Here is a 144,179-nt window from a genome sequence, read left to right on the forward strand (position 1 = left end):
ATGCTGGTGATAAAACGTTAAATCTGAGTAGACATATATTTCTCTCGGCTGTTTAGTTTTCTTTATATTGCGGCGCTGTGCTGCAGAACTGGGGATTCCGTCATTCTCCAGTATTCCCCTGCGGTCAGGACAATTAATGCTTAATGGACTGATCCAGTTATATAAAAGACCAAACTCGCACCTTATTGGGGATGTATTGGCTATTATAGGCAAGCGGACTCAGATAATGAACGTAACGCGCAAAGTTTAATGCTGAGCGATTCCCAGTGAAATTCTGGCATAAAGTTGGCTTGACACTGGATATCAATATTCACATTAGGGACCGTCTCTAAAGTTACATATGAGATTATGTTTCTAACTTCAATAGCATTTGAAGAGAATGACTTGCAGTCATACAGTCAGTATTCATGCTGGTGCCAGGCATGATGCACACCTTTTAGATTTTTTTATTTATTTAATAAAATTAACTGGCGAAATCATGTGTAAATATTGCAATTTTTTCAGTAGGCCTACCGCATGATCTCATATTTATTTAATATCAACTATCTAAAAAGTGTGCATCATGGCTGACACCTACATGAACAATTTACAGTTTTATGACTCTCTGGTTTTATGACTCTTAATTTATGTTAAGTCATTATCTTCAAATGCTATTGAAGTTGAAAACGTAATCGGTTACTAACGTAACCTCGGTTCTCTCTAGAAGAGGGAACGAGTATTGCGTAAGTTAGCTTACGCTACGGGAAAGCGTAATTCGGGAAAACGGCATTGCCTAGCTTGGCGCGCCTCATGCGTCACAGCCCGCGAAAGAGGGGGTGTGGCTTAGCGTATACAAGCAAGGCTCAGAGGCTGCTTCACTGGTTTCTGTCGTTGAAGCGAATGAGCTCGTGGCGCGAGCACGGCGGGTTACGCAATACTCGTTCCCTCTTCTAGAGAGAACCGAGGTTACGTTAGTAACCGATTACGTTCTCTTACGAGAGGTTCTCTCGTATTGCGTAAGTTAGCTTACGCTACGGGAACTCCCTTGTCAACGCCGTGCACGCCCAGCATCCACTAAATGAGTCCCAGGGGAAGTCCGGGGAACACGATGCGTGGGAACCGGGCGGCCAATAGAATGGCTAGCGCAGTACATAAGCACACACTAGGGCGCTCAGAGCGGCACGGCCGGTCTGAGCTGATAAACCCTTGTATAATCCAGCTCAACCAGGAGAGCTAAATCAACCGCAGTAGCCCGCACACAGACAGTGGGCCGGCCTACGTGTGACTTAGACTGATAAAACTTTCGCCTGCAAGGCAGGAACTTCCAGGTTGTAAAACCTAACAAATGTCGAGGGGGAGGCCCAGCCCGCCGCCGTACAAATGTCATGAATGGAAATTCCGCTGGACCAAGCCCACGAAGAGGCCATGCCTCTGGTGGAGTGAGCCCTGATGCCCAGAGGGCACTGCAGGTTTTTAGACGCATAAGTAGCTGCGATAGCGTCCACTATCCATCTGGACAGGCTGTGTTTCGAGGCGGCGAGACCTTGGTGCGCCCACCAAACGAAACGAAAAGCTGCTCCGAGCGCCTGATAGCGGCGGAGCGTGACGTAATTTCTCAGCGCTCTGACCGGGCAGAGGAGATTACCATCGACCTCGCTGCCGGAAGGCGGCAGGGCTGAGAGAGAAATGACCTGTGCTCTGAAGGGAGTGCCCAATATTTTGGGGACGTAACCATGCCTCGGTTTAAGAATGACTTTCGAGCCATTAGGTCCGAACTCGAGGCACACGGCGTTAACGGATAACGCGTGAAGGTCTCCCACACGTTTGACTGAAGACAGAGCTATCAGAAAAACGGTTTTGAGCGTGAGGTATTTCATATCCACAGTTTCTATGGGTTCAAAGGGATGCGCTTTCAGGGCCTCTAGGACCAGCGAAAGATCCCACATAGGAACCGAGGGGGGTCGCGGGGGGTTCATTCTCCTGGCTCCCCTAAGGAAGCGGGTGACGAACTCGTTCCTTCCTAATGCGCGGCCCAGCGCCGAACCGGCAAAAGCTGAGATGGCCGCAACATAGACTTTGAGCGTGGAAGGGGACCTGCCCGTGTCCAGCAGCTCTTGAAGGAAAACCAATACCTGCGATACCCCACATGCTTGTGGATCCAGCCCCTTGGCAGTGCACCACTTTTAAACACAGACCATTTAGACGTGTAGAGCCGCCTCGTAGAGGGGGCTCTAGACTGGGTGATCGTGTTCACAACCCCTTCTGGCAGGTCAACGGGTATCCGTTGAGTCTCCATGCATGCAGAGACCAGCGCTCTGCATGGGGATGCCAGATCGAGCCGTGGGCTTGAGAGAGAAGGTCTCTTCTCGCCGGAATCGGCCAGGGGACTGTGTCTTCCAGCTGTATTAGCTCCGGGAACCAAGTCTGGTTCTCCCAGTACGGGGCTATGAGGAGCACCGTGTGGTGCGCTTCCCTGGTTCTCCTGATGACTTGTGGCAACAGAGAGACCGGCGGGAAGGCATATAGTGGGCCGCTATAGTGGGCCTTCTTTACCGTTCTTGTAAAGAACTTTGGGCAGTGAGCGTTGTCTTTTGACGCAAAGAGGTCGACTTTCGCTTTGCCGAAACGGCGCCACAGTGACTGGACTGTTTGGGAATGCAAGGACCACTCCCCAGGGGGAACATTGTCCCTCGACAGTCTGTCGGGACCCTCGTTCAGGTGCCCAGGCACATGCGCGGCTCTCAGCGAGCGCAGTGAGTGCTGAGCCCACACGAGGAGGCGTTCCGCCAGGGTGCAGAGCATTTTGGATCTGACGCCGCCCTGGCGGTTCACGTAGGCCACTACTGATGTATTGTCCGTGCTGACTAGAACATGGTGACCTTGGAGGACTGGGAGGAAGTGCCTGAGCGCTTTCTCGACCGCGAGCATCTCTAGACAGTTTATGTGAAGGAGATTCTCCTGGTCTGACCAGCGGCCATATACCGGTCTGCCTTCGAAGAGCGCTCCCCAACCTTGGTTGGAAGCGTCTGTCGAGACAACCTTCCGGTGCGAGATCGCTCCCATCGTCACTCCCGTGCGATACCATTCGGCTGCCAGCCAGGGCTGTAGGGCTGAAATGCAGCCTTGATTCACCCTGACTCGCGAGTCGCCGGCCGCCCAGGCTCGGTGAGGCACGCGCGCTTTCAGCCAGCGTTGAAGCGGGCGCATGCGCAGTAAGCCCAGCTGAAGCACTGCTGCAGCTGAGGCCATATGCCCCAGGATTCGCTGGAATGTCCTCAGCGGAGCCTGGCTGCCCACCTGGAAGGATGCGGCGAGATGATGGATGCGGCGCGCGCGCTGCTCCGATAATCTGGCCGTCATAGCCATCGAGTCCAGTTCTATCCCAAGAAGGAGATTGACTGGCGGGGCGATAATGAGCTCTTGGTCCAGTTAACCGAGAGACCCAGGTTTTCCAAGTGGCTGAGAAGCACTGTTCTGTGAGACACAAGCTCTGTCTCTGACTGCGCCAGAATAAGCCAGTCGTCCAGATAGTTCAGTATACGCATTCCCCGTCTTCTGAGGGGAGCGAGAGCCGTGTCCATGCACTTCGTAAATGTACGGGGTGCCAAAGACAGGCCGAACGGCAGGACTGTGTATTGATATACCCGACCGTCGAAGGCGAATCTCAAGAATGGCCTGTGACGGGGTGTTATCTGGATCTGAAAGTACGCGTGCTTCAGATCGAGAGAGATAAACCAGTCTCCTGGGCGAATTTGCGCGAGGATTTGTCTGGTTGTGATCATTTCGAACGGCCGTCTCATGAGGCTTTGTTCAAATGTCTCAGATCTAAAATAGGTCTTAGCCGTGTTCTATAGTGTTCAGCACCCATTCTGACATGCCCTGGATAGCTTCCCATGCTTCCGCACGCATAGCTAGGGGTCGAATGGTCTCTGGGTTCAGATCGCCGCACTGCGCGAGATGGGGAACCTGTATCAGAGAACATGGGGGCACGAGGGTGTGGGCACATTTTCTACACTTATGACACCTTCGGCGTGAGCCGGACAACCCGAATTTATACTCTTTATGAGATTTATCTGGGCCGCCTTAAAAACGGCGTTTGTGTGCAGGCGAGCGAGTTGTGTTACTGGCTCGTTGGCTGCGATGTAAGCTGCTGCAGTAGCCTCTTGTAAGGGGACTGACAGAGCTGGGTGCTTTGATGGCTCATAAATACTCAAGCACCATCCTTGTGAGCGGGAGGGTGCGAGATGCGGGTTCGCTTTCTGTATGTAAGAAAGCTGGCCGCGAGCTCGGAGAAGCAATACAGATTTGTTTTTTTGTTTTTTTCTGCCGCCAGGGCCGGATTCGAACTCAGGTCTCTGGCGCGAAAGCCTAATGTTCTGCCACTGAGCCACAGGGGCACACATACGATTTCAGTTAGCGCGAGCATATGACAGAGCGTCGCTCGTGACGTACGCTCTGATATCCCTTGAGAACGGCGCAGTTGCGCGGCTCGAACAAAGGGAGAGAGAGCGGGAAGATGTCATCATGTGCTGTGACATCGTTTGTTTGCAGGCGTGCGTGTATTAAAAACAGGCTCGTTTACTGCAATATTGATATTTCTAGTCGCCTGAGCTTAGGAGGGGACTGAGAAATGTGTAAGAAATGGAGGTGAGTGACGCGCGCGACCGAGACGCGGGGTAGCTTTCTTATAACGTAAAGGAAGCTAGCCCGTGACCGTCCACTTCTAACATCCCTTGTGAGCGGCGCCGTTTGTGCGGCTTGACAGAGGGGGGCAATTTTCTTGTCCCTAATAGTCAACATAATGCAGGGGAAACTGTAAAATGATCTGCAGCAGTGCTAAACTTGCATCATAATTACAACACTCGAACTAAATGTGTGTGTGAATTAAACTCACTGAGACTGTCGACAGTTTCTTTTCCATGCATCATTTTATTATATCCATGTATGTGGTTACAGTCAAATCATATAAAACAGTGAAATCGCCCTCGAACTCCTGTCTTGCCTGCACTCGAGACGGTGACGTGAGCTGAGCTCCTCTGAAAGTCTTCTTTCCTATTGGTTGTCGCTCGCGAAAATCGCTTCTCATTTGCATAAAGTTGAAATTTCTGGACTTTTGTCGCGCGTCTCGTGTCGCTTGACACGCCCACATTCTGTCGCCAACGGTCACTGTCGCTCGTGTCGCCGGAAGTCGCCAGCGCTCCATTGAAATGAATGGGATCATGTCGCTTTGTCGCTGCGTGTCGCTGGCAGTGTGAACGGGCGTTGAGGCGTTATGGTGCGTGTCCACTACAGCGGCAAAAGTCCGCTCAGTGCCGCTGGCAACGCTGTAACGTCTCCGCTTTGGGGTGTGTCTGTTGCGAGTTTGTGTAATTTTTTTCAACACACGGACAGTATCATCAGCGATGCACGCGATTACATTTAGAAATAGACAAGCTTTGTTTGCAAATGTACCAAGCAATGATCCTTTCAATTTTATAAACCCAGCCAATATAATCACAATGAACACATCCAAAATAAAATCTTTAACATGTATATAACAACTGCAAAGCGTCTAATTTGTAAACAAAATGATTTACGCACTAAATCCAGCATAAACTCACTGAGACTGTCGACAGTTTCTTTTCCATGCATCATTTTATTATATCCATGTTTGTGGTTAGTTACAGTAAATCATATAAAACAGTGAAATCGCCCTCGAACTCTTCTGTCTTGCCTGCACTGCACTCGAGACGGTGACAGGAGCTGAGCTCCACTGAAAGGCTTCTTTCCTATTGGTTGTAAATAAATCGCTTCTCATTTGCATAAAGTTGAAATTTAGTTGCTGTGTGTGGTTGTTAAATAAAGTGTCTTGTGTTTATGTGCTCAGTGATATGTTAATAACAATATTAAAATTGAAAACAATATTAAAAAACTCACTGTTGTAGGTCTCGAAATAAATTAAATATGCATTCTGTGATGTAGATTACCTAGATATTACACTTTTTTTTAAATGAGACTCTATAAATCGAGGGGATGGGGGGCCTACAAAACCTCTCAGCCCCGGGGCCTAACATTAGGTTAAGGCGGCTCTGGACATCGGCATCTCCTCGGAGAGTTCGCAGCCGCCCGAAGTAAGGGCGAGGGCTGCGTGGTCGAGGCCCAGGCAGAGAGCGCAGATCACATGGCGGTCGCTGTCGCTGAGCGGGGCTCTGCACGAGCCACAGGGGGAGCGAGGCATTTGCAACAACGCCTCGCGCTCTTTTAGATGCAGTGTGTCGCGGGGCGAACACACAAACACACACAACACAGAGCAAAGAAGGATAAAATCCGCCGGATAGCGGAGCAGGCAGGGAAGGCTGAAGGCGGCGAAGACGGCCGGCTTCCTCAGGCTGATTTCCTCTGCGTGCTGGTCGCTTGTTTCAACGGCGGCGGCTTCCTCAGAGTCCAGCGATGCGGAGAGCGTCGCTGAAGAGACAGAAATCAGTGAAGCAGCCTCTGAGCCTCGCTTGTATACGCTAAGCCACACCCCCTCTTTCGCGTGCTGTGACGCATGAGGCGCGCCAAGCGCGCTCATTGGACGTGACGTCACGTCTAAGGCTCAGCGATAGGCTGCTGCAGTTGCTGCAGGGCAGCCAATGGGCACGCTAGTAAGCCTGCCCTAGGTCTGTGTGCTGCTGCACTGCGTTGACAAAATTATAAAAATTAAGGATAATTTTTTGGCTTCAGATCTCGAGAAAAGATGACTTTCCCGTAGCGTAAGCTAACTTACGCAATACGAGAGAACCTCTTGTAAGAGAACGTGTGTACCAAAGTCGTATGTAACTTTAGAGACGGTTTCATTTTCAACTTTAGAGACGAAAACATTTTCGCACTAAATGTGCGAATATCGAATATTCAGTGTCAAGCCAACTATGCCAGTATTTCACTGGGAATCGCTTAGTGTGAAACTTTGCGCATTACATTCATATTCTGAGTCTGCTTGCCTGTTCCTATATCTAGAATTGCCTACATCCCCAATAAGGTGGGAGTTTGGACTTTTATATCACTGTATTAAGCGTTTTTGGTAACACTTTATAATGACTTAACAGATAATAAGTTAGAATTTAGGCCTTGTTAACTTAACAGTTAGAAATCTCATGAAAATTTAGGATGATCCATTTTCTGTGACCTTCATTATATGTTACTGTACACAATTATGCAAAGTGAAAGATGTAAAACAGTAATATGTATGAGCCTTGAGAATTTGACCTTGAAGTTCATAAGACATATCAATCATTAAGAAATTCTACACTGATTCAACATAAATTCACATTTACACATTGTGTTTTTCTCTCTCTTACTGTATTTGGCTGAATATTTTGGAAGTTTTAAACAATTTTCCCATTTAATTCAGTTTACAGTATAGTACATGTATAGTATTTTTCTTGACATTTGATGATGTTTTTTCACATACAAATTTACTTTTTCTTTTTAAATGGCAAACCGCAAATGAGGCTTCATTTTCCTAAACCAATATTGTAAACACAAAACCAAAACTTTCAGGATTTGTTTAAAATTGCATTATTATTTTACCTTCATACTTTCTGCAGTGTGTCGCGGGGCGAACACACAAACACACACAACACAGAGCAAAGAAGGATATAATCCGCCGGATAGCGGAGCAGGCAGGGAAGGCTGAAGGTGGCGAAGACGGCACCTATTGTAATGTACATAGGTACATTACAACCTATTGTACCTATTGTACCTATTGTAATGTACATAGGTACATTACAAGAGTATTATGTCACAACATTCAAAATACTTAGACATTCTATAAAACTGATTTATTGCAGTAAAAGGTAAGGATCTATTGGTTTTAATCTCAAAGTGTGTAATGATTCAGTGCTTCTGTGTGCGTTTGATAACAACGTGACTTACAAATGAGGAGAACAATAGAAGCAATCAAACTAACAATAGGGCAACAATATGTAAGTGCTGTGACTGACAAGTAGCAAGTTTTTTTTTATTAAATAAAGAAAATAGATTGAATAGTACATGTTAGTATTAATGAGTCAAGTTTTGACGAAAACACTTTCGTTTCTTGCGAATGACTAAAGACTGCTCGGGTTGAGTTAGACAGGTCATTCCACCAGCATGGAACAGTCAAGGTAAAGTTCCATAAAGGTGATTTTGTGCTTCTTTGGGATGGCACCACAAGGTGCATTGCTGAACGCAAGCTTCTGGAGGGAACAGAAATATCACAAAAAATGTTTGTGTGAAAGAGGCAACATGATTAATGGAAATAGTGTTTGCTTCTAGCCTGGCAAGCCAGACGTACATCAAGATGTTTAGTCTGGCAACTCACCATAGACACGGTCAATCTGATGGGTGGGATAAACGGCTGTCTTTCAAATTCCCTCTGCACACAATAGGACAGCGCTTCAACCAACCAGAGCGTTTTCCCAACAGCGGAGCTAACGTTAGTTGATAGATTCAACTTTTAAATCTGGCCGACAAAACTACGAACACATCTTCCTTTTTTTAAGAATCTTCCGTTCTTTGTTCTTTTCTCAAAGAAAAACTTAACTCCAAGTCCTCCAGAGTTGCAGCCATTCTTTGTTTTCAAGTGGCAGGAACCGTCGCAACTCTGTCGTCATATGTTAAGCCCGCCCCCGCCTACTCTATACACGACGTGATTGGCCTGACCCAATTTAGGTTTTTTCAGCAAAAAGGTCTATTGAGAGTTGCTAGACCCACCCTGGCTGCAAAATAATTTTGCTGCCGCTAGGGTGCGTCTAGATTTCTAGGCTAGTTTGCTTCTCCATAACCATGTGCTTTTATGTCATGTTGTTGGCATTTGTGTGAACACTGATCATCTTTGACTTTTACTCTTTTTATGCACATATTCTCTCTGAGGGGTGTGTGTGTGTGTGTGTGTGGCTGGCAGCCCATATTCAATCTCTGATCAGCTCAGTGAGAGAGTGATTTGAAATGCTATTGACTGAGTGCAGTGTTCCTGCAGCTGGCTCATGAGGGATGCCACAGTCATCAGAGAGATGGGCCTTTCAATATCATCTGAAGGACAGAAAACTGCTGTCTGTCTCTCTATCTCACACATGCACACGCTCACACACACACACACACACACACACACACACACACACACACACACACACACACACCAAAGCTGGCTGCTGACAAGCCAAAAAAGAAAATTTAGATGACAGGAAATCAATGAAAGCCGAAGATTTGTGAATATACCAAATGGAAACACTAAAATGATTCATTCATGGCAGTGTTCCAGGGTTGGCTCAGTCATATAGTCCAGGTGATATGTGGACTAAAATTATGTTCACTTTTTCATAAAAGCATGAAGTTTGGTACACATGTACAGTTTGCGGCCCTGAACATTTTCAGAAATGGAGCCATTGCAAAAACTCCTTGTGGTAGAGATAAAATGTTCCATGTTATCATGTTTGGTTCAGGAGATATAATATAAAATACATAATTCAGTTGTGGCGGAAAGCAAAATGGCCGCAATGGCCGTTGGCGGCCATTTTGCTTTCCGCCACAACTGAATTATGTATTTTATATTATATCTCCTGAACCCAGGCCCGGACTGGCCATCGGGAGCACCGGGAGAATTCCCGGTGGCCTGCCGACTAATTTGGCCTGCTGCCAGCCAGGCAGTTGGTTTTTTTAAAATCTATTATTATATATTTTTTATATATACTACTACCTTTACCAGTGTCCAGTGATCATTTTCGAATTCGTCATTCAATAAAATTAGTATTATAAAATAAAATCATGAATCTGTTAGTCTTGACTGGCAATGCTACGATTCCACTTTAAGCATCAGCCAAACGGTTAAACAGAAAATGCGAGCATCACCCGATGATGGAGAGAAAACAGCCAGGTGGAGCAGAGAGGGAAAGGACAACGAAAAAGAAAGCACTCAGAGAACAAGCAGCAAAATGTTGCAAAATGAATGACCTGTTGCTTCAAGTGCAGGTCAGTTTCACCTGTAAATACTGTACTTTTTTCTTCGTTAACTTAGTATTGAAATGCTAGCAAATGTTAGCGGTAGCGCCCCTATTAGTCACTCAAAATACTGTATGCTCAAGGAGATTAATATTATTTAGTGTAAAGTTACATTAGTAATTTAGCAGACACATATTAACATTTATGTGGTACTGGGAGCAGGGAGACAGGAGTGACAGTGCAGACATCAACAAAAAATAATGCAATAACATTTTATTAGACAATTTAGAAAATTATGTCTGGCCATTTGTGAGGTTTAAAACTTTTTTCCGTTTTTTTTTTTTTTTTTTCATTGTTTTAATCAAATGAAGGTGGAGACAGTCAACCTAGCACTATAGCTGTGGTGCAATGATCACACATTCAGCCAGGGAGTGAGATGATTATTAGAGTGAGAGCAAAATAAGATTCTTTTTTTTTTTTACATATTGTATGAAATAGTGTTGCTAAATGTTGGATATTTAAGTAATTTTAAGATGAAAACAACATTTTGTCATAAATATAATACTTAGATTTTTTACTAACATAAATGTAGATTCTGGGCAAACAAATTACAATAAGGTGGTTGTTTTACTGTGGAGGACAGTTCTGTTTGTAACATGAGGCCAGAACAAGTGACAGGTGAAGAAGAGACAGGTACAGGTAAGAAAAATACGCACACTTTATACATGCATACACACACACACACACACATATATATATAACACTCCACTTTAATTAGTGTATGAGGCTGATGATACTGGTGGAAGTGAGAGACATAGAGATATTAGGGTAAATGAAGAGAAGGAAAAGGGAAGTGAGGATACTGTTCAAGAGAAAGCCTTTAATTATTTTACATGGCCCCAGCCTAAGGATTTAGACCAATTAATGTAATTTAGGAAAAAATAGGGTTGTCCGTGTTTCTACATTTTATTTGGGTCCATGGGATGGCCTGGATGGGTGTGGGATTTCCCGGCCTGAAATTGTGTCCCAGTCCGGCCCTGCCTGAACCAAACATGATAACATGGAACTTTTTATGTCTACCACTATGTTTTGATGGTAAGGATTACAATGATACCATATACATATACAAGTAGTTAATGGTGAATTCGGTGACGTTGTGAGAAGGATTACAATGAAATTGCAGTATCTGAGAATGTCATTGAAGCTGGGGCCACACTAAAATATTTTTTAAATCTTATAATATTTTCAAAATGTGAGAGACCACAAACATGACGATAAAAAAAATCATAAGACAGAGTCCCGTCTGTGAACACAGTAAATCTCGCAAATTCTCTTCCATCAAACGTTACTTTAAAATAAACAAACATGGCGGTTAACCGGCAAGAACAAATGGTGCTTATAGTGTATGGATTGCTTTTTAAGCCATGCAGGGACACACCAAGCCGGCGGTCAGCTGGTGGGCAACGGCGGGCAGTTTTTGAGCATCAACCGACTTAGTTTTCCCGGTGTGTTCCGCACCGTTGGATCTAGTCAATACAGTCGGCTTTCATCAGCGCTCATTCTTTGGCGTCGGTTGGGTGTTTCCCTACAGAAATTTTGTGCAGAAAAGTGTTCAGATGAAATCGTAGAGAGGGTGTGAACATGAACATGTTACAGCATGAGCTGGAGATTAATCTTCCATCAGCTCGCTTTCTGATTGGGTATTGTTTCGTTTCACGTGATAATCTCCAGAGCGTGCACATGTTTGTCCTCTGGGTTCCCCCCACACAACAGGATTTCTGATTCGATTCGAGATCGGGGCGGTTCCAACCATAGATATCATATAATAAAGGCTAGATGTCTCGTCCGTGCTGCTGGCCAATGGAGGTCGACGTCCGCACACGGCGGCCATCTTGCCACAGGGAGCTCGCTCACTCGTAACATTGTGTTTTAATGGTGTATGTACTTTTAAATAACCATAACTTGCAAAATTTTCTAACGATTTTCAAACGGTTTGGTTTGTTATAAACGTCAGAGATGTAGTTATGAAACTCCATACATATGAATAATTAAGAAAATCTGCAATTTCAACATGTTCCAGCGTTCAGAATTATAGCCACGTTAATAACGTTTGTAAGAAACCAAACCGTTTGTAAATCCGTCAAGATTTCAGCGAGATAAGAGGATTTGTGTTCGTGCTGATCACTCACCTTACTTCAGATACCACAGAGCTCGCCAGAAAGCTTCCCTGTGACAAGATGGCCGCCGGTGATGCCGTTCGAGACTCCGCCTTAAGACATCTAGCCTTATATGGATATCTATGGTTCCAACGTTCTTCCGAGCAGATTCAATCACTCTTAACACACTTCACACCACAGGAAAATCTGATAAGATAATCTGTAGAACCATCAAGATAACAGGGACTTTATCTGGCATTGTTGGAAGGGGAGAAATTGGTCCAAAATCACCCCGAATATCTTGTAGTGTATACCCAGCATAAGTGATGAGTTTGAGAATGCCATGGAGTTCAGCAATAAGGGTGTCTCTGAAAACAGACATCATGAACAGGCCAAAAGTGTCCAGCTGAAATTCAAAAGACATGTGAGTTGGTTGAAATTGGAAACCCCTTCACAGAGGACAGCAACAACCTTCTGAAGCTGAACTCAAGAGAATTAGCAGACAAAGCTGTTGTGGATGCTGTTCGGGTTGCTGAGAGGAAAGACCAAGAGCAGTACAAACTCTTGGTTGCAGAGAGGATGCAGGGCACAAAACGCATCACTGCCCCTTTAAAGAGGAAGTTCTTCGAGAGTGGATAAAAACACTTTTACTTTCTGACCAGGAACCTTGTGAAAATGTTGACTACCAAACAAGTTGTTTACACATGCGGACCCAATCATCTCACCCACAAGAATCAGATCAGATTGCCCCTTGCACACATGAAGAGGCAGATACAAGGATGCTTCTCCATGCAGTGGATGCTGCAAGAAAAGGATTTAAAAAGATCCCTGCGCACTGTGGACACAGATGTTGTGGCTCTAGCCATTGCACATGTGTCAGAGCTGGACATTGAGGAGTTGTGGGTGGCATTTGGGACTGGCAAGAACATACCTGAACAATATTTGGCAGAGATACAACTATTTGAAAATCTGGAATCTGAGGGTGCAGAAAAATCTAAACATTGAGAAAATCGCCAAGTTGTCCATTTATATTCGTGATTGTGCTGCATTCACTCACAAAAAAATAAATGTTTTGGTAGGAAATGTACAAAATATCTTAATGGAACATGATCTTTACTTAATATCCTAATGATTTTTGGCATAAAAGAAAAATTTATAATTTTGACCCATACAAGCTATTGCCACAAATTTACCCGTGCTACTTGAGACTGGTTTTGTAATCCAGAGTCACATTTGTAAGTGTGCAGTATGGAAGCATGTTAATGTACAGTGACTTTTCCCTTTTTTTTAATTTATAAGGAGGTTCAGGTTGAATGTAGTGTTCATCATTTTAATTTAGAGTTCAGTAGGTTAGAAACTGTTCCTGAGTCATGCTGGTGCGACAGCGAAAGCTCCTATAACGTCTCCCAGATGGAAGAAGGGTAAACAAACAGCCAATGGCTTGAATGAGAGGTGTCTTTAATAATGCTTCTCACCCTTCATAGGCATTATTTGTGGTATATCTTTGATCAAGGGTATAGTTGAGCACCAATTATGTTTTGGGCATTTTTCACCACCCGTTGGAGGGCATTCTGGTCTGAGACAGTGCAGTTGCCATACCACATTGTGATGCAGTTTGTTAGGATGCTTTCAATCATGCATCTGTAGAAGTTCAGCAGGATATGGGGGGACAGGTGAGCTTTCTTTAGCTTCCTAAGGAAGTAAAGGCGCTGTTGCGCCTTTTTGATCAGAGTAGCAGTGTTGGTGGTCAAGGAAAAATCCTCAGAGATATAGACACCCAGGAATTTGAAGCTAGTCACATGTTTCACTTCAGTCCCATCAATGTAAATGGGAGTGTGTGCGTAGCCTTTCTTAGTCCGCCGGTAATCTACAATCAGCTCCTTCCTCCTTGGTCTTCTGGGTATCAAGTGTAAGATTGTTGTTTGCACACCACACTGTCAGACCACCGTGATGTCGTCTGCAAACTTGATTATGGAGCCAAGCAGTTGTGGGTGAAACTTAAAAAATGCATTTTTAAAATAATAAATATAGATGCAAATATATATGGAGTTTTTTTTATTTGATTTATTTCTATGCAGATGAGAAACAAAATCTAACATTATTTAAAAAATTACTCAGTTAAAATTTAAATGCGCTGCGTAATATTTACATATTCTTTAGAGCCACCTTTTACAGCAATGTCAGCTTTAAGTTTTTAGGAAATACATGTATGTAAGTTTTGCTTACAGTTGGTTGATATCAGTCCATTCCTTCAGGCTGGTTTGCACAGTTGTTAAATAGATTTTAATTTTGACTGACATCTGACCTGTCTTATGCTATTAATCCACCCAGTGTTAAATGACAAACAAATAAACAATCCTAAACATTGATGTCTTACCATAGTTAAAAATGGAATTCTTCTGTACATTTGATCTTTGTTGTTGAACATATAGCACCCTCTGGTGTCCAAAGATAATACCAAGAAACACACATTGTAAAATTTGCTTCAGAGGTCATTCAGCTCAGCATGACATAGTAGATTTATATTTTAACATTACACTCTTACAAAGAAATAAAGTTCAGTGGGCTAGGGTTCTTGACTCAATTTTAAAGAACCCTTTTTGCCAATAGGAGAAATGTCTTATATGACTGAATAAAAATGTCAGGTTTAACAAGGCTTTCTTTTTTTTCTAGTGAAAAAAAAAAAGTTTGAGCTTTTTAAGTCATACAATTTGAATAAAATACTCATTATCAGTTCTGAAAATGCTAAAAGGACAGACTTGGCAAAACACATAGGCCTATAAAATTATGCAAAATATTATAAGAGTGAATTGAAAAAGACCATGAGCCTGTTGACCATGAAAAGATCAATTCATTCATTGTAACGTGCATACTGCGTACTGTTGAAATTTGCCATGTTGCGCCGCACCGCAGAACAATTCTCCCAATTTCCAAATACTATCGATATATTCACAAAAAACCTGCCTGCTCCTTCTTAGTGTACCCAAACACACAAATGAACTAGAGGAAATTACTAGCAGTATTTGCACCATTTTCAACAGCAGCTACGCTAATTATTTTCTATTTGTTTCTGTTTTATCTTGAGATGCCCATCCTGAGGTAACTAGAGAGTATGTCAGCTCCAATTTGGATCCAGCCTATTATGAAGACTTCAGATGCCCAACACCTATGAAGAGACGGCGCCAAGTCCTGCAATGACTTCAGATGACAAACTCTGAATCTATACGCACCAATGCTATATTTTAATGTCATAATCATTTGTTAACAAACAAGTATTTATTAATTCAATGAGCTCATTGTTTCTGCATTAAATTACATTGTTTAATTTTTTATTTTTTTTGCTAACTGTGATTTTTGTATATGTACATTTCTGAAATACATAACTCAGACAGTTACCTCTGATGCACCTTCTGTAAAGCTGCTTTGAAATGATGTGAATTGTAAAAAAGCGCTATACAAATAAATGTGAATTGAAATGAGTACTAATTCAGTATTACAATATGTTCTCAATTTCTGAGAATTTTATTTTCAAAAGAGAACAGAGCATATTTTTAAAAGGTTTTAAAAAAATAAATAGCTTTAACTGAAAAGTACTTCATGTGCAAAATCTTGGCGCAGAATGTATCAGTCAATGAGATCCAGTCAGTTTCCACACAAAAGATCTGCATATGTAGTGAGTAACTGTGAAAAGACAGATGACTGCGTATTAAGTCCATTCTCAGAGCAAAGAATCAGGTGAGGATAGCTATCCAAGGATAGCTTGGAATCAGGTGGAGTCGTCGTGTCGAAGTCTCAGCTCTGGGCCAGCTCTAGTTTGTTTTCTGACGTTTTTGGTGCTTCAATTACTTCTTCACACATGAACTGCTCCTACAAAAAAAAAAAAAAGAAGCTTTTATATGAAATGTTATTCAAAATCACATTAAAATCACACTAAATTCAAAAATGTTATGGGATATTGCAGTATTTATTATAAATTATTTATTCGTGCATACATCATTATTGTTATATTAATCTTAATCTTTAATCAAAATAACTTTTTTTTTACTGGCATGAGGGCGGGAAACCTGTCACTCTCACACGAGATCACAGCAACAGCAAACCACAATCACCCAATTAATTCCCAATGGACAAAATCAAGTCCCGCTCTATACTTTTTCTTGTTTGAAAAGCATTACTAAGATATACGTCACAATAGGGGAGAAAAGACGAAGACTGCATCTGAAAACTTAGGCAGCTGACTTGTTTCCTCACAGCCTTATCAAGCAATGACTTAGTACGTCAAAAATGTACATTTACACACAAACTGACTAGAAACAGCAAATTCTGAACGCCATCTTTATTTTTTAGCTCAACTGTCACAGAATGGAAATCACAGGATTTAGTGCAGCAGATTAGTAAAAAAATCGTTCACTTTGGTATAGAAGCATGAAATTTGGCACAGATACTCTCTAAGGGCCACTATTTTGGAAAAAGGCGTTGGCCACTCAAAAATTAAATATGGCGGCCATTTTTCAAAATGGCCGCCATTGCTATTCAATGCTTATTATATCAATTATTCAAACAGTGATCCAAGCATACAATTTTATACAAATATACTCTCTAAAGGACATGTTAATAGAAAAAGATGCTTGTCCCTCAAAAAATCCAAGATGGCCGCCATTTTTAAAGATGGCCACTGTTCCTGTCGAATGGCAGGCAAAAACATTGTTTTTTTTTTTACTGGTCAATTTTGAGATTTTTGGATATTTGTCTACAATAACATGTCTTCTTTCAGACTGTGGTGAAAAAAAGTCAGAAATACACATTTAGGTCTTTATTTTACTACACTTTGTCTGTTTGCGTCTGTAGATTTCGCGTAAATTCAACAAAAGTTGTCGTTGTAAATCCTCCCGCCGATCCGCGATCTCTGTCTGCTCTCTGTCATCACAGGCACCGCTGGAAAGCTCTCTCTTCACTGTACAATGCTGTCGGATCCAAATATGGTCATTTCCTTTTTATCAGCAACCAATCGTGAAAGTAAAAGGGCTGAATGCGCAATCTCATTGGCTGATGATAAATCTTTAAAGCCCGTTTTCTCAAAATGACCTTTCTCTCATACTCCAAGTCTGAAATCTCCACTTCAGTAGCATCTATATACACCAATCTTTTCAGTCTTGTACCTAGTTATATTATGAAGACATTTACAGAGGGATCTGTAAATATATTATTCCTAGCCTGATTTATATAACATTTTATTCCAAAAAACATGGCGAAAATCATTTCTTTAAGGCTATTGACAGCATATTATGATTTACAGGATAACAAAAGTAGATATCCATAAATGCCTCTGTATTTTTTCCCCATCTAATATGTGAACACAATGAAAAAATAATTTTTAATCTGGCTTTATCCAATACTCAGATTTAGTTTTTTTAAATATATACAAATTAACGCATATTTAATTAGATATTGCCTAATTTGCATATTTAAACATTAAATTACAGAAAACTTTTAATACATTTTTTTCTCATCTTAATGTAGGTAATCAACTGGGAAAGTTTCATGGTGATATCTGCTAGTTATAATTTTTACCCTATTCACCCGTAGTGTCTCGCCTTAATTATTTAAATTGTTAAAATGGTGATGCAAGCATACAATTAGGCAGAAATACTCTTCAAGGAACACTCTCTTGGAAAAAGGTATGTGCCACTCAAAAATTCAGGATGGCCACCATTTTCAAGATGGCCACCATTTCTGTCAAATAGTTATAATGTCTGCTTTGTCTGCCTCCTCTTCTTTGACCTGTCCAGCTTAGTTAAACTTGCCAGGGATATAAAATCCCCGCCGGCATAGCTCTCAGGTTCAATGGAGTTCATACACAAGCCTCTCCACCACGGCAAGGTGTAGTCCACAGAGAGGAAGGGCCACTGTTAGAAAAAAGGATATGCTGCTGGTACAGTTTGCACATACAGTGGGGAGAACAAGTATTGGATACACTGCTGATTTTGAAGGTTTTCCTACTTACAAAGTATGTAGAGGTCTGTCATTTTTATCATAGGTACACTTCAACTGTGAGAGACGCAAATCCAGAAAATCACACTGTATGATTTTTAAATAATTAATTTGCATTTTATTGCATGACATAAGTATTTGATCACCTACCAACCAGTAAGAATTCCGATTCTTCACAGACCTGTTAGTTTTTCTTTAAGAAGCCCTCCGGTTCTCCACTCATTACCTGTATTAACGGCACCTGTTTGAACTCGTTACCTGTATACCTGTACACTCACTCAATCAAACAGACTCTAACCTCTCCACAATGGCCAAGACCAGAGAGCTTTGTAAGTACATCAGGGATAAAATTATAGACCTGCTTAAGGCTGGGATGGGCTACAGGACAATAGGCAAGCAGCTTGGTGAGAAGGCAACAACTGTTGGCGCAATTATTAGAAAATGGAAGAAGTTCAAGATGACGGTCAATCTCCCTCCATCTGGGGCACAATGCAAAATCTCACCTCGTGGGGCATCAATGATCATGAGGAAGGTGAGGGATCAGCCCAAAACTACACGGCAGAACCTGGTCAATGACCTGAAGAGAGCAGGGACGACAGTCTCAAAGAAAACCATTAGTAACTAGTGATCGACCGATATATCGGTTGGGCGATAAATCGGGCCGATATTTGCGGGTTTGATGTGTATCGGCATCGGCCGATACGCGGCTGCTGTGTTCGCCGATAGTTTTTTTTCCCGGCATTAATTACAGACAGGCGTCCACAGGCAGCTCTGTGTTGCTGGAGAGCTGCAGTTCACGTGCAGCCCATGCACTGCCCCTCCCACACTAGCAGAGTGCTGGAAGCCTAAGTCAAATAGTCAAATACTTGTTCTCCCCACTGTATCTGCGAGAGGGAAGGCGGAAGGACTATCAGAATTAACACTGGTTTCAACAATATAGGTGACCAGTTCAGAAAGAGCCATAAGATAGATGGCTGGTTGAATTGTTTCACTCTGTGACTCTTTCTCAAGCCTTCTGAGGTGGAGTTTCTCTCTGTTGTAAAGATGAATGAGACACAAATGATGGTATTTCAGCTCCTGTGCAATGGCATCAGCACTACTTAGTTGAGACAATAATTTAGCATCATTCAGTGTTTGTGCACATTCATGTAGTCTGTCATTCAGTTGCAGTGTCATTACCTGATGTAGGTCAGATTCAGGAGATATGTTATCACAAAAAAAGAAAACCTGATCATCTAGACTTTTCTGCATCATGGTTTTGCGATGCTTTGTTTGGCCTTCATCTGTCTCACTACATTGAGCATCGGATTGTAACTTTGTAACTTTGCACAAAGTAACTTTGTGTTGTTGAACCGAAGTCGACAATTGTAGTGATACTTCGCTTGGTTCCTTCTCAAAGTAGCTTCTATACCACCACCTTCATCCAATCGTTCCAGGTCCAGGGTCATTGGCATTTTGTTCATCTTGTGAAAGAGTGGAATGTTGGTGGCAATCATTTTATAGCCATCATGTTGAGAAACATGATGGGTAGGTGGTGATTGGAGGGGTTCCTTTGTGTCTGTCTGACAAAGAGAACATTTCATCCAATCAGTTGGCCTCTTGGCTGACATGGGATTTTCATTTGCCATTTTGGAGGTTTGTTGTCTGATTAAGGCCGAGGGGTTATCCTTTTACCACCTCAATCATAGACATAGTACACATTCAGGTATGGGATACAACTAGGTACGGGTCACCTACACCTAGCCCGATCATTCATCCAGTGCCATTTAAGTCCCGTGTGATCTGTACACCTTCCAGGTAAGCATACATGAACAAGTCATGTATTGCCCCGCTTACCCTTGGCTCGGCTCTCCCACGCTGGCACAACCTGTCAATTCAGGTGCTGCTATCTAAAAACATCTATTACTAGCTAATTGATGAGGGGCTGTTAGAAAGCATTTGGGACACTAAACTTAGCTATACTATTACTACTAGTCAAGAACTACAGTGAAAGTAAAACTAGATCAGCTGACACTGAATCCCATGCTGAGTTCCACAGCAGTGAAGTCACCAGTGTGCCCTGGTTGTGTAATGACGTTCACTCTATTAACCAAAACCTTCCTTAACACATTAAATTGAGCTCTGACAGAAATGGTGGCCATCTTGAAAATGGTCGCCATCTTGAATTTTTGAGTGGCACACATCTTTTTCCATGATAATGTTCCTTTAAGAATATTTGTACCAAATTTCATGATAGCATCACCATTTGAAAAAAAAAAAATTAAGGATTCAAGAAAAATGGCGGCCATCTTGAAAAATGGCGGCCATCTTGAAAAATGGTTGCCATCTTGAATTTTTGAGGGACAAGCACCGTTTTCCAAAAAAAACATTCTGAAGAGAGTATTTTCACAAAATGTTATGCCTACATCACTGTTTGAACGATTGACATAATGAGCATTTGACTGAAATAGCGGCCATCTTGAAAAAATGGCCGCCATGTTGAATTTTTGAGTGGCACACATCTTTTTCCATGATAATGTTCCTTTAAGAATATTTGTACCAAATTTCATGATAGCATCACCATTTGAAAAAAAAAAAATTAGGGATTCAAGAAAAATGGCGGCCATCTTGAAAAATGGTTGCCATCTTGAATTTTTGAGGGACAATCACCGTTTTCCAAAAAAAACATTCTGAAGAGAGTATTTTCACAAAATGTTATGCCTACATCACTGTTTGAACGATTGACATAATGAGCATTTGACTGAAATAGCGGCCATCTTGAAAAAATGGCCGCCATGTTGAATTTTTGGATGGCCAACGCCTTTTTCCCAAAGAGTGACCCTTAGAGAGTATCTGTGCCAAATTTCATGCTTCTATACCAATTTGAACGATTCTCTCGAAATATGCCATTAATCTGCTGCACTAATTGTGGGATATCAAAGGCAGCGAAGGATACATCTATTGGCCAATTCACACTGCACAAACAAGCGCCAAACAAACTAGCTTGGATTTCGAATTTTATGAAGAATAACTGTCATGTTCACACTGCCCCAACAGACACCGACAAACGCTAATTAAACATATGCGGTCGGGGGTGAACACAAACCCCGACAGGGTAACACACTGATCCGACAAAACCCAACAACGTTTGACGACGTTTGTCTGTGCTATGTGAACTGGCCTTATGTGAACTTCAAAAATCTATGGTATCTCAGGAGACAGGTAGTGAAGCTAACATTGGATTTGGAGTCGGACGTGTCTTAATGCCGTTGTTGGAAAGTTTTTTCTTTCTTCAAAGCAGACCAGGAGACGTTGGGATCACGTTCAAACGGAAGAGTTTCTTTATTTGAGCGCGGCTGCGGTTCGTCCAACAAAATCTGACTAAGGGAACTTTACATGGTATCTTATAGGCAATTCAGTGGGCTGTCCTTAAAGGTGCTGAACTTACACACAGCCTTTAGGGATGACTACTGAATCTAATCATCTAAAGACAATAGAGGCAATTACCCCCAACTGAGATAATGGTACCCCCCAAATGGTATAAACAACAAATGGTCATGAGAACTAAGACTATGAAACATTCACACATAGTTCATCTCTTAGTAGGAAGATTAAAGACTAACAAAACCCCTTCAAAGGAAACTGTTAAATATAATCAGTAAATGTATGCCCTCATGTTCACCTTGAATGCCCAATACAGTATAGGCCTAGTTCATCTTAGTTTTTTTTATGTGATGTTATGTAAGGAAGTAGGATCAGCAGATCTTAAACATATTCTTAAATTTGTAATCCCACACCGTCCTACCTTGGAATACATCCTTTGAAGGCAGCATTTTTATGCTTTCGTACGCAGCCTAAGAAAAGACTAAATTGCAACTTTCCCTTCATGATGACTTTAAAACAGTTGAGGTCAAATGTTATCAGATGGCATTAAGTGGTCGCTTAATGGAGTTTGAAACTCAAAATAGTTGTTGAACAGATACTATATGAAGGCCTTTTTTTAAAGTCCGCATGAAATGGAAGTTGTGAAAAAAAATGTAGAACAGGACTTGATTTTTTACATTTGGAATTGATTGATCGTTGGATCGTGCCCTTGTCCCATTAAAGGGATAGTTCACCCAAATAGTTCACCCTCATGTTGTTCCAAAACCGTAAGACTTTCGTTCATTTTCGGAACACAAATGAAGATCTTTTTAATGAAATCTGAGACCTTTCTGTCCCTCCATTGACAGCTCCTCAACTACCACTTTGACACTTCAAAAAGTTCATAAAGAGATCACAAAACTAATCCATATGAATTGAGCGGTTTATTCCAAATTTTCTGAAGAGACACGATCGCTTTATATGATGAACATATTGAATTTAGGCTTTTATTCACATATAAAACATTCATCAACTCACACATCAGTTATGATAAACAGAAGCTCAAGCATGTACGCTTGCCATGCGAGAATTAATGAGGTTCATTCTCATGTGTTACGCAGCACGTTTGAGCTTCTGCAAGAACCAATGAGGTTTGTTCACATGTCAAGCAAGTTCGGTTGAGCTTCTTTTCATGTTCGCTGATTAATCTTTAAACGTGAATAAAAGCCGAAATTCATTCTGTTCATCATATAAAGTGATGGAGACTTTTCAGAAAATGTTGGACTAAACCAATCAACTCATGTGGATTAGTTTTATGTTCTCTTTATGAACTTTTTGAAGCGTCAAAGTGGTAGTTGCATAGCTGTCTAGGGAGGGAAATAAAGCTCTCAGATTTAATCTGAAAGATCTTCAATTGTGTTCCGAAGATTAACCAAAATCTTTCGGGTTTGAAACGACATGAGGATGAGTATGAATTTCATTTTGGGTGAACTATCCTTTTAAAAACGTCACCAAACTATCTATTTATTATTTATAGTGCAGAACAACAAATCAATGACCAAGCCAAGTTGGCTATACACAAATATCAGAACATACTAAACATCTTACCTTATCATAGATTACTTTTACTATTAGTGAGCAGCTCGGACAGGTGGCCACTTCTTCACCATTCTCAAGATCCTCCTGAAAAACAGAAGTTTCATCTTAACAAAACAGTATGTATTTTTCAGTTCTCCTATATATATTTGCCACTAGTTAAACTCTCACACTCTTGAGTTTTGGTTAATCGTTAATGGTCTTTTGGTTAATGTCTAGTAACTTAGTGCTTCCAAGTTTAATCCATGAGCCAATACTTTATCCGCTAACATAACAGGAAGGAACAACGATTACAGATTCAAATACAATTCTTCATATAAATAATACAGAAATGGACACACATATATTAGTGTGAAAAAATATTAATCTGGAAATGATTAGTCAAGTAATGACTGTAGATTCTGCTAGAACAACTTGCCTTCGTTATCGCAAATCTGTCACCACATGGACAAGGAAAATAATATGTTTCTGTTTCTTCATCATACTCAAAATCTTCTATCTCAACCTCGTCGTGAAACACCGTCATTTTAAATAAATTACTGGTTAAATTCAGTCGCCAGTCGCCGGTGCTGATTCAACATGCAGCCGCTGTGACATAAGTGGCGCACAAATGTGACGTGGCCAGCAGCGAATTACAATAAAAAGCTGTTCACAATTTAGCCACCAGGAGGAGACACATTTCTATCCAACCGATGCTGCAGCTGCACAAGTCTGAGTACAGTAAATAGTTTTCTGTAAACATTACAGCTGACCACGACAGGGGTTTTCAGTATGCAGTAGGATATTTACCCTGCAATCGATGTTATCCAGTCATGTGTGCATGCAGACCTACCTAACTTTCCCAGCGCAAATTTGCTTCCATTTGTGTAGGTGTAGGCCTATGTAGAGTAGACTATACTGCGCAATATGCAATAATACTTGCACATTCAATCTGCATTTGAAGAGTTACAAATGAACTAGTAATATCAGACCCAATATGATATGTTCAGACACAGTCATTATGTTATTCATTCTCTATTGTTTCAGAATTACAGTAATGTATAAAGCTCCAAGCACCCTCCTTCCCCGGGGTTCCTGTTTTAAAACTCTGCATGTAGATTTATATTTGAATATCAATCTGCATTTGAAGTGTTACAAATGAATGAACTTGAAGTAATATCAGACACAGTCTTTTAACACCTATTTGTGTATTATTAACATTATTTATTATCTTAAAATGTAATCATTATAGGCCTACTGCATTGCACATAGCCTATCAGTAAGAGGTAGGCTACTGAAGCTAGTATTTATCTGAATATATCCTTTCACACTTGAATCACATGTACACAACACATGACTCATGGACCTAGACAGCATGTTTGGCATCAAACACTTACATACTTGGCAACAGGTTTTCACTTCTCCCATGTTTAAAAAAAATAAAACAAAAATCATCCCAAATTCTGAAGAATTTAGTATTGAATTTGATTTTGATTTTGATTTCAAGTTGAGTGAGAGCCATGACACGAGTTAAGCCTCAGAGACAAGCATTCATTCTTGCAATGCAAATGGGATTAATTGGTCAAATAGATTTGGGCTATTTGAGGAGAGAAGAGAGGAGGACAAGATTTTCCCAAGAACTAGGGTTTCATGAGGCCACAGGCAAAAATTACAGTGCCATGAAAAGTACTTGATATTAAATCTCGAATGCATGTTATTCGCTATGATAATGCAAAAGGCAATATTGCATTAAGGGAGCCTTAATAATGACACAATGCAGCATTTTTTGTTTTATTTTCTTCTTTCAAGTGAAAAATCTGCAAATCATTAACAGTGGCTCACATCACCCCTGTGAACAAGTAAATGTCCCCTTAAACCAGTTGGACAGCAGCTATTACAGCAACTAAACACTACCTGTCATTTAAAATGTGCTTTGCTGTCTCTGAAGTAATTTTTGTCCATTATTCTTTGCAGAACTACCTAATAGATTGTGAAGATTTTGAACTGCTCTTTCAGAATCTTGGTTCCTGTCTCCAGGCCTATAAAGGCCACTCCAAAAAAATATTTTTTGTTACTTTTAAGCCATTCATCTGTGGAATTGCTTCTGTGTTTTGGATCACTGTTCTGCTGCATCACCCAAATACAGCTCCTGTACTGATAAAAGGACATTCTCTTTAAAATGTGTCTGGTATATTATCAGAATTCATGCTTCCATTATTAATAACAAGTCGTCATGTTCCTAAAGTAAAGCAAACATCCCCCAAATCACTGTGCTTCATTGTACACTGTAAGACTTTTGTTGTAAATACATATTTTATGATTTTATTCTCTTATAATGTTGATTGTCTATTGCTTGTTTATTTTGCTTTTATTTCTATCTTGTTCCCTATGTATTCATGGTTCTTTTATTCATTTTACGGCACTTTGGTCAACATCGGTTGTGTTTAAATGTGCTCTACAAACATTAATTGGTTGATTGATTTACTTTTTATTCACAGCATTATAATTTGTTCCAGTTTACTTCATTTTACTATATAACTTATACAGAACACTGGATAATCTATTCTGAGGCAACAAGAAGAGACACAGATCCTCGAAAGACTGCAAGTGCTTAATAAGTCACAGAGCTTGCATGTGTGCACAGAACACAAACACAGAGGAGTGTTGTTTAAGGTGGAAAGAGTGAGAAGACCCTCTTATGGCGTAATTGTATAATGGGTGTCAGCAGGGATTTGTTTGGGAATTAAGACATGAGTGAACTTCAGAAACTAGATGTATTTAAATGCTTTAACTACAAAAGCAATCCTTGAGTAACTTGAATGGATATATTTTTCAATTAGAAACACAAGATGTCTTTGTACATCAACTTAGCAAAAGATCTAGCAAGTCATGGGCAGAGATGAGAAAGTAGAGGATCATTTGGGGTCACTTAAATTGGAATTCTGAATTAGTTTGAGCAAAATTGGTTAATGCTTCGGCTAATACCCTTAACACAACAACAAATTAGTTTCAGTTAAAATAAAAGTTTTCCGGTATTGACCTTTCAGTCAACAAGCCTTCTTAAATTTTTAAAAAGTGTATTTTTTTTCTTCCACGTGGCTCATGTTATTTTGACCTTTTTATCTTAAAGAAGTCACCTAAACTAAGTTCCCAGTCATGTGCCCTTGTTAATAATTAAGCCACAGTCTTAAGTTAGCACAGTTGTTTCCAAGTAATCCATGATGTCAGTATGGAAGCCCATCACCAAATAATTCAATAATGTAATTTTATTAGTAAGTTAACATCTTTGTGGTAAACATCCATATGGTATTTTTAATGAAGGGACAGAACGTGTGCTTCCTAATTACATCATGGGTAAGAAGATCTCAGGTCAGTGAATATCAAGCACATGCAACTTAGATGGAAATTCGGATTTATTCACAAATGTCTTCTTATGAGAGAGTTTTGAAACATTGCCAAGGACCCAAAAACATCATGATCCTTGTGAGGGACCCCCTTCCTAAAATATAGCTAGATATGTTCATAAAGACCCGTTTATATATGAGAGAAAAACAGCACTGTTCTAAAATTAAATAATTGGCTTTTGTATTGTCATTATACTTAAGCCAAAAGCAAATTAATAACATTATATTTTATATCTCATTATGTTATTCATTCTCAGTCTTATTAAATATTTTTCAGAATTACAGTAATGTATAAAGCTCCAAGCACCCTCCTTCCCCGGGGTTCCTGTTTTAAAACTATTCATGTAGATTTATACTCTATGACAATGAAATTGCATAAAATAAGTAACATTCATTAAAGTCACTGAGTTAGAGATTATGTTGAAATATCAGCTACCACACTTAGTATGTTTACAGTGAATGTAGAGTAGCCTATACTGCGCAATAATACTTGCACATTCAATCTGCATTTGTTTTACAAATGAACTTAGTAATATCAGACACAGTCTGATATGTTCAAACACAGTCATTATGTTATTCATTCTCAATCTTATTAAATGTGTTTCAGAATCACTATTACTATTTCTATATCAGAATTATTATTAACATTATTTAATATCTTAAAATGTAATCATTATAGGCCTACTAATTATAGGCCATTATAGGCCTACTAATGACTATAGGCCTACTGCATTGCACATAGCGAGGTATGCTACTAAAACTAGTATTTATCTGAATACACTGTAAAAAAAATATTATATATATATATATATATATATATATATATATATATATATATATATATATATATATATATATATACACACTCACCTAAAGGATTATTAGGAACACCATACTAATACTGTGTTTGACCCCCTTTCGCCTTCAGAACTGCCTTAATTCTACGTGGCATTGATTCAACAAGGTGCTGAAAGCATTCTTTAGAAATGTTGGCCCATATTGATAGGATAGCATCTTGCAGTTGATGGAGATTTGTGGGATGCACATCCAGGGCACGAAGCTCCCGTTCCACCACATCCCAAAGATGCTCTATTGGGTTGAGATCTGGTGACTGTGGGGGCCATTTTAGTACAGTGAACTCAATGTCATGTTCAAGAAACCAATTTGAAATGATTCAAGCTTTGTGACATGGTGCATTATCCTGCTGGAAGTAGCCATCAGAGGATGGGTACATGGTGGTCATAAAGGGATGGACATGGTCAGAAACAATGCTCAGGTAGGCCGTGGCATTTAAACGATGCCCAATAGGCACTAAGGGGCCTAAAGTGTGCCAAGAAAACATCCCCCACACCATTACACCACCACCACCAGCCTGCATAGTGGTAACAAGGCATGATGGATCCATGTTCTCATTCTGTTTACGACAAATTCTGACTCTACCATCTGAATGTCTCAACAGAAATCGAGACTCATCAGACCAGGCAACATTTTTCCAGTCTTCAACTGTCCAATTTTGGTGTGCTCGTGCAAATTGTAGCCTATTTTTCCTATTTGTAGTGGAGATGAGTGGTACCCGGTGGGGTCTTCTGCTGTTGTAGCCCATCCGCCTCAAGGTTGTGCGTGTTGTGGCTTCACAAATGCTTTGCTGCATACCTCGGTTGTAACGAGTGGTTATTTCAGTCAAAGTTCTCTTCTATCAGCTTGAATCAGTCGGCCCATTCTCCTCTGACCTCTAGCATCTACAAGGCATTTTCGCCCACAGGACTGCCGCATACTGGATGTTTTTCCCTTTTCACACCATTCTTTGTAAACCCTAGAAATGGTTGTGCGTGAAAATCCCAGTAACTGAGCAGATTGTGAAATACTCAGACCGGCCCGTCTGGCACCAACAACCATGCCACGCTCAAAATTGCTTAAATCACCTTTCTTTCCCATTCTGACATTCAGTTTGGAGTTCAGGAGATTGTCTTGACCAGGACCTAATGCATTGAAGCAAATGCCATGTGATTGGTTGATTAGATAATTGCATTAATGAGAAATTGAACAGGTGTTCCTAATAATCCTTTAGGTCAGTGTATATATATATATATATATATATATATTCATTATTTGTTATCACAACTTTTTATCTTTTGTCAAATCAATTTAGATAATTAATGTGGTACAGATTACATAATATTTTGAGTTTCTATTGATTAAACCAATCTCCTTCATTGCATTAACTACATTTTTTTTTTATTATTATCAATCAACTCAACATTTTAAGGCAACCAGGTAACTTACTTTTTTAAGTTAAACCAACAATATTTTTTTCACACTTGAATCACATGTACCCAACACAAGACTCAAGGACCTAGACAGCATTTTTGGCATCAATAACTTAAATACTTGGCGACCCTGGACCACAAAACCAGTCTTATGGGTCCGTTTTTTAAAATTGAGATGTATACATCTGCAATATATGCATACATCTGCATCTGAAAGCTGAATAAATAAGATTTCAATTGATGTATGTTTTGTTAGGATAGGACAATATTTGGCAGAGATACAACTATTTGAAAATCTGGAATCTTGAGGGTGCAAAAAAAAAAAAAAAATAAACATTGAGAAAATCGCCTTTAAAGTTGTCCATTTATGTTTGCGATTGTGTTGCATTCACTCACAAAAATTAATTTTATATATTTGCGGTAGGAAATTTACAAAATATCTTCATGGAACATAATCTTTACTTAATATCCTAATGATTTTTGGCATAAAGGAAAAATCAATCATTTTGACCCATACAATGTATTGTTGGCTATTGCCACAAATATAACCGTGCGACTTGTGACTGGTTTTGTGATCCAGGGTCACATTGTGGGGATTGAAAACTAGGCTTGCATGGAAAAACACAGAGTTCGGTTGACCTTTTTAATTAGTTTTTAATGAGTAACCAGTGGTTCTCGGGGTGATATTAGTTTAGTTTGTTACAAAAATCCTATATCTTATCAAAATCACTATTATGAAGTTACATGGTAAATCATCTGCCGATACCTTTGCTATTTTTAAGTTATTGCAAATAACAGCACAGAGCATGGACAAATATGCATAAGCCTAAATGTGTTTCTTTCAAAGTCTCATGACACTATAAAGTTTCAGGGGAAAAAAAGGAATGTCATGAGCAACTAAACCTTTCCTAACTTAATTTGCATTGACTCCAGACAGTGTTTAGGGTTTTCAGGACCCAGAGGTCAATGGGAGAAACTACGACTCTAATGATATGCTGTATACGTCAAATCAATCAAGGTCTCCTGACAGGGAGTTGTAAGTAAGCTGTGGAATTTTGTACAGTCACTGAGAGATTTATATATTGTTGCTCGACACCACATGGGGGTCCATTTAATGTGTTAGAGACCTCTTGAATGTGCTGCTTCATGAGCCGCAACATTATGTTCCAAAATAAAAGATAATACAGTTGCCAAAGATGCAAACCCAAGATGCTCCAACAACAGATGGTTCAGAACACATATTGCATGATGGTTTCATGAATTTAAAACATTAGTTATCATAAATTAATTCATTAAATGAGAATTTTCACAAAAATTGGCAGCACAATCGGATAAAACGATTTTCATGCATGTATAAATCATTTAAATTGAACTGGACAAAGTTTGCACTGTTGGTAAGTGGTTGCACAATGGTGGTTGGACATTGAGTTGATTGCTTTCAGGTGGTTTTAGATGTGTGTGTTTTTTTTTTTACATTTTATGTTCCATAGTAACCTTTAAAAGCCTTAAAAATAAACTTCCTGTCAGATGCATGTGACATTCATAGATAGAAATATAGGCTATAGCTACATGCAGGTCAAAAAAAGGACAAAATAGTTAGTGTGATCGCACTTTATGTCCTTTTTACAGTGTACTTAAAAAAATGAATAGGTTTAATGTTAGGGATTGGTATAGTGTTAGTAATTTACTGCTTTTACTATAGTAAATACATGTAACATGTAAAAAGACCTTGATTTTAAGGTTTCCTTGTTACAGTCTAATTGTACATTTAAGTAGCCTATATTTAATTATTAATGATAATATTAATTAACAACATGTCTTAATATAGGGTTAGGAGTAGGGTTAGCTGCATGAAATGATGCATCATTTAGGCTACTGTTATTGCTACTGTAGTCTAAGTATGCAACATAATGTAACAAGGACACTATGTTACATCGTTTTGTAACCAGACGCGATGGGATAAGATTACAGCGACAAATAATTTGTCTGTCCTCACCAGACGAGAGGCGACTATTGGACACGATAAAAAAAAAATCACAGCCAATCAGAAGAGCGCGTAGGCGCCGGCGGCCTCTCTTGGCACGCTCCCGGGCGGCGCAACGAAATGGATAAGTAGCCTACATAATCAAATTCATGAATATTACACCATTTTAACATGATTAAAACTATATACTTAGTTACTGAAACAATCGTTGTCATAGAATAAACTCTGTTAGCAATGAGTTGACAGTTTGAACGTTCTTGTTAACTTTTATTACTTTTGAACTAAGTTAGATCTGAGGTTAATTGTTGCTTTCAGTAGGCTATGGCTATAAAAGACACACAAACTGATATTCAAACTCACACAGACACTTTTAACATTAAATAACGTACACAAACAGTACCCGAGATTATACTTCTGTTGTTGTTTCAGCCTCGATGTCGCAGAGAAACCGTTTCTAAAATAGAATCATCTCGTGTTAGGACACGGTGTTCCCTAAAGTACCCGATGTGGGCTGCAAAAATGTTTGTTCTACTATACCATAAAAGATTAATATTCTTGGAAGAGCTCATCTTGTTTTGGGAACCAGGATTAAACAATGGGCAGGCACACACAGAGTTACATTGTATAGAGATGTGTTTTGGACTAAATAACACTGCACTATAAAAGTACATCACATCCTGACATTAATACATCTTTTCTAGCTATGTACACTGTTGTTGGACTGGTCAGATCTGGCAGAGCTGGGTGATTTACAGCCAGTGTGATAGCCCAGGAGGATCACTGCTGACCTTACAGAGATTGAGCTGTACCTCTTGTACTGTAATCTAGACCATTGCTGGATTTATCCAAGGCCTTATCACTGGGCAGAGAGGCTAAGGTGTGTGGCACTGCCAGCCCCGTGTACGTCTGCTAATCAGCCTGGCCTGTGCACTTTTGGTGGCATCCGTTCTGTCTTCACATTCTCGTGTTGTATTGATGGCATGAACTATCAACACCATGGAGCTCAATAAGTTGTGTTTCCCTCTGGCCCGCAGTGGGAACAATCAGCTATAAATGCTCGAATGGTTAGTGTATCACTGAAACTAATATCTCTCTGATTGCTTTATGACATTAAGGCTATATTTGACCAGCGCATCGTAAAGGCTTGTATTAACATTGTCTTGAGTCCAAGTTTAAATTGGATTGTAAAATGCATCAATACATGGCAATGTACTTTGGATGACTTTAATTTTCTTCTGAAAAACCACTTCTGTATATGGATTGTTTTGGAAAGGTATTTGCACTTCTCTTCAAACTAACTGTCAGCTGCTTGTTCTGTCAGTGGTGCTTTTTATTAGATAGAGATGCATCATTTAGATTGTGTAAAAATCATTAATCGTGTCAGAAAGTATACATGAAGGAAATGTGCCGCATAAATAAATCATTATCATTAGCAATATAGAATGGTAATGGCTTTTATAGCCTAATTATATCCCCTAGAAATAATAGTCACAGCCAGGGATAAATAACACCTCCATTTGCAATCTGATCGTGGGAATTCAAGTGTTAATTGATGACTGGCAAAGATTTTGGCTCTAGCCATAAGTAAATCGTAGGACCCATGGGAGTGACAGATGAGAGAGGGCAAAGTTTGGAGCAAACAGGTGTTGGGTCTCACCATCTCACTGTGAACCATCAGCCACAGTGACGAAAGCTTCCCAGAGTTCCCTTCTATTCCTCCACTCTGTCACTAAGCAACTTTACAGTATCACACACAGGCCTTTGCTCATACTGTGGCCAGAGCGATGGAGACAAGCCAGGGTGGGGCAAGGAAATCCTATTAAGGACATGACTGAAAGCCAAAACCTACAAAAGGTAGGCTACTTATTTATTTGCAAGTATTCAGGTAAAACTCAAATATAGCATTCTGCGTAGTATTCTATATAAAAAAAATATTATTGTAGCTCAAACAGTTATGTAAAAGAAGAGACACAAGGTCATGGATTTGATTCCCTGGGAATGCATGAACTGAATGCCATATAAATTGTTTTGGATGAAAACATCTACCAAATTGATAGATTTAAAACAAGTGACCTTTGTGGGTTGGATGGATTAATCTAGAGAAGCATGGGTAAAACTTTTTCTCAAGTGGTTCTCACACTTTTAAGACTACCTAATCATCACCTTACAACAGCTTGCATGTGATGTAAAATTGCAATTTGAAATGATTCATAAAAATATAAAATTCTACCAAATTGGTTCAATATTAGGTGACAAAAACATTCAGAACATATATATTTTCTGTATGTTCACGTTGACCTTTGCAGTGTAAACACCAGTAATGCTGGTCATCATCAGCATATGTTGTGTTTTGGATGGGAAGCTAGTGTGTGCATGGGAACCAGCAATACTTTCTTTATCATCCAGTATGGTATTTTGGGTGGAGCAGTTTGACAAAGGAAGTCTTGTTGGTTAAGAAGCTTGTTGGTTGAAATACCAATGGAAAATCGTTGTAGTCTAAGATGGTCTTTTCAGCTTGAAAAGTCCACTTTTGTAATATATGTTATGTAATATATATCACTCTTAAAGGGATAGTTCACCCAAAAATGTAAATTCTGAAGATATTTTTTATGAAATCTGAGAGTACTCTTCACTGACAGCTACGCAACTACCATTTTCACGCTTCAAAAAGTTCATAAAGAGATCGTAAAACTAATCCATATTAATTGAGCAGTTTAGTCAACATTTTCTGAAGAGATTCGATCATTTTATATGGTGAATGGATTTAATTAGGCTTATATTTACGTTTAAACATTGATCAGCGAACATAAACAGAAGCTCAACTGAATGTTTATATGTGAATAAAACCCCAAATTCAATCTGTTCATTATATAAAGCGATCGGGTTTCTTCAGAAAATTTTAAATAAACCGTTGTGGTAGTTGCTTAGCTGTCAACGGAGGGACAGAAAGGTCTCAGATTTCATCAGAAAGATATTCATTTATGTTCTGAAGATGAACGAAAGTCTAAACGTGTTTGGAACGATACGAGGGGGAGTAATTAATTCATTTTTGGGTGAACTGTCCCTTTAAGGTTATGCATTAGACTCTAATTATTAGACTCTAATTATTAGATGCAGTTAATATAATAGAAAATATATGCATGGCATTCACTATGCATATATTTATGAATCTAAACATTCTTTTACTCACAATGCCTATATGGATTCAGTGGAAATATACGTTTACGGAATTGTTAGAGCATGTATGGTCAAGTACGGGGTGCATGCAGTAGATTTTGTGGCTTAGTGGTGTCTATGTATTTATAGTTCCTGATAAAGTGTCCAACCCATTTCAGTCCCCCCATTGCCCTTCCACAGGGGGAGTAATCCAATAAAGAGGAGCACAGGAGTCGCTCCTCCATCTCTCTTTCAAGAACCAAAGACGCACAGGCACAGCACATCACGGCACAGGACAGGCAAGTTGAGCATCAAGAAAAATCTTCTCTTCTCTTCTCTTCTCTTCTCTTCTCTTCTCTTCTCTTCTCTTCTCTTCTCTTCTCTTCTCTTCTCTCTTCTCTTCTCTTCTCTTCTCTTCTCTTCTCTTCTCTTCTCTTCTCTTCTCTTCTCTTCTCTTCTCTTCTCTTCTCTTCTCTTCTCTTCTCTTCTCTTCCCTTCTCTTCTTATTTTATATGTTTTTACAATTAATTACACCCGCTTTATCCTATTGCTTTTTTATTTGCATCTAATAAACTTCTACTTTTTAATCTTCACTGAAACTTCAGATTTTTTTCAGAAAACATCTGATCTTATCATTATCAATCTATATACTGTATTTAATGTAAATTCTTCCAATGCATAAATATGTTTCACATTCTCCCTTTTCTTTCTATTGTCTGTCCTGTAGTTTCAATGCTTCTGAGCCAAATACTTTTCACTGAACCATATTTTAAAAGCTCAAGGTGGTTTATTTATTAAATTAAAACACAGTAGAGATGGAATGTGTGCTTCAGACTTAGGATTTACAGTGGAAAGTAGGCTGCATTGTAAAACTGACATGATTACTGAAATGTAACAGCATTTGTGGACATGCCAAAATGAGCCAGTCTGTATTTTCTAATGGATGTGGTTTTTAATAAATCTTCTAGGTTTGAGATTTATACCTGAAATAGTGCTATAGTACTGGTATTAAATGTTTTGCCCTCTTTTTTTTTTGGTTCCTTGTTGGTATGGGGATAAATAGCCTAAATGTGTCAGGCATCTCCACAGCCACCTGTCAGTCCTTCATAGTTATGGCTGAAAGGTTCCACAAACCGAGGCCCTCTTGTCTTTAATTAGCTGCACGTTTCACTGCATCACTCATGGTTTAATCGTAAATGAGTGGGTTGGTTTGGGGCTTCATTGAGGTAATTCACATGACTCATTAAGGTAATTCACATGACTCAAAAAGATTCCCCAGCTAAGCTCTTGCGTCAGTCTTATTTAATCCATGGGTACTGTATGTGCATGTCGATGTCTGTTTGAGACTGAGGCGACTGAGGAAGATATGCCTCTTTACTGATAGTAAGGGACACACTGGGGACAGCTGGAACCACAGAGACTTCTCTTGATCTGGTGCCCAGTGTTGGTGCCAGCCTGCCAGGCTGAGGACAGATCAAAGAATCCATTCACAAACAACAGTGTGATCTGACAAGTGTTCACAGTGCAGATTTAGCTGACTCCACTGCCTCTCTGTGGGAGACGCACAGAACATAAAGGAGTCTATGAAGTTATAATGAAGGTCACAACAAACACACAATGAGATCATGACCTCACTCTCATGTGGCATAGTGGCTATAGCTTAGGTTTAGTCAACAGAAGGCAGATACACTTTATTTTGATGGTCCCCTTTATACATTCTGTTGATATAAGCAATGTTGCACCTACATGTCAACTAACTCTCATTATAGTAGTATTAGTAGGCTGTTAGGGATAAGGTTAGGATTAGTAGAATAAGTTGACATTTACTTGCAAAGTTACTTATAGTCAGTAGAATGCCTGTTGGGGGACCATCAAGTAAGTAAAGTGTTAGCAGATATTGAAGGGATAGTTGTCCCAAAAATGAACATTTTGTCATCATTTATTCAACCTCAAGTTTTCAAGAGTTTCTTTGAACACAAAAGAAGATATTTTGAAGACTGTCGGTAAGCAGACATTTGATGGTAGCTATTGACTTCCATAGTATTTTTCTTCCTTCTTGGCTACCATCAACAGCTGTTCAGCTGTAGTTGAACTCGTAGTGAACTTGGTACACTTTACCAAGTCTACTGAAGTGACACAGCTAGACAAGCTTTACAGAGACTTTTGTTGTGTTAGAATGAGACTCTCTGAGAAAATAAGCCACAGGATTGGTGTGGAGCTCAGAGCGGGTAAGCTTTGAGTGCACAAATGCTAGTCTGGACAGTTCTGAGGGATAACGCAGGAATATTAGCAGGGCTTTTCTGAGGAAGACACAACAGCTGGGACTAATACAATGGCATGCATTCCACTCTTGCTTTAGAAAGTTTGCGTCATATAGTTAGCCTTTATCAAGAAGAGGTTAAGCACTGGTATTATAGGCCTACTAGTTAAGTTTCATGCCTAACATGATTCCAAACTATTATCTGAACGGCATTCTCAATGTCCCCCTCAACCTTTCTGCACCATTTAAAACACTTTTATTATTTAGGAACTGTTTAAACCCAAGATGGCGGAGCGCTATGACTGCCACTACTGCAAGGAGTCTCTGTTTGGGAAGAAGTATGTTCTGCGTGATGAAAATCCATACTGTGTGAAGTGCTATGAGAGCCTGTACTCCAACACCTGTGAGGAGTGCAAGAAACCCATTGGCTGCAACAGCAGAGTATGTTAATCTTCACAATTTCTACCTTACTAAATGTTTTTACTAAAAGACACAATCCAAAACAGCTGGAGCTGCCCTGGTACACTTTAGCATACTTTAATTATGACGGAAATAACATGATTTAAAATAATATTTAAGTGTTAAGTGAATGTAATGTTTGCAGACACCTAATTAAAACTGAATGAAAATGTATTAGCTATAGTTTAAATTTATATTAAAGGCAATTGGCTGACTTTAGAGCGTTTTTTTACCTATACCTAAGTAGGACTTAAGTACATCTTTATATGTAATTTCATAATAACTGATATTGTCTAAAGTGTACAATCAAAACTGACAAGCATTTAGTAAACTAAAATATACTTTAATGTAGTTTCTGTTAAAACTTGTATGTCATGTATTTAAATATATTTGTAATTATTGTAAAGGTGAAGAATAGTACTAATATTATACTATACTTAATAATAATATAGTACATTTAAAATATATTATCTTAAAATGTAATTTCAAGTAACACACTACAGTTAAAAATATATCAAGTACTTTAAATGTGCTTTAGTGTTAGTTAATGATTTAAACTGTACTTTAAAGGAAACAAAACTTTAACTTTACATTATTACAAAGTGCACCTTTTAAAAGTATACTTACTTAAGTGTGTTAAGAAACAGTCATAAAAGAACACTTAAATGGCTTTTATTTCATTAATATTTTATTATCTGCAAGTACAGTTTAAAAAAAAAAAAAAGTGCAATCAAGTGCACTCTTCAAGAGTGCTCCAATTTAAATAGCAGGAATTATCCAGAAATATGCAATTTTCTTAATTCCATTAGAATGACAGTTCTAGCAGACTGTGCACCATATCAGAGCTCAGTATGTTCTGCAGAACGAGATTTGAGCATTTTTATTTAGTAACACTGTACACAATGATTTGGAGCTCTGTGTGACCCTCTGAAAGCTGAGAGATCACCAGGATAGCAGTGGGGAATAGTATGAATGCCAGCTCATGCACACTGGACTGATCCCAGCAGGACATCAGTGCTGGGGAGTGAGTCCAAAACCAAACAAAGAGACCAGATGAGCTTTTGTGGAATTACCAGTACTCATTTACCTTGGAGACAGAAACACAGAGCATCACTTTTACCCTTGAACTCTGTGAACATATTGAAAGGACAGTTCACCCAAAAATTATAATTCTTTCATTTACTCACCGTTATGATTTTCCAAACCCATAAGATTTCAGATCATCTTCGGAACACAAATGAAGGTATATTTAATAGCTATTTGTGTCCGTCCATTGAAAGTCCACGCATCTCAAATTGTCACGCTATTAAAAAGTTTAAAATTGATCAGTATTCATATGTGAATAAAAACCTAAATTAAATCTGTTCATCATACAAAATGACCGTGTCTCTTCAGAAGACTTAGTGATTAAACCGTTATATTCACATGGATTACTTCTACAATGTCTTTTTGTGCTTTTTGAAGTGTGAAATTTTGGACTTTATGGTAAAAAATGATGTGTGTGAAAGTCTTATGGGTTTGGAACAACATGAGGGTGACACAAATGTCATGTTTGGGTGAACTATTCATTTAAGCTCTATGCTACAGACTTGTGCTACAGAGATGAATCATACCTCAAGTCATGCAGCTTGTTGAGAAGAAGTGTACTCTTACATGTCAAAGCGATTAAACATACTTTTTTTGTATTGCAGATGATAAAACTGGTGAAAAATCCCATCCACTTGCATTAAATAAGGGACCTGAGCTATAACTAGGGACTACAATAGCAACAGCATTGCACAGTGCTAAAAGCCACTCAAAACATTTTAACCACAGCATATCAATGCCCTAAAAAACATTTCTTGTAAGAAAAAAAAAAAAAAAGGAAGAAGAAATAGAAATATATATAGACGTGTGGTGCTCTCTCTACAGGCTCCTGAGAGTTTCTGTCGTTAGTGTCACATTACATGGTCATTAGTCCTGATGAGGAGGTTGTCACTTGTTTTGAGGACAGGCCTGGGGTGGGGCCACATCTGTGTGGCATGTCCTTGGCCCAGTTAGCTATCCCGCTACCCCCTCTAGAAGCAGCCAATCAGCATGACCTCATAGCACCTTGGGCCAGCGATTTAACGAGCACAAAACACTCTCTCTCTCTCTCCAAATTGGTGGATAATTAAAGCAGTGGTGTCATACATGCATCCTGAGGCGATGTGCGTACACAGCCCAGGACAGACTCTCACTAACGCACACCAATTGGCAGATCACACTGCGATTGGTCGCAGACGCCAGCACCTGCGGCTCTCATTGGAGAGTGACCCGCTGTGAAGCTGACATTGAGGAACCCTTTACCCTCCCTCTCTCCCTAATTATCAGTTCAAAGGCTGAAAAAGACCACTGAGGCCAAGCACATTCTCCCTTAACCCTAAGTTTGATGCAGGTGAGACAATGGAGGTTCAAATCATCCTTACTTGCTTGCTTTTGTCCTCAGGATCTGTCTTATAAGGACCGTCACTGGCATGATGACTGCTTCCACTGCTTCAAATGCCAACGTTCTCTGGTGGACAAGCCATTCTCCACCAAGGACGAGCAATTACTGTGTACTGAGTGTTATTCCAATGAGTATTCCTCTAAATGTTATGAGTGCAAGAAGACAATCATGCCAGGTGAGTGAAACATTAGCTTGCTTGTAATGCTCCTCACACATGTTCTTAGTATTTAGAAACCTGATTGATGCATCAAGACTCATCACAATGAGGCATTTGACAGTATCTTTTGACATTATTAACTGTGCGACATATGAATCAATTTAAAGGAATAGTTGACCCAAAAATGAAAATTCTGTTATCAATTACTCTGTCATGTTCAAAACACAAATGGTGATATTTCTGTTCCTCCTTTGAAAGTCCGTTCCACAAGACTTTGATGCTTCAAAAAGTTCATAAAGACATTGAAAAATGAATCCATGCGTCCTCACTGGTTCTTGCGGAAGATCACATGTGTTTGCATTACACACAAGAACAAAACTCGTTGGGTTTCTTTTACAATGTCTTTATCAACTCTTTTAAGTGTCAATTGAATGGACTTTCAATGGAAGTACCAACCCGATCTCACGGGAAAACGTACTAATTCTACGAGGTGGCTTATTCGTACGAATTCATACGACCTGACTCGTACAAATTAGTACGATTTTTGCAAAATCGTACATATTTTACGAATTTGCCAATTCGTATGAATTCATACGAATGACCTACCCCTGACCCCGCCCCTAAACCTACCCATCACGTGGGTTTAGACAAATCGTACAAATTCGTACGAGTGAGGTCGTACGAATTAGTACGAATTAGCCAACTTTTTATCATTCGTACGAATTGGTCGTGAGATAGCGTTGGAAGTACAGAAATCTCTAAGGTTTCATTTAAAATGTATTCAATGTGTTTTGAAGATGAACGAAAGTCTTATGGGTTTGGAATGACATGAGGGAGATGGTGCGTTCCAGTCAAGTTGGAAAGATCATACTGTACGATTTGAATGCATATGAACATCAATACAAAGTCCTATTTACCCTTGGTATCTGAGTTGAGGGCCTGTCAATAAGACAACATGTCGGAAGCAATGGATGCATCATTTGTATTAATAGTAGGCCTACATTTTATACAATTAGGCTAATGATTTATTTATTTATTTATTGTTGTTACATTTACAAGTTGCATGTACAAAATACCATTGTATTGTTCAATCCACAGCATCTTCATAAATTTAATAAAACACAAAAAAGCAAAAAAACACAAACTTTTGAAACACAAACAAATTTATTTTTCATTTTGTAGATGTAGAGTTAAAAAAAGGATGATTTTCATATTTGGGAACTAACCGTTTAAAGGGTTAATTCACCCAAAAATTATTATTCTGTCATTAATTACTTACCCTCATGTCGTTCAAACCTGCAAGACATTAATTCATCTTCGGAACACAAATTAAGATTTTTGATGAAATCTGAGAGCTTTCTCTCCCTCCATTGACAGCTACGCAACAACCACTCTGACGCTACAAAAACGTGTGAGAGCCAATGAGGTTCAATCTCATGTGTTACGCAGCACGTTTGAGCTTCCGCAAGAACCAATGAGGTTTGTTCTTTCGCACCAAGCAGGTTAAGTTAAGCTTCTATGTTATCTGATCAGTGTTTAAATGTGAATACTAGCCTAAATTCAACCTGTTCATCATAAAAAGCGATCGAGTCTCTTTCGAAAATTTGGACTAAACCGCTGTGGTAGTTGCGTAGCTGTCTATGGAGGGACAGAAAGCTCTTATATTTCATTAAAAAGATCTTCATTTGTGTTCCGAAGATGAACGAAAATCTCACGGGTTTGGAATAACATGAAGGTGAGTAAATGATGACAGAATTTTTGGGTGAACTATCCCTTTAATAGGCTATAATCCATCCTCACTATAATCCTGCCAAGTCATGGGATATTTGTTTGTCTGTCTGCATTTGTCTCTATGTCTCCCAGGCTCCAGGAAGATGGAGCATAAGGGGAACAGCTGGCACGAGACCTGCTTTTCCTGCCAGCGCTGTCAGCAGCCCATTGGAACCAAGAGCTTTATTCCTAAAGAAAACAGTAACTACTGTGTGCCCTGCTATGAGAAGCAATTTGCACTGCAGTGTGTGCACTGCAAGAAGGTAAGAACAGCTAGAATGCAACATGTGGCTTTGAATATATGAAAAGTATTAAATGATATCACACCATTTTTGTTTCCTCTCAGCCAATCACCACTGGGGGCGTGACCTACCATGACCAGCCATGGCATAAGGACTGCTTCTTGTGTACAGGCTGTAAGCTGCAGCTGTCTGGCCAACGCTTCACCTCTCGTGATGAGTTTGCCTATTGCCTCAACTGCTTCTGCAATCTGTATGCCAAGAAGTGTGCTGCCTGCACCACCCCTATTAGCGGTATGAGCGTTCAACACATTTACAACTCCTTATGTTTGGAAGGTGCTTATCAGAACCGAACGCAGGCTTATAAATCAGTACAAACACAATAACATATTTGTACTGAAAGTTGCAATGAAACAGAAGTAGTGACAGATCTTTTCTTATCTATTTTATCATGTACAGTTGCAAGAAAAAGTATGCGAACCCCTTGCAGAATCTGTGAAAATGTGAATAATTTTAACAAAATAAGAGAGATCATACAAAATGCATGTTATTTTTTATTTAGTACTGTCCTAAATAAGATATTTTACATAAAAAAATGTTTTTACATTGTCCACAAGACAAACAAATAGCTGAATTTATTAAATTGATCCCGTTCAAAAGTTTATGAACATTGATTCTTAATACTGTGTCATTACTTGGATGATCCACAACTGTTTTTATTAATTTTTCTTGTCTTGTGGATTACATGTAAAAAAAAAAAAATATGTAAAATATCTTATTCAGGACAGTACTAAATAAAAAAATTACGTGCATTTTGTCTGATCTCTCTTATTTTGTTAAAATTATTCACATTTTCACAGATTCTGCAAGGGGTTCACATACTTTTTCTTGCAACTGTATATCTGAATGAAACGGATTATTGAAAAATAAAAAATGTAGAAAGGGGTGGGGTTTAAGTGGACTAAAGTCCAGCATGTCACCAGAGAGAAATCTGTCATTTCACTGGAAGATTGAATCATGACATTTTGATTAAAACAGTTTTAAATGAAACAAATGCATGGATGAATAGGGTGAGTTTTCATTTCATGCTGACTTTCATATACACACAAAAATCACCCTATTAAAGGAATAGTTTACTCAGATTGGTTTTAAATCCATAAAACTTTGTTTATTACACAAAACGAAAAAGTTTTGAAGAATACCCTGGCCACTTTTTTAGTAAAAGTGATTCAGGATTGAAGCTACAAAACTCAACTTGACAGAAAAGCTCCATGAAGGTATATTAAAAGAAGTCCATATGAGGAATGTGCTATATTACTGGTATTCTAAAGCCATACAATGGTAATTATGTGAGAAACAGACCAAAAATAGATTACTTCTATGATATTTTTGGGGGGATTTTTGTCATTTTGGAGATTTTGAAAGTCACTTATCTAATTCATTTGATTATATTGAAAAAAGCATCCATTATATATATATATATATATATATATATATATATATATATATGTAAATAAATAAATAAATAAAACACCTTTAAACACAAAGGGAGAACAGAACATTCAGGTTTTGAACGACCTTTCTGACCTCAGGACCTGTATGAGTCTCCCAGCAATCTTCTTGTCCACACTTTATAAAATCCATATTTCACATGACATTATTGCTATTTGATCAGGAGTTTTTTTTACTTGTTACTGTCATATCCTTTGCAGGTCTAGGAGGAAGCAAATACATCTCATTTGAAGAGAGACAGTGGCACAACGACTGCTTCAACTGCAAGAAGTGCTTGGTGTCTCTGGTGGGCCGTGGCTTCCTGACTGAGAGGGACGACATCCTGTGTCCTGACTGTGGCAAAGACATCTGATCACACAGCATAGCACTGCAATTCCTAACATTTTATTCTTTCATCAAAGTTAAATAGCAATACCAGGTTTTATCATAGCTAATATATTTGTCTAATAAAAGTTTAAAGGAGCCTGTGTGTCCCAAGGCCTATTATATAATATTGTGCCATGTCCGTGTGGTCAGGGTTTAAAATGTTGCCAAACAAAAGAAACATTTGCAGAGTGAAAATTGTTAAATGTCTTTGTTTTAAGATATAAAGACATAAAGCACATAAGTGTTATTGCCTATATACCTTTTTTTGTGACTAACATTTGCTTTTGACTCATCAATCAATATTTGTGATTTATAGACTGTAAAGAATTTGCTGTAGCACATAATAAACTTCTTGAAAAGGCATCAATGAAAGCCTCAGTACTGCTTACAAGAGATCACTACAATAAAAAAGTGACTGACATTCACTCTAAATATGCCTCAGCTGTTCTTTCTTATCTTTCAGTGAAACCTAAAACAGAACCCAAAGGTCTTATTCGTCATGCATCTGTCTCTGTAGCTTATTAAAAGCAATGTAAGTTTATTCAAATATATTCTTACCTAAGGTTCAATTTATTATATGGAAAGGATTTCATAGATCAACATCTCCAGTATGGACACATAGCCTACATGTGTAAAAAAAAAAAAATATATAATATTCTTTGAGCATGGTGTGACAACACAACAAAAGCGACATAATGCGAATGAATGAATGAATAGCTGCAGTAACGTAAGATCATGGATGTTGGCCTAGAAGACACTGGCCTATGGCTCCACCTTGTGGTGAAATGTTAAATTACATTTTCATCTGCTAAATTCAGAAATACAAAATAATGAATATATATAATTTTGTTTGAAAAGCCATTAGAACTTGCAGAGGGAAGCCATAACTCGAAAAGTGTGATCTTTAGGGTTTCAGGACTACAAGCGTGTCAGTCTATTGTAAAATCTAACATTCTAACCAAGCGCCACAAATCAAGAAAAATTATCTTATTAAAAAAATTAAAATAACAAAAAACTCTTTTAACGACATTCGTGTAAAAGCTAAATTGTAACGCATTTCGCTTTCAGAATTAATTTTCATAAACGCTTTCCAATCAAAAAGCCAGAACCCACCCTCATCACGTGGCCGGATGTATTTCGGCGGAGAAACAGGAAGCGCTACAGCAGGAGGAGAGAGAAAGAGAGAGGGAGGTGGAGTGTGAATGAAACTGGCAGGCCGTGAATACGCTGCCATCTCTCAAATCAGGACCGCACTGGCCAAGGCTGGGGTACGATATGCGCTCGGCTTTCTTTCACATCACCTGTCGCGTCACCTGCGCTGTCTGCATGCCGCAACACACACACACACACACACACACACACACACACACACACACACACACACACACACACACACACGACCAAACACGAAGGCTGTGTTTTAAAACCTAGCGAGCTGTCTTCCAGCACAGCTTTTAATATGGCATAATAGGTGCGTACGTTTGGAAAACTTCCCCCAATAATGCTGTCTAGATAGGCATCTCACTAGGTTTTGAAACACACTCCCATGATCACCCGTAATCAAAGCACTGTCTGTCGTTCATATAAATGCTCATACTGGGCTGTTTGCGTGGTTGTGAAGCAGGTGTTGGTGCTTGAAAGAGGAATCGAGTAAGTGTTTAAATGTTGATGAATCTTGTTATGTTTTGCTAGCGTGGCCTTTGGCAGGTTGGACAGACAATTATCTTGTGAATAACTTTCTAATACTGAAATGAAATGTCTTATTTGTTTTAAATGAAGCTGATAGTGTAGGTCTATAAGTAGCCTAGTACTAATGCACCTGTGTGTAATACAAACCACAGGTTAATAATGGGCACCTGGTTTTGTGCTTGACTGTCAGAACTGTGATTTCTTGCTTTAGAATATTCTCTTATTATAGAATTATACCAATAAGTGGCTTTAAGAAACCATTTTTGTGTTTCTGTTTACATGGAGGCACCCAAAGGTGTATATCTCATTATTCGAATTAAGTACATCTTTGTCTACTTCATCTTTTTAAAATTCTTTGTATTATTTGTATTATTAATCTAATGTCTTCATAAAATGCTTCATAATATTGCTCATATTTGTTGTCAGTGCAAGTCTAAAGTAACTGAAGATTTTGTTTGTTTCCTCTCTTACTGAAGATGTGGAAAAGAGAACAAAAGCTTTAGTTTAGGCTTGTACTGTTGTACAGCAATATTAGGTAACACTTTACAATACGTGTCAGTAGTTAACATTAGTTAATGTATTAACTAACAATGAGCAATACATTTGTTATAGTATTTATTAATCTATGTTAATTTTAGTTAATAAAAATACAGCTGTTAATTGTTTGTTCATGTTAGCTTACAGTGCATTAACTAATGTTAACAAATGCAACCTTTGATTTTATTAACGTCTTAGTAAATGTTGAAATTAATATTAACTAAGATGAATAAATGCTGAAGAAGTATTGTTCATTCTTAGTTCATGTTTACTAAGGTTGTTAACTAACCCTATTGTAAAGTGTTACCCAATATAATATTCTGGTAACACTTTACAATACGGTTAACATTACTTAACTAACAATGAGCAATACATTTGTTGCAGTATTTATGAAAATTTGTTAATGTTAGTTAATAAAAATACAGCTGTTTATTCATGTTAGTTCACAGTGTATTAACTAATGTTAACAAATACAACCTTTGATTTTAATAATATATTAGTAAATGTTGTAAATGCTGTAGAAGTATTGTTCATTCTTAGTTCATGTTAACTAAGGTGTTAACTAATGAACCTTTTTGTAAAGTGTTACCAATATTCCTTATAATATTGCTCAAACTTGTTGCCAGTGTAAGTCTAAACTCAGATTTTGTTTCTGTTTTCTCTCCCACGGTAGATGTGGGTGGCACCATGAGCGTGAAAGCTTTTGAGCTGGTTCCCGCTGTGGAGCGGGAGCAGTTGATGGGCGAAAAAGTGCGGATAAACATTGAATGCATTGAGTGCTGTGGCCAACATCTGTACCTGGGCACCAATGACTGCTTCATCCATCACTTCATACTAGAGGAGCACACGACAGCCAAAGGTAAGCTGGCCTACAAAGCCCAGAAACTACTCCACAAATACCTGGGCCTGAAGAAGCCGGTAGCAGAACTGAAGGCCGCCTCTGCTTTGGAACGTCTAATCGTCCTCTGTGATTCAACCATCACTGTTGTGGACATGGTTACCCTGGAGCTTGTCCCCTTTGGTGGCACTAAGCTCAAAGGTGTGACTGCGTTTTGTATCAACGAGAATCCGGTGACGGGGGATGCGTTCTGTGTGGAAATGGCGGTGGTTTTGGCACGCAGACGGGCAGTCCAGATATGTTCTGTCCATGAGGACAGAGTGCAAATGTTAAAGGAAGTGACCACACCAGAACAGCCCTGTGCCCTGAGCCTGGACGGGTACAATATCTGTCTTGCCCTGTCCACACAGTATATGATTCTGAACTACAGCACAGGAGCCTCTCAGGATCTGTTCCCTTATGACTGTGAAGAAAGGAAACCCATTGTTAAGAGGATCGGCCGGGAAGAGTTTCTTCTGGCTGGCCCAGGCGGGCTTGGTGAGTTACATGACCGAACACAACACTGATCAGTACACGTGTTCATTTTTTCCACCAATTTTATTCCCAATTCATTAAAAGCTAGCACCAGCATTAGGCTTTTATTTGCCCTATTGAAGCATATTAGTCATCAGTGACATTGAGGATCTACACTACACAGAATCAGATCTGTGGTGAATTTTTAAAAGTGAATTTCTTAAAAAAAAATATTTTACCTTTTTTCCCACTGATTTTCTTTCTTTGCCGTCATCAGTTTAATGGTTCAGGAGATAGTAATATACATTTAAATGTATGTCTATAGAAAATCTAGATTATATTACTCTCATTCTATAATTTGTGTTTAGTGAAAAATTAGAGTGCTGCAGTGATGGTGTGTTTTTGTAGAACAACCCAGAAGTTAGCATCACCCTGCTGGTTTCCTCAACAAAAACCCCAAAACATTTTTTCCATTGACTTTTGGAGAAACTCTGATTGTTGCAGAAAATAAGATCTGCGACAAGCAAAAGTTTATGATTCTTACACGCTTTTTCCATCATGATAATCTTCATTAATCAAGTAAAAAGCTGAATGAACGTTATAAACAAACTAAACCACGGCACTGCAATTAAGCATCCCATAACTCTTTCAGTCTTTATTAAAAAAAAAACATTTGCCCTGTTAGAAGTTAGAGTTGAGGTGGTGTAAAGGTGGACTAGTAGTGATTGATAGTGTTAGTGAAAGTTACTTTTAAAAGTAATGCATTGCAATATTACGTTACTCCCTAAAAAAAGTAGAAAATTGTGTTACTTTTTATCATGTGTAACTAATATGATTTTTCCGTATTCTCCGACCTAAAAAGTTCACCAACGCGAATTCCACGCGTAAATCCAAGAAAAAATGTTTGGGGGGGTGTGTGTGGTTGGTAACTGTATGATGATTAAAATCACGAAATGGCCTTAATCACTAAATAAACTGCAAAATGTTACGTTTTCTAATACATTTATTTCATGCACGGATTGCTTCTTGACAGCGCTGCACGAGCCGTGGTTTGCCATGGTTCGAGGTGCCAAATGCAAGTAAAAATCGATGCACCGGTGAAACGGTGTTACTCGCCAGTTGCCTGGTAACTTTTTTATAATGAATTTTGACAATGTATTGTTGTGAGAATGTGATTTGGTTTAATGCAATCATCAGAATGCAACGGTTGTGATGTAATTATATAAATGTATAGTCTGATGCGCTGCATGTTTCAGAGTAAAGAACAACATTGTGTTCATTTTCTGTTTAGATCCACAGTAAATGCCACTCTGCTAGTGCTATGTGCGTTTGAGTCACTTATGATTTGCATTAAGGAATGCAACATGTGCACTTGCCAACCATCTTACCGAATTCATAATGAGAATCGTTTATAAATCTGTTATCAACAAAGAGAAGCGTTATGGCCTCCCTTTGGTTGTCCGCCAAAATGAAAGCTCAATGGTTTAAAGTTTGAAAGCCAAGAAATTAGGACAACCATAAATGTTAGTATTGTATCGGTCAGGTTTTACCTTCTTTTTATCTTTAGCTGCGTTCACATGCCTGTTTTATGGTAAGCAATGCATTAGGTTTTTTCACCTGGGCTGGGCTTGGTTGTTTGTTTATTAATAACAAAGTTCTATTTTTGGCAAATGTAAAAGCCCTTTCACACCAAAAGTGAAATAATAAGCCTCAGGCTGAAGGAAATGCAAATTCGCATCTGTACAGTAGAGAGCACAGCTCAAACAAACCTTTCAGCTCTGCCGCCTTTTCGAACTGCAGCAGAATAGGACGCAGGAAAAGAAAGTTAACACACTTTCTTCAGCAATAAAAATATAAAATAATGAAACACAAATGTGTTTATAAGTCATTTTTGCTTAGTATGGTTTAATCATCCAGGTGGATGCTGCACATTGGTGGTGGTTGAGGAGATTCCCCCTTCTATGTAAAGCGTTTTGAGTGCAGAGAAAAGCGCTAGGCTATATAAATGTAATGAATTTATTATTATTATTAATTAGATCATCGAAGGTCAGCAGCAAAGTCATTGGTCAATAAAGTGAGATTAAATACATTAATTATATATATTACTTATTGCAGATTTGCATAGTATTCTGAGTTAGCATTTCACTGTTTTATTCATTTTGAGGAATAATGAATCTGTTTTTGTGGAATTGAAATGAGTAAATGCATGCTCGCATTTACTTTAGTCTAGAACTACAAATAGCCACAACCGCGGTGGTGTAAACATTCATTACACAGCGCACACAACGCCTCAGAGAGGTGTTAATCAGTAAATGGGAAATTAAAGTAACTTGCGTTACTTATTTGAAAAAGAAAATTTGTTGTAAATTTAAAAGTAACGCATTACTTTACTCGTTACTTGAAAAAAGTAATTTGATTTACGTAACTCCAGTTACTCGTAATGCGTTACCCCCAACACGGTTGGTTGATTGCAGAATGATGGAACTCGTTTCCTGGTTTTGGTCTACAAAAATGTCATCCCTGCTGCACTCTATATAAGACAAGAGTCTGATGAAAATCACTTTTTTGTAAACCTAAATGTTTTGGAGGAAATGACTCCTTATGTGACCCTGAGGAGTATCATACATTTTCTATGGCGACTGTCTGGTATTTTTTTGTTTGTGCTTTTTATTATAAGTTCAGCCACAGCCCACCTGAGATATGAAGCTGTCTTCTCTGCTGTGACTGTACTCATGGTGATCATTTGTGATGAGTCATGCATCTCTCTGTATCTTTATCTGTCAGGGATGTTTGCTAATGCAGAAGGCATATCTCAGCGTGCTCCGGTGAGCTGGTCCGAGAGTGTGATCGCGGCGGCTGTGTGTTTCCCGTATGTGGTCGCGCTGGATGAAAGCTTTGTGACCGTTCACAGCATGTTGGACCAGCAGCTCAAACAGACACTGTCATTCAGAGATGGACACCTTCTGCAGGATTTTGAAGGTAAGAGTGTATTCCCATACATTTTGCATTATTTCACCCTTAGGGCCGGTTCACACAGACCGCATTTTTGCTGGTAAAAACACAAGACCTGGGTCAGTGGAACGAATCTTTTATTTATTTATTTTTATTCTGTTACATGTGCCAGACACTGCAAAAGATGCGAATTCAAACGGTTAAAGACGTCCATCTAGCGTTAGGACGTTACATTGCGTATACGTTACGTTAGATGTTACTTTAAAAAACTGTGGAAAAGTAGTGTAGGGCAATGAAATGGAAAAACGTGGCCCCTTACTCTGTATTCACGGTTAAAGAAGAACATTGTTTGGAAATTAAAGCAATAGTTCAGACATAAATTAAAATTGTCATCATTCACTCACTCTCAAGTTGTTCCAAACCTTTATGAATTTCTGTCTTCTGCTAAACAAACAAAAAAGCAAAACAAAAGGAAGAATATGGGTAACCAAACAGTTGATGGGCCCCATTGACTGAACGATAGTATGAGAAAAAAAAAAATACTATGGAAGTCAATGGGGCCCATCAAATGTTTGGTTACTGACATTCTTCAAAATATCTTCTTTTACAGTATGTTCAGCAGAAGAGAGAAATTCATACAGGTTTGTAACAACTTGAGGGTGAGTAGATAATGGCAAGATTTTTTTTTTTTTGGTGAACTATCCCTTTAAGGTCCCTTTCCTTCATAGCACCTCAGAAAACCGTTGATACTTGAGTATCAAGTAGAAGTGCTGGAAAATAATGACTTGAGTAAGAGTAAATACGTAGTTTGTTGAAAAACTACTCCATTTACTACGTTACAAAGTACTTTAGTATAGATTTCAATTTTTATCTAAAATAAGTCAGCAATATGGAGCGCAAAACACTCTCGTCATTTCGGTTTCATTCATACTGGAAGCAAGAGGGCACCCTTATAGGAAACCCTTTATATGGGCATCAGATATCCCTACAGCTGAATAACATGCAGATACAGAGAGATGTTTTGACTAATGAAAAATAAACACGATTGCAATGATCTGTTTATCTGTGTTATTCAAGCCATCTCAGGTATTCTCGTAAGAATGATGTATATCTATAATGCAATGCTAATCGACATAGGCTGTATCAGAGTATATATCATTTTTATAAAATTAAATATTTTCTGTCTCACTTTTAAGAAGCAACATTGGACCACTGAAGCAAGTTATTTCAAACACGACTGACGTGTGTTTGTATATATAGTGATTTTAGAGCAAAACATTATATTAATTTCATAAATTGTTGTTTGACACTATGCTAAGCAAACATATTAGCTAACGTTATCCCTGTTGCTAAGAGCGATTGTTTCATTACTAATTTTGAAAAGTCCACGTAAGATCATTTGAATGTTTTTTTTTAAAAAAGGGCACAAACACAAAAGAGTGAGAGGTCTGATCAAAGAATTGAGGGATTAAAACAATATGAATAGAAAAATGCCAGTAAAAAAAAATTAAGTGGGGTAGGGGTTAATGTTAAATAAAATGCTTTTTTTTTCATTCTACTGAAAAGAGCCTATTGTTGCTATAGCTTTACATGCATCTGATTAACAGATAATTCATCTTATTTCACTGCTGTTTCTTATGTTTAGTGTATTTCAGTTTCTTACAAAGTTTGCTTTGTACTTTTAGTTTAACTGCATTGTTAAAGAGGGCAAGCTTTAACATTCAACTGAATTGTGTGCGTGCATTTTAGACACTTAACTTGCATTAGATTGTTCTTGCTCCATCCATGCAATAACTGTGTCCTTGTATGAGCCCGTTTGAGCCGAGTTTTATATTTACTTCAACTGCTCAGTGCTCTGGTAATATCAATGGTATGACCCATTTCAGTTTAAAGGTCCCATATTGTCAAAACTGAAATTTCCTGGCTTTTTTTTAATGATAACAGAGGTCTAGGGGCTGTGAAACTACCATATAAGTTTCAAAACAGTCAATCCACAGACAAATGCACACAGTCTGCATAAAGTAGCTGTGCCTTTTCACGAGCCATTGTGACTTCCGTATAAATGTGATGTCAGAACTACTCAGTCACCGCCTTCAGTTCCCACCCCGAGCACTGCCCACTGTCAGGAAACTACATCATTGCACAGGCTTCCGAACAACATTAATATAAGAGAACAGTGGCTTATGTTTATTTATTTAGAAACGCCACAGCAATTTAGTTCGACCTTAACCGTCTGTTCTGCATATTTCACAAGTGACTGCTTCGTCAATCAGGCACAGTTCAATGCCGGTTTTTCAAAGAAGCTACTGCTCAAAGATGCTGGAGTTCCTATAGTTCATAGTTTTACAAGTTTACCTCGGAATTTTAATTGCAGCATATGTTCTCGCGTTCTGTGTGCATCTTTGCACATTTACCACAAGTACACCTTTTACAGAAAAAGTAACATTGTAAAAGAAATTGTAGCACGTCAACTTACTGTATCAGTAGGAAAGCAATAGTTACATAGCGTTCGGTGTCTGTCTGCTAACGTTACATTATAAAGCAGTTAAGTGTTTCAAAATCAGTATAACTAGCTATTAACGTACATATTTTGGAGATTTAAATTGAATTTGACAAAAAGAAAAGTCTGAGTTTGTTTACAGACAGTTTAAATTAGCGTTAACTTTAAATCTGCATTGATGTAATGGTAATTATAATACTCTAACAATAACGCAGAAAATAAGGAGGTGGTTGTTTGTCTCCTGTCGTCGCCGATTCGGGGTCTGAGTCCGTCTATATTTCGGTTCCTCAGACGGTTGCCTTTTTGAATGGTCCATTGTGTTAATAATGTTGCTCATTAGTTTTGGCCACAAACTACCACATGTGTTTGGCCACATGTGTTAGTCAGAACTAACACATCTCCTGTACTGCATCTTTTAAGTAGATTAACAAACTAGTGTGTATCACTTTAAATGCAAATGAGCTGCTGCTGCCACACTGGAGGCGGAGCCTCGCCAGCTCGCGCTCAGGACAATCTCATCTGATAATATCAAAACAAACTCTCTCAGTAGCGGTGTTCATTTCGACCCGGAGTCGGACAATAATGCCCACAGAGCCAGAGAATATATGCTGTATGGAGATGGAACAGGTATAGTTTAGTTTAATTACGGTTATAACTTATTTTTCATCTTGCTTTTATCCACTATTAGTAAGCCTGTTGTAGCTCTGAATGATGAGTTTATTGTACATCACACAAAAGATGAAGCGTCAGTTTTACTCCAGAAAATCACTGTAAGAGCTGCATAAACACAGTATAAGAAGTGCGCATTAAAGTCTTATCCATAAACTCTCTCCCTCCCTTTCATTATCATCAACATACACAGTGAATTACACAAAATCAATCGTTACAACTAACAGTAAACAAATATATACAGACTTTATGCCTTTTCAGTGGGTGCTTAAACTGGTCAACTTTATATCCGCAATACAACTCTGACGAACTGTAATAAAGTGCGCCTTCTCCCTTCCATTACTGCCGTGATCAGTAAGGTTAGGCCTATTGCTCTGAGAGACTGTAAGCTGGATCTCGAACAGTTTTTACAGATCCATCCTCGAGGAAAAAAAACGAGAGTAAATGACGACTGCTATGTTCATTCTTACCAGTGTTGGGGTAATTCATTACAAGTAACTTGAATTACGTAATCAGATTACTTTTACTTAGTAACTAGTAAAGTAACGCATTACTTTTCAAATTTACAACAAAATATCTGAGTTACTTTTTCAAATAAGTAACACAAGTTACTTTGTTTTCCCATTTATTGACTGACAGCTCTTGTCCCAATGTTGAGACAAAAGGAGGTGCTGAGGCGTTGTGTGTAAACATGATGGTTATTGTAGTTCTAGACTAAATATGAGAAGGCATTTACTCATCTCACTTGCACAAAAAAATATTCAATATTCCTTAAAATGAATAAAATCAGTGAAATGCAGAATCAGAATATTACGCAAACGTGCAATAGCCTAACTAAATATGTTAAAGGAACACTCCACCGTTTTTTGAAATAGGGCTTATTCACTTTCTTTCCTACATTTAGATAGGTGGGCAAATGCATTTTTGTCTCAGTGCATGCATTGTTTTAGTTTGACAGGGTCGGCGCTAGCTTAGCTTAGCACAATGAATGGAATCCTTTGTTGCCAGCTAGCATGTCCTGAGTAAAAGTGATATAAAACATTTAAAAAACCCACCTAATTACTTCTTGTGGCCTGCGTATTCACAACAAGTACAAATAGTGATGCAGATTAACACTAGGCGATTTCCTAGGCAGATATTGACTTATATATTAAGGACTATATTAGGGGGAAGCACAGGCGAAGCACTGCTACTTGGGAGTGATATCTCTGCGCCCAAGTAGCTGTGCTTCACCTGTGCTTCCCCCTATTATAGTCCCAAGTCAATATCTGCATAGGAAATCGCCTAGTGTTAATCTGCATCGCTACTTGTACTTGTTGTGAATACGCAAGCCACAAGAAGTAATTAGGTGGGTTTTAAAAAAAATGTATATCACTTTTACTCAGGACATGCTAGCTGGCAACAAAGGATTCCATTCATTCTGCTAAGCTAAGCTAGCGCCGACCCTGTCAAACTAAAACAATGCATGCACTGAGACAAAAATGCATTTGCCCACCTATCTAAATGTAGGAAAGAAGGTGAATAAGCCCTATTTCAAAAAACGGTGGAGTGTTCCTTTAAATAAAACATACATTTGTATGCATTTAATCTCAATTTATTGACCAATGTACCTGCTACTGACCTTTGATGATTCAGTTAAACCATGGGTCACCAAACTAAGGTCCGCGGGCCGACTCAGGCCCGCCACCCCCTTTTGACTGGCCCCCCAGCCCCTCTGCCCCCCACTACTTGAACCGGCCCTATGAGGCAATCCCCAAAAGTCGTCATGGCCTATTATATAAATATAAATAAAACTTGCGTGCAAATTAATTAATGCAATGCGGAACAACTGTTAGATACACAGGTTCTTTAGGGACACCTAATCTGTAGCTCCGCCTTAGCTCTGAAGCTCTGAAGCAGGCTGCAATGTAAAGATTGCAATGCTGGAATATGTTGAGAGAGAGGTGTAGGTGCGATCGAAAAGTCGCAAAGTGTTTACTTATATTTGTGTGTGTGTGTGAGTGAGGCGCGGGCATGATCGAACAGTGGAAACATAAAAACATAATCCGTCATTTAGTTTTTACAGGACATCATTCAAACTGCGAAGTGTTTAAGTTACTGTTAATTAAAATTTTAAAGAAAACAAATATATTAATCTGAAATGTAGCAAATTAATTTTCAATTCATTCAGGTACAATTACCAAACATATCTCCAGGTCTTTTTATTAATTTAATTAATAAACTAATTATACAAAACTATTGTCATTGCACTACAAATAAACTGGTTCTCTGCCTTTACTTTATTAATAAAACTTATTTAAAAAAAATACAAGGCTTAAGTAATTTATTTTCCTTTGGTGGTCCAGCCTGAGACATGCACAAGCCTTCTGCATTTTTGTTTTGCTTTTCCCTCCATTGTACCGAACTCGTACCGAACCGTGATGTCTGAACCGAGGTATGAACCGAACCGCATCTTCTGTGTACCGTTCCACCCCTAATAGAGAGTGCAGAGTTTTCAAAGAACAGTGGACCAATGATTTTTTTTAAAAGTGAAGAATAACTTTAATTAAAACAAAGTGTGAAGACTCGATTACTACATTTGCAAACCACTAGTAAAGATAAACAAATATGTGCCAGGAATCAAGTGTTGATATAGTAGTGTGGATATAGTAGTGGGGATGGCTGTGCCATACTAGTATCTCTACTACACAATGAGGCCTGCTGGTGGTCATTTTGGTCTGGGTCGTACAATTCTATGTTATATAGCTGACCCGGCCCCCCCCATCACAGTCAGGAACGATAATGTGGCCCCCAGAGAAAAAAGTTTGGTGACCCCTGAGTTAAACCATAAGCAAAAAAAAAAAAAAAAAAAAAAGTAAATTAAATTACATTTAAAAAACATTTTTAATTGGCAAAGTGTTAAACTTTTTTTCTCCTGCATTTATTCTTCTGTTATCCAGAACAGCTGAAAGGTTTGTTTGACCGGCGCCCTCTACTGTACACTCGTGAATCTGCATTTCCTTCAGCCTGAGGCTTATTATTTCACTTTTGGTGTGAAAGGGTCTTTACATTTGGCCCAAAAATATGACTTTTTTTGTTATAAAAAAAAAACAAGCCCAGCCCAGGTGAAAAAAAAAAAGTAGCGTAAAAGTAACGTAACGCATTACTTTTCTAAAAAAGTAACTAAGTAACGCAATTAGTTACTTTTTAAGGGAGTAACGCAATATTGTAATGCATTACTTTTCAAAGTAACTTTCCCCAACACTGATTCTTACAACCAACAACAAAACACCTCAATCGCTAAGGAGACATTCTTGTCTACAGCTGCTCCTGTGTTTAGCTCACTCAGGGCGGGTCAATGCTAAAACTGCAGTGTCAGTCAACAGTCATGGGCGGGGATTGTGCAGAAGTACGTCACATTGCCTCAAATCTGAGAACGGGTTGTTCTGAGACAGTGCTTATGATTTATGTTCAAACATAAAATTTTGCATAATAGGTGCCCTTTAATTCACACTAATTAGTCAAATGAATAGATGTAAATGTTTATTCAGTTAGCTTAAATAATAATAATACAAAAAACAAGCAATATTTATAATCCCTCATGATGATAATTTAAAAAAAAATTATTTGCAGTAAACATGTAAACCAAGAAAAACTATGTATATGTATATGTGCCACAGCCTTTTCTTCATTGAAATACACATTCATCCAATATTGATTAGCAAATCAGACTGTCATTCTCAATCTCAGTTGTGATCAGACTGAATCAGTCAGACAACTCATTTCCACACTGAATCAGCTCGCATCTGATGAGCGGAGAACTTATTTTTGAAAGCAATGTTAAAGATGCAAATTTGTAAGGTTAGTAAAACTTAATTCAGTACAGCTGATTTAATTGTTTATAGAAGAACATGTAGTTAAAGATAGAAATCCACAACATGGTTTCAGAACAAAATTCTGTAGGAGAAACAGTAAAGAAGCAGCTGAAAAATCTATATAAATAAAGATCTCCAGTGTCTTAGTTGGTATTCCTTTAGATTGCTTGTGCTGCAGTCTAGTATTTACAAATATTGATTTCTCTGAAGTGCTGAGGTAAATTTCCCTACAAAGCAGCAGGGAAATGTTCTCCTGTCAAGTCTTGCTAAAGCTTGATAGTGCTTGAATCGGGAGGGCGAAAACCAGACACATTCACATTTAATAAAGCAAGCAGTGCAGAGAATGTAGTGAAGGCAATTTATTTAGGAGCATCTGATATAATGTGTTATGACAAGCTCGGATCAGGTCAGTCACCATACGTCCCGTGTCAAAAACTCATTATTGTGCAGATCACAAGCTTGATTATTTTTCAGCAGTTTAATCACCATCAGTCGTTACATTCTCATGTCTTATGAATGTGCTGTTCTTTATGCCAAAGCATTTATTTCCATGGATGTGAAATTGGTGTTTTATGTAAACACACGTTATCCATTTTACATCACTCAACTAACCCTTTAATTCCACAGAGTTGCAATGCAATGGGGAACCCTGCATTGCAACTCTGTGGAATTAAAGGGTTAGTTCACCCAAAAATGAAAATTAGCCCATGATTTACTCACCCTCAAGCCATCCTAGGTGTATATGACATTCTTCTTCCAGATGAATACAATAGGAGTTATATTTAAAAATGTCCTGGCTCTTCCAAGCTTTATAATGCCAGTGAATGGCCGGTTTCTGTTTTAAAGTCCATAAAGCGCATCCATCCATGCTAAAAGTGCTCCATATTGTGGAAGAGCCAGGACATTTTTTTATATAACTCCAATTGTATTCGTCTGAAAGAAGAATGTCATATACACCTAGGATGGCTTGAGGGTGAGTAAATCATGGGATAATTTTCATTTTTGGGTGAACTATCCCTTTAAGCAGCATTTACAGTAGTGTGGTGCTCAAAGAGCAGAACACACAGTGAATGTCTTTTTGTCAACTTTATAAAAAGCCTCTAATTTCTCAGGTAAGGTGGTGTTGGCCTCATCAAAAGCGGTGTATATTCTGGTGCCTCTCCCTCTGGAGCGTCAGATCCAAGACCTGTTGGCAAGCCATCGAGTCGAGGAAGCCCTGACCCTCACCGAGGCCGCACAGAGAAACATTCCCAAAGAGAAATATCAGGTACGCCGAGCCGTTCTGACTATGGTAAGCTACAAGAGTATTTCTCTCAATGGAGAAAGGATTTTAATTGATGATTTTCTCTTTTTATGTTGTAGATATTGCACAAAAGAATTCTCCAACAAGCAGGATTCATCCAATTTGGCCAGCTTCAGTTTTTAGAAGCGAAAGAGCATTTTAGGTGAAGTACATCATTTTGTCATGCAATTAATACTGTTAATTGCTGCTCAGGCCCAGATGTTTCAGAGGATGACTGAATGGAGTTAATTAACTTCTTTGCTAATTGCTTCTTATCCCTCTGCGCACCTGACCCTAATCGTCGTATGCTAATGGTTGGAGAACAGAAACTTGTCTAATAGCTGAATAAATAGCTGACGTAAATATCAGTGGATTCACCATGTTGAATTCGGCATGTATTTTAAGTTGCTACATCTGTCATATGGCATGAACTATTAACCCATTTGAATCACAGATTGCAAGTACTACTGTAATATTTCAGATGACAAGAAGGAACATCTGGAATAATTCACTATGTTAAAACATAGCCTTATCTTTAAAACCTTATCTTTAAACCTTATCTTCAAAAATTGAGCAAATGGACAGTTGCCACCAGTGTTATTTTACTATATAGTATTTGTTAACATTTTTAATTAGCTTTTAAATTTAAGTTTTTGTAATTTTGTTATGTGCTTTTGTGAATTGTATTATTTTATTTTTTATATACATTTTTAGTTGTAGTCATTGTTATGGAAAAAACATTTTTTTTAAAGATAATTGCAACTTTTTATCTCACAATTCTGGCTTTTTTTCCTCATAATTGCGAGTTTACATCTTGCAGTTCCAAAAAAATAAATTCTCAGAATTGTGAGATATAAACTTGTAATTGTGACTTTATTGCTCACAAATGAGGTTATATTTAAAAATTCTGACTTTCTCGCAGTTACAATTTTATATCTCGCAATTATAACCTTTTCTCACAATTAAGAGTTTAAATCCCTCAATTTTGACTTATTTTCTCAGAATTGTGAGATATAAAAACATTTAAAAAAATAATTGCGAGTAATGAATTCTGAATAAGTCTGACATTCTTACAAATGCGTGCAATTCTGATATCGTGCATTTTCTTACCTTTTTTATTTTATGGTGGAAACAAGCTTCCATACATTGTAGTACTTCAGCTTAAACTTATTTTATTTCATGTAGTTGCCATGGCAACATTTTTTGTTTTAAGTGTTTCATCTAATATTTTTATTTTATTGCAATTAGCAAAAACAATTTTTATACTTTTAGTTTTAATTAACAGTAACAACACAGGATTCCACTGTAGTGTTCATTTTATTTTAATGTGGCTGGAATTGTTTTTTTAAAATAATAATACAGCAAAATAAACTTTAACAAAATAAAAACCATGTTATAATAATAATAATGTTGCTTTATCTAATGCCCATCACAGGAAAGGACAGCTGGATGTGCGGGAGCTGATCTCTCTTTATCCGCTGCTCCTGCCCGCTTCTTCTTCTTTCACACGTTGCCATCCACCACTTCATGAATTTGCTGACCTGAACCACCTGACGCAGGGGGACCAGGAGAAGGTACAGCGCTTCAAATGTTTTCTCATCAGCTACCTACACGAGGTGCGCAGCAGCGACAGCGCTAATGGTTTCCGTGAAGACGTAGATACGGCGTTGCTAAAGCTGTACGCAGAGACTGGCCATGAGAGTCTTCTGGACTTGCTGGCCTCTGATAACGCCTGTCTTCTGGCAGACAGCGCCCCCTGGCTGGAGAAGCATCACAAGTGGGTACTCGCTTTTGTATTTCTTTGAGTAGCTGTTGATAAAGTTTTGACGGTTTATTTTTGCAAGAAAGCTAAGAGTGCAAAAGATGAAGCTTCACGTTTTTTTGAATTTTGGTTGTTGTCTTATAAACCATTATTCACAGCAGTTGTCATGGCAGTACATTACTTTTTTTAAAACTTAAATAAATGACAGTGTTTAAATAACTTATGGCATTCCTTAATGTGTGTGATTTGACTGTTAATGGTGTTTCTGTTTGTTCAGGTATTATGCTCTTGGACTTCTATATCACTACAACGGTCAGGATTCTGCTGCTTTACAGGTGGGATTTAATTGAACATTCTGATTGTGGTAAGGGTGTCACGATTCTCCAAATCCTCGATTCGATTACATTTTCGATTCTAAAGTCACGGTTCGATTCGATTCTCGATTTAAAAAAAATTTATTGAAAGCACAAGCTATGCCATTTTAAGACTTTTATGCAATATAATAATATCTGACCTTTGTTCGCAATACCACACACTACATTGTCAAATTTAAAACGTTTATTAACAACATAATGTAACAATAACTTATATCTTCAGTCAATTGGAAACTTAAACAATATAACCTATTACCTGGCTATTATAGTCCCGGGGCTCCCTGGACTCCTCAGAGCAGTCACAGGCGAATAGCACGGCGTTTTAAATTGGGTTCCCACAGCGTTTGCAACGCAGTACGAGAGAACGTTCTCGTAAGGGAACGTAGGCTACTTGGTTACTTGCGTAACCTCGGTTCCCTTAGAGATAAGGGAACGAGTACTGCTTTGCCTTGCCGTGCTATTTCGCTCATATCAGGTACTTCGCTTCAGTCGATTTAAACCTAAAATCCTTTGGCGAGTTTTTTGTGAATTACACTCTCCAGCCGCATCCAAATTGGCGCGCTCGAGGTTGGCAGGGCGCCATGCGCTCCCATTGGACCGTACGCCACTGCTAACTTGCCATAGGTTCGTGCAGTTGCCGCAGCACAGACAATCAGCTCGCTCAGACGAGATATGATGCTCTCGCTGTGCAGCTGCAATGTGTTTTAAAATAAAGGCTTCAATATTCTCGAGAAAAGGAGTTTTACCTATTACAGGCAAGCCGAGCTGCCGTGACATGGGGGCGTGGCAGCATCGACGATTCCATTTTTTTATTCGATAATCGAGATTGAGCATTATTTTCGATCGATTTCGATTTAAAATCTAAATCGTGACACCCTTAGATTGTGGTGACAAGCTAGGAAATGTGTGCTGCAAATTTTAAAAGCATTTTCCGAATTAAAATACAATTTAAGCTCTGCTGACATCCTCTTTGGCATTCTGTTGGTCATAGAAAAATATTTTGATTCATCCTGCAGTTTGGAAAAAAAAAAGTTAAGTCTAACAGGCAATTGTTCATTACAACCTGCATATAATAATATTAACAATATATATATTTTAAGAGATATTTTATTTCAGTGATGAAAAAGCTGAATTTTCTGCATTGTTACTCCAGTATTCAGTGTCTGATGATGCTTCAGAAAGCATTCTAAAATGCTGATTTGGTGTTTAAGAAACATTTCTTTTATCTTACATCTATTATTATCAATGTTGAAAATGGTTGTGCTGCTAAATATTTTTGCGGAAAACCATAGCCACTTTTCCACCGTCGTACTAAAAGGTTCCAAGAAAATCGCCACTTAGGATTGGTCACTTGTCTGTTGCCTGACTACCAGTTTCTCTGTAGTCGCCAAGCATGCTATTTGAGTGAAGTAAACACAAGTTAATAATAGAAATATCTGATCTTCCTCCATAATGCAGTCGCTATTTGCATCTCATACCTTGTGTAAACTCTTACATCACCAAGGCAACGACTGACGCATTTGTATTACATTCCAAAGAGCTCCATTATCAACCCTACAGTGGAAAATGAAACCATATCCGTACTGGCTGGGCCGGACCGGCACGGAATTGAACCGTTAAGCAACGAGATCGGTTTGGCCCAACGGTGGAAAAGCAGCTACATGAAAAATTATTCTTTTAAAAATAGGAAGTTCAAGGATTATTCACCCAAAAATGACAATTGACTCATCCTTAAGTTGTTCCAAACCAGTATGAAGTCTATGGGACCCAACAACTGCTCTTCTAAATTCTTCAAAATATCTTCTGTGTTCAGCAAAAGAAAGAAATTCATACAGGTTTGAAATAACTTGAGGGTGAGTAAATGAGGATAGAATTTACATTTTTGGGTGGACTATCCCTTTTAAAAGAACAGCATTTATTTGAAATAGAAATCTTTTGTAGCATTACTTTTAATAGATAATTCATACTTGCTGAATACAAGTATTATTATTATTTATTTATTTTTAAATCTTACTGACCCGAAACTTTGAATGGTAGTGTGTGTGTGTATGTATGTAAATACAACTTAAGTGGCAAATAAAATGAACACATTTGCAGAGTTTTAATGATCACTTTCATGCTATTATTTACTTAAATTCATAGAAACATGAAAATGCACTACCCATTTGATTAGGCTTTTTCTGTAGATTTTCAAACTGACATTGTGCAGAGTAAATACTTCTGTTAGTCAGGAAGTCTGATGCAGATGTTGACCGAGACTGATATTCTAATGGCCACGTATTGGCCAGTTAATCTTCCTGGATGATGTATCGGTCTATCCAAGTTAATGGTGCGTTCAGGTTCTCCTGGGAAGTTTACAGCAGGTGCGTTCAAGTCACTTTCGTCGGAGTAAGATGGCGGTGTACTTTCTCTTAATTACAAAAAAAAAAAATACAGCAAGGTTCTTAAACTCTAGTTCTAGAAAATTAAGAACAAAGAAATGTTTTTAATTAAGTTATGAACCACTGCACACTTTATTGCATTGTTATATTATAATGCCATCATATTCTGTGCAGGCAATTAGCTTACTTCACTGTAAATAGAAAAGCCTGACAATATCACTGCTAAATACCATTAAATATTGTGGTATTACGCAATGTTTCTCACTGACACACCCCCAACTCGATAAATTTGGGGCTTAAAGAAAATCATAGACTTCCCACTTGCATTTACGACATTGTGGTGGCGTTCATGTGCGATCATAAATGCGATCTTTACGAGATGACTTGAATGCACCATAAGACTGGCGTAATAAAATTGCTTCCCAATCTTCTCTGTCTAAATGTAAAATAATTACAGTGTTTTAGTTTGTGTCATGACCAGTTAAAAAGTATCAGTAATAAATCAGTAGTAAATAGGTAAGGGTGGTGGTGCGTGTGTGTGTGTTACCTGGAATATTCATGTTAAGCAAGATGCAGTTCTATTTAAAAACCTTACAATTGGATGTGCTCTCAGGTAATGGATGATTAAGAGTTTTAATTTTATTTGATCCTGTCCTGTTGTAGATGTGGGTTAAGATTGTCAATGGAGATCTCCAAGACTCAACACGACCAGATCTGTTTGAATATGTTGTGGATTTTCTTAGTTTCTGCTCCAACCTTGACCTTGTGTGGCGGCATGCAGACTGGGCACTACAGAAAGATCAAAAGGTGTGTACTTCATCCTCATTGTAATGAACTATTTTAGGTGAGAGGGAGCTTTATCGGTCATCTACAGAATATTCTAGAGGGTGTAATTGACTAGCTGTCTCTATCTTTTGGATCACCTACAGATTGGTGTGCAAATCTTCACCAAAAGGCCTACCTCAGAGGAGAAGATGGGGCAGTTAAACCCAAATGATGTGATTGCATATTTGGAGAAACACAGTCAGGCCCTTCTGCTCTACCTGGAACACCTGGTGCTAGAGAAGAAATTGCAGGTAATGGCACCACTGCCAAGAAAGCATTATTGATTCTTTAGTCAAGTGTTGTACCTACTATATGCTAAAAGGTTGCCCAACTCTTTAGGGCTTTTCATGCTAGTTAACCCTGGATCATTCTAAACCCTGGGTAAACGGAGTCCTGGATTATCTTCCTTCGTTTCACATTGCTCATAATTAACTCGGGGTTTACAATTAATCCTGGGTGTTTATAAACTGACGTTTCATACTGTACATTCCTAAACTCTGGGTTACTGATTGGATGAATGCCTTTGTTTACATAAATACTCTAGCATTGCTCATCCTCGGATTACTGTATATATAGTCGACTGAAGTATCAAGTTGATCCTGAATAGGTTTTTCAGACTATAAATGTAAGAATCACTCCAATTCAGTCCAATTGATTTTTGTCATCATTTGACATTTTTCCTTTCAAATGCTGAAACTACTGTTTATACAGTGCGCCGTGTTTCCTTGACTGTCCAAAGCACGTGAATATGTGGCACATGATTGGTTGTCTGTTGTTAAACAACTAGTGTAACATTGTAACTTCGCTGTACTTGTTTGGCACTGCAATGCGTGGTAAAAACCACAATGCAGTGCTAATCTTGTTTTGGTGTATAGAACGATGATATCCTGGGGTTAAGCGCAGTATGAAAAAACTCTTTTGTGTGTTGTCTGTTATTACAGAAAGAGAAGTATCACACACATCTGGCCGTGCTGTATGCAGACAAAGTCCTGGGCTTGGTCTCACGACCATCAGCCAATGAGGAACAACTGTCTGCTGCTCGCCAGAAACTACAACGGTTACTGAAAGAGTCCAATCTCTGCAGAGTCCAGTTACTACTAGGTAGGTACCCAGTAGCTGGATGCCTGTGCCTCTTCTCCAATATACACAAGACATTTGATCCTTTGATTGCAGTATAAGTTATTGTCCCTTTGTGAAAAGGGCACCAACAGCAGAGGTAAGAGTTGAGCGGATAGGTGTTGATCTATGCATAAAACCAGTTACCAATAAATGCTTTGCAATAATGCTGCTAAACACAAACTCTGTGCATTGAGAAAGCACTTTGTTTTTACATTTTGTTTAATTTCAAACATTACTATTGACGGAGGTTTACAGCATTTCACTAGATTTGGAATGAGAAACATTGAATCCATTGTCAATTATACACGGAAACTTAAAGGAACTCTGTTTTTACTGCAAAGCAATTAAGACAAATATATTAGTACTGGAATACTGTACTGTAAAGCAACAAAAACAATTCAATATAGGCTATAATAATTTGTGTAGTACAAAAATATTACATTAGAAATGTATTTCCTTCCCTTAATGTTTTATAGTTAGGGCTATGGTGATGATAATACTAATAATAAATTCATGCTGATTGGGTTCCAAAAACAATGGTGAATGTAAAATGGACTGACACAATATTAATTGAATTGAATTTGAAAAAAATTCTAAACTGGTCCTTTTACAAGTGTGAACCCCCTTATAGAGTAACTATATGGCAGTAGAGTGTGGGCAAAAGGCATTGATTGTTAGTTTTCCCCACACTATTTCAATGTGATGTTTGTTTTTCTATTCTGATTTTATGTCTTTTAAAGTGGTGCCATATGAAATTTTTATGTTTATCATATCGCAGTTGAAATTGAAATCAGAATATATATTAATGCCTAGTGTTAAGAGCTAAAATATGGTTTGATCTGCTTGTGCTTGTAGGTAAAATTCAGGACTCCGAGCTGCTGCTACTTGAGCGAGCTACACTTCATGGAAAGTTGGAAGAACATGACAAGGCCTTGCACATTCTAGTGCACCAGCTCAAAGACTCGCCTGCGGCTGAGGAATACTGCTCTTGGGCCTCTGCATCTCAGGACCGGTCCTACCGTCAGAAGCTTTTCCACCAACTCTTGAGCGTTTACTTGGACCCGGATATACCGGGAGGGGCACAAACAATAGCAGCAGTCGACCTGCTTAACCGACATGCTGAGGATTTTGACGCAGTGCATGTGTTAAAGCTCCTTCCAGAGGAGTGGTCTCTACCGTTACTCCGTCCTTTCCTGTGTGGGGCGCTGAGGGCTAGTGTACATGCACGCTGCACTTCCCAGGTTGCAGTGGGGCTGGCCCGGGCACAAAACCTCCAGCTTCAGCATGACAGGGTGAGTTCTCATGAATTATGTTTTTATGTCAGAGCCTGTTTTGTGGGCAGTGCTTCGACATGTAGCTTTGGTTCGGGGTGACCAGAGTTCAAGTCCCGGCTTAGGGACCTTTCTTGATCCTGTCCCCCCCTCTCTCCCACTTCATGTCTTATCAGTTCTCTATATTATACTATACTATCCTATCTCAATAAAGGCAAAAACAGTGGGCCGGGCACTTCTATATTTTTACCTGTAGAGTAACCTCAATCGCATGTCTGTCTGTCTCTGTGTCAAATTTCATTTTGATATTTTTGCTGGGCATAAAGAAAAAAAAAAAAAGTCAGGGTGATACAACTGTCTAGATTAGTGGTTCACCGATATATCGCCAAGGCCGATATTTGGCATTTTTAAAATATCGGCATCGGCCGGTAAGTTTTTCTGATTGGCCGATGTGTTGGAAGCGTTTCCTTTTATATTATTTGAAACAGAAAAGGCAAACAATCAGGCTAAAATACTTTCTCATTTACCGTCAACATTCAGCAAATGCGCATCTACATCATTTAAACAAATCTAATGTTTAAAATCAATTATCTAATGAACATTTAATTTCACAAACCTTGCATATTTAATCGAATCCAGCTGTGATGTCTTGTGAAGTGTGCATTTGATTCAAGAAGTTGCCATCTAAAGTATAAGCATGTTTATTTTAAAGATTTATTTTCTAATTTATTTCTAATTTATTAAATATTGATTATAATAAATATAAAGTGTGTGTATATATAATATAATATAATATAATATAATATAATATAATATAATATAATATAATATAATATAATATAATATAATATAATAGGCTATATATATAAAAATATCGGTTTTATATCGGCCATCAGCCACCCTGCTCTCTAAGAAATCGGCATCGGCCATCAAAAAAACAATATCGGTCGACCACTAGTCTAGATATCAGAGGGGGGAAAAAACATAAAAAGAATGAAATTATTGAAAATAGAACCTAAATAGTAGTCTGACAATCTTTTATTATTATTTTTTGGGGGGGGGGAACATAAATGAAACTTGACTATTTTGGACAATATTTGTTTGACAAATCAAAGTCATATGGTAAAGTCAAGGTCAATAAGTTGTCATAAAAAGGTCAGATTATCTCATTTTAAGCGAGGCAAAATTAGTTCAGGTTGCAAAAAAATGTCATGCAGTGTGAATTTAATAATTCATGATATTTGTATGAAATAAGTAAAAAAAAAAATTTATATTTGTAAAACTTTTTTTAAATGATTGGTCTGTGTACTCTATACACTACTGTTCAAAAGTTCGGGGTCTTCAGTGTCACATGATCCTTCTGAAATCATTCTAATATGCTGATTTGATGCTTGAGAAACATTTCTTGCTATTATCAATTATGAAAACAGCTGCAAAAAAATTGTGGAAATGGATTGGAGTTTTTCAGGACTTTTTGATGAATAGAAAGTTCAAAAGAACAGCATTTATTTGAAGTAGAAATCTTTTGTAACACTGTAAATGTCTTTCCTGTCACTTTTGGTAAATGTAATGCCGATCCCAAACTTTGGAACCGTAGATTTATTTTGTTTTATTTTAGTGTATACATTTTATTTTGTTTTCGAAACCAAATGAAACCAACATGAATAACGTATAATATACATATACATATACATATACATATACATATACATATATATATATATATATATATATATATATATATATATATATATATATATATACTTGACCACTACAGTGCATGTCATTGACCCACTAACCACTGCATTCTGTGTTGCACAGCTGAAGTATCGAGGCGGCCCAATATTAGTGTCTGAAAAGAAGGGATGCCAGCTGTGCCACAACACCTTCAGCGAGCCAGACTGCGCCTGCTTGCCTGGCGGAACGCCGGTCCACATTCACTGTGTGGCCAAGAAAGCCCTGGACTTGCCAAAGCGCCAACATGAAAATGCCCACCGCAGCAATCACACATGAAGCTGATCTGTGGGGCAAGCGACAAATTCTGGCGTTACACCTGTACCGCACCCATGAGAAGGCTGAGTGCATAGGGCAACCGTTCAGAGCCCTCGCAAGAGCAGGAACTGCTTTCCCTGTGTTTGAGGGAGTCAGTCAACAAATAAGTGTTTGGGAGTTTGAGATACTATTTATTCCATACACACAACACTGACAATGAATATGAACTTTTTAATCAACGCCCCCCCCCACTGGTTGATCTTTTTAGCATTGCCTTATGACTGGTCCAGTGGCTGTCTTGAAATATTTAGCTTTTAAGTGGGTGGTATCCATGTTAACTATTATTTGCAAACTGTTTTAGGTCAAAATGCTAGTGTCTTGACTATCTGTTCCCTGTGGGCAGACTCATCAAAAATTGGTTTATGCGATTCGGCCGATCAATAGTTTTCATTAAACAAACACCAAAGTCACTTGCTCTGTTCTCAGAGAGTGACAGGTTATAGCCTTAAGTGATTGCATCATGATTCTTTTTATATAAGGGAGAAATGCTTAAAAAGAAAACAAATTATTTTCATAATGTCATCATGAATATGGTTTGTGGTCATCATAGCTCTTTTAAAACATTTAATAGTAATTTTCTGAGATAAAAAGGGAAGATTTTCCAGAATTTCCATGTTCATCTTCTGGCTACAATCCGATCTGGGTAACTTCAAAGTTACATCAGTAATGTCAAATTCTGCAATGAAAGTCTATGATTAATTAGTACAACCCAAGAAAAATATTATTGTCTCTCTCTCTCATCTCTTTCCCATGGTTGATTTGGCCGGATATTTCCCTTTAAAGACAAGTTTAAGATACAAAGTGATATTTAGTTAAAAAATGGTTGCCATATCAAACAAACCAATGGACTCAGGCTGTGCTGTGTTTGTGTACATGCTATAGCTAAATGCTAAAGTTGCTTATAACATCCAAAATGTTTGTTTCTCATATGCATGTGGTGATGTGGATGTGAGTCCTCATGTCTTAATGCTAAGCTGTGATTTTAAAGATCAAAACATATTTTAACATGATCAATTACATTTGTGTTTTTTGGTGAAGCACAGTAGTAGCAATGGCTGCAGAGGGTTTTGCCTGAGAATAATCTGTAACCTCATATTTGAATAAGTATCTGAAATATTTTCTCTGTGAAAGTGAAAATAGTGGGAATTTTAAAGGCGTAAAAAGTGAAGGGGAAAAAAAGCACAGAAGAAACACTGCTTACTACTTAATACATACTAAAAATGTCCTCTGCTATAACCAGGGAACGGTAGGATGACTGGTTCTCTTGATGTTTTGTTTTTACAGAAACAGTTTAGCAAGTGAAAATATAAAATTTATTATAGTGATGATTGGCTGCAAGGATAATGGTAAATTGTATCCAAACAAATTTGTCACACAGTTCATTTAAATACTATTGTACACAATCTTGGGCGGTGGATCCAGCACAAGTTCCACACTTGAAATGCCGGTGTAGGAAAGTTTATGTGTGCTATTTAGCCTTTGCTTTGATTTGCTGATGCGTTTCTCCCAGAAAAAGTTCCGTTCGTCAAACGTGCAACCAAATTTTTCCTTCTGTCTGAAGTGAGACTGTAAACTTTTCAGCTTGAGCAACAATGGAAATCCTCTACATCTCTTTGCATCCACTTTAAGTATTTTATGGATACTGGTGTGTACATACTGTATTAATAACTGTTTGTTGCTTTGTAAATCAATGCCGGTGTGGGTGGAATGTACAAAATGTAAAGACGTCCATTTTAATAAACGATTATGCCTACATGAATAAAGCACACTGTTTAGGATGATGTACTTCATGTAAAGAGACTAACAAAGACAGAAGAGCCAAATGGCTGGACCTGTTCCATTTGATTTCTTGTTTATCAATCCAACATCTTTGCAGAAAGATTTCAGTTTGCATCATAGTTTGCCATCAGTTTGCATCATATGAGTGACAGATGCTGCAGCCTGAGGAATGGGGAAAAAATCAATGCATCAATTTCACAAGTTCATTACGTATGATTTGTATGGTTCGATTAGGGTCGGTCCAATTCTCACTATTAACTACGACGTTTGCCTCAATAAATCCCTAATTACTGCTTATTAATAGTCAGTTTAGGTATCCTATTAAGGTTAAGTTTAGGTATTGAGTAGGATTAAGGGATGTAGAATGTGGTCATTCAGAATAAGGCATTAATATGTGCTTTATAAGTACTATTAAACAGCCAGTATCTTACTACATGCATGCTAATAAGCAACTAGTTAATTGTGAGAATTGGACCCTAAACTAAAGTGTTACCATAAACACTCACCTAAAGGATTATTAGGAACACCTGTTCAATTTCTCATTAATGCAATTATCTAATCAATCAATCACATGGCAGTTGCTTCAATGCATTTAGGGGTGTGGTCCTGATCAAGACAATCTCCTGAACTCCAAACTGAATGTCAGAATGGGAAAGAAAGGTGATTTAAGCAATTTTGAGCGTGGCATGGTTGTTGGTGCCAGACGGGCCGGTCTGAGTATTTCACAATCTGCTCAGTTACTGGGATTTTCACGCACAACCATTTCTAGGGTTTACAAAGAATGGTGTGAAAAGGGAAAAACATCCAGTATGCGGCTGTCCTGTGGGCGAAAATGCCTTGTTGATGCTAGAGGTCAGAGGAGAATGGGCCGACTGATTCAAGCTGATAGAAGAGCAACTTTGACTGAAATAACCACTCGTTACAACCGAGGTATGCATGCAGCAAAGCATTTGTGAAGCCACAACACGCACAACCTTGAGGCGGATAGGCTACAACAGCAGAAGACCCCACCGGGTACCACTCATCTCCACTACAAATAGGAAAAAGAGGCTACAATTTGCACGAGCACACCAAATTTGGACAGTTGAAGACTGGAAAAATGTTGCCTGGTCTGATGAGTCTCGATTTCTGTTGAGACATTCAGATGGTAGAGTCAGAATTTGGCGTAAACAGAATGAGAACATGGATCCATCATGCCTTGTTACCACTGTGCAGGCTGCTGGTGGTGGTGTAATGGTGTGGGGGATGTTTTCTTGGCACACTTTAGGCCCCTTAGTGCCAATTGGGCATCGTTTAAATGCCACGGCCTACCTGAGCATTGTTTCTGACCATGTCCATCCCTTTATGACCACCATGTACCCATCCTCTGATGGCTACTTCCAGCAGGATAATGCACCATGTCACAAAGCTCGAATCATTTCAAATTGGTTTCTTGAACATGACAATGAGTTCACTGTACTAAAATGGCCCCCACAGTCACCAGATCTCAACCCAATAGACAGAGCATCTTTGGGATGTGGTGGAACGGGAGCTTCATGCCCTGGATGTGCATCCCACAAATCTCCATCAACTGCAAGATGCTATCCTATCAATATGGGCCAACATTTCTAAAGAATGCTTTCAGCACCTTGTTGAATCAATGCCACGTAGAATTAAGGCAGTTCTGAAGGCGAAAGGGGGTCAAACACAGTATTAGTATGATGTTCCTAATAATCCTTTAGGTGAGTGAGTGTGTATATATCCGATTGTTAAGTCTGACTTCACGCGTGACGTTTTGGGTCCAAGCGCTCCTCTCGTCCAGAAATAACAACGGTGGAACCTGTACATTTATTTACGATCACGTCCTTCTTAGTGAGGCACCCTTGGCGGTCAAAAAGGGTTTAAATTCCTTTAACACCAACAGAGTGGTTAGTGTAGCTCATCACTCAGGTGGCATAATTAAGGGTAGAGTCCAGGCATCAATGAAAAAGAAGATTTACGAGGTTGAAGTGAGTTAGCTCGGGACACGGGACACAGCACTGCGGCATTGTAAAAACACTCAATAATAACCAAAACACTAGCGAAAGCGGTAGGTAGGTAGAGAGGACCTGGACTTTGGACCCGGAAAGAGTATTATCGGAGAGTGGTTACGTCACGACTTAACAACCGAATAGAGAGAGAGAGGGTAAATATGGACAAAAGTATTGGGACATGCCCCTTAATTCTTGAAATAAGGTGTATAAAATCAACACTAATTCCATAGTTGAAGAGTTCTAAACTTCCACTGGCATTATTATCAGCACAAAAACTGCGGCGGTCTTCATGGAATGGGTTTCCATGGCTGAGCAGCTGAATGTGTGCCTCACATAACCAAGTACAATGCCAAGCGTAAAGCATGCCACCACTGGACTCAGGAAATGTGTTCTGTGGAGGGATGAATCACGTTCCTCTGTTTGGCAGTTTGATGGGTGAGTCTGGGTTTGGCGGATGCCAGAGGAACGTTTCCTGCATGACTGCATTGTGCCAACTCTAAAGTTTGTATAGTATAATGGTAGTTATGAAGTTGTTTATCAGGGGTAGGGGCCCAGCCCAGCCCAGCCCAAACCCTGATAAACAACCCCACCATTATACATGTACAAACTTTACATTTGGCATATTTCCAGTGAAGGGAAATCTTAATGCTTCAGCATACCAAGATAATTTTGGACAATGCTTCCAGCTTTGTGGGAACAGTTGGGGGAAGGCCCTTTTCTATTCCAGCATGATTGTGCCTCAGTGTAAAACCGAGGTCCATAGAGACATGGTTGGATGAGTTTGGTGTGAAAGAACTTGACTGGCCCACACAGAGCTCTGAACTCAACCTCAAATAAACCTTTGGGATGAACTGGAATGGTAAATGTGACCCAGGCCGCCTTATCCAACATCGATGCCTGACCTCACAAATGTTTTACTGGATGAATGGGCAAAAATTCCCACAGAAACGCCCCAAAGTATTTTCATCCATGATCACACATTTCTGTCTTCTCTCAACCAAAAACACCACTGGAGTCAGAGAGCCAAACTTTGCAATTTAAGTACACACTTTCAAATGGTTCAAAAGGTCATTATGCAGACAGTTTTTCATGCCAACTCACTGGCTTCTTACTGCTGTCATAGTTACAGACGAGGGCAGTGGTTCATATTTCTCAATATTTGTACACAAGCATGTTTCACTGCTCTAGAATGCAGAATAATGTGATGAGGACAAAACCATTTTCAATTATGTGCCCCAGGTACTTGAAATGGGACGAATCTCTTTTATTCTGCTTTTATTATTTTACATATTTTATAATATTCTGTTCTAGGACTATCAGTTTAAAGCTTTGGTAGACAGTGACCAGTAGCCATCATGTATCTATATTTTCTCTCTAAAGGTGAGTGATTTTAAATGGGTAGCCTAATGTGTTTTTTTATTACAAAACTAAATCAATAAAACTAACTCTGAAAATACTGAACGTCTATTGCGAACACGCTGTAGCTACTCAATGTAATAAAAGCCCAAATAGCTACATTAGTGCAATATAGTAACATTAAATAATATGCAAAGAATTTATATGGAGAAAATGAAAAAGCTCTATTATGTGAATAATTATATACAGTGAAACCTAGCAAATATTTTTGTCAGTTAACCTCCATTCAACACGATTTTGCCAAGACAGACATGTTCCTGTATCAACATTTTGTTGATCTTGGAACATTCCTGTCAGAAAATGTAGTACTAATCCCATCTCTACCCCTAAAATCAGAGGGAAATGATAAATGAAAAAGAATGGTGCAGAAGCCCTTAACCCTTTTTGAAAAAATTGTTTTTATATAAATCTGAAAACAGCAAGTTGCATAACTTGTCAAAAGTGAATTAATTTCAAAAGCAGATTTTGGCTGCCCTCTTGTGGTAATTAGAAGTATTACAATTAACTAATCTCACAGCTGGGTTCATTTTTGAAAAAATAACCTGGGAATATTCACATATGAAAAAAATAGTTTATTGAAAGATGTTTAGCAACATTCATATACACAATCACACACAGACAAGAACAATTTAATGTCAGCAACAGAAAGGGTTTCCTTTCAGCTCACAGATGTCCAACCGCGATACGTTTTGTCAATTTTAACTGATGAAAGCAATAGGGCTGGTTTATATCTGTGATCAGCAGAGTATATTTGTCCATGGAAAAAGCCAATGATCCAGTGAAAGAGAGAAGTTGTGTCCTCTCAGGTTTCCAGCCCTGCCTTGCCCCTTTCCTGTTCAGCGCTTTTTCCATGTGAACTTTCTCCGGGCTCCTTCCTGCCCTGGTTTCTTCCTCTCCTTGATCCTGGGATCAGCGGTCAGCAGGCCAGCTGTTTGGGTAATCAGAGAAAACAGATGATGACAAAGTTTTCTACTACTTCAAATCTACTAACAGCATCTGTGACATGACTACCAGAGAAAAGAGATATTAGATGTAAAGATGGCAAGTTATTATTTTTCACAATCAGAAACTTGTCAAAATATTGGACCTGTGCTTTAGGCCTTGCAGAGCAAGTGCAGTTAAAGGGATAGTTCCCCCAAAAATGAAAATTCTGTCATCATTTGCTCACACTCACGTTGTTCCAAACCTGTATTAGTTTATTTCTTTGGTTAAACAAAAAAGAAGATTTTTTGAAGAATGTCGGTAACTAGACAGTTGATGGTAGCCATTGACTTCCATAGTATTTTTTCCCGTCAACTGTTTGGTTACCAAAATTCTTTAAAATATCTTCTGTCGTGTTCAACAGAAGAAACACATACAGATTTCGAACAACTTGAGGGCAAGTAATGACAATTTTTATTTTATTGTGAGTGAACTATCCCTTTAATATACCTGCCAATGTCATTAATATTAAACTAAACTAAATATTAACAAGAATAATACACCCCCCCCCCAACAATTATTTGTAAAAAATAAAAAAATAAAAAAATAAAATTAATAACTGGAAAAAGCAATCTGGCAAGACCCCAAAATAATGACTAATATTACTACTAATTATTAAAATATATGTTCTGCCCTTTTCTATGGTTTACCACACTGTGATGTTATGGGCTTCTTGTCACACACCTTGCCTCATCTTTTCCACTTGTCCCTCAGACACAAAGCTGAGCAGCGCCCGTGAGATGGCCAATCGTAGCGCTCCAGCCTGAGCGGAGTGACCACTGCCCTCCACACTGCCCTCGATGTCAAACCGGCCCAGCATGCCCACAAAGTGCAGAGGAAACAACAGCTGCTCCCTGAGAGAAAGAAACGAGTAAAAGGTAGATTTAAGAACGTCTCTCTCAACTGGACTACTCAAGCTTTCAACATCTGTATGAATGACACTCCTGCAAATCCCCCATTGAGGACCGTATCCTCATATTTAGACAAAGCGATAATCCCGCCACCGTAAGAACTATTGAGAGGACGCGACGCAAGCGTGTGCGCTCGCCTGCAGGACGGCCCACAGTGCTGACACAGAGCAACGCTCCCCTCCCGCTCCAATTAGGTCTGTGTGAAGCGGACGGAGTGATAAGGGCGGGCAGCCGGTCTCCGGCTCACTCATCTGTGTAATTAACTTTTCAACCACATTAAAAAAACTCAACACACTCACCACGCACCCTGGACCACAAATGCTGGATTTGAGCATTTTTGGCGCAGGTCTCACTTATGGCATACTAACTAGAGTAAAAACAAATATTCAAGCTCTTGATATGCTAAAAGGATCTTTTCATAAAGATGTGATGCATAACTGAGGCACACACACCTGTCTTGTAGTATGGGAAAGTGGCGGAGGTAGTTCTTGCCGTTGATTGTGACGTTCCCAGAGCCGCTGTCTCTGAGGGTGATACTGGCTTTGGCTGACTTCCTTCTGCCTGTGGGAAGGAGAGAGAGAGACAGAAAGACTTAGCTGGAGTGATGTGGGAATTAAGTGAGTGTGTACAGAAGAAACAGAGAGAGTTTTATGCGAGAATTAACTGAGACGAGCGGAAACCTTGCAGAATAGAAATTCTTTATCTCTCTGATTTTACTCGCAGGATCACAAGACTTGAAGGAATAGCTCTTCCAAAAATGAAAATTCTGTCATAATTTACTGTCGCTCATGTGGTGAGGAACAGATAAGAATCAGCTGTAGCTCTCAAATCTCTTTTTTATTATAGTTAAACTAAAGAATTTTTTTTTTTACCTGAAATAAAATAAATGTTAACTTGTTAAATAAAATATGAAAACCTTGTTTAAATTAATTTCAGCTATTTGCCAAGGCAACATTTCTTATTTTAATTTAGTTTAACTTGATGTACTAAAATAACAACTACAACTGTAATTAAAATTTAATAAATCTACATAGAGAAAATGAGAAATATAAAATGACTTTTAAAATTAATCAATTAAATTGACAATATTAAAAATAAAATGGACAATATATAAACAAAAACAAATTTAAAACATTATTAAAAACTATTATAGTACCCCATTGATACTAAAATAGTATAATCATACACGGTCACAATACACACAGAAACAAATGGTGTTTGAATGATGTCAAATCTGGCAATGTATCTTAACACCATTGAAGTAAAGCTAAAATAATAAAACATAATATAAAATAAAATATAAATATTAACTGAGTTAGCAGCAATTAACTGAAAAAGTTTAAGTTGAAGTATTAAATGACAAAATCTGAAATGAAAATAAAATTAAAAAAAAAAAAAAAAAAAATGACAAAAGCACAAAATATGAAATGAAAATATAAAAATAAAAGCTAATAAAAAAAAAATGAAAAAATATGTTAATACCATTTAAAACAACTCTGAAAATTAATTGCAAATTACAATATAATGGATTATTTAAGGATTTGCAAACTAATACTGCACATGGGTTGAATGACAATTTAATATTTAAATATTAAACTTTTAATTCACAATGGTTCAGAACCCACCCAGCACACCACAATATTATAGTAATTGATTAATGTTTGTCCTGTGAATAATAATGTGCGATTGTAATATATTTTTGTCCTAAACTCTTCACGCTCACACATTTTTCATGTGTCTCAATTTATTTGGAGAACTCGTATAGTGCACTATTGCACCAGAGAGACATAAAAACGGCATTTTTAATCAATATTCTCATAAATTCCCTTATATAAATGGCTATCATTGCTATTGAAAGTGCAGAATAGATGCAAATAATCACAATCAGATTCAGAATTATTATCAGGCCGTACACATTTGATTACAGAGTTAAGATCTGAGAGTTACAGTAGACTGTCAGTAGAGTTGGAAAAAGGCTTTTATGGTGTTCGCAAAATCGAATATTTTAACCATAACATATTTGATCAGCCTGTGTATTTGAGATGTGGGTATTACGTCGTACCATCAGCGACGCTGAAAGCGACTCCCTGCGGGTCGTACTGTATCACAGGAATCTCCTGTTTGCTGGACTGAACCTCCAGCTGTCTGCGAAACTTCAGCACGAACTCCTCCTCCAGAGAGCAGTAGGGCATAGACAACAACTTCTCCATCAGCTGGATCAACCGCGTGTACTACACAAAATAACAGAATCCACTTAGTTCGCCAACAGCACCCTCTTGTGTTTTCATCCTGAAATACACACTTTATCAGTTCTTACGTCTTGATCTGAAATGTTCTCAACCAGATGCTCCTCCATTTCCTCTTTTAACAGCCACCTGCTCCCAGTCAGCATTCTGAGAGGAAACAAACACAGTTTAACCACTCAAATCATAATTTTAAGGAAAGAACGAAAATTCTCTAGCTTTCTTTCGGATCTAGACGTACTGGCATTGTATGTTACAAATATTGTTGGCTTTTTGACCAATTGCTTTTGATAAAACATCTGCTAAACGCATAAAAGTAAATGTTTTTCTTGCAGGAAGTTTTGAAGCTCTCACATTTGTTTGGTGTCTGACGTAAATAGACCTTTGTTTCTCATCTTGTCCTGATGTCTCTCAATGGCCAGAATCTTCTCATACAGATCCTAGAATGGCAAGAGAAATGGAAAGTGGTCAGTTTTAAAGCTACTTCTGTAAGAGCAGAAATAAAAAATAAATAAAAAAAGATGCAAGAATCCAGAGCGTGGTCTCTGTTGACTAATAAGTCAATGAATACACCGAATGAAGGACGAGGTATTCTTCATAGATATTCAGGAATTCCTCAAAAGAAAAGATGCAGTGAAGCAAAAGCAGGGATTTGAAAATCCCCCCCGACACACACGCTCACACAGATACACACACAGTCTCTATTATGAAGGCAGATCTCATCTCTCTCTCCGGCTCTGGCTGAATTTAATTGTGTGTGTGTGTGGAGGGAAAATTGAATTGGGGAGCACTTGGGCCGTAACCCCCCACACTTTCTCTCTCCTTTCTAACACACACACACTCACTCGCACGTCCTCTTGACAGGAGAATCTGCCATGCGGAGCAGGATGGCATCCTCGGGCACACTTGTCTAAATTGGCATCGCGCCCGTGAGCCTGGAGTGCCCGTCAGGCGTGGTGGTGCTGGAGCAGGGGTCTGACGCGGGGCCCGGCGCTGGCATGCAGCTCACGTCGCCACCTTCCTCACGCCTGTGCGAGAATTCATTTCCCCCTCAATTATCCCACAGCTGTTTGTTTAATTCGGTCCTGATAGAGTGCGTATAATCCACCGCTACTCGCCAAAAAAGCAAACATCGGGCAAAAACCAATTTTCAGCACAAAAAAGGAGGAGTAATAGAAAAGAAAGGGGGGAGGGAGGAAAAAAGCTGGGGGAATGCGCGTTACACGTTCGTGATCACAGCGCCATAACGAATCCAGAGAAATTCAAATGCCTTTAGGAGGGGAGAGAGGCTCCTTGGTCTCAGCTTTTAATATGAACTTTCACTGTTGCCTTTTGGTTGGCCGGGGCTCCTTGTATTCAACAAATCATGGTTAAATTGTACAGACTTGCTCCTCCCAAAGCGCACATGGGATTTTTTGTTGAAGGTTAAGTCGAAAATACAGTATAATGAGCACAAGATCAAAGTTGAAGGGCCTGCGGTTAAAAGCAGGAAGTACTAACATCATGAGCCCGTGTTTTATGACCTTGCTTGTGCTTTTTTCGTGAATAATTTTTGGTATAAATAGTATAAATGTCAGATGGACGTCTTTGCCATTGCCAGTCAGTCCACTCTACAGCCATCTTGGTAAAGCACATGGGTAGCTATTGCTGCTGATGCCTGAAATTAAGTTTAAATAATATATTTCATTTATAAATATGACACAGTTTTGTGTCAAAACTGGTGATTCTTTATCTTAAATTATGCAAAAATAAAATAATGTTTAGGCTAGTCCAGCTAACACACAGGTAATGCCTCTATGAAAAGGTGACCGGCTTTTTAAACTGTAAAGCAGGACTATAGTGTTAAAAAAATAAGAACTGTAGGCCCAGGATGTGTGTGAGGGATTTTTAGGTCAGTTGATAAACGCAAGAAAAAGTCTAAATTGTCACTACATATTAAACTTAATGATCTTTTACTGATATGTTCATGCTTTGCAAACTTAAACACTTGGTTTTCTGTGATGCATTGAATGTTGTTGTTAATTCAATGCGGAGTTAAACTCACCAAAGTAACATGATAGCTGACTAACAAACTTTTTTCTTCAAATTGTGAGAATGACTAATCTGTTTTGGACCACCAGAAAATATATATTCTATAAATGTACCTCTTGGGGTCAGTAAAAAGTCTCTTGCTCAACAAGACTGCAATTATTTGAAAGTATTATAGAGAAATATTATTACAATTTATGTATATGTATATACATGTATAAAAGGAGTACATCATGAATCCATTTTCCAAACCGTGTTTTTGTCTTATCCTGAATCACTAAGTTACACCTATAGTAAGTTTATATTGGGACTATTTTAGACTGGTTCGGGTCGTACCACTGCGGAGTTAGCCCAGTACCTGACTCGTCATAGACATAAACAGAGAGAAGTAGCTCCGGCTAAAATGTTCTTCCGCAAGACGCATGCAGTTCTGTTCATTAACCGCCAGAGCGCCAAAAGCTACAGACTGCAGCTTTAAAATTACTTTTCTATGTTAATATATTTCATAACAGTTATTAGTCACACAATCCTTCATTTATCATTTTAATATGCTGATTTGTGTTTAAGTTAAATTTCTTATTATTACAGCTGAAAACTGCTTAATATTGTTGTGGAAACCATGAAACATTTTTTTCAGGATTATTTTATAAAAGTTATAAAGAACAGTTATAAAGATTCTCATTTTGATGAACTGATATCGATTCTTAAATCCCCAAAATAGGAGCTTTTACAGTCTATGCTGTTTTACATTGATGAATGAACAAAACATTGTAGCATTCCTCCCATGCCAATAAATCACAATGAGCTTTGTGCTTTAGTTACTGTTGATGCTAAGTCTCAGCTTTCAAATTTTGTCCTTTTTATTTACGAAATTTAAACAATAAATACCGTTTTGGTACTATTTAATGTGGTGTGAGTCGTGACAGATCGCTGTAGCGCCTCAGTTCAAGCACACGTGAACCGATCATCTCTTCCGCTTTACTACAAGTTACAGCGGTCAGTAATTGTCTTGTTTGATTGTATGTTACTTAATCTGTTTTTCAATATTCAATGTTTGAATAAATCCATCATGTTTTTATGACAGCCACCATCTAAATGTTTATAGCCAGTTCTAGAAATATAATTGTCATTAAATTTTAACATTGCTATTATAAACGTGTGTGTAATTTAAATGTAAGTATAGCCTACACAAATCAGTTCATTTTAAGCTTTAATTTTATAGTCATGTACCAACTAGGGTTCCCTGAATATTACAGCATTGGTTGAGAGATATATTTTTTAGTAAATTGGCATTGAACTGTACCAGATACATACCCCAATTAATCGATATCGAATTGAATCAGAATCAGATCTGAATCAAAATCTAATCAAATTATGAAATTTGTGTCAATATCCTGCCCTAGTCTTACTGTCACTTTAGATCAATTTAATATATCCGTAATAATAGGGTATTAATGAAAAATAATAACTTTCCATTGTAGCTACTTCGAGTCAACATTTTAAATAAAAGTAAAATACATAAACACATTTTTTTTAAATACATTTACTTTAAAATTAAATTATTTTATTATTAAATACATTTTTTATTGCTTTATTATGACACAAAACATAAATCAAATTTAAATATATGTGAATGGGGATAGAGAAAACATGGGCAAGCAAGTAAAAATCCCAGTAAAACTTCACACCTTATTTAAAATATATGCCTTTACACCCATTTAAAATCTATCACCTCCCAAACCCCAAAAAATGAAATCATTAATTGTATGCAATAAAAAGGGTCACGCAATTAATGCGATTTAATAAATGACCACTGCCATACTAGAGTTACTCTATTAGAATTGATTGTGCAAGTGGCTTACTTTGATAGCTGTAAATTCTCCTGATATATTAGGTACAGAATATAGGTCTCCTTGGTAAATGTCCATATTTACCATCTGTGTACTATCTGAAGAGTTTGGATGTGTTTTGCTTCCTTTTTCTCAAGCTATAAAAAATATTGCTGTCTGCAGGAAGGGGAGTTGTACATTATTTTCTGCACACTGCAGGGTTTCTGAACGCAGAGCACCTCTGTGCGATTCGAAGCTGAATGAGAGAGAGATTTGACATACCTATTTAAATTAGCAGCAGGGGTCCCAGCCACTGCAGGGCAAAGGGGAGGATGAGGGGCTTGGGCGCACCGAGGACAATGGCGCATTAGTCAACTCGCACACACACACACAAACTCCTTACTGCTACCGAGAGGCGTCGTAGCCCAAGGTCGAGTCCAGAGATGAATGGTAGAGAAGGGAAAAATAAGCTAAAACAAACAAACTTTGAAAAGGAATTAGCCGTGGTGACAAAGAGCCGGTTAACGCAGGAGGCTCTCTGGGGCTCTTCCCATCGCAGTAAAACCCCTGAGGCTGATGTGCACACACACCTACACACAAAGAACAGCACGTGTGCACACATACACACTTGCAAGCACACCTAATATCACAAAGCCCTGGCGTGCCTAGTGAAGTGTGTGATGCTCCCTGTTGTAAATGGGATTTAGGAAGGAGAAAGAGCTCCGTCACACTCATCTTCCTAACTCTCATTCCTCTTCTTACAAATCCAAACCTGCCACTTGCATTTTCTTAATCATTCCAATCTCTGATGTCTACTGGTTTGTTTTAACAACAACCATTCTATTTCATTTGATTTAGCACACTAAGAGTAAAATGTCAAACAAAGCCTCGCTCTTTCTGCAGAGGGGCTGTTCCCCCCATCACCCCATCCAGGCCCTTTTTAGGGGATCACCTCTCTATGTCTGTGCCCCTCCTTCTATCCCACCTCTCTGTGATGTGCCCCACCCCCACACCCCGTCTGTGCCACTCCCTTCAGTCATAGACCAGACAAAGCAGAAACTCTTCCAAAACCATATATACCAATAACATTTTTTTTAGTAAAAGTAAAAAATAAAATAAAAAAAACCCTGAAAATAAAGTCTATATCCCTGCCACCGTTTTCGAAAAAAGTTGCCAGCCAGCGCCAGCATTTTTGATCATTTTCACAAAAGTTTCATTGCCCCAAAAATATTTTGTTGTATGAATAAAAAAATAAAATAAAATAAAAACTTTTTTTTTTATTCTAGCTTCATGCATTCCTTTATCAACACTTGAATGTGGGTAAGTTTCATAAAAATAGCAACATTTTGAGCAAAAAGCGGAGAAATTGAAAGACCGGTCGAATTCAGAACGATCATCAAAACATAGATGGAGTCCATCAACACCCCCGAAGCTTGCACAGTCCTATACCTCATCCTAGGTTGACATTTCATTTGGTAACATTAGGCAGTTTTGATTTATATGCCGTTTAATGTTGATGATCGTGTTATTTTACATTTGCATATGCTATCGCTTGTTTCTGCTGCTTCTTCGTCTGTTTTGAACAGGAGATCGAGTACACTTTTAGAAGATATAGAAGAAGTGATTACAGAACACTTAGAGTGCAGAGAGGAACGTGCTTTCGCTCCACTCCAGGCTTTGATCACATCCCCCTCAGCAGGGTGAATAGCCTACACCTCATCTTTCCTTAATTTAAGACCTATTCAAACTGAAATTAAGATATTACACTTTTTGAGAAATGTAAGCATATTTACTGCCTTAAAATTATGAAAAGTGAATTTTAAGACATAAGGACAGGCGGGAACCCTGCAATTGACGGAAATCCGTCGTAGACTCGCTTCAATTGATGGAAATCCGTCGTAGCGACCGAGAACTTTAATCCCTGAATGTAACTATTCGGTCTAAATGAAAATTAGAAAACAATTAGAAAAAACCCCACTAAAAATCAGCTATTGTGGAAAATTTCACCATCCCAATATTATGGTGTACACAATGGAAAAAAGATAGAAATTTGCTAGAAAATTTACCAGTGAAATTATTAGTTTTTAACGAGAGAGTAAAATGATGGCGAAATTAAGAAATGTAAAAATAAGGGGGAATTAGTGCACTTCAATTAAATATAAACTGTTACCAAATTCTTTTATTGGTCAACAACAGATATGGGACCTACATTGATTATCTCTACAGCTATTATTCAAATATCACCTAGAACACTTTTGGCCCTATCATACACCCGGCGCAATGCAGCGCCAAGCGCGACGCAAGTGTGTTTTGCTAGTTTCAGCCCGACGCAGTTATCATTTTCACGTCCTGTGCCACGTTGTTTAAATAGCAAATGCATGCGCTCATGGGTGTGCTGATCTGAAAATGAGGTGTGTTCAGGCCATAGACTGTAAAAAATATGGACAAAGCGTCTGTGACGTCACCCATAGACTTTCCGAAGAACGGTTTTGAGGCCGTTTATGGGGGGTATGGGCGGCGCCATATTTCAATACAAATGTTCAGAAAGGATAACTTACAGGTATGATGTGTTGTGTCAGATCATGGCCGAGACGTCAAATTTCAGGAATTCCACTCGGCGCAGCCTATGCTCGTTGTCAGCTGTCAATCAAGCTGTCAATCGCACCCTTATTTGTCATACATTTTATATCTAAATACGATCTAAACTAACGAGTTAGAAAAAAATTCACCCCCCTCACAGGTGTCAGGCACTCGGAACCTATCGAAAAATACAATAAAAGTCCATGGGACCAACCTGTAAAAACATGAATTTATGCTGTGAAAACGGACATTTTAACATGGAGGTTTATGGACATTTGCTCCCTTTCGGGACCTTCCCCTAGCGGATTTTCGATGTATTGCAGTTTTTCGCACTTCCGGGTAGGCTTCATTTTTCAGATTAGAATGTTGCCGCTTGGTTCAGGCGCATTGTTGGTGCGTTGCTATTTTGAGGCAAATAAAATAGACAGCGCCATTGACCAACTGAAACTAAAGTCAATGGCGCAATATTATTTTTTTTGTTATTTAAAGAGCGTGTTAGTAATGTGCACCTATAGGCAGGTCACAACACGCGTACACTCTGCTTATTACACACACAGGGACGCGCAGCAGCACACAAACTAGCCAACTATTAAAAATAAAAACATTACAATGTAAAAGATTAATATTGTGTACATAAAGATATGGTGGAATCCGGCTTGTACTGTAGTTGGTCTGTTTGCGCGCTTTAACCTCGCACACGAGCAGATCCGTTTGCGCTCTGGAGACGCGTTCAGTCTTTCCGCTTGCAAATTCCGTCATGTAAACAGCATTCCGCCATTGCACGGAAAGGGAATGGGAGATGAGACTCTGGTTGGTTTATTTCACGTTATGCCCAAAACACACCCATTACTCATTAAGAGAATAGGGACGATCCTTTTAGACCATGCGCTGTGCGCGCCGACTATTTTTCCCATTGTTAAACTAGCAAAAGTGGATTCGGACATGCCCTAAGTGCACTTTAGACCATGCGCCTAGATCGTTAAAATAGGGCCCTTTGGCTTTGCATGTTTTATGCAAGCATTTAACATACACATATTAAGAGCAGGAACTCACATGCAAGAGAGAATAGTAGGACTGTTTCCCTGTGTAGAACAGAAAGTGAAAAGGCCGTCCTTCTGCATCCCACTGGACAGCTAAAAGAGAGAACAGGGCACAAGTATTTTATTACTACATATCAGCATGCTTATATTTGGTGTCAAAAAGTTAAAACACAGCTCTTCCATACCTGTCTGTTTTGGGAATATTTGCTCTGGGTGCTAAAACAGAAAGAAAGGTGCATAAGAAACATATTGACTGTGATGGACATATTAATTATAAAAAATAAAATAAAAAGCCAAAACAATTGGACCAAATCTCACCTTCATTATAGGTCTTGCTCGCTTTTCAAAGAGTCCAGAGGGGAAGAGGTATGCAATACTCCTCTAAACAAACAAACAAACATACATACATAAAAATAAATACTTGTTTTATGGTAAATTCAATGTCATTTAATTATAACTCTTACACTAATCCATTATATCTATAGAGTGGTGCAGGGATGATGTATTTATGTAGGCCAAAACTCAGAAACAAGTAAGCATTTTAGTACTTCAGTTCCATCGTCCCAAAGTCAATGGGCTTTTCTGAATGGGATTTTGGTTAAAAGCCTGAAATAAGGTTTGTGGTGGTGAACACAGGCTCTGACATAAAAACACACCAGTAATACCTCACTCCTACCCCCATATTTTTAAAGCTTTTACATATGTCTTGAAAATGTGGTTGCTAACAAGTTGCTAAATGGGGCTACAGATGTTGTTGGGGACATTAAACATCAGCCAAACAGGTTAACAGATTCCAGTGATGTCATTGAACGGGGCATAAAACTTTCATTTGCATAACATGAGACATTCAGAATGGCAACCTTTTGGGTCGTTGACCCCGTTTTCCAGGATAAAGTGACAGAAAAGATGAAAGAAAAAAGTAAGGTGATGGCAGATGCACTCCAAGAGAACAGATATCCATGTATTGGGCTATCAAAACCAAAGGGTGAGGGAAACTGAGTGGAATAAAGCAACACAAAGAGAAGAACAGACAAACGGTGCAGGATGCAGTGACAGATGAAGGCAGCACCTGTTCATACCTTGAAAAGCAATATGGCCTAACTCCCTCAGGGAGGTTTAGCCTCGTCATAGTGTTCTAGAAACCTCTGCTGCCTACACTTCACACGAGCCCAATCTGGGAAAGCAACCTTGTTACACGCACTCCCTCAAAACAGATTTTTTTAGACATCTGACCACTCATTTCATGTGCCATGGAAAACACAGCATCAAAAACCTAAAAGTACCTAACCTTCTCAGGTGACAAGGGCATACATGTTTATACCATACCTGCCATCCCATCTTTTTTTGTAGCATAATTTTCCCTGTAGTTAGTCAAGGTTTCCTTCACCAAGGTGTAATTTAATTTTACATGACATTTGTGCCCTCTCGCTGACCCTTACATACCACACATTTAAAGGAAAATCTGCTTGTCAGGAAGGGCCATGATGCAAAATACGGAATAGTTGCTGATTTCCAAGAGATCATATGGCTCAATGAAATGACATCTCTTCGGATATCTATCCTGATCTATTCATTTATTCAAAAATACTCTACTGTTCAAAAGTTTGGGGTCAAGTCACCTTTATCTATATAGCGCTTTGAAACAGTCCATATTGTTAAAAGCAGCTTTACAGTGATAATAGGAAATTACCGTAACAGAGATTGTTTTGGCTTTACAGCAGCTCTAGAATAAAGTTATTGTCCAGCTAAAGTTAGTTTTGATTGATTCACTTCCATTGCAAAGATCATTAGTTATTAACTTAGGGGCCGTTTACACGACACCGTTCTAACAACAGAAAACCCCTAACGCGCTCCGGCCCGCTCATTCCCACAACAACAGTGCCTGGTAGCTTGAGGATGCAAACCTTAAAATAGGTTCCAAGGTGCAAGCCTTAAAAAAAATAAAAAATAAAGAAAAAGATTGTCATCATATTGCAATATCTTTCTTTACAAATTGACCTCAACAAATTACTTGTCTGGCCTTAAAAATGTATAATACAGAATTACTTATCGCTTCTGCGTATCCATGTGAACCGGAACTATTTTGACAACGTTTTATCTGTACAGAGGTAAAGGGAAGGAGAAGCGGGCCTTCACAGGGGAGAGACTAGTTGACACTTCAGGACTGTGTTGTCGTCAGTAAGTTATTTACTTTTATTCAGCAGGGACAAATTAAACTGATCAAATTTTACAGTAAAGACATTTATAATGCTACACAAGGCTTATTCCAAGTAAATGCTGCCGTTTATTATTATAATTTTTTTGTCTATTTGTTTATTTGTCTAACAAACATGACATTGTATATTATGAATATTGTTGGCTCTTTGACAAATTGCTTTTGTTCCTCTTATGTATTTATTGCTTTGGATAAAAGTGTCTGCTACATGCATACATGTAAAGTGTAAATATATAAATGGAGTAATGACTGCTGAAAATTCAGCTTTGCCATCACAGGAAGAACTTATATATAAAAATACATAAAAATAGAAAACATTTTATAAAAATATTAAATTTTACTGTTTTTACTGTATTTCTGGTCAAATAAATGCAGCCTTTGTGAGCATTAGAGACTTTACATTATAATAATAATTATAAAATAAATTAAAATTAAATATCTTAGAGGTCCCAAACTTTTGAAGAGAAGTGTACATAAAAAATAGAATTACAGACTAAAATTCATTTTAATTCAACTAAAGGTTTTCAAATAATAACAAGTAGTTTCATTATTATTTTTAAATGGTATGAAACCAACATGAAGACATTTCTAAAAACTTGCCAATTTTTTATTTATTTTTTAGATTTCCTTTTTCTTTATTTTGGACACCCTTATTTGTCATTAACCCATGTGTTAAATGAATAGTACACTTAAAAATGATCTACTTTCTACAAACTAACGTTTGATATCAGTATTATTATTTGTGTAACAAAAAAATCGATATTTTACAGAATGCCCGAGCTGATTTTATTCATACAATAGAAATAAATGGTGTCACACTGCCAAGCTCCAAAAATACACAACATAAACGCAGATCATATAACTTGCACTATTTTCCAAAACTTCTTTAGCCTCAATTACACTCTCCTATAAAACTTTGACTCAAGTTGGAATTGTCAAAAACTCAGCAAATTTCTTCCCAATTCCAGCGGCATGGTCTCTGTGAACGTCAGAGCCCACCTGATGGGTGCAAACGCAATGTGTGTGCGAGTAGACGAAAGACAGCGGGAGAAAGCAGGTGAGGCTTGCAGTCTTTATTAATTACTTCCTCCTGGCAGCGCTTGCTGTGCAGCTGTTTCACACCTTCAGCGCATTCACGGGAACGTCATGTCGGCTGAAGCGCTTGGCACACACACCGGTGCCAGCTCAGGCACAGACGCCCCATCCTGTACTTGCTCTGTGCCCTGCAGTCGCAGCCATTTTCCACCCCTTACCCACTGATCAGCTGGCAGAGGGACGGTACGTGTCAGCTTCTTTTAGCCACACTTACTCTGAGGACTCAATTCATTAATGGTGACAGAGATTGCGGAATAATGTTAAGAATCGAGAAATTGGACCAAATTAGTGGGATAAATCAATTACGGCCATTTCTTTCTGGCACAGAATAAAATATCGGACATAAATACTGTTTGTAAATGTATGCCAATTTCTAAGCGAGTCCCAGAAGTGTCCCAGAAGTTCTATGTGACACCTGCAGAAAGTTGATAACTTAACTTTCAGCTTAAGGGGTACCACAATACTGTATCAGACTTCACATTTCTAGTTTTCTTATGTTCCAATACAAATTCATAATGCAAACTTTAATGCAACAAACTAGGCTAGATTGCTAAGAAAGTATATGGCCAGATTGGCCACATTACCCCTCTGATGCATTATGTCCATAGTGTGCCACTGCCAATTTTATATGACTGGCCTCTAGTGTCAAAAATATAGATTTTTCAATACATATCATTTCCCGCAGTATCGATACACCAATACCTGCTGCGCCTTCACGCTCTCTCTTCTCTCTGCCAGCGAGTTGACAGTTCCAAGTCAGCCCAAATTTGAACAGTGTATAGGCTGTCCCCTATTGCCAAATCATATAACCTCGTCACATAGGCTAGATCTATGAATATTGTTATAGCCCAATGGCAGCAACCCTACAGCGTGTGCATACACGGACACACACACGTTTACCCCTAAACATACCCATCAAAGAAAACGGTCTGCATTTTTACATTTAATTTTTTTTTTTTTTTTTGGCTACTATATTTTTATACCAGATTTACAAATGAGGACGTCCCTAAAGGGAGGTTTTTGGAGATTTTGTCACGTTTTGGTCACTTCTGGGTACAAATTTGTCCCCAAAATATAGTTAAGTAGGTACACACACACAAATACACTCTCTAGTTATTTTTGTTGGAAGGAATGGCTGTGCAGTTCTCTTCTTTTCACCAAATCATTTGCACACTCGTCTTTTTATTTCCTTTTTTTTCCTATATAAAGCTAAAGCAGCAACATTGAAAGCACCAGTCTGTGTTTAGTGCGAAAGCTCATGCGATTGCCGCCGGCTCGTCGTGCAGTCGTGCCGTGTACCACCTGCTATGACACGATTATCAGGTTAACTGACTCGTAAAAGGTGTGCAATGGCTCATGACCTCCTGAGTGTCCGAATTCGCACAGTGTATGCCCGCCTTTAGTCTTTACATATTGTTGTGGAGTAAAGGGGGTCTTAAAGTCAAAATGGTTAACCACTGTTCTAGAATATCAACTTATATTTTAATAAAAACATAGACAATCCAGACAGGTTAAAAAAAATACAATCTTAAGGAATATTTTTATTTAGAAATTGCTCATGATGTAATTTACTTGTTAGAACTGAAAAGCTGGGGAGAATTTTACTTTATCAGGCATTTTTAGCATTTTTTTTTTGCATTCTATAGGCCTAGTACAGTCATTTGTGAATATTTTTGTTTTATTTTATACAATTTTATTGTATTTTTTCATTGGTTTTCTCATAGTAACGTGCTTACATGATGAGAAGAAACCTAAAACACTTTATAACCTGCAAATATTTAAGTCTGACACGAGTTTGATACTGTAGTGTAAATGCTGTCTGGTGATCGTGCAACACCCAACCACAAAGTACAGCCTAATTTAGATGATTGTTTGCTCCTTTCTCTGCTGCTGGTATGAGTGGCAAAAGAGTTCAAAAGAGAGTCGCTTATGGTAAAGACAATAGTTTTGCATAATGAAAATATGCGCCTTGAATTTATTTGTGTTTGACAATCACTAGTAAACAATCACTAAACTTTTGCCATGAAAACACTCTGCTTGAATTCAAAATTTTATATTTCGGAAAACTGAGAAAAAGAGCAGCGCTTCTGGGTTATACGTCAGAACGTAGGCTTACTATTGGCCGACGCTGGTCGTGTGTGATGCAGGCCAATAGTGAGCCTACGTTCTGACGTTGCGCTGCGCTGTTACACTATGTGAACTCACAGAACCACACAGAAGAAAATGAATAGTTAAATAAAGTCGTTATCTTTGTTTTTTTTGCGCACAAAAAGTATTCTCGTCGCTTGATAAACTTATGGCTTTGAGCCACTGTAGCCACTTGGACTATTTTAAACATTGTCTTTACTAACTTTCTGGGCCGGCAAGTTTCAATAACATAGAAGCCTATGGAGGAGTGAGACAGCTATCAGATTTCATCAAAAATATCTTAATTTGTGTTCCGAAGATAAACAAAAGTGTTACCGGGTTGGAACAACATGAGGGTGAGTAATTACTGACAGAATTTTCATTTTTGGGTGAACTAATCCTTTAATAAACAGAACTGCATGCGTCTTGCGGAAGGACATTTTAGCCGGAGCTACTTCTCTATGTTTATATCTATGACACGGGTGAGTCACGAAGGCACTGGGCTACTCCACAGGGGCCGACCCGACCGGTGTAAAGGAGTCCGAGTCTAAACATCTATTACAGGCTTACCGTAGTGATTCAGGATAAGACAAAAACACAGTTTGAAAAAAGGCATTTATGATGTACTCGCTCATTATATATACTTTGTAAATTCTGAACATAAAAAGGTTACAGACTGCAGCTTTAACAGTCATCTTATGAATGTTTTGAATGAAATCGATACACTCATTATTTGAAGCGACTTTCAAAAGGTGATTTACTATGTTTTGGTTGCTACCGTAGACATCAGTGTTTATACTCGAACTATAAACTTTTATCTCAGTGCTACTGTGATCATTTGTAACACAGAAATATCGATACTGTGTGAAAGTAAATATTCAAAAATCGTGACTCATCTCTGCATGGAATCTCTTGTTTCTTCTACCAAATCTTCACTCACGTCTCACCCACTTTCTAAGGGGATTCTAAACGTTTCTTCCTTGGTTTGCTTTTAATTAGGCATATTATATTCATATTCTTTACTGTGGTAAATCAGAAAATCTCTATAGGACAGATAGCCTACATTTTTACTTGCACGTCAAATTCTTTTTAACACAGTTTGTGCTTGTGTAAGGTGCGTAAGACATGGTAAGGTGCGTCAAGTTTATTTGTAAATCGCGTTTCACACACTCGCGGGTGATTTTAGTTTCGCTTTCTTTGGCAGCGCAAAATTAAACATAGCCTAAATGTCTTGCCCTTGTGGAGGATAAAATTCGCTCTTTAAACCATTTACAACAAGCAGAAAACATGAAAATATCAGAAAAGAGATCGATTGTCTCTTTCCTGCTCGTGTCCCACATCCTATAGGGGTAGGCTATAGGCTATGTGTGGAAATTGGTCTTTGTGTGGAAATATAAAACCAAAGTTTTTTTTTATTTTTTTATATAGATTTAACTATATTATATTATTATAGAAAAACATACTATCTGGAGACAAAGCAGAAATGCTTCTGTTTGCGAAGAAAAACTTGCCCATTCATGTACAAGTGATTGCAATAGGCCTGTGTGTGTTTTGAGAAAATATCTTTATACTGCAAGGCTATATTTATTTTATTTTTATTTGTTATTTATATATTATTTTATTGCCATTACCTGTTTCCCCTGTTTTCATACAGAAGTTTAGTTTGCTAAATACATCAAATTTTGGTTGGATATTGGATGTGAAAAGAAGGAAATGGTTCTTCCATAACACTGCACTTTAGATGTGTGTGAATTTCCCACACCAGGAGTAATGTATAAAGTTCTATGTTATAACGATTATCTGTTTAAAAAATTATCTCTGTTCCATGCAAAATGTTCTATTAAAGAAAAGATAGAAAATATATTTGTGTGTGCTGTAAAGTGGTTAAAAAATGAAAAAATTAAATCAGAATTGGCTAAAATCGGTATCGGTAGGTCAAACTCAATGAAAATACGCAAATCGGAATCAGCCTAGAAAATTGTAATCGGTGCATCTCTACTTATTGCTTAATTATTTTTCTATGTAATCACGCGCTAGACGGACTTTGACCTCATGTTTTCCGTCTAAAAACGTGGCGCTCAAGTTAAAAAAAGTTCAACTTTTAAAAGACGCATCTTGCGGTTTTTCCCTTTTCCGCTGGTGTAGCGTTTTTAAAAGCTAAGCGTTCTGTGTGAACAAGGGATGGGACGGTATGAAAATTTCATATCACGATTATAGTGACCAAAATTATCGTGATTATCAATATTATCACGGTTTTGTTAAAACGAAATGAAAGTGTTCAAAAAGAACTGACGCTCACACTAAAAACAGTTTAATATTTGAAAATCAACAAACAACAAATAAAACAAGCAGCTCTATGCACTTTTTAAAGCAAGATTATATTCTGTGGCATTTCCTTCCTTATAATGACCGTCGTCAATAGCAACGCATTATAACACAGCGCACATCCATGTATCGCAACGGACGCGCACGCGCTCTCTCATTTCATTCAAATACAACTTGCGTCTCCGTTCTTGGGCGATTGTTTTGTACGTTGTACAAAATGGATTTATAAACAGGTAAGATTTAAAACATTAATCTCAATTCAATATGTCCCCGTAATTGTGTGGTAAAAAAAAATCGGTGTAATAAGTGTACAAGTCTTGTTTGAACTTGTTCGTTCGTCTTTGGCTCAAAGCCACTTGCTGCAAACTTTTCTTCGCGGAAGCTTCACGTTTATTTCAAGTGAGTGAGATAAAATATTTCAACTCAAAACAACATTTTGTGCCCAATTATTTCCCAGACGTAGTTTTTGGTAAGTTAACTTGCTATAAACAGTGGGTGATGGTCACACAAGAGGACTCAGCAGATTTGAAGTGTTTCCCCCCTATTGTAGTGACCATCCTCGATTAAGTTTCACTCAGGACTTTTGTAAAAGCCAAAATATGACCACACCTCAGATTTGGTCCTCTTAAAACGCTGAAAAATCTCTCGAGCACACGGTCACTGCCTTCCGCCATTCCTTCTCGAATAAAAAAAACAACATTGCGCGCTGCGCCTGCGTCAGACTGTGGCTGGCTGGACAGGATTTACAGTGAGTTATTAAAATCGCGATAATCAAACACGGTTTTAATGATAATACAATTTTGAACGATAATACTAACCGTCAGTACATTTTATCGTGGTTTATAGTGAAACCGGTAATCGTCCCATCCCTAGTGTGAACGAGACCTAAGAAATGAATAGACTTTTTTTTAAATAAGACATATATTCACGATCATGTACTGCTTTATCAATGCTGTTATTTACATAAATGTTTTATTTGTGGAAGATGAAATGCAATATGGATGATTCCTGTATCATCATTGCCATAGAGCAACTGGATGGCAATGAATCAGAGGCTGTTTCCCTCTCAAGATTAAGAATAATGTGGACATGTGCTCAGAATATTACAATGTACTTTTGTGACTTTGCCTGAATGTAAGTTTTTTTAAACAGAAGCATTGAACCAGAACCAATTTTTTTTTTAACAACACAGAAAATGGAACAGAATAAGACTGGATATAGAATAGTGTGGTGAAGTAACTCACATCAATATCCTCCTGTGTAAATGTTTCTGGGTCCTCCCCCATCATGTTGGCCAAGTGACGTTTACCAACTTCAAACTCCTCCACCTGTTTATTGATGAACTCCTGTGTGAATTTCTGTGGGCCTGCCGCTGCCAGATTCTTCTTCCACAAAGAGGATGACAAACAAATCTGCCTGACCGGCACCTGGAATTAATCAAGAAAAGAACACATAAGAACAAATTTCAGTCAAATTAGGCTGTTGTTAAAGACATCAAGAAACGCCATCGTTGGCTAAACGGCTTAATCTGATGCACATGGTACACAAAATTGGAAACACTTCAGGATTTTCAAAGTTCACTGATTGGTTGAATTCTCCAGAGTTTCCGGAAGATGTGTTTGTCACGGTCTTTAACTGTCCGTCCAACACAAACCCTCTGTGGCACAGTGGCAGCAAACCCCTCATGGAAAAAAGCCTCATGTTATCAAAAAACGCTTTTCAGGATCAACTAAACTCTGGATTTTCAAACATTTTTTAAGTTCACAACACTGTTAAACAGGCTCTTTAAAGGAACCGTATGTAAGATTGTGGCCAAAACTGGTACTGCAATCCCTTTCAAATGACTGTAGAGCGGTGTATCCACTCCCCCTCCCCCCTGACTCGAGGTTGCCAGTAGGCTGCAGGATCCAGCAGGAACGTAGGCTGCTACAAGGAGCTTCCAATGGCAAGTGACGAGTCCTACACAGTAAGTTTTTTTTCGGACTTTGTCACGACGTATTTCGGATTCATAACGAGGTCTTTTAGGTTTCGTAACGTTAGACATTTTTTCTTCGACACGTTTGTAGCTGCAGCTGTGGTAACTAGAGCAGAGCTGGCAACCCGGATGCCGAAACACTACTGACTTTGTGATTGGTAGATAGGTGGAGGGTGGAGCATCAGGCCAAAACACAACATGACAACATCAACATCAGTTGAGGGCAATATCCTGGCCGGACTACTGTTGTCAGTGATATAAGTATTTGAAATGAACATGATTTCTTAATGTCTAGTGACATATCAGGGCCATTTTATGATGAATTGAAATACATTTCTTACATACTTACGATCTCGTGACAGGTGACCCCGCCCTCACGCTCCATAACATGTCATTAGCTCAGAGATGTAGTAGCAAGAGGGAGTTATTGATTAAAGATTACGAGGACACAATAATAATAAACAAATGCCGACATATTCACGGATAAATCTTTATAATAAAGAGAGCAATATTCCATTAAAAAAAAAAGACTGATTTTGATTTCATGGTGACTTTGAACCAGGCTACAAGTAACAAGCCTTGCTGATCACGTTCATATGAAATGACGAAACATCAATATTAAATGTAAAGTACTAAAACGTTATTATAATATTGTTTAAATATTTTAACGAAAATTGCATGTGTAACGTTATTATATTAGCTGGCATGGGCAGTTGACATAATGTCACGCCATGATGTTGTAAACACAAAAAAATATATCTTACAAATAGTTCAGTTTATTCACTCAATACGTATGCTATGCACTTAAATGAAAGAACAGTACACTTCTGCCAATCTGCACGTTTTATACAGACTCAATAAGCACTCGACTGTTAGTATTCAGCCACAAGGACATACTGCTCTCTACAGCATCACTACCAATTACGACTAACTTGTCGCAAAACTAGCTCTGTGTCGGAACAAACATAAGAATGCACTTCACCTGCGGAGCCGTCTTTGAACGGGACACACATAAACTCTTCCCGCAGCTCCCATACTTCCATAAAATCGATCTCACGCCTCTGCAACTGGAGGCAGCCATGTTTGCTCGCCGACTCGCGCTTGCTTAGACAGGAAGTGATGTCTACATCACATCCTGGAAGCAGGCAGTGTCGTTCATCACACACAAAAATACATTTGCCACATTGTAATGGTACCTTTTAGAGCATAACATATCCACGGTGCTAACTTATTATCTAAAATAACTAAAAATCTATTTATCTATCTGTAATTAAAGTAATAATATCTCAATATAGAGCAAAAACAGAACTTGAAATTTCAGTTAGGCCTACGATTTTGAGAATGTTTTCAGAATCTTCACCAGTTAAAAGATTAATAGAAAAATATTTAAAAAATAAAAGAAAGAGTGTTATATGTATCTATGTGTGCATTTTTTATGCATTTATATGTATTTGTGTATGTATTTGGGGGACACTTAGGCCTATCTAAAAACATTGCATAAAATGTTATTAACTTTATGTTTTTTAGTTCATGTTGGTGTTTCTTGCCATTTTAATTTAATTATAATAAAAACACATTTACTTTCAATTTTTCAGCACAAGATTAAGCACATTAAAGTGCCCCTATTATGTTTTTTTTTCAAATATTCCCTTTCATGCACGTGTGTAAAGCTGTGTATGTAAATGTTCTACAAAGTCGAAAGTGCACGATAAATAAAGTTATTGTCTCCCAAAAGAAATAATTAACTGTGAACCACCTTAACCAGTTGTCTGTAATTCAGATCCTACTTTGTGACTGTTTTACGTCACAGATGACATTTGCATAATGCCCGCCTATGTTGTACGTTGTCTGAACAACTTGACCCGCCATCAAACATCATTTTACTGACGACTGTGCAACGCTCGATTCACAAAACGCTTTATCCTAAAATATATGTCAGTACCCAGTTTATTTGGACCAGCTTGCTCCTGAGAATCACAACCTGCAAGTATGAATAATTATTGATGTATTATCTACTGGTTGTTCAAAACATGTAGTCTTGTGTTTTACAAGTTTTCCGACTAAACGGCTAACTCAAGTTATTACAGTCTTACTGCTTAATACTTCTGCTAAGCAGCTGTGTTCAGTTATGGTAATGGGTGTGTAGTTTCTGATAAGCACTGTAAGCTGTAGATCAATCATAACTGACTGGGCCATCTGACCAATCAAAGCAGAGCAGGCTCCTGGAAAGGAGGGATTTAGAGAGACTGATTCATCCGACGAGTTGTTTGAGAATCACTGGAAAATGTGGTGATATGCAATGTATATTATGAGAAAATGAAAGTGTTTTTTGATCTTTGATGCAAACTTGTTGTTTAAACCTGTTATAGGAGACCTTTAAAATAGCATAATTCGGGCACTTTAATATAGACCTTATGTAGCCCCGGCCCTTTTCCTCGCTGCGCTTGTTGTGTTCTGTCCTCCGACTTGTACTTCCTCAGCATGAAGGTAAGATCTTAATGATTTATGAATGAACCGCTCATTTTAAAATCTTCCTACTCTACTGAGATTTATGAGATCAGCTTCAAACATTACAATGTTCATTATAACTTTTGTTAACTTAATAAGTAAATCCACTTCACCAGCTAATTATCCTTCAACAGCGACACCATAGAAATATACAGGGCTGACGCAAAAACGGAAGTTCAAAGATAAAATTCTAAAGATGGCTGTGTGCTTGTTTCTCTGGCATACAAGGTCTATAGCTGTTATAACAATCAAGGCTGATGGGAGTTAATATAAAGTCCAGAATCCTTGGTGGTGCTATTGTGATCAGTATGAACCAGTTAAACTTAAATTATTACTTAACGTTCACTACAACTGAAACTGCATCTGAAAGCATCTGTCAAAGTATGTTCTGGATTAAAGTAGCCTATACTTTTAAACTGTTAAAAAAGTATTGCATGCTGTATGTTGAGTATTAATATCTGTATATACATATGCTAAGTAATTGTAATGTGACCTAAAACATCAACCTTTAATAAAAATAAATCTTCTCCCATGGCCTCATTGGTGTAGCGTTGTCAGTCCGATGATGAAGACGGAAAGCAGAGAAGATCAAATAAAAGTAATTTTATTTAAATTCAAAGTAGACTCAGATTATCCAAAGAGTAGAAACAGCAACAAGACAGCGTGTAGCACACAATACACAAACAATACCGGACAACTGAAGTGAGCACACAGAGGAACTTAAATACACAGTGATAATGAGACAATGACAAACAGCTGTGATAATTAATGAGTGGCAGGAAACTTGAACAAAGGAAACAGGCAACAGATGAATACAAACTAAAAGTCCATGAAAACAAAACTAGGCTAAACATAATTGTGACATAACGCCCCTCCTGGAAGGCGCTACCTTGCGCCGTAACAGAAGAAATGAGGGAGGGATGGTGGGGGCTTTGGAGGTGGGCGAAGAGATGTGAGGGCAAAGGGCTGGTGAAAGGGGCAGGCAGACAGACGAAGAAGACCAGGGAGGAGCTGATGGTGGTAGCAGCCATGGTGGAGATGATGGAAGGAACCATGGAGGAGTGGATGGTGGTAGGATCCAGGGTGGTACAGGCAGCCGAGGAGATTTCAGAGTGACCCAGGAGACAGCCATGATGGAGGCAATCCACTGCGGCAGTGATGGGAGGAGCCAAGGTGGTAATTTGAGCCTGACTGACATTGGTGACGCAGGTAGATGGTGACACCCAGATGACGCCCGATGGACTGAGAAACCCGGCGACGTCGCTGGACCTGGAGAACAAGGCGGAATCCCGGCGATGAGCAGCCGAAGTGGAGCCTGGGGGCCGATGGACCAAGGTGACGCTGGTGTGAGCAAGTACCCTGGTGAAGACTGAGGGATGGAGGAGTCCGACGGAGCCGTAGGGGTGGAGGGCTGGAGCGCAGAAGACAGACCGAATGTCCGTGGCAATGGTGTGGCGACGACTGACCCAGATAGAGCCGGTGGGACGAGGGAGTCCGGTGGAGCTGAAGGGATGAAGCTGAGGGAGCGAGGAGCCAGGGTGAAGCCGACTGGTCGACGGTTTGAGGTGGAGCTGAGGACTCAGAGGGATGAGGCGGAGCCAGGTAATCCCCATTCCACGGCGAAGCTGGTGACTGAGAGTCCCAAGGCGGATCCGGGTTGCATGGCGAAGCCGAAAGGCTGAAGGAATCCAGCGGAGGCGGGCCGAGTGAATGGTTGGCTTTGGTGGAGTGAACAGGAGAGGAAGATTGGGTGCGTTGACAGATTTGATAGAAAGGGATGGTGGTGACAACACTTTGCTGGACAGAACTTGCAGCGAAGATGAAGACAAATCTTTGGTGGATTGGACCAGTGGTGATAAAAAGATGTTTGTGCAGGAGGGGACCAGTGACAGAAGGTTTGTGGGTGGGAAGCGCTGTCTCTGTATTCCAGTCTATAAGCCATTCTTCCTCTTCCAGCTCCACTAAAATTTCCACAGGTATGTACTGGCCAGCTCACACACCTGGACAGACGGGACCTCATGCTTCTCTTCCGGGACAGACGAGGCTGCTGGCTCTGGCTCTATAGTGGGCTTAGGCTCAGGCATGATGTCTGTGGCATGGAATGGCTGGGTCTCTCGGTCTGCGTTGGGCTCTGGCTCCGTATCCGCAGTGGGCGTGGTCACTGGATCTGGCTCTGGGGTGGTGACGGATGGTGAGTGAGATGGGCTCTGGCTCCGTATCCGCAGTGGGCCTGGTCACTGGGTCTGGCTCTGGGGTGGTGACGGATGGTGAGTGAGACTGGGAGCTGGTGGTAGGATCCTCTTCTATCTTACCCACCGTAAATGATCCGCTGACCCAGAGGCCGAAGTTGATTTTCTCGGCCAGTCGTCCAGTCCGATCCAAAAAAACCTTCATAAGCACAAAGTTGTTGCACTGGGCGACCTCGGCTGACGTCGACGAAATCCTCCACATACTCCTCCAGGTCTCTACCTCCCTGAAACATAAAAATCGTTGCCCCGTTGGGTTTGTAGGGGCACCCCATTGGGGTGACATTAATGGAAGCAAGATCCATTATTAAATACTTTTATTTGTCTGGTATTCTGTAACATTTTCAGTCTGAAATGTATAATCAATTTATATATTTATATAATCAATAATATAAGTTCTTTTATTTAAATAAAAAGTAGACTCAGATTATCCAAAGTGCAGAAACAGCAACAAGACAGCATGTACAACACAAACAGCTGTTATAATTAATGAGTGTCCATGGAAACTGATGAGTGGCGGGAAATTGAACAAAGGAAATAGGCAACAGATGAATACAAACTAAAAGTCCATGAAAACGAAACTAACTAAACATATTTGTGACAATTGGATAGTAAAATGTCTGTCAGAGGTGCATTTCAGAACCAGAATATTAGCAGACCTAGCGGGTCATCCTGGTATTTTTCACATACTGTTTTATGAAACCTGCACATTTCATTTGACATACTACTTTTCACATACTACATTGTCTGGAAGTGGGCATGTTCGGGGTGAGACTGCCTAATGAATAATAAAAAAAACATCTCCATCACAATTTTCTATGAAAAAGAGAGGAGAGGGCAAAGCCACAGGCCAACATTTATTCCAGGGGTTATATGTATGTGTGCACTGTTTCTAATGGATGCCATGTCTTCACTCATGATAGAGTTGGAGTGAGTGTTTTTGAACATTAATCAAAGTGAAGGGACACACGCTTCTGGTTTGTGCCAGTCAATGCTCTGGCGAGCTAATGTGGCGCAATGATGAACAACGTTTGTGCTCAGGTTTAGCCACAAGCGTTCACAAAGAAAAATAGACTCGACCCCTGGTCTCCAATTCACCATGGGGGTTAGTGAGCATCACATTAATCACATGCTAGCTCTGGCCTTACTCAGCTAACTCAGGGCTAACACTCCTGCTGGAGGTGTTTCTGTGAGCCACCCTTGCAAATATGAAAAATGTCAAACGTCACAAAGGTCTACAGCTTAAGACTGGAGAATTTTTAAGATGTAAACACTTTTAACATTCTCTGTGACTTGTTTTTACACGTCGTAATCACATTTCAAATCAGTTACATGAAGTGTCAAAATGGTCATTTCATTAAATTAAAGGAATATTCCACATTCAACAGCTACAACTCTTAACAAAAACTTACAATGCAGTGAATGAGGCCAATCTGTAAACATTAAAACACTTGCTGTTAGTATAGTTATAGAATTTTTTCATTACTACACAAAAACTAGATGACGAAGTGATTTTTCACATATGTCCTTAGCTTGTGTACTAAAATATCATAAATCAATCATATTCATGAGTAGTTTATATTTTCCACAATTAGCTCATAAAAATAAGGTGCATTTTTGTCTCAACATATTGTTGAAACAGAACCATGGTACAGTTGAGACACCCATTCCTAATGCTCTAAAGCTGGCTTACCACTTATTGCAAATGTAATACACTTTTACAAAATGACATTGAAAACCACTCATTGCACACCAGTCTTCTGTGGTTTTCTTTTCTTTTTCTCTGTCAAGATCTTCCTTTTCACCTTTAAGGAGGACCTTTTTATTTGCAGGTTTTATGCTTTTGAAGGTTTTTTTCACCATATCAAGACATCATGCAGAAGTTATGCAGAAGCCTTCTTGAATTCAGTGTTTTTCCATATTTTAAATAAGGTATTTTCACCAAATGTCCTGTGTTGGAATTGATTTGTTAATAAAGTGATGTGATAAAATGTCAACCCTGTTGTCTGTGTTCTGTATTTTGCTTAATGTATTTATGTTTTTCATACATTTTTATTTTGGGACAGTGAGAAATAAAATTTCTACTACAATTTAAAGTATTCAATTGGACCAACACCGCTGTTTTGTAAACTAATTTTTTTCTTTGTTTCAACATTCTGATTGAGCCCATGTTAACAGACTGTCGCCACAATTGATAAAATTCAATAAACAGAAATTCAATTAGGCTAATTGAAAAAAAATTATGTGACCAGTCACTAGAAGTTTTTGAAGTGGAGAGGTCTGAATATTTTGTTATTTTTTTTATCATATTTTTATTTTTCATCATTTTAAATGATGTTTAAATGACAAAAACAGCTCAAATAAGAATTCATGTGACTATATCAATAATTGTCCAGATTTAATTCCAAGTGGAACCATCTCTCTGTAACATCTTTTCTTTTAAGAAATAATTGTAATTAAAATTATGATGCAATATGCAATATGTCATAATTATTATTGGAAGACCAACAAAGTGTGACTGCTTTATTGTCTTTAACTGCACAGCATGACTTCACCACTCTCTCATGAAGATGGTTTTGTTGTCCTTTCAAAAGTTTAATAAATGTCCTCTTCCTTTCCTGGAATTTTGGAAAGTGGCTGCAGTCCAGAAAGAAAATTCCTTGAAAGTTAAAAGAGCTGTGTGGTTTTAGAGAAGGAGAAAGGAATAGCAAATTCCACAGGCTGAAACGTGGGAAAAATGCCTTTTTGAGAAATACAGTTTTAAACTGCAGTAGAAAAAAAAAAGGGTTAGTAGTGGCAGGGCATGAGAGGGCGAAGAAAATGGGAAAAGCGAGAGAGAGAGATGGGCCTGGATTCTTTAAGCTTTAGTGGTAAGATGTAGGCTTATTCCAGTCATAATTTCCATCATGCTTTTCCTAATATCCTTACTGGCTCGTGATGGGATAAGCACATCTCACAGCGTGTGTCGTTTTCACCTTAAAGCTTTCACACTGCTTACAGCGTCCATTGTGGCTGACACAATCAGCCATAGGGGCAGTCTGCTTAAAACTGCTTTTCCTCTAGTATTTTGCACGCTGTATCTCTCATTCCATTCACGAGGGATTTATGTGAAAACATCTTAGTGGTGACAAACAGCACATGCTTTCTGTTAAGACTTGGTCTAATGATTTTGTTTACTCGGGGCCAGTGCCAAAGTAAATGGCAACTGTCCAGAGATTTTTGAAATGAAGCCTTTATTTTAAAAAAAAGAAAGAAAATATTGCGACAAACACTACAAATGTGTTCTAGTGAGTTTGCATAATGAAATGCAAAGTGGCTATTTCAATAGCAATGAATATACAGTAGCAAGGCTATTATTTAACCGTCTAGCATAAAAGTTACTTTTTCACTCGTACTCATAACCCGTTTGCTTATTGCCACAATTTAGGGAAGGCGCAACACAGGCTGACATTACAATAATGAATCAAAAAATGAATAGTTTTCCGATGCAGGGAGCACCATTGATCGATACTAAAGAACAACAGCTGGAGGGGAGTGAGGGTGGTGAAAGAGTGAAAGAAAAACAACAGATTTCTCTTTTCCCCCTTGAATACACACTTGCGTTCGGGTGCAAATGTGTGAGTATCTGTGTGTTTGTGTCTTTGTCATGGGTGCCAGTGCGCCTTTCATGCCCCGGGGCCATGGAACCCGCCCTTATGCCCCTACCCTTCATGAACTAGCACCTGCACTGATTGGCTGCTTATCTGTAGGGAGAAAGAAGAGGTAGAGAGGCAGTGATTGGAAAAGGCAGCCGGAGGATACGAGTGGGGCCCAAATGGTGTCCTCTCCTCAGAGACACAGACAGAATCCAGGGGAGTCGTAATCCACACAGAACACGCGCGGCCCAGGGACGCAGACGGAGCGGTACGATGCGCACACATGTAGCGCACACACAATCAACTAAGCCTAAATAATAAGTATGCAGAAGCGAAAGCAAGGCACGAAAGCGTAACCCTGGCAGAGCCTGCTCTTAGGAAATCACTGTTTTGTTTACATTGTTTTCTCAAAACAGGCTTATTTAGGAAATGGACTTTTAATGAAACAGTCCTTCAAGCGAGGCCTTTCCAATGCCAAAATTCTCCAGTATTGTTTAAACGTAATGCTCCTAAGGCATCCGTGGAGAATACTTGTCCAGATTTCATATCTGCCCTCCGACAGCCACGGAAATCATCCGGCTGATTATCAAAGAGCCGTGCTTTGAGTGGCCTTTAATTGATAGCAAAAGCTCTGTAATAAATAGAGACGTTTTGCTGAGGAGCGGAGAGAAGCTGAACTGCCAGTGATTACCTGCTGGAATCAGGCCTCATCAATATCAGCCTAATTACAAAGCACTTCTGGCAGTGCGTGAAACAAATCGACCGCCGTGGCAGATTGGGCTGTGGCCACGGACGTCCACAGATATTAGGGCTTTTAGCGATGGGCCTGTGGGGGGCTACCTGAGTATTGCTCCCCACACACTGCTGATAAGAAAGAATGGGGGCGATTTAGATCAGTGAAGTGCTTTGCCTCTGCCAGCTCTGCTAATGCCTCCTTTGCAGGCTTATGTGGTCATGGGGCTACAGCCAGAACCTGCACCGTTTTTTCTCTGTGTATTTCTATCTCATCCATCTCATGTTGTGCACCTCTGTTCATCGAAACGATATTTTTTACAAGGGCAGTAATGATAGATCAGAACATGGATCTGTCAGCTTTGTATTATGTGTGTAGGCAGTATCCTGTGTGAGCCTCTCTCGCTCTCAGATGGAACCACTTTGTAGGCCCATTCAGCCCCCCTAACACACACACCAGTGGAGCGGCTGTATTGGGTTTCCAGCCTCAGACAAGTTGAAGGGTTCCTTCCCTGCTTCCCATGGATGAAAAGACCAGTGTCTTTTCCCCCCTCCCTCAACTTGTGTCTGTCTTTTTTTCCCCCAGGTAAGCGTCTGAGGTAGGGTCCCGGTGGCGAGCGCAGGAAGGAAACCATTACTACACATTGCAGAGAAAGGGGCCGTGGGATGCAGCTGCCCGTCACATGGGAGGAAGAGGTTCAAGACCCCAGACAGGACGGGAGTAATACGACCCTCTGGAGTAGCTGAGACTAACCTTAGAAAAACTTCCTACCGCTTCATCTCATGAACATTTCCTGCTAATGGACTTGCCCTGCAAGGGGCACCCCCTCGTTCTGCTATACCTTTAACTACATACCCAGCACAGTATCCCTTTTTGAACCAACAATTTAACTTTGGGGGATTTGTTCATAATGTTTGCGCACCATGTATTAATTGCTAGTGCACAGCAGCTTTGGTGCACACAATTATAAACATTTTAAACAACAAAGTTGATTCCAGCGATGATATCGGCGGAATGACGCTACCAATCAGACATAAAGAGTTGCTCTAAATGAGACAGGGATAATAAGGACCGGGAGTCTTGAGACATCTCCATCCGCTGATGAGAGGACACTGGCTCTCTGGCTACCGCTGGGCTCGCCAACATCTGCACAGGCAATTTAAACCCACTGTAGACTGCAAAGGTTAAACCACTAAAATCTAATATTTGCCTGGAGGGGGTCAAGGCACTGCAATTACTAGGTACAATCGGCAGAGCTAATCAGCTCGCCTGGCTTGCAGGGGGCCGGGGTGGGCGAACGGGCCCATGATCAGAGTGTCTGTCCTCTCACTGTTCTGTTTACTTATTAAACTCCATCTTGTGTTCAAGGAGCCGCGAATCTGCCCTCAGCCCTCGGCACAGGGGGCAAATTTAGCTCCCAACACTCTCAGATATCGCCACACTTCACAAGAATTCACGTTAATCAGTAGTTTTGTTCTTTGGTCTGTGAGAGAAAAGGGATAAATCTGGCAGTTATTAACATATATAATGCTCTCTACATAAGACAATCTGCTGATGATGTAAACCTGACCTGAATGAGTTCCGAGATGTTTTTGTTTGAGCATTGTGAAGTAGTCGCTGTATATATTCTTTGATATAGTGATATCTTCTGTACAAAACCAAATATAGGATTAGAGCATAATGCATTATGATTGTCTAGTCTACACCCCTTTTGAACGAGGCTTGGGGAACAATTACGGGTAATTAAATATGTGCCAGTACTGAAAAAAAAGATAATTATGTCCTTTGTGTATTACACCAATTAATTACTATTATTTCTGAGAGTAAAGCCTTTAATGACTTGAGAATTTGCACATACAATGCTTGCGAGTGCACTACAGATGTCTTACCAAGTTTTCTCCATTTCTTCTCTTCGTCTTCATGTGTTTCTGGCAGGTCACCTTTGATGTTAGGTTAATCACTCTCGTAACAAACCCTCGGTGAGTGAGTTTACGCTGTCCGTCTGACCAATGTTGAGTGGATTAGCTGAACCTCTGCCGTCTGGGGGTGGTGAATGAGTGACCAGGAGTTAACTCTCCAACACCTGGAGTTGTCCTAATGAGGGCTGCTGTAGAGCACCTTTGAGCCTTTTATCCTCATCTCCCCTTCTCAAAAGAGTTACAGAAGCCATTTAGGGTATGGACAACTTTATTTCACCACAAGACTGTTTTGTTTCAAGATCAAAGCAAGCAATTATAGCATTTTCTGTTTTATTGGCTATGTACCATGTAGAAACCCCACTGAACCAAACTTTAACTTGCTCTCTCACACTTACTTTTCTTATCTGGAAAAGATTTTCCAGTGCTCCATTACTGATCTCTGTTTAAGCAAAAGAGCTGTGGCATCCGTTTACAGTGATCTAATTATTGGCTTCAGGCACTAATACCTAACCTAGGATATGTGGGTCCAATTATTAGTCATCTATTAAACCCTGAAACCTATAAATGGTTACACTGCAACCATCTGAGCTAAAGACGGCTCAGATGCTCTATGCTCTATGCTCTAAATCCCTACCTGGTTAATGAGACATTGAACCCAACAGCCCCTCTTCCGGCTCCTCTGCCCCCCTCCCAGGGCCTCTGAGGATACTGTAATTCCATCTTCCTTCTTGTCCAAGAGCTACACATACATTGCTTAATCAATGGATGTATATAGGAAAGCACATGTCTATCCAAACCAAGGGATGGTCTCTGGATGGGATGCCGCACGCATGAGTGTGTTTTGGGACAGTGGGTGTCATGCGGGCTGCTGCCCCCACCTGGTCTAAGCACTATTGACAAATCCATCAAGAAGGTGATGCATCAGCTCCCTACAAGCCCGCACCAAGCAGCCAAAGCTCTGACATGCTGTCACCTTGGTAACTGCTGCTAAAGTGAATGGCCTGCTGGGATAGCTGACCTCGGTTGGCGGACCGCCATGATGCAAAGGCAGGCGTGTGGCTGGAGATGTCACCAGACCCCTGAGGACCATTGATCCCCCCCACCCCCACCTCGCCCCAACATCACCACCATCCATCCTTATCCAGGCTAAATTTATTCCTCTCAAACAAGAGTGTGGCAACTTAACATTTGTGATCAGACGGCATGTGGAAGCCATGGATTTGAGTGATTAATGGAATTCCAATTATCCTCTGTCTGGGAGGGGGCTGCAAAGCACAGAGATCCTCAAAACCAGAGACTCTGGGACAAATACAAAGTTACACTGTGGAATTGGAAATTACTTTACCTCTGAAAATGGGAATAAACCATAAACACTATAGGCCTATATATTTTTATATATTAGTTACAATTTTGTTTATGTTAGTAAATTATTATTAGATTAATATCTGTATTTTTGACAGAACAAGCTGATGGTGGTGTGGGGATGAATGCTCCTTGCAAAACTTGTAAAAAAATAAAATAAAAATAAAAATACAACCAAATAATATAGCTTCTAACAACAAACCAAAATGACATTGACAACATTTCCCCAGAACGATCAATGGTCATACTAAATGATATCACATATCGCCTAATTAAAATTAAGGTTTGCTTGTTGTAATAGTCTTGTAGTAATTCCAAAGTGGATATTTCGTTACATATGATTTGTCAGTATTAAACATTTATTGGGATATAATTAAAATAAATGATAAATAACTTTCACAAAATCCAACAAAAAATTGCTCATCAAAATGTAGCCTACATTTCATTTTATGAGATTTTGTTTGTGTCTCACAGATATTTTGTGGGCTTTATGAAATATTTTCACGAGTGGCCGGAGGCTTTCGTCAGTTTAATAACTGTAAAATAACTAAAATAACTGTAATTTTAAGATACTTGCTGTAGAGATTAAGGACCATTTAAGTGCTATAACGCCCTAATGCTTCGGTTAACCAGCCATGATCAGTTGGATTTTCGATAGGTTGTCGCGCAGTAAAACGGGGAACAAATCTTTTTTTCTTTTCAAGATTTGAACTTGAGAATCTTTTGGGCGAAAAACTAGGCCTAATATGAAAATAAAGCTAGACTATCAGTTTGGCCTATCTGTCTTATCCGCCTATTATCGTAGCCTACAAGTGCCATTTTACTTCTGAAAGTAGCCTATAGTAATCCTTTAGTATCCAATTCATGTGTGAAAGAGAAAACATCTCCTGGAACATTTTTTGTGAGTAACTGACTGTGATATAAAGCCTCTGTGCGAAACAGCAGATGGCGCTGTTGGGCCGTGGAAGTGTTCCGCCCAGCTGCGCAGTAGATTGTAGAGCTATATGCGGGTTGTTGAGCTCACAAGGATGCGGTGACTTAAAGGAAAAAAAAAACACACAGAAAAACACGGGAATTCCTTCATGTTTTTTTGTAGGCAACACACAAAATTATTTTCCCAACATCATAGATATTTCCTTGCCCACTCTGGTTTTAGTGTAAAAAAATATAAGCAGGCCTATAGGACGGACAACAAAAACGCCTTGAGTTTTATCAATCAATAGGCTATATACTGTATGGCACATATTATTAGTAGTATTTTATTATTAATTATTTATATTATTATTATTATTATTATTATTATTATTATTAAAACTACTAGGCCTACTACTAATGATTTTATAAATTTTATTGACATTTTATGTGAAAAAAACTATATAGCCTAGTCTTTTTAGAATAGTCGAGTAGACCTATAAACCAAACGTGTAGGCTATAGAACCCTATAGCTCATTCTGGCCAATGCTAGCCTAATTACATTAAATGTTAGAAGGCTAACAATATATATATATGTAGATTAATGTAATCTAGATACATTTATATGCAAATAAATAATAGCCTAATAATAATACAATTATTATTATTATTATTTATTTGCAAATAAATGTATCTAGATTACATTATTATTATTATTATTATTTACAGAATTATTATTATTATTATTATTATTATTAAAGGTGCTTTGTTGTTACTAAATATATTCTTATGTACTAGCATATGTATTAGAAACCTTTTAGGGTCTTCCTGTTTGTTGTCGCCAAACAGTTTATGAACTGGTTGGAGGTTATTTTAAGTAATTCAACTAGTCTACACTCAACCCTAGTTCAGTGGCCCTTTTCCTCACCTGTCCGTCTTCTTGTCTGTCCCTCAAAGCACAGCGCCTTGAACTTCTCATTCTATAGAAAGGAAACCCCACACGTCACGTCACTCTGCATACATATTTCATTAAGCTCTATTCTCGCGCTCTTGGGCACGAGGTGCCCAGCGCGCACTGCATACCGCTTGGGCATATGATCCGGAGCGATCAGTTTCACCAGTGGTCCGGATGGTCCAGTCTTACCACGATTTTTTTAATGTTGCCCTCAGTGCTATTTATGAATAGAGCATATACATAATTATTTACGTATTTGTGTTGGATTATCATTCATTTACGGCATAGCACTCAGCACGTAAGAACTCATTAGACACCACCAGGGACCCAAGTGACAGCAGCTAAGTCTGCACAATATTCTCTGTCTAAACAGACTGGGATCTCAATGAGACGTCATACAAGTAAGCCTAATGCAAATCGTTACTATACAGCAAGGAGGGGAAAATAGGGCCTACTGCTTCTTAATGATATTAAATTGATCTAATACACAGATTAACGCCAATAGCATAAAATGCACTGATAATCAAATTAAGTGTAAATATATATTATGTGTAGCCTACTCAAAATATATAGTAAATACATATCTTTTAAGCAACTTAACAATAAAGACACTACATGCGTGGCCTAGTGTGGCTTGAGCATTGAGTAGGCTACATTTGTCTGGATATTGTTTCACATGACTTCAGGAGGCATTTGATGGAAATGTAACCACTGGTTTGCGGGGAGTAGCACCTGCGTCCGCTGAACATGAACGGCGTTTACAGTGCGTCTCCAGAGGGAGAGAGTGACTGGGAGTGCTGGTCCTCCAGACAGCACAACTGGGGACTTCCATAGAGTTCTGAGTTAATCTAAACTGCGTTACTGCACGGTGGCTGAGTTGAGCCTGTGTGCTCTGATAACCATTTTAAATAAACTATTTAACGTTTTAATTCGAAGACAGTTTAAGCAAATACAGCTGTTACCTAGGAATAACCAATCTTGCTTATAATAATAATTATTATTATTATTATTATTATTATTATCATCATCATCATCATTATTATCGTTAAAATGTTCTGCCTTAATACAACTTTCCCTGTGTAAGCAGTATGTTAAATAGATATATGTAAATTACAACAATAAGAAATAGGCTTTACTTCGCAGAATCCCTAAATCCGTGAGAGACCACATGCGCGTTCCTAACTTTTCCTCGTTCAAAGTTAAGTGACCGGCTATTTAGAGAACTATTTAGAGTACTTCTTTTTTAACCACTAATAATAGTCTAAATAATATAATCAATATACGCCTATACACACAGGAGCAAAAACATTTCACAGAGAAAGAATCATTTTGTAATTCGATACAATTTGTAAATAAAGGCAAATGACTTATTTAAAAACAAAGAATTATACCAAGATGAGCAAAATGCTGTGATTTTGGATTAGAGCAATACAGATGTTTAAAATACACAACAATGCTGCTTATTAGCAATATGACAATAGAACATGGACTAACAAAGGCGGTGCGGAGGACGTCTCCCCACTGAGAAATGTCCCATGTAAGAGCATTATGCATGTGCACAGCACGAAGGGTTAAGGGGGTAAAAAACAACAACCTTAAAACGACAATTAACAACAACACAAAATTCAACTCGAAAAGTCTGGCATGTTCGCATAAAGATAGATTGTAAACAATCAAGTGCGAAAACCTCATCGATTACATGGATATGAACTTTATGAACACTGATCAAAATAAGTGTTTGTGTTCGTTCGTTCGGTTGGCCACGTTGTTCATATAAATATCCTATTGGCTGGGATAATCTTTGTGATGTTCAAACTGGAATTTCGATATCCCGTTAAAAATTACTTAGCGTTAAAAATCAATTGACAGTTATAATGGCCCTAAATTAGCCTACATTTATGAATAACTAGTATTTAGAAAACTATAGCAATTCTTTATGATAGTAGGCTACACTGCAAACATAATTCCCTGTGCAATGCCATCCACTCTATTATTATTAATAGATTATATAATATATAGGCTATTATTTATTTATTAACTCACTGATGTAGGCTAGTTGTTTTCGTTGTGAGTTCTTGAAAAGTTTATGGCGTGTGACACGTTAGCGTTTGGTATTATCGAGGTAGGCCACTATATATTCTGAATTTCTCAAGACTTTTTTTAGACACTGGTCAAGTTAACGCATGAAGCTTCTTATCAAAAGTTATAGGCTATATTAGGCTCTTACAAATACAAAAACGATATTAGTGCTAGGCTTCTTAATTCAGGTTAAGAGTTATTGGTTACCTATTGGTGTACAGTGACACATTGTAGCCTATTTTTTTCTAGAAGGTTTGGAAAGAAATATTAAATGCAATAAAATAAATGTTATTTGGGCTAAAACGTGGGGGTAGAAAATATTTTAAATGTGGCTGCAGCCTGCACGTGTACGAGCACTGCTCGATTATTTATGAAGGGCCACCATTATTGCTACAAAACTAAAAGGCTAACAATAAATTGAGCTGCAATTAAAATCCAAATACTTTTTGAGGTAGAACGGTTCGGACTCTTAAGTAAAAAAAAAAAAAATATATATAGCCTATATATTCATAGCAGTTCTTGCTAGTATTTTATCAGCAAGGGATAGATCTGAGCACGTGGGTCGTAAGTCATGTGACTTATAGACTATGGAGTTTAGTGCAGTTTGTCATCTGCTTGCTGAACATATTCCAGGCCTCCCTATAGCCCATACTACAGAAATATCTGTTGTTTCTTAAAATGTATAATGATATATATATTAGTTAATTAAAATACGATGCCATGCTGCTCACTAAAAGGAAAACACGGTCATCGGACATCAAAAAACCCAAAGATGTTTTTTTAAATGTTTTTTTTAGACATATTCCTTCTAAATCTGTTTAATTAACAATACTGGAAACAACTCGATATTTCAGTCTTTATACACCAATCATACACATGAGCTGATTTCCCCCCCAACATTTTCCCCTCTAAATTTTAATTATGATTAAATTTAACCTACTTCTCAATGACAGCATTTCTTTAACTCGGGTCATACAAAATCAGTCTGAATGTCAGACTAGCACCCTTATTATTTGGGGACAAAGAGAAGGGATGCATACTTCTATAACATTGATTGAATTTAGTTGCTAAGCAACTAGTGTATGGGAATTCATCCGCGAAATTTAAATCTTGGAGAGAGAGAGGCAATTGCGAGTTTTGCTGAATAGTCATCCTAAGAAAAAAGTTGAAGCGATCACACTGTCGTTTTCGCCCGCTTACGAAACACTTCGTCCGTTTTATTTATGAGGCCTAGCTCAGGATAATTTCATCTCCAATATTTGGCTTACATGAATAATGTTTGGTATGTAACATGAAGTCAGTTTATGACAAGTTTATACCGGCTAAAGTTTACGGCATAGCCTATATTACAGGCCTATTTGTAAGTCTGGAGGGCATATGCAATCTGTTGTGAAATTAGGTAGGCCTATTCTGGTTTATTTTAACAAGCAAAACAGAGAATCTGTAGCATATAAGCTGGTGTTTGCGACAGTCGGGAAATAATAATAATACAAATAATAGCCTAATAAAATTCCATATAGGTCATCACACAATGCATGTAGCAAACGCGAAACTGATTATAAATTCAATTGCTGAGAACTTTATAAAATAAATGTTATAAAATTCAGCTATTCCTAAACACAGCGACTGATCGAATGCTAAAAATAGGCCTATAGGCTACGATAAAAAGATATGCATAGCTGTGCAAGTCTGTTAACACGTGTTTTAGTTTACAAGGATATATAGGGGGATACAGTGTAATATTAGATTTTTTTTTAGTAATATAAAGGCATAAGACAGATAGATAGATAGATAGATAGATAGATAGATAGATAGATAGATAGATAGATAGATAGATAGATAGATAGATAGATAGATAGATAGATAGATAGATAGATAGATAGATAGATAGATAGATGCAAAAAGCAGACCATGTAACACTTAATAAAAATATGTAAAAAAAAAACACGATGATCGGGGTTGATAAGCAGGTAGGCTACACAAAAAAAGCGCGTGCATGTAAACACTCCACCTCCAAAAGCGGTCAACTTTTCTGGGCTTTCTCTCGTGAGATTTACAGAACGATGCTATAGCTCTACTTGCCACAGCGACACATTTCATCCTGCTAACAAAATGGTTGCAACCTACACTGAAATAATTCACAGCGTTTACACTTTTGCTGGTTTGTCAAAGAGGAGAATGTTACATAGAAATGCTAAAAGTTCATGCGTAATGCTTCCCATCGAGGCCTAAACTATTGCTACGTTACACTGACCTGTTTTCTTTCTTTCTTTCATTTTTTTTTTAAATGCATTGTGTAAACTATATATAGGACGGTTGTATTTTAAGCAAACATCTCAAACATCTCTATTTTGTTGCAATACAAATAAAAAGGTTTTGTTTTGTTATTTCTAGTCTGCAGGTCAGAACATAAGGCCATTCATATTCAGCAGTCATCATTTTAAAATGCATTTGGCTAAATACTGCTCTGAGAGCATCCTAAAAAAAATACAAACAGCTACGATTTTAGGCACAACACACAATCTTGTTTCATTCTAACAAATTTATTGTTCTCGATCATCTCTTACGGAATCACTACTGAAATTAAATTACAATCAAATCATCACATCAAAATATACCCTTATTTCCTACTGTCAAAGTCAGCTCGTGTAGATTTGTGCTCTTTTAAAAATGAGAATACAAAATTAAACAAAACAAATAAGGTCAACAACGAAAACAGGGGGAAAAAACATTTTACACAAGTCTGGGGGAAATAAATAACTGTTTGGAATAGTTCGTATGTATCCCGAATAAAATATTAAAACAAAGCATTTTAATGAAAAATATTAAGTAAATAATTCCGATCAGCATCTGATCTAATGAATCTATATTGCCGGATTTACATAGTCTTGTTTATTAAAACCTACCAAAGAATACTGCTTGGAAATGGCAGCACATGAAAACATCCACAGCACCAGCTCTGGCCCACTTGGCAACGGATGTTCGCAAAGAAGATTTTCAAAGAGGTGCAGCTGCGGAATAATCAGTCTTTTCAAAAGTCATCTTTGATTTCATTTTGTCCTCAAAAATCCACGTAAGATTCAGTTCTTTACATAAAAAAAAAAAAAAAAGCAAAAAAGACGTGATCTTGCAGATCAGAAACTGAGGGCAGTCTTTTGTTGTTTTTGTAAGGATTGGAAGGCCAGAAAAAAATTCCATTTCATATTTTTGGATAATAACAAAACCATGCAGTCTTCTCTGCCAAGTTGGATGGAAGCTTCGTGGATGCCACTGTTCTTCGCATTGTTTCAGTTGAATTTCATCCCTTTGTTTGAGGTTTAATGTCCCATAACAACATACACAATTGCCTGCGTCTTTTGCCTCTCAAACAAGACATTGGTGTAACAGGGTAGGGGGGGGGCAAAGATTTTTGATGTTCATTTCTAATCTCTCATATTTTTCATTTGAAGTTAATGCGCCAAAATTACCTGGTGGAAAGAACTTGTAGTTGTCACCCTCTGGTCGCCCGGTTCGCTCGGCCCAGTTAAACTTGCATCTTTTAAGTAATCTACTAAAAAATGTCCCTGAAAGAAAGAGCAGACACAACCTTTTAGGTAAAGACATTTAAGGGCCTGGAAGAAGATTAGCGGGCGGTTTAGGGTTTGGGAAGGAAGAGGGGTGATTTTTTTTTTCTTGTGAAAAAAATATATAACACATCTGCAGTCTCAATATTCCCTCACAATCACAGTATCAAAATGCTTTGCTATCTTCATGATAGTCTGTGTTTTATCAGATTAGTCATTTATATAAAATATTTTTTAGTCTTGTATGCTGTTCTATGTCTCACTGAACATTCGTTTGCAGTCCATGGAGGGGGGCGGTGTATCTGCACTCACATTGCCGACCTGAGAATATACATCCTCCGGCGTCTGCGGCACTCCTGGGGGCGTCATCCTTTTCTCCTTCTGTCTCCGATTGCAAAACCAAACTCTCACCACCTCTTTCTCCAGCTGAAGGTTGTCCGCTAGACTGGTTATCTCTTGGGCCGAAGGCTTGGGGCATTTCAAGAAGTGGCTTTCCAACGCACCTTTGACGCTCACTTCGATGGAGGTGCGCTTCTTGCGCTTCCTGCCCTGAGCCGCTATCTTGTCGATACTGGTGGGACTGCCCGTGGAAGAGTCTGCTTCCTCCAGCCATTTGTTAAGCAACGGCTTTAGCTTGCACATGTTCTTAAAGCTGAGCTGGAGAGCTTCGAAGCGACAGATTGTGGTCTGCGAGAAGACGTTCCCGTACAGAGTGCCCAACGCCAAGCCCACGTCCGCTTGCGTGAAGCCCAGTTTGATCCGGCGTTGTTTGAACTGCTTGGCAAAGTGCTCTAAGTCGTCCGACGTCGGCGTGTCCTCGTCGGAGTGCGGGTCGTGGCTGTTCACTCCGTGGTGTGCTTGCTGGTGATGTTGATGCTGGTGGTGATGGTGGTGGTGGTGGCTGTTGTGATCGAGCTCCGGGGTGTCGCCACGCACCAGACCCGGGTGTACTAGGCTTTGGCTGCCCGGCGGACTGAGCATGCCGTTTACCGTGAAACCACCAGGCTGCGAGTATATGAGGGACTGCTGCTGCTGCTGGCTCCCGGTTAGAGACGGGATGTGGGCAGCGGTTGTGCTACCCCAGGCACCCGCGTGAGTCTGGTGGGGACCTAAATGTGGGGGCCTGTGATGCAGCGCAGTCCCAGAGTGCAAATCGTCTCTCCCCGAGTTATTTTTCACGTCCTGCTGCTGTTGCGGGCTGCCTGTCATTCCAACGGGACTAGACGACCATGGCGATCCGGCTTCAGCTGCGGCAACTGCGGCAGCCGCAGCCGCCGCTGCCGCGTGAGGCAAGGACGTCACCCACTGGTGAGCGTGGCTTAGCATATGTCCCCCGTTGCTCGCTGCCATTGCGCCCTGCATAAAATCACTTTGTACCATTTTCACCGTTGGGTCTCCTCTGTACCCACCGGACACTGAGGTTACCGCAGCACTGCCCTGCTGCATCCCACCCCCGGAGTCCGAGTGCACGATCGAGCCGGACGATAATAAACTACTGCTGGCTAGATAAGGGTTGGATGCCGCTGTGGCCATTCCGCTAACCTTATGAATATGTTTGCCGATCACCCCCTCCCTTTTTGCAGAAACTTTTTTAATGCAGGCAAATTATATCTCATGAATTATTCAAACTTTAAAAGTCTGGCTTGTGTTTTGGCAAACACCATCAACAAAAAGCAAAGAGAAAGACGAAATCCGTCTCTTGGATATTTTGCGCATTCATATATTTCGAACATATGAATGATTAAAACGATACATTCCAGTTTTATGTCAGCGTTGAAAACCCCCTCGGAAGTCAAGCAGTCCCTTCAATCTGTAGTATTTTCTATTTAAAAACAAAGAAAAAAAAAAGAAAAATTGTTTCAAAAACTTTGTCCCGAAAAAAAAAAAAAAAAAAGTTCTGGCGCTTGAAGAAGTTGTAATGTGCCCTTAAAAATAATAAGTCCAATCGTATGTTCCGTTTCCGAGTGGAAAATATTAACGTGGTTCTTCCTCAATTCTTTTGTTATTTAGCCGCAGCGATTTCACTTGCTCCGTTCCTTTATTTCTTTTCTTTTGCAGATTCTTTTATGGTGCTGTAAAGTCTGTCTCTTTGTTCTGTTTTGATGTGTTTAAACCTGCCAAACCGCTCCAGTTGAAGTACAATCCAGTATTACAGTGCAAAGCAGTGTTGCATGCCTTCTTTCTCATTCGCTTGTTCTCTCTCCTCTCCTCTCTCTCTCTCTCTCTCTCTCTCTCTCTCTCTCTCTCTCTCTCTCTCTCTCTCTCTGACAGTTAGCTCCGTCCCTCCCTCAGAGCTCGAGGACACACGAGTGTTTACCCTGTGCTGCGTACATCGTCCACGTCTTTTCCCCAAATGCAAGGAAGTCGGGTGTACGGCTCTCGTTGATTGGATAGTACTGGCAAGATTGACAGGTCTAGAGAACTCGCTTCAGGCACTTAGACCCCCCTTCCGGCTATTCCAATTGGTTGCCTTTGAATTTAAATAAATAAATCAAGATAAATGACTGAAAACTCTAAAGAATGCGGGAATATATTAATAAATCCTAATTTAAGTTTCCCATAGTTTTGGTGAAATATTTAGGTGAATTATTGACAAGACAGCGTGACTGGGCTATTTCTCAGGGTAATAAATACAAAAATAAAAAATAAAAAAACAAAACAAACACAAAAACCGTTCTATTAGCCGTAGGTTGAATTTAGTTAAGAGTGATGACCAAATCTAACAAATACAATTGATCTCTTTTTTTCCCCTTTTTTTTTTGTTGAAATTTCGAAATAGGTATTTTGAAATGCTCTGAAAACACACTGGCTGCATGGAATCTCTGTTCGCAAAGATCTCACTCTTATTGACTAAATGAGTCCTAAAATTTAATTTCTCTTCCAGCTTGTCTGTTACGATTTTTGAACTCAACCAAGCAAGATAAAATAAATATATCGACGTAATAACCCAATTGCATCACATTGACTACATTTTTCTGAGACCTCGGCCTCTCAAGAGTTAACGAGATGACTATGCGATGCTTCCATGCGGAAACAGAGAGTGCAATGCAGCTAAACACAAGAAAGGCATGGGGAGAAAGTGGCAACCAAAACGAATGCAAACTGAGCAATCCTTTGGGGGGATCTGCAAGAAATGTCTTCTAATTTAACTACCAAGATCAACTAGCAATAGGCCAAATACAACATTCCTTTTCAAATCTCGCGCTGAATCGTTTAGACATAGGCTACCATCAGACCCCTACAACATATGGATTCACCCAGAGGTAGCCTATAAATAAAAGTGCAAGTCCAAAGAAAATTTAGAGTGATTGACGTATATGGTCCCCCCTAGCTTCAGAAAACAAGAGAGATGTGACACTGGGTGTCAAACTGGATCTCCTTGTTTATGAACTAGGCTACAGCTAGAATAATAAGTATCAGGTTCATAAAAAGTCACATGTAAACACATGTAAACCAATGCACCATTTTACAACAACTTTGACAGAAAAGCTAATCTTATTTCATTTAGTATTGTTGTATTGGCTAGAATAACACTGAATCAGGTTTTGTAGAAAACCCAAGAGAGGACTACGCACTCCCCTTCCCAGAAGATTTCATTTGGATCAGGCTCAAAAACCGAGAACCTCGTGGCTCGTGGATTTGTTTACATTGAATGGCAAAGTAGGGCCACCGCCACGGGACTGTCTATTCATTAATTTCCAGCAGATTTTGGTCTAAATTACTGTTATGCATTTCATACTGCTCGCTTTCAAAGGACGTCTCGTGCGGCCATAAGAAACGTGATAGCCAGTCTAAGGAAAGAGATTCACTCACTCTAAGGAGTCAATGCAATTTCAAATGTTCAAGCCTTCAACTTTTTTGAAGTTTAATGTTTTTTATCTGAGAAGTAGGCTGTTTATTATTTATTTGTTTATGTAACAAGGTCCCCGTGTTCCCTGCTGGGGAGATCATTTGTTTTCCGTGCAAGTAGAGAGGGAAAAATCCCCAAGTATAACAAGAGACGAACAGTTAGTGCTGATTTTCATTTGCATAAATTTTCATATATTTTAGTGAAAATAATAGCGGTGCAGAGGAGAGCTCCGCTCAGTTGAGTCAGAGGGAAGAAAATCTTAGGAAGGACCAAACACGGAGGGAGAGAGTCGGTCAGTGATGGACGAACAATGCAGTATTTGAGACATTTTTTCCAGTTATCATGGAATCTTACGGTAAGTGAAAATAAATCAGTATTCGGCGAGATTATAAAACTGTAGCCTATTACAAGGCATTCTACCTGAACAATATCTATATAGGCAACTAATTCCTACCCCATATATATATATATATATATATATATATATATATATATATATATATATATATATATATATATAGCCTATGTCTGTGTGGATGCGAAGTCCTTTTTTTTTCGTGTAAAAATCAATAAGACTGTTTAGCTTTATAAATAGCGAGCAGACGGTTAAGCTGCTGTTTTGTAGTGAATGTCCAGTGGAGAATGTGCAATCAATCAAATTCAAACAGGAGACCCTCGGTGGAATTCTCGGTGGAGTCGGGTACAAGTGGATATCAGGTCGTTTACATAAATCGATCTTTTACTTCTGTGCCAAAGTTTGATGAAACTTGGTCAGCAGCATTGCCTTGTTTTGGAGCGCGCGATGCTTAACGCGAGACGGCGTGTGAATGAATGCAAAGCAAAGGGTTTTAGTTGTTACCGAACGACTGTGAAAGGACAACACTACACACGAGTGGCAACTGAGCAGACACTAGCTGATCATGACCAATGGCAATGAAAATATGCGAAAATAAATGATCGGCGCAAGGTATGATTATAGGCGAAATTAAACGAGACTGGAGCATCTTAAATTATAAACATTTGAGGTGACTAAAATGCGCAGGCAGTTACAAAAACTAAATTTAGATCGAATTAGAATTAAATAGTAAAATACGTAAGATTAGAATATTAAAATATGTAACAAAACGAAAACCTCTCCCCGCGATATTTTGGGTTAACTTTGCGTGCCCTCCCGGTCGAAGATGCCATCTCTCTTTCTCGCAGCCCCACTAAGACCGTTTGTTTCATTCATGGGCAAAGCATTTCTGAAGCCTTCCTCTCGGTTGCTATGGTGAGTGGAATAAAAGAGGGAACACTGGTCGCATTAAGCTATATGTTTGTGCACTGGAGTCGAGATGAAAGAGCCACAGTCAAGCCAAGAACATCTACCATTGCGCCAAACGCACATCTCAAATTCGTATGTCTATAGAAATACAAGCGTCTACAAAATATGTATACATAAAATAACTGGAATCAGCACAACCATAAAGATTAGATCCAACACTTACACGCTTGACAGTGACGTATGGGGGAGTGTTTTGTCACCAGCAGGTGTCGCGCTTAGTCAGTATGGTAAAAGGGCTAATGGTGAGTAATTGGGCTATTGTCCTTGATTATTGATTTATTCTTATTTTTTTAGGAGAAGCATAGGGTACTGATATCGTTACCTGATACCTGTTGAAATCATAATGCGAAAAATCACCTCCGTACAATTAATTTATTCACAAGACATTAATTCAAATTATTATTTTTTGCTGAAATAAACAATGTAGACCCTGCTATTAACGATACATGCGTAAAAAGATTCAGTGTAGGCTAGTCTTCAAACGGATTTTCACCCTACTTTGTAAGCTCTCCCAATTCTGACTTATAACGTAGACATAAGTTGCAGCTTTATTTAGTTTACTAAAAGGGTTCGTTAAAGGAAGTTTATAAATAAAACGCAAAACGTTTTAAACAGATAATTTATAATTATACTTGGCAGTTAATGTTGTTGTGTAATAATGCTGATATAACGACAGTACAGTAGCCTATTTAAATATCCAAAAACGTATCATTATGACTCAACACGTTATCATTAAGGAAAATTGTATTCAACAAAAAAATAAAACAAAATGCAATTTCTAACTGATACATCATTATACAAAAAAAGTGCGCGCATGTTTGATCACCCAGTTAAATATTTGAATAATTCGGGGATTTTAACATCACTAAAAAATAAAACACAGAATACAATATAATTTAATTGAATAAAATTTATGAGAATTGTGAATATTAAAAGATAAATTATTTCAAAGAAAAAAAATTATGTATTATGATGAAATTAAATATCTGCTCATTTTGAAGAAAGACAATATAATAGCCTATATTGAATATATGTAACAGACACATACTGCTGAATTGTCATTAATTAGAGAAACAAACATTCAAAGCGCTAAGCTCATGTCTGACAGCGTGAAATTGTAGGCCAGAGCTCTGGCTTCTTCCCAAAAAAAGGGGAAAAAAGCGATGTGCCTTATTTTATCTTAATTCTGGAAGATAAAATGTCATAACTAAATGATACATGTGTATTATGTTATTACTAAAATAAGAAATAAAAAATTTTAGACTAATTATAGGCTAATTATTATTTTATAATTCTATATTTATGTTTAAAGTTTTTTTTTTATTCGTTTAACTGCTGTCATGAAAGTATCACTTTCTTTATCGAAAGGGAAAAAAGGGATTGGGCATATGTCACTATAGCTGTAATCCTCCAATGCAGACCGTTTTGGGCTTTCATTTGCCAAATTTTAATATAGCCTACAGTTTGAAATGTGAAATAATTTGAAAACAATCTAGTTATTGTGAATAATTATAATAATCGAAATAACAACAAAACCCAGTATTGCATTCATATATTTTTCTTTCCACCTAAAAAAATGAATAAAACTAGGCTATATATAAGATCAATCTGAAATCTTTAGTGATAGTCGTTCAGAGAGGAAGAGTAGACTAATCGACTGGCCGATGTTATTTCATAATTTGTGACTAGAAATGACATTATTTTATATCCTTGTTCTATACATGAAAGCCCATAGAGTGCGTCACGTCGTTCCGCCTTGTTTATTCCACTGCTCCCCAGTGCATCATTTCCCGTAGCACCGGCCAGAAGGCGCGCAGCTCATGACCGAAATGGCGAAAAAATGTTCCAGAGCTCTGTGTCTTACACGAAGATTATCCGAGCTTCATTATTCGGAAACATTCCAGCCAGCCCCTTATTGATTGTGCTCTCCCCCATTGGAAATCAATGCAAATATCATAATGTGCTTTAAATGATATGTGGATGCAACATTATATGTAGAATAAACACACACACGTAAATAAACTCAACTCATTAAAATACAAACTCAAATCATTCAAATACAAAATAATCACTAGTAAATACATAAATCACATCAGACATGCTATCCCCTTAGAAATCAGTCAGGACCCCAGCCTTAAATTTCATCCATCTCAAGATATGTGTGATGTGACACGCAGCTGTCTGTTTCGTGAGATGGATGCTAGTTTTCGCTCTCTCTGTGTGTGTGTGTGTGTGTGTGTGTGTGTGTAACTGACAGTTCCCTCTTAACTGTCCCATGTGGACTAACAACATCTCTTGGACATCCTATAACAGACACTGCACTGATTACTGCTGCAGGCCACAGCAATAATCTAACTCCTACTGTCCCATTACGGGTCAGGGGCACTTTCATGAAACACTTGCTTATATATACATGCTAGGATTATCTGATATTCCATCGTAATTATACATCAACATATTAATCTGATGAAAAAGTTGCACGAGCTCTGTGACGTGCCCTCTACCATTTAAAATGTATCCATTGTGTGCGGACTGAAGTGGTGCCCTGCGTGTTTTTGTTTGTCAAACAGCACCGTTCCCTGAGGAGTGCGGTTTGTGGTACCTCCCTGCTCAGGATTACATTAATCAAAGCATTTATTTCCCCAGAGATGCACAACACAAATCACCCAAAATCCCAATCAAATTGAATAACAGAGGAACCACGCATTGGAAGTGACCTCTCTTCTTTTTTCTGTTGCTTGTTTTGTGTGAAAACAGGTCTCCTGATATTTCAGCTTCAATCACAAAAGCAAAAGTGTCTGTCTTTGCGATACAGAAGAGTTTTGATAGTTGAGGGTGTTATGATGGCTGTGAGAACCATAGCACATGGAAATCTTATATCAGAGTTAGTATATCTACAGATTTAAGGATTTGCTGTTGGTTGCAGAAAGTGCAGTCTGTTAGGTTAAACAAACCCACTGCTTGAGAACTGTCTCGCCCCTTAGTATTAAAAAAGAATATAATATGCAGATGAAATGATGTTTTTTTCATACTCAAGTTATGCAAAACGACAGAGTGCAAAACTGTCAACACAATAAATCCACGGAAAAGCCGTGCAGCTCAATAAATACTGCTTGCAATACGAGGCCTATTACAGGTATTGCAAATAAAATAATACAGCTGTAATTTTCCTCATACGTTGTTTTAATATAACTGGCGTGCGCCGTTTGAGATTCATGGTGGAAATGGGAAGAAAATGCGAGGCTGTTTATGGCAGTGCAGCACGTCGAAACACAAATTTAGCTCTGCTGCTTTCAGCCCGATCAGGGATAAATGATGGAGCCTGTCCTGGAGAGGGTTACCAGACGGGAACGTTAACTCTGCTGAAGAGGTGATGGAAACAGCAGCATTTTGCTGTAGATACTTTTGTTTTTGAAGTATACAAGTCATAGTAGCCTATATAAGCCGCAGTTTTAAAAGGTGGTGTAAAAAGCGCCTTTGTGTCTCTATTTTGAGCTGTAAAATTGAGAGAAATCTGTGGCTCAACTGGATGTATGACTGACAAATGACAGTGTAAACGTGTTAGCAACTACATAAAATCTTCTGTTTTTATATGAGTGGGCACACTTGGTTGTCAGAAAATCATTTGTGTGTGTCATCTTAATTACGTTCCCACCCACAGCAGGAAAAATGGGTTTACGTACATCTGCATCCTTATTTTTGCATCCTATATTCTCTCAAACCTCTGGGCCTTTCCTCACTCTCTGTCTCAACCATCTTTTACCTCTCTTTGTCTCCTCCTCTAATTCTCTCCCTCTTGGCCCACTCACGCATACATCCCGCAGGGTCAAAAAAGCAACGTTCACCAGCTTGCTAGAAGTGGCTTGACCTTCTGCCAAACTGCCTACCACACATTACTCATTACTCAGACCGGGCACACGGACAGCCCCACAGCTAAAATGTTGCCCTTAACTCAGGCAACATGCAATGTATCATTCTAAACTCCTCCAGTTTTCTCTCACTCACTTTTATTAGAATGTGCTTGCTAAGGGTGCACTGCACTGCTTAGAGGCTGAATAATGGCTAAGCTAAGGAAACATATGTGTCTCATGTGTAAGGTGGAAAGGTCAATGAGTCTAATTTCTGGTATGCACGATAATGCCTATACAGTGCACTCGCAGTGGGTGATAGAGCTGGATATTTCTATCTAAACCTCATGTTATACATGCGAACGAGCCTGCTATAACGTACGCTGAAGAAATTCTGAAGTATAATAATTTTTAATGGTGGACATATAGCCATGCGAGAGGACATACAGTAAACTGTCAGATCTATCTATCTATCTATCTATCTATCTATCTATCTATCTATCTATCTATCTATCTATCTATCTATCTATCTATCTATCTATCTATCTATCTATCTATCTATCTATCTATCTATCTATCGTGTATATGTCTATCTACACTGTAAATAGTGATCAGTTGACTTAACTTAAAAAAATGAGGAAACCCGTCGCCTTAAAATTATTAAGTAAATAAACTTCATGCTTAATCGAAAAAAAATTAAGCAATGTGGAACTGTCAGGTTCACATGACTTAATTTTTTTTTCAATTAAGTATTACGTTTATTTACTTAATCATTTTAAGGCAAAAGGTTCACTAAATTTTAAGTAAGTGAACTGAACACTTTTTACAGCCTATCTATCTATCTATCTATCTATCTATCTATCTATCTATCTATCTATCTATCTATCTATCTATCTATCTATCTATCTATCTATCTATCTATCTATCTATCTATCTATCTATCTATCTATCTATCTATCTATCTATCTATTGGCTAGACTACACAGAAAAGTACATTTCCTCTCAATTCAAGGATCAGTCACTGCCCTCAATAAATAAGTTGAAAAGGATGTGATCAGAAATCATCACAAACTTTAGTAGCGAAGATGGTGAACATCTGGACACCTGGAGAAAAAAAAAGACGCCTGGAGACAAAATGTGTATTACGTGCCATAGAAAGAATGTTCAAGATGCAGTTCTAACGGATTCTAATGTTATGTTATTTCTCTTGTAGAAGAGGAGCTTCGACTCTACAACCTTCCCTCCCTTCTCGGGAATGGGGCCTTTTTCCACGTTGGACCCAGACTCAATCTACTGCAGAGGGACAGAGTGGACACGCTGTGAGCGCGCGCACACACACACACACACACACACACACACACACACACACACACACACACACACACACACACACACACACACACACACACACACACACACACACACACACACACACACACACACACACACACACACACACACACACACACTCACAGAGAGATCTCATTGCTTCCGTTTTCAGCATACACTGCTGCTGGAGCTGTTAGCCTGCCGGCTATTTTTCTTTGAGAGACTATAAAAATATGCAAATGCTGTTGTTAAAGAGAACAGTCAAGGTTTTTTTTTTTTTTTTTTTGCGCCCTTGTGAATCTGCAGAGCATAAGGCGGAAGGATTTCACTTTTGTCCCTCACTTTGTTTCTAGAAAGGCAGAAAGAATTAAAGGAGTGCGACATGACAGACACACCATAAACATGTTTGAAATGACCACATAGATAGGCAGAATAAATATATATAAATATATATATATTAAAAAAATCCTGCTTTACTCATGCCAGTTATATGTAGCTGCAGAGAGAGAGTGAATTTAAAATGCTCTCCTTCATTATCTCTAGGCCTACCTCTCATCATGGCGGACAGGCCTTAAACGCAGAGCATCAACCGCTTTAAGAGTGCAGAAAAAGTACAGGGCGAATTTGTAAACCCCTCACGGTGCAGCAAACACTTTTTGAAGTGATTATGAAGACAGTTCAGATCAAAGGCTTTGACAACTCTGAGTGCCCGCCAAGACTGAGCCCCTGTAATCGCACAGAGCCCTCCGTACAACACAGCTCACACCCCTCAAGCACCCGGCAGAACGCAACGCCACACTCACGCATAAACAGATTATCAGGGGACAGAAAACGGCTGGAAAGTAAATATGGGATTAGAGTTTTCAGACTTAACCACACCGATATAACCGAGGAGATTAGCGAAAAATGTACAGGTAGATATTAATTATCGGCATCAGGGAGATGAAGGAAAAAATTGCGAATTAAAAACTCCTTGCAATATGTTTTAAAAAGCGGATAGCCATATAATATAATTTTATTTAATATTTTCAATTGTATTCAACATGTCAAATGTATTAAATTGCCATGATCTTCTAAATCCTTTACAAAGAAACCGTAAGAAGCAGGGGATAAAGAAAGGAAGCAGAAAGTGCTTTGTTGAAGTCAACAAACTCTTATATTTTTATATAATTATGTGCTCTGCTGTGCGTAACTGCTAGACAGCATTGTAACAAATGTCCATCATTGGCTCCATTAGCCCTGAAGACAGACGGCCATTTACATTTAGCTCAGTGTTTTGCTAACACTATAAGAAAACACAATAGCTCAGAACAAAACAACAACAGTATTATTAGTCATTTTATTATGTAAGTATCCAAGTTATACCATAGAATTTAAAAAATATATTTTGTCATGCACATATGCACACACTGTTAGCACGTCAACATGTGTAAATAGCCTATGTTAACAGGCTGCCATCTTAAACCTGTTCTCCACCCATTCCTTTCATGTTGTATGGTCATTTAATTGAAAGTTTTGCTTTTGTCAGTGTATTTACTTTTTTGTGTGGTACCGCACTGGTGCTGATGTGAAACAATAAAGTGTGTGTGACAGCAAGTCCCCTCTCTGCCTCCTGTTTACGGTGCCACTCAGCGCCTCTCTCAGACTAACCGCTTGGTACAGTCTTCTCTGGATCACTTCCAGAACCCTTGGGTTCCGAGTGGCCCAGTCTCTGAAGAGCAGCCAACAAACGGGCCTTTCAGTGTGGACAGCAGATGGGGCGGGCCAGCCAGCCACTCGGAGGAACTTCTTGTGTCGCCAGACACAGAGAATGAATCCGCTTTTATCTGCCAGCCCAGTGGACTACAATGAGCCTTCCTGTGCACTTAACCATGAGACAGCACACACACATACTGAGAATGATGCCAGACAGGTACTGAGCATTGCCATTCCCTAACCATGGAAGGACAAATCCGAATCTCTGGGTTTGGCTACAAACACAAAGTCTATTTCTTCAATCATTCTCTGGGTGGAATAGACAAAATGCTGATAGGCTACACGAGAATTAAGCTAAAAATTTAATTTCTGAAGAATGATCAAAATCAACATTATTTAGGCATTATGATCAAAGACAGTGACAGTGCCAAGCTATACATGTTTTTGAAGACTGTTTTTAATCAAAATTACATGCTAACATTTCTTAATTCCTTTCATATCTCGCATAAGGGAGTTAAAAATCTAAGCATATTGACCCATCTACTTTTTAAAATTTTGTCAGACGTTTATGCCTAATTGTTCCAGACAAGATTTCCAATGTCTTTTTCAACAGTAGCATTAACTCCCACCGACTAGTCTCTCACAGATAATCATCTGAGATCACTGTGCTTGACTGCTCCATACCGCCTCACGCTAAGTGTGTGTGTGGTGTGTGTTTGTTCTTTTGACAGCTTGGTCACAGAGAACTGCAGGCCCTATCGATTGTCTAATCATTAGGAGTGACCAGCTGAGTGGCAACATAGCCGCAAACACTGTTAACTCCAACGTGAAACATCTGACCCCTCTAACGAACAGCCATCGAGTGACCAGACCTTCTCATTGACCCATAATAGTCACTGCAGGCCAGCAGCGTTAAGAAAACTACACCCAGCTGTGAGCTGTTTCATCGACTGCTATGGATCCGCTGGGCTTGTGCAATTGCGGAAAGGGTCTGACATGGATTTTTTATGAGGAAATGTAACTCATATCTGATGGTTTAGCAGATGTCCGTATGCAGAACAGTTGGCAGGTGTGTCTGCCAGTACAATCTCACTGATGATACAGTTTACACTAGTCCGACACCCACTGCTGAAAGTCTGCGAGTGACACTGCTCACCTCCTGTTGCGCTATTAGAAAGCACGGCTTCCAGTTCAGAGCCTCGCACCACCCCAGTATGTGTGTGTGTGAGAAAGAGACAGTGAGAAAGGAGGGGGAGGCAGGGAGAGGGTTGGAGGAGGAGGAGGAGAAAAAGGCCACTGATCAGTGAGTGAATGAAGCGTTTCTCTGGTGAGTCTCTCAGAGGGGAAGCACCCTGCAGAGGACAGTGTGGAAATGAACTCGATGAGGCGGTGAGTGTTTGACCCCATGTCTGTCCTCACACCACCCTCACCACTCTCATGGCTGACTGACACGGCTACATCCTGCCCGCAACGAGTCACTTCCCGTCTGTCATTACCTCGCCTTCAACAATAGTACGTCTGACTATAAACGGGCGACGAATTCTGCGTTTGAAGTGTCATATTACGATTTCGCCAGTTTTGTTTTCTTTCCTTCAGGTTTCATCCGTAGTTTCCTAAAGAATATGGGTCTGATACATGCTAACGAACACCATATGAGTCTAGCAGCGTGAGAAATATCTGAAAGCCGGCTGCTCGAGAGTTGAGCTCCAGGGAAAGGATCCTTGTGGGGCAGCTGAAGGAATGGGGGGGAGCGGAAGCAGATTGCAGGAGAAGGCGGTGGCTTTGAAGGTTGTAGGTAGCAGGTTTTTCCCTGCACCACTGCTGGAGACTCGAGCACAGGCCCCCACCGGCACAGGTGGTACTGCTCATTTCAATTTAGCTCAAATCTACACTTGAAATAGTGCGGCTGTCATAAGCAATCTGCAGCCCGGGACGAGGACAGCCTTGGTCGAGGAGTGGTGGGGGGAAGATGGGGGTGTCAGAGCAGACTACGCTGAGTTCTGAAGAAGAGGCTTCTGCCATATGCCCTCTCAACAACCTCTTCCCCCTCCTTTGCTGTTCTTTTACTCTCCCAAGCACATGTTCACCGCAGGTCCACTCATCCAGAACATCACAAAGGGAGGTCAAAGCAGTCAACAAGTTATTTACTGCAGGGGAGCCGCTATGCCTCACACACCCCATCTGCTTTCAAAGATGAGTCCGAATCCCCCCATTATGTAACGCAATAATTTTTTTTCCCTTTTTCTTATGACAAAGGTCTGATGTGCATGCATAACTTTCCTGTGCTTATGCTTTTTGTACCAAATGGGCATGGGCATCAGGGGAGCCACTGGTCAATGTCTTCTATGCTTAAGGTCTCATCCACTTTAAACATTCATATTAGAACCAAGTGCTGAGTTTCAGTTAATTTAACCACAGATGCTCAAGATGTGAAACACAGCAAGCACAACTTAAGCTGATCTGACAGTTATTCTGAGACACTGAACAGATCTTGTGGGATCAGTTTTCTTTCCTAATTAGATTTTTGTTTAATTGAACATTTTCAATTAATTTACATGTAGACGCTTTTATCCTATGCAACTTGCATTGAATTCAAAACATACATTCTACCAGTTATGCATTCCCTGAGCATTGAACCCATGACCATGGCTGTTTGAGCTACAGGAACACCTGTCTAATTTCTGGTAATTTAATTAAACAATGTTTCCAACAACAATGTTTGCACAATAAACTTTAATTGTCACAAAAATGTAAAAGTGAAAATCTGTTATATTGCGATCCTACTCTGTGTTCAACTCAACCTACAGCCTTCTTCTTTGAAAGCTGAGAGAGTCTTCAAACATTGGAGATGAGGCAGTGTCTACAGACGTGCTGAGAGGATGGGCAGATCAGAGCAAGCTTTGCAATCCTGGTAGTGTTTCCTCGTCAGAAAGCATGCGTTTTTAAGCAGTGTTGTTCTAGCCTGGGGCTACAGCCCACTGGATCATGTTGAGCTCTTTCAGGGGAGGAAGAGAAAACATGGCAGGCCTCGATGAATGCAAATGCACCTTGTGTATCTCACAGACATCTTGATGGGGCTTGGAAGCACAGTTGCCCCTTTAGGAGCGGGTGTCTGATGTGGGAACCTCTAAATAATATACAAGCCCGGACATGAAGTGTTACTTTTACTCTCGGTTGAGGGAAAATATAATCGAAGAGCTTTTAAAAGAACCTAGATGATGTTTTCCCTCACCTTTAAATTGAAAATTGAATCATGCTAATTTATTCATTAATTCATGAACTTAACCTGAACTTAGGTACACATTTTCCTATTCAGAGGTTCCAAAAGAATCATTGGCATCTGCACAGTCAGCACTCAAGGAACCAGGCATGGCGCGGCATACCATGACTATGGAGGATTACAACCAAGTTGCCCGCTTTGGACTGTGTGCCTTTGCCATGAGCTGCCAACCTGGCCAGCTCTTTCACGGCACGGCAGAGGCTCTCCAGGAGGTGGTATCCTCTCTGGACAAACATGTGTTTCTGTGGCTGGTACCATGCCCAATACCGCGCAGACCGTGCCAGGGATCATGCGTCTGTGCACTGATAGGGCCTCAGTGAGGCTGCGGGAATGCTGGGAGATTGTCTATCTTTTATCCCCGGGCTTCAAATGAAGTTGAAATTGAGTTTTTAGCCGGTTTCTCTCTCTTGCTTGCATGACTCTCGAGCAATGGCTCCTTGCCTGCAGCATCAGCAGGGAGTCCTTTCAAAGACTCCAACACTGCAAATGCAGGAACGCATGTATGCAAAAAGACACACACACACACACACACACACACACACACACACACACACACACACACACACACACACACACACACACACACACACACACACACACACACACACACACACACACACACACACACACACATTCTTTTTAGCTCCTAGACACACAGGAGTCTGCAGGCAGACGACACTCTACGAATAACTTTCATGCACATTTGGGAAAAGAGAAAGTTTACTCCCGAGTTCTCTGAGGGAGATTATGTGTGTGCGCACAAGTTAGTGTCTTTATGATTGAAGTCCTCAATAGCCTTCCACATATATGCTTCAACATTAGCGCATATTACAAACAAGACTTAATGGATCACTTACATTTGTCCTAATGAGTAAAGTAAAGTTGGTCTGTAGTTTCACTCGTTAAACTTGTTCATCAAGACCCAGATCATCTGTGCATTCATGCTTCATGACGGTGCTGAAGCTGTAAAGGAGAGCAGGAATAACTGGTGAAGAGCTGAATTGACAGGATTAATGGACGAGGAGCTGAGCAGTGCAATTACACCCTTCAGTGAGGGGCATTTTTCATTTTTGGGTCCTCCTCATCTCTGGCGTTCTCTCCTGTGGGAGAGAGGGTGCAGTCCTAGCGGTTTGTTTGTTTTAATTATTTTTCCATATGCAAATGTGGTTTTATTTAATTGCAGCGAAGCAAGCAATGAGCACGGAGAAGAAAGAGGGGAGGACAAACTCATTATTGATTCCTGAGCCATCTTTCTGGAAGCCATCGCCATTACATAGCGTAATCCATCTTTCCCATGCATTAACTTCAGTACAGGCATGGAGAGAAGTGTTAATGCCTCCTCAGAACATCAATCAGACTGGGAGAGAGAGGGGATTAGGAGAACCTCTGAACGAGTTTCTTGTTTTCATTTTATTTATTTTTTCTGGACAGGTAGCACTCAGTAAAATATGTTTTTATTGCCTGGAAACAAGGACCAAAGGTTGATGTAATGAGGGGGTAAAAATAAGTCGTGCAGGTTACCAGGAGCCATCTGCCAAACCATCCTCACTTATTCCTCAGGCCTGAAGTAATGTTTTCTGCAGGGTGTTTCCAATAATGTCCTCTTGAGGAGATGAGTGTGATTGCGTTTGCGGGTTGTGTTTGCATGCGTGTGTGTGTCATGTGTGTGATTGAAGCTCTTGATGACTCTTTTCAAGTGCACTATACACCCTGCGCTATGCAGAGATGAGACATAAATATTGCTGAATAAAGAGAAGTACGTTATCAAACCCTGCCTTCACAATGGAGAGCTTAATTGCCCATGGCTGTGTTTTGGGAGTGTGTGTGAGCGAGATGGTCAGGTTTTAAACTCAGAGGCCCAGAATGTTTCTTTTCACATTTACTTGTTTATTGCTCACTGAAGTGGGCGGGGCTAAAGCAGTTCATTATATGAGTGACATCTTCTTTTTCAGCCTGTCAGGCCGAGCTTCCCCCGTACAGAGACGGACGGATGTCATCTGTCATTCTGAGGCCTCCCTGATGGTTTATTGAAGGTGTTCATGGATGTATGACGTGCTCGTTAATTTCAGGGACTATTAATGAATGGCTTGAGATAAAATGAAGGATAAAAGCGAGAGCCAGGAGTGAAAGAACTGTGGAGAGCAGGAAGCTCAGTTTCAGCATTTCTGAAAAAACCCTCAAAGTCTTTCCTTTAATCCATCCTGACAAGGCGGCTGAGGCTCAATCCACCTCTCTCTCTCTTTCTTTCCTTCCTCTTCTGGATCAGTAGGGTCCTGCAGTGGTGGAGCAACAGCATGGGTTCTTAGATCAGTGTTCTGTTCTGAGAGACACAAATACAGAAGGGATAATTACTATGCCACGCTGAACAGTAAAAGCAGACCTAATCCTTTGAGTGTTGGAAGCCTGTCGACCACGGCTGCACAGGAGAGATTGTACGTAGTGTTTGCCATGACAATGTTTGTGTGTGTTTTCGTTTTTGTGAAGTTCTCTTAAAGTAATATTTTACCCCAAAATGAACAACTTCATGTTATAATTTACTCACCCTCAAGTCATTCTAACAATGTAGTCATTTCTTTCTTGCATGAATCACAAAAGATGATGTTTGGCACAATGTCCAAGTTGCTGTTTTCCATTGAGGGCAAATAGATGGTGAGTTCTAAAAAAAAAAAAAAGCACCATGAAGGTAGTCAATATGAAGTGTGTGCTGTCTTATGAATATAACAATATATACCATAGATTTGTGCGAGGAACATAACTTTAAGTTCTTAAATAGGCAATAATATAAAATGTTCTGTAGAAACAAAAACTCATTGGGGTCACATTCAGATCTTGTTCATGTGAAACACACAAAAACAACAACAGTGTTTGTCATTTATGACGTCAAACCTGGTGTGCTATATCTAAAAGGAGCCATTCTGGAATTTCATATAAAGGATGAAGGAGATTATCAGTAAACAAGGGGTTTATTTTTTGTCTGTTTCTCACACAAAGCTGTCATATATATTATGAACCATTCAGAACAGTTTTCTGGTGCTTTATTGTTTTGTCTTTTTTTGGATTTTGGCAGTATAAATCACTGTCCACTTTCTTTATTTGAAAACAGCAGCCTTGTCAGAGCTACATAACAGTGTTAGGTTGAACTATTCCTTTAAGCAACTCTTTCCTGTTTATCAACTGCTTATAGTTTATAAAGACAGATAACAGTGACTGGAAACCTTCCAAATGAAATGATTATGTTTAATTGCACTGGTAGTACTTGCACTGATACTGCGGGAATCTTGCAGCAGTGTTTGTGTGTGTTCCTCGCTGGCAAAGCTCTAGGAGAATTACATCAGTCAGAGAGCATTGCCTACTGAGCACCAGGCTGGATGCAGAACGTGTTTCCCTGGAATCCCAGACCGATTGGACATGCACAGAGGATGTAAATAGCCTGGCAGTGCTTGGGGCATTCAGCATCGCCAAACAGGCCTTCTACTTACCAGGGAGACACCTGCGAGGGATCCCCCCACTGTGGGCTTCATTTAGGGAAAGTCTCCCCTGGCTACACCTGGATATCTCACTCAGGCCTACTGTGGTGGAATATGGCTGCCAGTCAAGCAGATGAAAGGTCTACCGTGACCATGCCGAAACTGGCTTTTACATGGTGGGTATGCTATGCAAACAGCGCCAAGTGTGGGGTGATAATCTGCTCTAATACCACACACCTGGACTGATATATCACCTCTGGAAGTTCATAGCATTGCATTACGTACACAACTCTGCCCTCTGGAAGTCTATAGCATTGTAATACGTATACAACTCTGCCCTACAAAAACCAACACTCACGGGGAGGGGGGAATCAATCCTTTTGACTTCTGACTCTGATCTGATCCAGGAAAAGGGGGTTATCCGAAGCATTCTGTTTGACATCTGGATGCCTGCCAGTGCTAATGTAAAACATCCAATTCTAAAATCATAAGAAAGCATTGCAAGATCAGAAACAACTCTCCGTCGTCAACTTTTAAAAAGGATGTTTTGATCGACAGCTACCCTAGTTTCACACTCGCAGCGGAGGTAAATTGTGTGATCTCTGCGACGACTGATGGACACTGAGCCGGGCCGAGAGACGGAGAGCACCACAGTGGCATGTGGAGGTCGAATCCAGCATATGCCAGCCAGTCAGCCTGTCCTCCCCACTGCCGAGTGATGAGAGCAGGGAGCGGAGAGCCGCCCTGCCCCTGACGAGCTGCCAGCTGGCTGGGGAAGAGAACACAGTGGACTGACACTCTACTAGGGGGTAACCTGCCAGGAGGAAGGGGAAGACAGCTGCGTGTATGACTGGTGTGTGGGTGTGGTCAGCAAGTGTGCATGTGTGTGCGTTCATGAAGGGATACAGGCGCAGCTCAGGGCGCGGCTGGTCTCCTGCAGGGGTCCAGATGGACGCAGGGAGGGGGGTAAACTTGATTCAAGGGTTTTTGGAAAGAGTGACAAGAGTGACAAAATTTCTCTGGAGCTCAAACTGTGCTGCCAGCATGTTCTCTCCTGGCCCGCCTTCTGCCCCCCACTGTCACCTGTTAACCCCCCCACCCCTTTGCCCTACTCAGGGATTGGCTTTGAGACCGGGCACACACACACACACACACACACACACACACACACACACACACACACACACACACACACACACACACACACACACACACACACACACACACACACACACACACACACACACACACACTTGAAATAGGCATGAAAACATGGTATGGTTTTAAAGTCTTTCAGTGTGAACAAGCCAACTGAAACTGGGCTGTCACAGTTATCTCTTAAAATGAATCAAAATCGGAAGCACCAAAAATGTCTTATATGATAATTAATTAATAATTTGCTCAAATTTAGCATTCTCATTAGTTTTATTAAAACTAATTCTGGGTGATTTCAGGACTTACCTATTTCTTAAAAATCAGGGGCATTAATGTTCTGAAAAAAGGAAGACCACAAAATTAAATATATCAGCTTTGCTCAAGACATGAATATTAATTATGTGACCTTACATTTGCCTAGAAAATTATTTGTTTGGTAAGGCACTAGCTATAGTAAAATTACCAGTCGAATGTTTGCTCAGTTGGTTTAGACTTTTGCTTTTTTTTTTTTTTTTTGTGATACAACCAAGCATTTTTATTTTATTTTATGTATTTAATGTTTTAATGTTTTCCCCCCTGTATGTTGGTTGGACCACTACTTGATTTGTTGAAAAGTAAATTTTCAAATATTAACCCTCTGGTGTTGTCCGGCCATTTTAGGTCGAATGTTTTGTTTTTTTTACTTTATCGGAATGGTAAAAAACGTAGTGACTTTTGTAGAAGTTGCTATGTGACCAAAAAAACAACAACAAAAAAAAATCATGGACTTGATTCTAAAAAGCTAAATAGTTGTTAAAAAAAATAGTCACACTTTTTTTTTTCGCCGTCAAAAAATGACCGCTGTAGGAAATGAATAGGAAATACAAAAAAATATGAAAAAAGAGAGCAATTTTTTGGGGGTACAATCTGTAAATACAGCAAAAAAGCATAAAGTAATATAAAATTCTCTCAAAATATATGATATATTATTATTATTGAACAAAAATATATTACATTGATTTTACTGAAAATAAAAATGTTACATGGCGTTCGGTCACTTTTGACCGGGAACAACAGCAGTGTGACTCCCAAATGAATAATACGGGTAATAAGCAAAAAAGCAGTTTTGTTCAAACATTATTTTCTAAGAAATAATAATAAAATAATTGTAAGTATTGTTTTAATGAGACTTTTTCTTCAATATATCATAACACTTGTATCACCCTGACCGTTTGCTCCTTATAAAAATACCAAAATGAATTTTAATAGCCTACAGAAATTAGCGTGTTCATCATGGAAGAGGTATAAGCATGATATTTAAATTTAAATAAAAAAATGTGTTTTAATTGTTTGATGTTTGTTGAACCACCAAGTTGTTTATGTGGGAGTATCACTGTACAACTGTGTCTATCAATCCATAAAAAAAAATAAAAAAAATAAAAAAAAAATATATATATATATATATTTTTTTTTTTTTATACAAATAAAAATGGATATTCACTTCATATGGTACATTAGCTATTCATGTGTAAATTTTATTGTAAAAACATGGGACAAACCACTGTGCCCAAACATAAAAAGATAAAAAGATTTTATATTTTAAACAACCACTGTCTTGTTTCTTAAGTCTCTTCTAAATACTCTCTCCTGTTTCCCCCTCCTAATTCTATCATTCTTACACTCTCTATAATAAGACTCTTTTGTGTCCTTGATCAGTGTGACCTACAGTGCTTTCTGTGGGAATATACTCTGTCTTTTATGAAATTATCCTGGATACAGAGTGGGAACGCTGTAGCTGTCTGGTCCACCCTGCGGGCCAGTAGATCCGTTGGACCTGGTCCCATGGTGAGGGTGCAGAGAAGATCAGTCGTCCCCTCACACACACTGTCCTTCAGAAACATCTCCATGGGGGCATCATTAATCTGGACCTCATAGAAACACAGAGGAACTATTTGGCTTGAAGAGACTGCAATTTATAAGTTAGGGTGGCATACCATATATACATGCTATGTTGAAGCAAAGGTGAACGTTTTCTTTGCTCTTTCTCATCCATACCTCTATTTTCCCATTTCTCTCTCCCACTCTCCGTATCTCTGGTCTTACACTTTTCATATCTCCTCCAAATAGTCTCTTGACCCTACAGCCATCTTCATTTCAGTTACAACCGTGACACACACACACACACACACACACACACACACACACACACACACACACACACACACACACACACACACACACACACACACACACACACACACACACACACACACACACACACACACACACACACACACGCACACACGTCACATTTACATTTCAAACTGGCACTGTGTCTGCCACACATTCATTATTTACCAGCCCCTGGCCACGGTGGAGAGTGCCTGATCTCTCACTCTCTCCATCTCTCTCTGTTTCTGTCTCCCTGTGACTCCTACCCTCTTCTCTCCCATCTCCACTTCCCGTTTTACATTGTGGATGGCGAAAGTTATGAGTACAAGGTAATTATGGCTCTCAGCATGGCCAAATCATTCCAATCACTCTCATTAACTTGGAGGGGAAAAAAACAGAGAGGAACGTTTACGGATATGGACACAACTTGTCTGGAAATATATGTCTTGATATAATAGGCCTAATAAACTCACATTTTTAAAGATGGAAATGTAATTGATTTGTTTTCTATTATCACAATAACACAATTAAAGTAACAGATGCGGGAATTTTAAATAATGTACTAGTTTTGCTATTTTGCCTCTCTGCTATACACCAACATCTAAATAAATAAATAAATAAATAAAATTGTATTAAGAGATAATACAGAGTTGTTTCTTCATTCTTTCTCTAATCAAAACATTTTAAACAAAACTTTTTAACTAATAAAGGTTGTCCTTAATTTCATTGTCCATCATGTAAGATCCCCTTTTATAAATACCATTTTGTAATTTTCCTTTGACAACGGCCAGTTTGACATAATCTTTCAGGAAATCCTTTTTTTATTTATTTTTTTATGAAAACGACAACACAAACATAATGGAATGGGATTTGATGAATTCTGTGATGTTTTGTGGTATTACTTGTTTGTCTCACTTTAAACATGCCACCCTCTTAGATCCATGTACAGAAATTGGTATTAAGTTGACACTCGTAAGCTAAATTTCAATTCCTTGTTGATTTAATGGCTACCTTAAGCTCTTTATTTCATAGGCAAACTCATATAAAAAACAAAAAAACAAAAAAACATTGAAATGTTTCCTTTCTGCATAACAGGAATGACCCAGCCACCTTGATATGAAGCTATAAGTGTGAAGTCTGGATAAATAAAAAAAGAGTATGATATAGACAGAGATAGTGTGGTGGGCAGCTGTCTGTTTATACTGTCACTGGGTTTGTGTTAGAATGTAGGAGTGACGAACATCTATATTTCACATTTTGATGAGGCCAAGACACTGTGTGTTTGTAGTGATGTTAATTTGTCAGCTATTTACAGTACAAAATGTTCTTGAATGTGACAAAGGTGACATCAAACTCTGTAAGATCCAATACTAATGCTATAAAAAAAATCTAAATATGAATGGTGGATCATTGGAGTACATCTTCAGGGATAATATACCCATATTTTTTTTCATATATCCAGATATTTTTCAGTCGTATGACTCATTAATAGAGCAAATAGAAGCACAGACAAGGGAGCATTTTGTCTGAACTCCATTAGAATATCACCTCACCTCCTTAAACTCCTTCAAATTATATTTAAATAGCTTCTCTGTAAACCCTAAAATGTTGAATATAGTAAAAATATATCTCTTAAAATGTGTGTTGTCAAGTTTGCTAACGTGTTCCCTAAAATAAGTGCACTCAACCATTTATGTTAACTAGTTGTAAGAACCCGTAACTCTGCTTTGCAGTTAAAATGTTTTTCTATACTAACCAATTTTAAGTGTATTTGTTCCAAATTGCTAAAACAATCATAAAGAATAAAAAAGATTATAAAAAATAGAAATTAAAGGCAGAAGTGTTATGCACCTTCATTTGGCAAAATAAATGGAATGCTTTGAAAACGGTCCAAGATCACCAAAGGGAAAACAAATTACACAAAGCAACTATTTACAACAAAACAGCATCAATAATTCAAAAAAGCTAAAACATCTATGAAATCTTACTATTTAAATGCCTCCATAAATTCCTACACTCTAAAAAATGCTGGTTTTTTTTAACACAATTGTGGGTGAAATATGGACAAACCCAAACGTTGGGTTAAAAATTGAATTAAAAAATGTAACCCAGCCATTGGGTTTGTCTATATTTGACCCAAAGTTGGGTTGAAACAACCCAGCATTTTTTAGAGTGAATGTTTCGGGAAACACGCATTAACGATAAGTTTCAGCTTAAGGTATAACTTAAGAACGATGTTGAGCCGATGTCGGACAGACGTACGTGTGCTATCTGGGTATTAACTAGTAGTAAAGAGTAGGCTAAGAGATGTTCGGTTCATGACCGATCTGTTAGTCACACTGTAAAAAAAAATTACATCCCCAAGTCAAAAATTTCTAGTGACTGATTTTTCAATTAGTCTGACGTATTATTTCTCATTGAGCCAATGTTAACAGACTATTGCAACAAGAATTGCACTTGGGCCAATTCAAAAATTTTGATGTGACCAGTCACTAGAAAATTTTGACTTGGAGAGGTTAGAAATTTTTTACAGTGTATGTTTTGACCAAGCATGCAATTAAATTCAAGCACAAGGGAATTTTGGGTATTATTAGCCTCTAACACTTAAAATCATGTTGTTTTTGGATTTTCAAGCCAAAGAAGTTCAATTAATGCAATTATGAATCCAAACACTGACATTCCAAGTAATGGTTAATAAGTACTTGGTCCTTTTGAGTTATTTTACGTACATATATATTTACAATGTTAATAACAATGGAAACACATCAAAGTCTGTGAAAGGGTCATTGCCTGATACATCACAAGATATGACACGTTCGTGTCATTGAAACTTGTCTTGAACATTTTATAAATGTTTTTCAAAACCATATGAAACCAGCATAAAGAATACATTTCTAAGAACTTGAACAATGTGATTTGACACTAGACTTTTTCCCTTTTCTTTATTATGGAATGTGTGTCATTGACTCATTTGCCAGTTGGAATGTTAACAGCACAAATTCAAACTCTAACTCCTTCAGAAGAAATATCTCAAAGATCCTGAACCCTCCAATATAATTTCAAATCACTGCAGTAGCACTGAAACCGTGAATTTGATGTTTAATTTTATTTATATCTGCCAGCTCATTGCATTTAAACAGCATCAGCTGTGCCTCTGCTCCAAGCAGTTTATGATGTACAAACAATCTTCAACATACCACCTCCTTCTTCGACACACACACGCACACACACACACACACACACACACACACACACACACACACACACACACACACACACACACACACACACACACACACACACACACACACACACACACACACACACACAATCACATGAGGTGTAAATGAACAGAATAGAGACAGATAGCTGTAGGCTGCAAGCAGGCGGGATTGGTTTGACCTGCTGACATGCTGCGTGCAGGTATTGGCGGCTCTGTGTGGGCCGAGCACTTATCCCCTCTTTCCACTGTCAGGAGAGCCCACACGGGCCTCACCGCTGACCTGCAGCTGCATGAGCACCGTCTGTTTCATCCAGGTGCACTATGTATGGCCGCATATATATTCGTGTAAACAAACACACACATTTACACCCGCTCACAAACGTACGACATCGCAAATGCACACACGCAAGAATCAGTTTTGAACGCAGGTGGCGAGTGAACCCACAACTGTATCACTGCCAAGATATGATCAGGTATCCAGCATATGTGCGTATGGTCCACATATGTTTGCTCAGATTTGCTATTTAATAGAAGCCCTGCGTGACTCAGGGACAGAACAGCTTTCCTCCAAAAATGCCCTTTGACTAGAGGGAAAAGAGTTAAGTATACCTAATACAATGCACATGTGAGACTGAAATGATCCTTTTGTAAATTGCTTAAGAAAAGAGATCGAGAGAGGAAAAAAACATGGCATGCAGGACTATAGAGAACAATCTGGGGTGCGTTTTTCGTACAATTACGTAATACATCAGTTTCCCGAAATCGTATTAACATAGTCACACCTCTGTCGTTTGAACCACGTCGGTTCAGCAGTATGGGATTGTTGTAATGACGTCACGCACAGGTGGTAGAGTACATTGACAATTAATGTCAGATTAGTATAGTTCATTTACATGAACAAAAGAAAACCATTCATTATGCAGTATGTAATTGGTGCACACTTTACTAACATATGTTTATTCAGTCAGCAGTTTTCTCCACGACATAATCTCTCTGAGATGCTGCTGTAACGAACATGGTGCCTGATTTCTACGGTATTTTGTTCCCTGACATTTCGCTTTATTTGATGTTTGATCCATTGCGGGTTCCCTCTTACGTCATACTCCGGAGTTCCCTTATTGTGCCCAAGAGCAGAATATATTTAAGTCCACATCATACTAACAAGAAACAATGCTTTGAGAGCTTTAGTTCCAACTACCAAAGTTTACAATGCTGTTTGCGAATGTTCATTTGAAGTATGTGTAGCAAGGTTCGGGGAATAAGAAAGCGAGAACCGGCGACCATCATAAAATAAACAATCAACAAAAGCGAAAGTAAAACGGCAGCCCCTCACTGAGGACTGCTGTACAAACAGAAACAGAACACAACGAAAAGTTGTGAGTGTTAGAAATCACAAGATCAGAATGTTATCCTCTCGGATCACCTCCGTGAGACTCGAGACCGTTGTGTTGCGCAGGTGACGCTCATTAGCACTCGCACCACCGGCCTCACTCCGTTCCCATGGGTCTATGCCCCACCCTGCTTGCCACACTATGGTTTCAGAAAACACACAATCGCTGAACTGTGTGTTACATCGGAATTTGAGACCATAGTTAGCAAATGATACTTTGGGGAAAAATACATGTGCTTAACACTCACAAAGCCGTAGTTCCAACTACGCAAGTTTGCGATGCTGTTTACAAATGTTCATTTGAACTACGGAAGACATTGACATTGTTAGGCTGCATAAACTAGGTCAACCCGAACCGGAAACACTTCCTATAACACCCGATATACTCGTTACATCATATGCTAATGATGCATCTACGCTAATGTTAGTCTTTCTGTTTATTCGGAGGTTTACTGTAGTCAGCTGGATCCGGGCCATATCCAGATCAGATGTTGGACCTGCGCCTATAGGGGACCATAACGCATGGTGTAGTCAGCCGGATCTAGGCAGTATCCAGGCCGTATCCAGATCAGATAACGGACCTGTGGTCGTGTCTGCACCTAGACACGACCACAAGGCATCCCTGAAGTGTCAGCAGAGATTGCGTCAACTAGACTCTCCCCTGTGAAGGCCTCATCGACACTTAATATTCAACAATATTATTGATCTGCCTGCATTGACACCATTATATGAGAACTGAACTGAGCTGGATGATGACATCACTGTTTTCTCCAGAGCGTCTATATATAAATTAACTAAATTAAAGGGATAGTTCACTCAAAAATGAAAATTGTGTCATCACTTACTCAACCTCGTGTTGTTCTAAACCTGTATGGGTTTCTCTGTTCTGTTGAACACAAAAGAAGATATTTTGAAGAATGTCGGTAACCAAACAGTTGATGTGTCCATTGACTTCCATAGTGGGGAAAAAAAATACTATGGAAGTCAATGGACACATCAACTGTTTGGTTACCGACATTCTTCAAAATATCTTCTTTTGTGTTCAACAGAACAGAGAAACCCATACAGGTTTAGAACAACACAAGGTTGAGTAAGTGATGACACAATTTTCATTTTTGAGTGAACTATCCCTTTAATTATTTTTTTACAACAAAAATGAACCATCACTGAACTTACTGGACTATGACGTTTTTTTCTTCTAGATATGAAAGCTTTAGCATAAGTTCTGCTGGGAAGACTCAATTACTACGTCACTTATTGCCTTCACTTCTATCCAATCATATTCTTATGCTCACTGCATAAAAGCACGGTACTTACACATGTTTGAGTTCGCAGATACTGAAGCGACGATTACCCCCATCCTCCCCACCACCACCAGGATGGTCCCGTCCATACCTCCCAGGGGGGTCGGCTGCGCCCCTGCCTTCATCTTTAGGCAGGAATTGCAGATCCGATACTCTCGGATTATGCACTACGGACGGGGCCTACGCCAAATGACTTTGTAGATTATCAGCTTGCTGAGCTGTCAATAAATGTATGGTTTATTGAAATAACTCTCCCGAGTCTTTCTGGTAGAACTGCTGTGCAGCAGAAACAAACTTTGTTGCCTTATTTTCCTGTTATCATTGTAAAGCTACTTTGAAACAATCTGTATTGTAAAAAGCGCTATATAAATAAAGGTGACTTGACTTGACGCAGAATCGTTGAACTTGACAGAACATCAGAACTTGTGACCATATTTGACTAACAATGCTTTTGGGAAACGCACCTCAGGTGGGGAAAGATACATCTGTTTGACACTCACAAAGATCCTACTGTATATGAAGCTTTTATATGGCACACAATGAGACAAATACATCTCCCCGCTATCACCTGGACCTCCTCAGGTGTCAGCTAACAGATTTCTGTCCATGTCTGGCAGGAGAGGACAGGAGAGAAGGGGTGGGGGTAGAGAATGTGCAACATTTCACGCTCTTAACTGGGCTGAGCTCTCAAATAGTTAAAGCAGTGGAAAAAACATATGATGTGAAAACAACACCTGTTATTGGTGCGAGAGCGAGTTGAGCGCCAAGTTCCTGTTGACTGACAGAAGCTGCCAGAGCTGGAGAAAAGAAACGTGCTTGATTTCAGTCTTGCTCGCAGCAACCACATTCCTGAATTCGATCCTCACTAAATCTTTTACTCCTACCAGTCGGTGCTTATGGACTAACCCCCGTAATGGCGTCCAACACAGGTCGTCTGCACGGGGGCTCGTTTAACGGGAAGAGAGAGCGGTAAACACACCCAGAGGAGGGATAAGGCAGCCAGGCTGGTGCCTGAGACTTGGCCGGGGTCCCTGGCTCTAAGACTGGAGCTAGCTCCTGCAGCAGGTGGCTGCCTACCTGCCTGCAGAAAAAAAAGAGACAGAAAACAGGTTCTCACGGCAGGCTCTGGTGGAGCCAGGGTTGCCTGCCAAGGTATTCTGTCAGACTGAGCTGGTTTAGAGAGAGAGAGAGAGAGAGAGAGAGAGAGAGAGAGAGAGAGAGAGAGAGAGAGAGAGAGAGAGAGAGAGAGAGAGAGAGAGAGAGAGAGAGAGAGAGAGAGAGAGAGAATTCATTGAACTGCTTCATTACCACGGCAACAGCCAGATTCAAAAGTGGTGCCTGCCAAGAGGCCCCATTCAACCCACAATATACCACAATTCAGTGAGCACATTACTCCAGAACAGGAAATGCAGATATGTTTTACTTTACTGCTTTCTGATTAAGCTCTAAACAATGTTTTACAGAATCATCTAACATGCTGAAACCAAGGTGGCGTAATATGGTCTAAGCTCTTCGGAGACTAGTTCCAGCAGTGTGATCTAGTGTGTGAGGTCATGACTGTAACTTTGTTTTGGGCAAGCTGCTTTAAATTGGAAATCCTAAGATAGTGAGGTTGTCCCGACTAACCATTACTTGAAATAAAGTTACTACGGATGCATGAGTGTTTTTAACACAACTGCTGAGAGAGTGACAGCAAATTTGAAATTTTTCTCTTTTCTGACCAACATAAGAATGCAATTATATTTTTTGCATTTTAAATTGACCACTATTGAAGTTTACCCAACTATGACGACTTCCACTTCTGAGGACACTGGAAATGCGAAAAGGATCCATAACGTATTTTCCTTACATCTCGAATACATGTGAAAAAGAAATAAATGTACAAAAGGAATTGGTTACACTTTAGATTAGGGTCCAATTCTCACTCTTGACTAACAATTAACTATGACTTTTGCCTCTATAAACTTCTAATTACTGCTTATTAATAGTTAGTAAGGTAGTAGTTAAGGGATGTAGAAAACGGTCACGCAGAATAAGGCATTAACAGTAAAAGT

General features: G+C 39.0%; 5 protein-coding genes and 1 long non-coding RNA gene across 9 annotated transcripts; 3 read left to right on the forward strand and 3 right to left on the reverse strand.

The window, feature by feature from the left end:
* Window positions 1–15,560: 15,560 nt before the first annotated feature.
* Window positions 15,561–23,602, reverse strand: dph3 (diphthamide biosynthesis 3). The gene is made up of 3 exons (XM_082137068.1): window positions 23,422–23,602; window positions 23,016–23,090; window positions 15,561–15,941 (listed from the first exon to the last, which is right to left on the reverse strand). The coding sequence occupies exons 1-3, from the start codon at window positions 23,527–23,529 to the stop codon at window positions 15,867–15,869; spliced, it is 258 nt and encodes an 85-aa protein (XP_081993194.1). The 5' UTR covers window positions 23,530–23,602; the 3' UTR covers window positions 15,561–15,866.
* Window positions 23,603–32,473: 8,871 nt separating this feature from the next.
* fhl2b (four and a half LIM domains 2b) lies at window positions 32,474–43,386 on the forward strand. Of its 2 annotated transcripts, XM_082137002.1 has the most exons (7): window positions 32,474–32,491; window positions 33,995–34,092; window positions 36,321–36,494; window positions 38,980–39,154; window positions 41,000–41,169; window positions 41,253–41,439; window positions 42,858–43,386. In XM_082137002.1, the coding sequence occupies exons 3-7, from the start codon at window positions 36,339–36,341 to the stop codon at window positions 43,007–43,009; spliced, it is 840 nt and encodes a 279-aa protein (XP_081993128.1). In that variant the 5' UTR covers window positions 32,474–32,491; window positions 33,995–34,092; window positions 36,321–36,338; the 3' UTR covers window positions 43,010–43,386. The 2 variants fall into 2 exon arrangements, with proteins under 2 accessions (XP_081993128.1, XP_081993127.1); XM_082137001.1 differs by lacking the exon at window positions 32,474–32,491 and having other exon boundaries at window positions 33,977–34,092.
* A 775-nt stretch (window positions 43,387–44,161) lies between these two features.
* Window positions 44,162–69,404, forward strand: tgfbrap1 (transforming growth factor, beta receptor associated protein 1). Of its 2 annotated transcripts, none has more exons than XM_082136771.1 (12): window positions 44,162–44,291; window positions 45,923–46,624; window positions 49,385–49,579; window positions 57,688–57,842; window positions 57,938–58,020; window positions 59,293–59,634; window positions 59,897–59,954; window positions 63,038–63,181; window positions 63,304–63,450; window positions 64,141–64,300; window positions 65,174–65,610; window positions 67,411–69,404. In XM_082136771.1, the coding sequence occupies exons 2-12, from the start codon at window positions 45,937–45,939 to the stop codon at window positions 67,600–67,602; spliced, it is 2,601 nt and encodes an 866-aa protein (XP_081992897.1). In that variant the 5' UTR covers window positions 44,162–44,291; window positions 45,923–45,936; the 3' UTR covers window positions 67,603–69,404. The 2 variants fall into 2 exon arrangements, with proteins under 2 accessions (XP_081992897.1, XP_081992898.1); XM_082136772.1 differs by lacking the exon at window positions 44,162–44,291 and adding an exon at window positions 44,377–44,673.
* Window positions 69,405–73,405: 4,001 nt separating this feature from the next.
* Window positions 73,406–95,316, reverse strand: mrps9 (mitochondrial ribosomal protein S9). Its single transcript, XM_082136967.1, has 11 exons — window positions 95,180–95,316; window positions 93,467–93,649; window positions 84,779–84,841; window positions 84,646–84,676; window positions 84,474–84,553; window positions 77,338–77,423; window positions 77,058–77,133; window positions 76,803–76,971; window positions 75,193–75,301; window positions 74,514–74,683; window positions 73,406–73,776 (listed from the first exon to the last, which is right to left on the reverse strand). The coding sequence occupies exons 1-11, from the start codon at window positions 95,276–95,278 to the stop codon at window positions 73,685–73,687; spliced, it is 1,158 nt and encodes a 385-aa protein (XP_081993093.1). The 5' UTR covers window positions 95,279–95,316; the 3' UTR covers window positions 73,406–73,684.
* A 751-nt stretch (window positions 95,317–96,067) lies between these two features.
* LOC309474837 lies at window positions 96,068–106,768 on the forward strand. The gene is made up of 2 exons (XR_014197436.1): window positions 96,068–96,684; window positions 103,905–106,768. It is a non-coding gene; the product is annotated as an uncharacterized lncRNA (long non-coding RNA).
* A 6,035-nt stretch (window positions 106,769–112,803) lies between these two features.
* pou3f3b (POU class 3 homeobox 3b) lies at window positions 112,804–116,439 on the reverse strand. 2 transcript variants are annotated; one of them, XM_082137461.1, is made up of 2 exons: window positions 114,431–116,439; window positions 112,804–114,109 (listed from the first exon to the last, which is right to left on the reverse strand). In XM_082137461.1, exons 1-2 carry the CDS (start codon window positions 115,640–115,642, stop codon window positions 113,996–113,998), a joined length of 1,326 nt encoding a protein of 441 aa, XP_081993587.1. In that variant the 5' UTR covers window positions 115,643–116,439; the 3' UTR covers window positions 112,804–113,995. The 2 variants fall into 2 exon arrangements, with proteins under 2 accessions (XP_081993587.1, XP_081993586.1); XM_082137460.1 differs by having other exon boundaries at window positions 114,422–116,436.
* Window positions 116,440–144,179: the final 27,740 nt, after the last annotated feature.

The sequence above is a fragment of the Leuciscus leuciscus genome (assembly GCF_965113295.1).
Source record: "Leuciscus leuciscus genome assembly, chromosome: 14".
NCBI lineage: Eukaryota > Metazoa > Chordata > Actinopteri > Cypriniformes > Leuciscidae > Leuciscus > Leuciscus leuciscus.

What these genes read in the sequence shown, in the direction of transcription:
- mrps9 (XM_082136967.1), bottom strand. Translation starts at nt 95,278, where the DNA reads ATGGCTGCCTCCAGTTGCAGAGGCGTGAGATCGATTTTATGGAAGTAT. An exon ending in ACGTCAGACACCAAACAAAT is followed by an intron (nt 77,134 to 77,337) that starts GTGAGAGCTTCA and finishes GTTTCCTCTCAG; the next exon opens with AATGCTGACTGGGAGCAGGT. An exon ending in AGAACATTTCAGATCAAGAC is followed by an intron (nt 76,972 to 77,057) that starts GTAAGAACTGAT and finishes TATTTTGTGTAG; the next exon opens with TACACGCGGTTGATCCAGCT.
- dph3 (XM_082137068.1), bottom strand. Translation starts at nt 23,529, where the DNA reads ATGACGGTGTTTCACGACGAGGTTGAGATAGAAGATTTTGAGTATGAT. An exon ending in ACAGATTTGCGATAACGAAG is followed by an intron (nt 23,091 to 23,421) that starts GCAAGTTGTTCT and finishes TCTGTTTTTCAG; the next exon opens with GAGGATCTTGAGAATGGTGA. An exon ending in TAAAAGTAATCTATGATAAG is followed by an intron (nt 15,942 to 23,015) that starts GTAAGATGTTTA and finishes TTTTTTTTGTAG; the next exon opens with GAGCAGTTCATGTGTGAAGA.
- fhl2b (XM_082137002.1), top strand. Translation starts at nt 36,339, where the DNA reads ATGGCGGAGCGCTATGACTGCCACTACTGCAAGGAGTCTCTGTTTGGG. An exon ending in CCATTGGCTGCAACAGCAGA is followed by an intron (nt 36,495 to 38,979) that starts GTATGTTAATCT and finishes TTTTGTCCTCAG; the next exon opens with GATCTGTCTTATAAGGACCG. An exon ending in AGTGTGTGCACTGCAAGAAG is followed by an intron (nt 41,170 to 41,252) that starts GTAAGAACAGCT and finishes GTTTCCTCTCAG; the next exon opens with CCAATCACCACTGGGGGCGT.
- pou3f3b (XM_082137460.1), bottom strand. Translation starts at nt 115,642, where the DNA reads ATGGCCACAGCGGCATCCAACCCTTATCTAGCCAGCAGTAGTTTATTA. An exon ending in TATATTCTCAGGTCGGCAAT is followed by an intron (nt 114,110 to 114,421) that starts GTGAGTGCAGAT and finishes TCTTTCTTTCAG; the next exon opens with GGACATTTTTTAGTAGATTA.
- tgfbrap1 (XM_082136771.1), top strand. Translation starts at nt 45,937, where the DNA reads ATGAGCGTGAAAGCTTTTGAGCTGGTTCCCGCTGTGGAGCGGGAGCAG. An exon ending in GAAGCGAAAGAGCATTTTAG is followed by an intron (nt 58,021 to 59,292) that starts GTGAAGTACATC and finishes TGCCCATCACAG; the next exon opens with GAAAGGACAGCTGGATGTGC. An exon ending in TCCAGCTTCAGCATGACAGG is followed by an intron (nt 65,611 to 67,410) that starts GTGAGTTCTCAT and finishes TGTGTTGCACAG; the next exon opens with CTGAAGTATCGAGGCGGCCC.